The 144179-nt window shown below is 33.3% G+C and overlaps 19 protein-coding genes across 19 annotated transcripts; 10 read left to right on the top strand and 9 right to left on the bottom strand.

The window, feature by feature from the left end:
• Positions 1-4032: 4032 nt before the first annotated feature.
• TRIADDRAFT_63682 (uncharacterized protein) lies at positions 4033-10096 on the top strand (the record flags this gene model as incomplete). The annotated part of the gene is made up of 21 exons (XM_002109522.1): positions 4033-4147; positions 4535-4641; positions 4830-4890; positions 5934-6034; positions 6324-6358; positions 6456-6555; positions 6968-7031; positions 7264-7337; positions 7437-7517; positions 7600-7668; positions 7769-7945; positions 8048-8131; positions 8400-8462; positions 8546-8619; positions 8693-8792; positions 8871-8944; positions 9017-9074; positions 9145-9183; positions 9281-9373; positions 9452-9532; positions 10052-10096. The coding sequence occupies 21 exons, from the start codon at positions 4033-4035 to the stop codon at positions 10094-10096; spliced, it is 1695 nt and encodes a 564-aa protein (XP_002109558.1).
• A 2896-nt stretch (positions 10097-12992) lies between these two features.
• On the bottom strand, positions 12993-13259 carry TRIADDRAFT_17694 (uncharacterized protein; the record flags this gene model as incomplete). The annotated part of the gene is made up of 1 exon (XM_002110062.1): positions 12993-13259. A coding segment is annotated over one exon (267 nt), but the record flags the coding sequence as incomplete, so codon positions are not given.
• Positions 13260-16248: 2989 nt separating this feature from the next.
• TRIADDRAFT_53715 (uncharacterized protein) lies at positions 16249-19929 on the top strand (the record flags this gene model as incomplete). The annotated part of the gene is made up of 11 exons (XM_002109523.1): positions 16249-16380; positions 17377-17485; positions 17595-17775; positions 17912-17940; positions 18053-18276; positions 18392-18524; positions 18627-18828; positions 18923-19067; positions 19134-19316; positions 19398-19533; positions 19679-19929. 11 exons carry the CDS (start codon positions 16249-16251, stop codon positions 19927-19929), a joined length of 1725 nt encoding a protein of 574 aa, XP_002109559.1.
• Positions 19930-20471: 542 nt separating this feature from the next.
• On the bottom strand, positions 20472-26057 carry TRIADDRAFT_63683 (uncharacterized protein; the record flags this gene model as incomplete). The annotated part of the gene is made up of 17 exons (XM_002110063.1): positions 20472-20830; positions 20950-21090; positions 21204-21267; positions 21390-21561; positions 21645-21722; positions 21867-21911; positions 22002-22067; positions 22147-22187; positions 22344-22524; positions 22663-22718; positions 22844-22940; positions 23014-23093; positions 23229-23336; positions 23550-23565; positions 23718-23775; positions 25726-25818; positions 25950-26057. The coding sequence occupies 17 exons, from the start codon at positions 26055-26057 to the stop codon at positions 20741-20743; spliced, it is 1494 nt and encodes a 497-aa protein (XP_002110099.1). The 3' UTR covers positions 20472-20740.
• A 3080-nt stretch (positions 26058-29137) lies between these two features.
• Positions 29138-31577, bottom strand: TRIADDRAFT_53717 (uncharacterized protein; the record flags this gene model as incomplete). Its single annotated transcript, XM_002110064.1, has 6 exons — positions 29138-29196; positions 29345-29474; positions 29665-29742; positions 29842-30033; positions 30129-30278; positions 31230-31577. 6 exons carry the CDS (start codon positions 31575-31577, stop codon positions 29138-29140), a joined length of 957 nt encoding a protein of 318 aa, XP_002110100.1.
• A 1736-nt stretch (positions 31578-33313) lies between these two features.
• TRIADDRAFT_20515 (uncharacterized protein) lies at positions 33314-37346 on the bottom strand (the record flags this gene model as incomplete). Its single annotated transcript, XM_002110065.1, has 15 exons — positions 33314-33412; positions 33502-33694; positions 33786-33912; positions 33981-34138; positions 34208-34287; positions 34357-34487; positions 34608-34656; positions 34738-34833; positions 34998-35130; positions 35263-35387; positions 35470-35569; positions 35732-35778; positions 35974-36110; positions 36285-36329; positions 37217-37346. The coding sequence occupies 15 exons, from the start codon at positions 37344-37346 to the stop codon at positions 33314-33316; spliced, it is 1650 nt and encodes a 549-aa protein (XP_002110101.1).
• A 2806-nt stretch (positions 37347-40152) lies between these two features.
• On the top strand, positions 40153-42211 carry TRIADDRAFT_20947 (uncharacterized protein; the record flags this gene model as incomplete). Its single annotated transcript, XM_002109524.1, has 5 exons — positions 40153-40282; positions 40540-40634; positions 40763-40878; positions 41195-41445; positions 41757-42211. Coding segments are annotated over 5 exons (1047 nt in total), but the record flags the coding sequence as incomplete, so codon positions are not given.
• An 870-nt stretch (positions 42212-43081) lies between these two features.
• Positions 43082-45658, bottom strand: TRIADDRAFT_53720 (uncharacterized protein; the record flags this gene model as incomplete). The annotated part of the gene is made up of 8 exons (XM_002110066.1): positions 43082-43145; positions 43222-43352; positions 43578-43679; positions 43784-43816; positions 44224-44298; positions 44884-44943; positions 45313-45404; positions 45652-45658. The coding sequence occupies 8 exons, from the start codon at positions 45656-45658 to the stop codon at positions 43082-43084; spliced, it is 564 nt and encodes a 187-aa protein (XP_002110102.1).
• A 3312-nt stretch (positions 45659-48970) lies between these two features.
• On the top strand, positions 48971-50452 carry TRIADDRAFT_17307 (uncharacterized protein; the record flags this gene model as incomplete). Its single annotated transcript, XM_002109525.1, has 6 exons — positions 48971-49034; positions 49547-49568; positions 49743-49812; positions 49928-50037; positions 50150-50272; positions 50374-50452. Coding segments are annotated over 6 exons (468 nt in total), but the record flags the coding sequence as incomplete, so codon positions are not given.
• Positions 50453-53245: 2793 nt separating this feature from the next.
• TRIADDRAFT_7110 (uncharacterized protein) lies at positions 53246-53613 on the bottom strand (the record flags this gene model as incomplete). The annotated part of the gene is made up of 2 exons (XM_002110067.1): positions 53246-53338; positions 53437-53613. Coding segments are annotated over 2 exons (270 nt in total), but the record flags the coding sequence as incomplete, so codon positions are not given.
• A 2229-nt stretch (positions 53614-55842) lies between these two features.
• TRIADDRAFT_53723 (uncharacterized protein) lies at positions 55843-60050 on the top strand (the record flags this gene model as incomplete). Its single annotated transcript, XM_002109526.1, has 14 exons — positions 55843-55936; positions 57110-57150; positions 57401-57521; positions 57638-57773; positions 57880-57985; positions 58050-58097; positions 58218-58287; positions 58493-58636; positions 58763-58859; positions 58932-59000; positions 59089-59317; positions 59447-59529; positions 59620-59735; positions 59920-60050. 14 exons carry the CDS (start codon positions 55843-55845, stop codon positions 60048-60050), a joined length of 1485 nt encoding a protein of 494 aa, XP_002109562.1.
• A 573-nt stretch (positions 60051-60623) lies between these two features.
• On the bottom strand, positions 60624-62914 carry TRIADDRAFT_20939 (uncharacterized protein; the record flags this gene model as incomplete). Its single annotated transcript, XM_002110068.1, has 8 exons — positions 60624-60720; positions 60902-60981; positions 61079-61180; positions 61281-61384; positions 61470-61578; positions 61652-61772; positions 61939-62003; positions 62810-62914. 8 exons carry the CDS (start codon positions 62912-62914, stop codon positions 60624-60626), a joined length of 783 nt encoding a protein of 260 aa, XP_002110104.1.
• Positions 62915-68378: 5464 nt separating this feature from the next.
• TRIADDRAFT_20929 (uncharacterized protein) lies at positions 68379-69169 on the bottom strand (the record flags this gene model as incomplete). Its single annotated transcript, XM_002110069.1, has 3 exons — positions 68379-68522; positions 68748-68864; positions 68969-69169. Coding segments are annotated over 3 exons (462 nt in total), but the record flags the coding sequence as incomplete, so codon positions are not given.
• Positions 69170-73224: 4055 nt separating this feature from the next.
• TRIADDRAFT_53726 (uncharacterized protein) lies at positions 73225-74742 on the top strand (the record flags this gene model as incomplete). Its single annotated transcript, XM_002109527.1, has 3 exons — positions 73225-73400; positions 73793-74144; positions 74701-74742. The coding sequence occupies 3 exons, from the start codon at positions 73225-73227 to the stop codon at positions 74740-74742; spliced, it is 570 nt and encodes a 189-aa protein (XP_002109563.1).
• Positions 74743-75378: 636 nt separating this feature from the next.
• TRIADDRAFT_53727 (uncharacterized protein) lies at positions 75379-79910 on the bottom strand (the record flags this gene model as incomplete). Its single annotated transcript, XM_002110070.1, has 20 exons — positions 75379-75438; positions 75583-75668; positions 75792-75879; positions 76091-76149; positions 76394-76490; positions 76587-76660; positions 76775-76826; positions 76922-76985; positions 77234-77349; positions 77525-77565; positions 77702-77783; positions 77906-77965; positions 78049-78107; positions 78173-78245; positions 78390-78584; positions 78667-78756; positions 79050-79130; positions 79328-79397; positions 79544-79626; positions 79863-79910. The coding sequence occupies 20 exons, from the start codon at positions 79908-79910 to the stop codon at positions 75379-75381; spliced, it is 1578 nt and encodes a 525-aa protein (XP_002110106.1).
• A 7565-nt stretch (positions 79911-87475) lies between these two features.
• TRIADDRAFT_20417 (uncharacterized protein) lies at positions 87476-97275 on the top strand (the record flags this gene model as incomplete). The annotated part of the gene is made up of 34 exons (XM_002109528.1): positions 87476-87616; positions 87844-87959; positions 88180-88274; positions 88415-88519; positions 89164-89210; positions 89288-89351; positions 89489-89502; positions 89637-89721; positions 89852-89949; positions 90064-90211; positions 90399-90517; positions 90603-90689; positions 90815-90880; positions 90977-91081; positions 91182-91244; positions 91379-91429; positions 91761-91901; positions 92011-92181; positions 92294-92359; positions 92481-92548; positions 92636-92707; positions 92870-92945; positions 93328-93396; positions 93581-93673; positions 93830-93886; positions 94004-94072; positions 94398-94484; positions 95145-95231; positions 95525-95599; positions 95708-95839; positions 95929-96035; positions 96193-96331; positions 96885-97037; positions 97132-97275. The coding sequence occupies 34 exons, from the start codon at positions 87476-87478 to the stop codon at positions 97273-97275; spliced, it is 3210 nt and encodes a 1069-aa protein (XP_002109564.1).
• A 3879-nt stretch (positions 97276-101154) lies between these two features.
• Positions 101155-105183, top strand: TRIADDRAFT_21862 (uncharacterized protein; the record flags this gene model as incomplete). The annotated part of the gene is made up of 10 exons (XM_002109529.1): positions 101155-101386; positions 101794-102216; positions 102471-102703; positions 102801-103065; positions 103147-103286; positions 103391-103661; positions 103777-104054; positions 104195-104461; positions 104554-104711; positions 104811-105183. The coding sequence occupies 10 exons, from the start codon at positions 101155-101157 to the stop codon at positions 105181-105183; spliced, it is 2640 nt and encodes an 879-aa protein (XP_002109565.1).
• Positions 105184-106441: 1258 nt separating this feature from the next.
• On the top strand, positions 106442-110137 carry TRIADDRAFT_20746 (uncharacterized protein; the record flags this gene model as incomplete). The annotated part of the gene is made up of 13 exons (XM_002109530.1): positions 106442-106585; positions 107140-107157; positions 107622-107763; positions 108195-108252; positions 108340-108496; positions 108584-108644; positions 108723-108778; positions 108901-109028; positions 109133-109199; positions 109291-109376; positions 109604-109658; positions 109736-109830; positions 110008-110137. 13 exons carry the CDS (start codon positions 106442-106444, stop codon positions 110135-110137), a joined length of 1197 nt encoding a protein of 398 aa, XP_002109566.1.
• Positions 110138-122621: 12484 nt separating this feature from the next.
• On the top strand, positions 122622-131104 carry TRIADDRAFT_53731 (uncharacterized protein; the record flags this gene model as incomplete). Its single annotated transcript, XM_002109531.1, has 15 exons — positions 122622-122715; positions 123755-123826; positions 123919-123951; positions 124052-124114; positions 125700-125822; positions 125918-126115; positions 127466-127575; positions 127793-127863; positions 128073-128221; positions 128752-128886; positions 129103-129181; positions 129337-129380; positions 130128-130221; positions 130355-130556; positions 131072-131104. The coding sequence occupies 15 exons, from the start codon at positions 122622-122624 to the stop codon at positions 131102-131104; spliced, it is 1500 nt and encodes a 499-aa protein (XP_002109567.1).
• Between the last annotated feature and the right edge of the window lie 13075 nt (positions 131105-144179).

Here is a 144179-nt window from a genome sequence, read left to right on the forward strand (position 1 = left end):
CCTTGGGCTAAGATAAAAATTATATTGGATACCGATATAGATTGAAAAAATAGAAAGTTAGTCGGAACAATCAATAATCAAATATTGTTAGATTGACGATTTATAAAATGCAAATTACAGTAAATAAACATAACATGTTATGCGAATTTGATTAGTATACTGAATTCGGGAATAAGATAGAGCTTATTTAATAATTAGTTTCAAACTATATCCATAGCTAATAAAATCATAGAAATTAATGTAATGGATTATCATTATTAACTGATGACGGGATACTAATATATACTCATAAATAAGTATACAACGATAAGCTTACCTTTAAATTCGATGCCGTCTTTATGAGCTGCTTGACGGTAAGTTATTGTTACTCTTTGCTAAATTTTAATATATTAATTATATGTTATTAAAGACGATGAGAACAAATAATTGAAATTCTTCTTATATTAACGTATTTTAAATATTACTATGGCTTAATAGTCAATTTATATGTAAGGGTTTCATTTTAGTTCTTAAATTTCTTGACAAATAGGGTCATCACTAGATGACTTAAATTCTGATGGTTAATTATAGTATTAGGAATCGATGATCTCCTCGATACAAAATTACGCTATCGTATGATACTATACTTCATGAAGCGGTGATGTTAGTTAGCTTATGCTATAACAATCCGTTATAATCACTCTTTTATTTGTATAAGTAGTTGGTGTTTGTTTCCATACCCCACTGGACTATAGTAAATTCCCCAGGGGGTTTACGAACGACGTAGCGGGCATGAAGAAAAATGAAAAACGTTGACGGTAAAATAAAGGTTTGAAAGTTTTTTCTTGAAATATATCTGTTTAATGTAGCTATAAAATCAGTAAAATAACTTTAAATTAAGTTGGAATAGTAATATTTATAAGTCTAGATAAATTTCGAACAAGATATAAAATTGAATCGCTGCTTTTCGTGCTAGTTGCTTAAGTTAGGTGTGGATATTTGACAAATGGCTTCAGGTTCTTAAATTAATGGGAAACGTTGGGGCTATCAAATAGAAAAATTGCTTAACAAGCCGTGGTTATGACATTAAAGAAGACGGAAGTCGAGAATTTATTCATTAATTTGAGAAAAGAGTATGCAATCAAGGATACCATTAAGAAATAAGCAACAACTATTAGTGATAGGAAATAGAATGAATGATCACTAATGACCGTTGACTATCCTAAATTTATAGAAGTATCTATTTGGTGTATTTTGATATGATAAACCGTCAATGGATATCTAGTGATAGAAATAGAGTGGAATATTTTGAGAGGCTACTATCGTTGTTAGAAATGGCATTTAACTGATTATTTTTGTTTTTAAGTAGACGGCGTGAATTAATTGAAACTCGGATCAATACAAACTATATTGAATAGTTACAGGCATATTATTTTGTGTTATTTTCTTGTGAACTTAACTAAGCACTATCAACATGTTTGCCGAATGAGAAAATTTGGATCGTTACTTAACATCATTTTAGGTTGACTTACGATATTCATAACAGTAATGTAAGTCATCATACTATCAAAGATTAATTAAGAATATAAATTACAGTGATTGTACACCAGTAGAAGATCGGTTTAATTCGGAAAAATACTAGGCCTAAGTTATGGTGCTAACGTTCATAATTGAATTAAAAGTAGGGTATAAGGATTAATACGACGATGGCTACCTTACCTCAATTTCTAGGCATACTTTAAACGACGCAAAGATTAACATAAAAGAGAAGCTAAGTAAGAGAATATTGGAAATCCCGAGATAGCCCATAATTTCAACGTTTATGAACGCTCAAGGAAGCAAATCAGTTGAGCCAGACGAAATTGGTTAATTTAATTTTCAATCTAATTTTGGTAGTGATATCAACGAACGTTAGAGTATATAGTAGTCTCGAGATGATGGAGTAGAATAGATAATTGTACTGTATATTAAGAAATAATAAGAGTATGAGTCGTATATCTTATTTTACATTGAATTAGCTAGAACTGTATTATAGAACGTTGTGTTTAGTCATCCAATAATTAGATATTGGCAATTCTCAATGGGGATGTCTATTATTCTAAATTGAATAGATGATCGTATTTGATGAAGGGATTGGCAATATATTATGCATTAGACATTCATATTGATATAAAGACATTGAACAATAGTTGCTGATAGAATAATATGGCTATTCAAGGCGTTTTAGAATAGATGAATTACATGATTGGGCAGTTATTTTATATCATGCCGAGGTAGGATAGAGATATTGTAGAAGAAAAGTACCTGTGGGCTTAGGTTGCCGAGGTAGGATAGAGATATTGTGACAGAAAAGTACCTGTGGGCTTAGGTTGGACGAATAGTGATGTTATTGGAAGGCGTCGACGATGTACATATGAACTATTATGGAAAGTTGATGGTGTAATATGATAGCGAGTTAACAGAGAATAAAATAGGTGATATTTAGCTTGAGTTAAATACTGTATAATTAGATGAGAGTAAAGTATTATGGCTAAAAGTAGCTGAAATAGTATTGGTCTGTGATTGTAGGCATGATCTACCATATTGTCAAGCACACACTGTATTGTAATAACAGTAAATTGCGAAGTCATCTAAATTAACTCGCAGCACTTGCATTATCCATCAGCGTCAATATTGTCGTTGTCATGTTAATAATAACTGCGATGACAATTACAAAATGGTGAGCAAGCCAGCAAGGATGGATAAATTTAGAAATGATATAGGCGTCATTGCCATTTTCTAGATAGTACAAAGTCGTTTTCTATTTTGACGACTAGTATGTACAACAGCACGGATTGTACAGTATAAGCTTACAACTTGTATATTACACACACTCAGGGATACTTTGTCACGAGTTGATTTTATCTACTCGTATATCATGATCTTAATGGATGCTATTGGTATGTTCGTAAGTAACTTTAGCATAGGCAATAGCTACGAGGGAACCCGTTAACAATCATAATAATGACATAGGCAATGATGTTGCATACTTGTTGATTTTAAGCGCAAGATGTTGTACAATTTTATAATACTATGCCATTTTACGGAGATTTCAATTCTCGTTCTATCTACAGTGCAATAATTATGCAATACGAGCGTTGTATTAGTACAGAGAATTCTTGAAGATAATTCAAGAAAGAGATTGCGGATTCAACATGTTTCTCTCCAACAATTTAGCAATTGGAAACTGTTAGGAAATGATCGATCACCCTATTGCTTCCACTCGGAGCAGGTCATCGGCTAGTTCAATGGTTCAGTGTCATGGATTAGGTTATACTCGTATTAAAAATAAATAATTAACTTCCCTTTCTATATATATATAATATAATTAAAAGATCCAGCAGTTTTGCAAACGGTGATTTTTGAAATGCAGTATACTGTTCCAATCTTGAAAATTGACGGTATTTACTTATGATAACATCGTATACAGTGGAGGGCGAATTGAACGATATAAGATTAATTTGTAACAATGAATAGATTCGCTAAACTAAGATATAAACGTGCAATAAGATATTCGTTATACGATCTAATATCATCCTGCATTAATCTCCATGTGTTGTTCACGCTACAAAGTCTTTTTCAGCACTGTACCCTCCCTCATGCAGTGAAATCGGCGCGATTGATCAATTCCATTCATTTTATTCTAACTAGAAATATCGATTTTACACTTTAATCACTGTAATAGAGATCTTCAAGATGAAAGCTACAAGGACTATTAAAAAGAAAGAGAGGGACAGGAAACGGTGGTTCAATATACACAAAATGTGGGGGCCGACTATTTTGTTGGCCATTTCAAGTGAAATGCCTATCTGAAACGATGCACTATACTGTACTGTCCATGATGGTCACCTCCATTTTTAGCTACTTGGTTTGTTATTAATTTGGTTTTGGATCAGTACAGTAGTAGTATACGGTTTCAATATGAAGCATACACTGTCGACGATTGTCATCCAGCTGCTGGGTTGGTTTTGTCATGGTTCTTTTCAAGATTCGTTCAGATGATGAATTGGGATAATGCACCAAGTCTGTAATCATCGAAACGAATCTTCAAGGTTTCAGCTTGAAGCGATAGACTGTCCATCAGGGATTAGTCGAAGTAGTCGCTGTGTTCGCGATAGTCAGCTGCTCGGTTAGGTTTCGTTTTGCCATGTTTCTCTTAAGATTGATTCAGCGGATCGGGATAATGCACTAAGTAAATGATCATGTCAACAAATCTTCAAGGAAATGAGCTGCTGCTGGATTGGATTGCTTTTGCAATGTTGTTCCTACAGCAGTTTATGCTTTTCTACAGGGTCGTATGGCCGATTTGAGTGTGTTTCAGTACTAGCATGGCCAGGAAAAATGATCGGCGGCCATATTCTTCTTCTTTTGCACTCCATAGCCTTGTCCTTCTCTCCGTCCAGTCTAGTCCCTCCTCAAGAGACAAGAGGAGAATTAAAATCCATAGTAAGAGTACTGTACGGCTCAAGTGGATCGAGTATGCTATTTACTATGGAATCAATGTACTGTATCGTAGGTGTTGTACTACTAGACTGGCAGTCGACGACAGAGGACACGCAAAGCAGCATGGCCAGCCAAGATCAAGGAATTTATACGGCCGCCGAGGAATTTGTTGGCGCTCAAGTAAGTCAATTAATCGATTACTTTTAATCTTGTACAATCAAATTGGGATAGAATAATATGGACTATAGATTGTCTAAGATACAAGTACCACTTGTAGCTTGATATTATACAGTTTCAATCTTGGAAATGGGGATTGTACTAACTGCAAATTTCTTCATCTTGTATCTATTATAATCTTGCTTGTCCAGCTTGATTCATTACCACCAACATTTACTGCTAGTTCCGATTATGATGGAGGCATCATTGATGGTAGGTAGTATTGGTTATGATTATTATAACGTAATAACTCATTTGTAATGGAGTCTGCTATATCTTGATAAAATGATCACTTTTAGCAGCCAATACTATACACTCGACAACATTATGTGCGATTGAAAATATCTTTTAATTCAGTCAGCAGTCTTAGGACTCGCACATCAGTCAATTTTACTGCACTATTTCGCTAGTAGACTATTGAGATCCAACAATTTAGATACAAACTTGATATTGTTTATTGTAGAAATCATCAATGACGTACGTAAACTAAGATTTGGCAAATTATCGATACAGTATAGGGTAGAGTATACAGAGTTATGTGATCTCCTCATCAATCATGTCCATTATCTATCTTGACTGTACAGTATACTATACTCGTATTTGTAAAATTCGGTGATGGTTTGCTTGCATGCTTAGAATTCACCGCAGCCGACACAGTAAAAATGGCATAGCGTAGTATAATTTGAAGTAATAGAGTGTGTTATACAGCTGCTATGCTCCAGTATTTTTACTTCCATTTATGTTGTATTGTCTATTTCGGTAACGAGATGGTAGCTTCGATATAGCACTGAAACACTTGAATTGGCTTACTTGTAATTTATCAGCCAAAAACGATATAGAATGGGACAAATTTTATAATACTGTACGTATCAGTCTTGTAGATTTACGAAAGTGCATTATGATAATGCATGCCATATCCTTTTACCTCTTACATCATTTCCCAAGTCGTACATGATTGATGATTGTAATACAATAACTTCCCATCACTTTTTATTCAACTTTCATGTTATACGTAAACCACAGCGATGTTCTACCCTGTAGAATACTTCGCATTTGAAATGGAATAACTAATAATAATAGGGTCTTTGGAGATACTGTAAATTTGATTAGCTTGTCGTGCATGCTATTAGGATGCTGTGAAATTGCATCATGTTGAACGCGAGATCTAGCGTTTTCACTTGGTATCATGATAGACGACGTGTTGTCATACTTACCAAAGACTTAATATTTTCCTCACTTGCCGTGACCACTTGTAGATTATGAAGAACAGCCCACTACCAACGTAAATCAAACTTATGGAGTTCCTGAATTCGTGAAAAACTTTATTCGATCTCTTTATAGAGCCTTCACGGAAAGAGTAAGTTTAGTTTCAACTTGAATTAAGCACCATATTCTAATAGATAATACTGCAATGATACGTCGGTAACTGCTACTTTGACGCACCGATTGTTAGAATAAAATAAAAATAATCTGGTCTAATATCTAGCTTATAGGGGAATAATATTGCTAGTGTAGACTACTGTTACATGTTAATCATGCTCAAATTCTACATAGTTATGTTGATATACGGTATGCGTGTCCATTAAAAAACAACTAGATTATCATGGCACTATAATAACTATTTACCATTAATATTGACAATCTAGCGAGTTGATGAAATGCAGATACTATGTGAAGCTGGGTAAGAAAGGAGTCTTAATTTTGCATCTAGCGTGACCGGTAGAAGTGCATAAATTTAATTTAAAGTTCTGTCTATGTACTTTCTCAATTTATACTAGTTTCATTAAGATCACGGAACGTGCATTTAGCAAATCGGCGTGGCCCGATGCTGACAGAATTGCTCCACTTGTTAATAACGGTGAGGGAACAATCGACGTGGTTAGCACTTTGTGTATTCAGCTCTTTGATTCAATGGGCGTATTCATCATTTGTCATGCACGACTAGAATAATAAATTAGATAAAGTCACTTTATGGAACTTTTTCGTTGGAAAATTTTACTAATATCTCCTATCCCTAAATACTAGACGAAATTTTCCTAATCTTTTACAAGGAGCTTTGCTTTCGTCATATTTATGATAAGTTGCAGGTACAGTAACGCTATTCCACGTGCATATATATTATCTACGTTTGAATCATTGTTAATATTGACAAGCAATGAAAGCTGATTAATTTTCTTACGACCCTAATATCGACGCGCATCTGCTCCATTATGTGCTCGTATGATGGTGTTTCGATAGATATTTATGTTTTAAATCTTCTAACTTGTATTTACATTAATTTTTAATATAGCCTACACTGGATCAAAGATTTGAATCTTACTACAACTACTGCAATTTATTCAACTGTATTCTAAGTAAGCATCAACTACTCTATTGTACTTATGATACAGTTACATAAATAACTACATTTGCCGATGCTACAATTATAATTACTTATCTTGAGTACCTTCTATATATTTATAGTAATACTTAAAAAAAAAAACGGTAACCAATTCCAACATTTTAAGATTTTCAAGCAGTTTCTACGGTAGTAATTGCTAATCATATTATCCTTAAATAACCTTATCGTAAAAATTAATTTCATAGGTGCCAAAGCTCCGGTACGCCTTGAGTTACCTCATCAATGGTTATGGAATATTATAGATGAATTTATATATCAGGTAATGACGGAATGATAGTAAGTAGTAGAGCGTGTAGCTAGCGCTAACCCAAAATTATAACAAATGACGATGTATGCCTTCATTTATTTTCTATTGTAGTTTCAATCGTTTAGCCTTTATCGTTATAAGTTAAAGCATAAGCAGGAAAATGATTTAGCAATGCTACGCGACCACCCTAAGGTAGGAAATAATTCTTTTATTGCAAATTTGGCCCGATTCAGTTGTTATGCTTGCTAATGATTAGTATGAACTGTTTTCTAAGGTATGGAATGTTCACGGCGTATTGAACGTCTTGCACTCATTGGTTGAAAAATCTCAAATTAATAGCCAGGTGAGATTTTATTAATTAGAAATAGAAACAATAATATATCAGGAAAATGCATACCACAACTTGAATTCATTACATAACTTTCTGATTTTCGTAAATGTAGCTCAAGGCCTATAATAATGGTGATGATCCGAAATCAGTTGCTGATGAATTTGGAAATTGCCCTTTATACAAGATGTTGGGGTATTTTAGTTTAATTGGCTTATTGCGTTTACATTCACTTTTGGGAGACTATTACCAAGCTATCAAAGTACTCGAAAATGTACAATTAAACAAAAAGGTGCAGGAACGATTTAAAGTCATGTTATAATGATTACTTTATAATCATTTTTGAATGATGTTATACTGTATATAATAACCATTGGGATCGTTACTTTAATAGAGTCTTTATGCGGTAGTGCCGGCTTGTCAAGTTACTACTTATTACTACGTCGGATTCGCATATCTTATGATGAGGCGTTATCAGGTACTTCTAAATAAATGGCTACGTTGCCCGGTTATCAAGTTATTTTTTCTTTACGAGTATTCAATTGAAGTAATATTTATTTGGCTATACTACTTATAGGATGCAATTCGTTCATTGTCCAATATACTTTTATACATTCAAAGAACGAAAAATATGTTGCAAGACAAATCTTACCAAATTGATCAAGTTTGTTGATATGTGCTTAAATCGTCGTTTTTTGTCGATTTAGACTAATTCAGTGAGATAATGTACGACATTTGCTCTATAGATAGCTAAAAAGGAACTTCAAATGTACGCTTTGTTAGCGATGGCGTGGATAATGTGCCCATGCGTAAGTCAACTTTAATACTATGATGAAACATTAAGAAATAAATAATGAAGAGATTACTGTTTTCATTAAATTAAATTTTATAGAGAATTGACGAGAGTGTGCTGTCGATGTTGGGAGATAAATATGATAAAGAAAAATTCATTAAACTTCAGCAGGGGTAATGAGAGAAATTTCGAATTAAAAGTAACTGATACTTGAATTCTTAGTATTTCATGTTATTTCGTTAATAGGAATTTGCAACAATTTGAAGATTCGTTTGCGTATGCATGTCCAAAGTTTGTGTCTCCAGTAGTTCCGGATTACGATACTCTCAGTCAAAGCCAACATAAGGTCAGAGTATGTTATATACCAATTTTCTTTATGATCAATTGAAACTTAAATCATACTTTGGCTGATCTCAATCAATAGGCGCCATATCAATTTCAATTAAAAAATTTCGTAAATGAGGTAAAGCAGCAAGTTGCAATCCCGATTATAAGAAGGTTGGTAGAAAAAAATTACTTAATAGCTTTTGTGATCAACTTGATTGAATTAATTATGCTTCTATTTTATAGTTACTTAAAGCTATACACCACCATGCCAGTGGCTAAATTGGCCGCCTTCTTAGATATGGTAAGTTATGTTTTTGACTCAGGGTATTGGCTGTTTTTCTTTAGTAATAAATTCAATTCTTTTCGTTAAGGATGAGGATAATTTTCGCGCTCAGCTCTTATCCTTTAAGGTGATTTATAATCTTTATAATCCGACGTGTATTTACTTATTGAACTCTTGCAATTGCTCTTTTTAACATTACAAGATCTTTTTATGATCGTATTTAGCATAAAATGAGCAATTTGGTATGGACTAAAGGTCAACGAGCTATAGACGGCGAATTTCAAACATCATCGGGAGTTAGCTTTTTTATTGATGAGGTACATAGGCTAAAGCAAACATTTATCAATTTACAGTCTGAAAATATAACGTAATACTTGTAATGCTTGAAATTTTAGGACATGATACATATTAATGACTGCAAAGTAGTTCCAAGATACAGCGAATTCTTTTTACAGCAAATACGCAAATACAACGAGGTATGTTTTTCGAATAGATTTAAGAGTATGAGCGTAGTTTTGTACAAGATAAGATACAAATCTGATTGACTACTTTCAATTTGTATAAACTACAGTTGGTGAAAGGTCTGTCCTAAATAGCATTCAATTGCGAAAGCTGTGTTCGAAAGATGTAATGTTATAAAAGTTGAAATTGGACTAACGATATTTTCTCGTCAACCACCTTGTACATGTCTACGATATCACAATTGCAAGGTCTAATATATAATGTGATAGTGATTGTACTAACAGTAGTAGTCAAGTTTTAATTGATTCTTTAGAATTACAACTGTAGACGTAATTTTACGTTTGCTAGTATAAAGAGACGTATTGAGCTCTGTACGTATTTGATGTCGTTTGCGTTATAAATAAATAAATTTAAATACTGGTAATTGCTAAAGGCTTGATCTTGAATGCTTGCTTTCCTATGTTAATGATACTGGTTTTTAGCCTAAAGTTGGTACGGAAGTGATACAATTTTTACTGCTGTAAATGTTTTAGGTATTATTATTATCAAAAAATTGGTTTATCGGATTGAAAGCTTAGAAATAGACGTGTATAAGTCTCCGATTGCCTTACTTAAACTATTTTCACGGCACTCTATCAGGAAGGATTATTAAAAGAAATACAGTGTCTCTTAATTTAATGTAGTCCCTGATTACACAGTATAGTAGATACAGAACAAATTAATGATAAAGCACCTGAGATAGTATTTCTAAGATGGCGAAATTGTAAGTTACAAGACATGCTGCTAGTTGACAAGAATTTATTCCTTATCACAATTACACTTGATATCATGACCGGCTAACGATGTGGATTTTAAGTGATGTATTCGTATAGCTTTAGTATACGCGTAATTCGCTATTATTACATGCATGCATCATGGCGGGGTTAAAATTTTACAACTTTCGTGCACAATTGATATCATCTATTAAGGAGCGTGATTACGTATCATACCAATAATGGAAAAGTACACCATGATAGATTTAAGCCAGCTGTAATCTTATTATATTGCTTATGCACACACGTCAAATAAATGGCGCTAAATCAGTAAATAGTATCAAACAGGGAAGTGTTCTATTAATTAATAGGATTTTTTTATTATATAGTAATTATTTCTAGCGTAATGAGCGTACAGTACACTTTTTGATATACTCGTAGTAAAACCATTGCTACAACCTTATATCGATGCACATACCTTTAGTATTGGATTACAATATTATATTTCTATATATGTATGTTCGTAGATTATTTGTTTACAAGGAAATGGATAATGAAAATTTTTAAACGCATCCTTCAATCTACAACTACAATAACACAATCCATCATTACATGATAAAAAATTCAGTGGAAGTCGCAATATAGTTATAATATACTTAAAATGGTCACAATTTCTACCGCATAGCTTTCATTACTGATAACAAATATACTGCCAGTTGACAGTACTATGACATTGTGTCATTTCTATTCAACCAAATACATAGAACACTAATTGAAGAAGAAGGGAATTTGCAAGCACTGTCAGGAATAAGTTCAGATGTTGAAATTTATGCAATGACTTGGGTATAGCTTTGGCATATTCATACAGTACCAGGTCCTGTCTTAGCATCATCATGATGGGATTGTTAAAAGACCTCTAACACCAACAATAACTTTTAATTAGGTTTAAAAAATAGAGATCGTAAAAAGGCAGCAACATCATAGGAAAATAGTGCAAAGTCAGGTTAGTTTGTTAATATTAATAAGCACATCTACAACTACCATTATGGACATAGTTACACAGAATAAATTTCACAACATGTGACGGACAAATTTATTGCTATTATGATCGATAGGTAGTAGATTTCGATGGCTTACAAGGATGAAAATGATTTTATCTTTGTTATGGTCAATACGTGTAATGTACAAGATACTGCTTGAATGTAACAGTCAGTTGTTATTATTAATTCATTAACACTTAAGGTTGCATCGCATGTCTTGATTCAATCTTTGTTACTTCTAACGCTATTTTCACTTCTTTCGTCATCACTGCGGGGGATATAGTCATTGGATCGGCGGTCTGCTCGATCAGATTTATTGCCATCACTGCTCTTGGTTTCCTTTCTTTGACTAGGACGAGAAGGGGATGGACTACGACTTCTAGTACGTCGTCTGCGATCCTCACGAGAACGACTACGTCGCTTCCTTGGTGGTGGTGATCTAGAACGTTTTGGAGTATAAGATCGGCGCTTTCTTGGACTAGGGGAACGACTTCGATACCTACACAGTATATATATATATATATGTAAATACATGTATATATATATCGATAGAATAATAATTTAATATATGACAATATTCACTCAATATTAGCTAATTAACAAACAATTACATCTGTAGAGATACACCACATACTCGTACACGTTTGTATGGACACACGCAGGCAATATTTTTATTTTACCGCATAGCTACACAGCACCGCATTTCATATAGTAGTAGAGTTGGCAAAGAAAAGAAGGTCGCGAGTTTATGCAACCGCAAAACTATTTTTGTTGAACCGCAAGCTGTCAAAACACTACTGCACGCTTTATACACACAGTACAACGCTGCACACACGTGGATATCAGAGCTAGGGAGTTTCCAGTCATATTGTTTACTGGACAGCAAGTTAGTAGGACTGGATCTCTTTGACTGGTATGCAAAGAAATGGATCTCTTTTTGCCAATATTGAAAAATCATGGTTATTGGTCATACCCAAGGTCAAACAACACGTACAGTCAATCAATTTTGTAAAATTTACTGTCAAAAGCTAACAATTCCTTTTGAAAACCAACAGAATTGATTGTACGCGTATTGTAGAGCTACTACATATTATCCTACTACTGTATGACTATGACTACTATTTGACGGTGTAGACTACCAGTATTACTGTATTTCTACTTTCACCTTTTTAATGGCAATATAATGCTATTACGGTAGATTGATCTCATTCTCTGTCTATGATACATGCTCAATGAATGTAAATCGAAGGAGACAGAAAAGGACTATACTGTACTAAATGATCATTCAGTACTTAGTAATGGATCGTCATTGTGCTAACAAGAGTAGAGAACTGTGTCATCATTTGTAACAGCAAACCTGACGCAATTGCTACTGGAACGGCCACTTAGCGCTTTGCAAAGTGAATTAACTACAGTAGAATTGTATTGCCTGATGATATTATGATTACTAGTAGTCGATTGACTGGATAACTTTTTTCTATTCTGTCATGACTATCGATTGATTACATTGAAGAAAAGTATATTATAATAGAAGAGCAGAATGAATGCAAGCAATCGTAAGTGCGGATGTCTATTTGGTACAGAGAACAAGTGTCATTACAAACAATTATGACTGACCTTCTTGGAGATCTTGATCGCCTACGATTACTACGGTAAGATCGATCCCGATCGCGTTCACTTCGATCTGCTGGGCGGCCATAACGCGCCATCACTACTCGCAATTCTCGGCCATCAAAGTTCTTGCCATGGACACAATCCATGGCGTCTTCAGCATCGCGCCTATCATGATACCTTACAAAAGCGTAACCGCGTGATTCTCCACGACGATCTCGAGGAATGTAGACATCACCAATTTCGCCATATTTATCAAAGATACGTTTTAGATCATCCACCGTAGTCCTATAAGTAATATTGTCTACTTTGAGGCTGGTCATGCTGGAGATTTCAGGTGCCCTCGCCATCTTGCCTTCTCGTCCTTTTTCGTTCCACTTGGGTACAGTACGGGCACGACGAGAGAAGCGCCAAGTGAAGTTGACAAGCCACACAGGTCACCCTTTTTCAAGCGGTGACTACCGTAGACACACGACATGCTGTAGCTGTCGCTACGGTCCAGTCCGGTCCAGTCCAAGTACATCATGCGGAGGTCTCTAGTACAGTACTCGAATTTTACAGTACATAGTGTATTGCACTGTACTGTACATACGTACTGTACAGTACTGTACAGTACAGTACGTACTGTACTGTGCGACCGCTAACTGGAGTGAATGTACTGTACGCGTCATGCTAGCACACACACGATCTGTATTCTTCCATACTGTACGTGGATCCATTCTCATGGCTGACGGTGGAGCCAATCCAAAATGCATTTTCGACTGGACATTGCAATCATGAACAAACAACGAGTTTGTTTTTCATTAACCTTTGCTGTGGCCATACCATGGCGATACTATTGTACAATAGGACCGCAATCTATGATACAAAAATGAAGAAACGAACTTTTAGGTGTGATTGTGTCTCTTGGCTGAGGACCACCGAATTGGAACAAGCTCTTTGTCTTTCTTTCCATTGCGGTCGAGACCTCATAGTGACACCATTTTTGCTTGTGACCGGTAGTCTATTTTTAGTCATCAGTCCCATTCATGGCATCAGTTGAACTACTGTACCCTGTACGCTATCGCAGGGGTATCTACTATAACAGGCCATCGTAGCGAAAGTGATGTCATTGATGCGTGTTTACGGTACGGACTGCTGTTGTCCAGTCTAAATGCGTGCAAAATGACATCTAAAACTGAATTGAGAGAAATAGAAGAACGCCTTTCCATTGAATATCGATGGCAATCAAATTGTCCGTCTTGGCCATCTTGGGCCAAATAAATTAAACTCAAATCATGGTCATCCTGTAGTTGTTCCCCATTGGCCATTTTGACCAGTGTGGAGATGGCACGTGACCAGAATGCATCTCTTTTCTTTGCGGTTGCTGTGTTTTGATTTATTCATCATTCACTTTCAATTCCAAAAACTCACTATACAACTGTCTGGTCAGGGACTGAGTTCATATTTTATAGAGATGACATATCGATGCTCATGGTAGTGCAGATATATCGTCTATAGTCGGTTACTTGCAGATGCTTTTTTTCACTTCTCTACTAGGACTAGGGGGGACAAGATGACAGATCGATGCAGTGCAGACCTGACGTCTATAGTAGACGTCAGGTCTAGTTGGAGGACAGTCGGGGACACTCAGGTCTAGACTATCGTTTGAGATAGACGCTTGAGTTGGATATGACCAGCAAAACAGTCCGTACCGCTTGCTGTCCGTCTGTTTCTTTGTGATGCTTCCGCAGTATCTCATGACGATCTTGAAGCAGCAGCTGGTGGTCATGCTATCAGTATACTGTATGGTGGGGCAGTTGGCTAGTCAGTCAAATAAAGTATTTTCCCATTGTGATGAATTGATCAGCTCCAGGTCCAATCTTGACATCGATCCCTTCCCGTTCAGGCTGGCCTTCCATCGAAGATGATGATGATGAGAATTGTTGGTGCCATGATGAATATGCATGGTACTATGGCGTAACTTATTGGGCTGGTAAATAGCTTGGAATCTAACTTGAAATACTGATTGTAGTATATAGGAGAACCTTTCTCATCGTGACGCCAATTTGAGCCTGCTTGCATAACAAGATAGACAGAACGGATACAGCAAGGTGAGGTAGCTATGACATCAACAAATATCCTTTTAATCGTTTCTTGCTGACAATTTCAACTTGGAATGCAATAGAATTTTATAACATTACCACCATCAAACTATCATCAAGCTATCGTCGATTTTCCGTATAGCAAGTAGTTAATCTATTATAGTCTTTTAGGATAAAACAATCGGAAAACAAGGCTTATGGAGGGTGTTCATCCAGTACCAATATCTTATAATCAATACTGTTTATAGTAGTATTGAATTCAAGACAACATGTCTTATACTAGCTAGCGTCTAGCTAAAAATATTGCTAAGGAACAACGATTACAAAATACTGTTAATATTGGCAAGCTTATTTCCTGAGTAGACAGTAGGTTCAATGATGATGAGGAAACGATCATCGGATTGTACTCAAAATCACCAATCGATTTTAGCAAATAAAATCAAAAATAGACTTGACCTATTGTTACTGTAGATCATGACTACATTGTCATTCATTCATACACGCTAAGTTATACATTTCATGAGTCCATTTTGAACTCCATTCAATTAATCTTCCAAGTAAAACTCCTAGGATATTGCATGGATATTCTACAGTTGTATTTCTGATTACATCATTAATGTTAACGTTATTGGCTTATTCTACGATGTCCATATGATCTTATACATTTATACAGTTATACATTTCATGAGTCCATTTTGAACTCCATTCAATTAATCTTCCAAGTAAAACTCTTAGGATATTGCATGGATATTCTACAGTTGTATTTCTGATTACATCATCAATGTTAATGTCATTAGCTTATTCGACGATGTCCATATGATCTTATAGATTTGACTTAATTAGTGGTGAAATGACAATGGACTGTACGGCAAAGTATGCGGTATAAAGATACATTCCTTTCCATGCCTTATTACATCGCTATATTAAGAAGTAAATTACCTCTTTTATACCTTATCCGAGATTATTGTAACTTGCCTTTACAAGCATCTTTTGACGGATTCTACGCTGCACTGTCAGCAGTACCTTCGCTTTGTACGTTACTTTTGATTGTTTTTTTACGGAAAAGCGCGCTATTATTGATGATGCAATTCTGATTGATGTTGCGGTACATAGTTACTATACCAACACATATATACAGTAGATTCCAGGGAATAAATGTATCCGCCAAAGCTTAATTTTCCAATACGTCTTTCATGATTAAAGACAGTAAAATAATCTCCATTCTAACGTGTAAAATAGATTGATGGCGTCTGCACTAGCTCCAGAGACGGAAAGGAACAGATTGCCTGCAGATCATGACAGTAAAATCGAAGAGCCAATCGATGACGATACTCCTCCTTTACCAAACGAAACGGTTAATAACGACACATTGAAGGTAAGGAAATGAAACCTACAATATTCTTTAATTTGCTACTACTGTACGTGTATTACTTGATCAAGAAAAGGTTGATTTGTAGTCGAAATACGTACAGTATTGTAACAGTATTGGGCTGATCGCTGTAGATTAAGGATTGTCTATGATGATGAAACACTCTTTAAAATTATTTTGTTCTTTGTATCATATATTACTGTATATTTAAGACCCGGCAAAGCCATAGCTGCCTAATAATACAGTTTACAAATGGTTTGTAAAATGGTAATCGGAATAGTACGAGGTATACAAAGTGTCTCTGGAACTGTCGGATAACCTATAAATACTATAGAATTGACTTATACTGAGTTATGCGTAGAAAGCTGTGATTGAATCTCGTAACAACTATAATATTACCTTAAATAGTTGCAATATGGATCACCATTACAAGATGAATAGCATATTAAATTTTCTGTACTGTAAGTAGGAGGAAATAATATACGCATATACCTAGGTGCTTATGCTTACACTGTGGCAAAATAATACAGTAGCGAGTGGCAGTGCTAGTTACATGTTTCATTTATTAGCAATAAAAAAATGACTATTGCATGTACAACAGTATTCTCTAGAAGTTCAATGTTATCTACATAGTCGATACAAATCCTTCATTGATCAATTCTTCAACACTCTTTTCTACGATATTGAAATAGTTAGGATGTGCTATCGGTCTAGCTTAACTCAGGTCTCTAAATTATGTGATGTAATAAAATTGGTAATGTTTTGAATAAGCCTTTGATATTTTTATTCTGTCCATAATGATACCAACAAAGTAATAAGACCATTACTATGGAATAGAGTTCTGTAGGGTATCTTGTACCAATTAATTTTAGGCTGACGATAGCAAATTAAGTTGACATTGCCAACTGTGCTATGCCATTGAAGCGTTATAACTTCATGGAATGCTAATGGACTGCACTCGTATATAGATAACTTCTAAAATTGATATCACTCTTATTATAGACGCAATTCGTATCACCTTCGGGGGAAATGTTTGATAAATTATGCGCAGAGTTGAAAGAGAGACTAGATAATGGTCGAGGGGAATGTATTTACCAATTGGGAGTATCTGGTAAGTCTAATGTGTGATATCTTATTTTCAACTTGTTTAATTTCTTCGTCTACAACAAGACGTCTGAAAGTAGAGTTTAAGGATACTTATCTTTCTTTGGTATCTTTAGATGATAGTGATCCCGGGTTATCTGATAATGACATGCTGGCATCGAAAGCTACTTTAAAAAGTTTAGCCGAGTTATGTGATGCAGACCTGCAGCTTTTACAAGAAAAGCATTCTACTGAGGGAACAGTTGCTAAATATTTGATTAGATATCGAGCTAAAGAACGAGAATTTCTAGAAGTTAGGTAAGTCAGTAAAGGATACTTTAATCATAATAACTTAAAGATTGCAATAGAAACAGTTTTTTTAAGTTAAAAAAATCATTAACTTCATAACGGTAACCTATTGCCTTTCGATAATACAATGAACGCATACGTGAAGAGTTGCTGTGGTTGGTAATGTAGATGCAGGTAAAGGATCACCTATTGAAGTCTTGAATTATAATTTTCTATCGAATATATAATTAATTTAGGCTAGATGTAAACCGAAAATTCAATAAATTTAAATTTTTCCCTTGAAAAGGAAAATCGACCCTATTGGGCGTTTTAACTCATGGGGAGTTAGACAATGGCCGTGGCCTTGCAAGACAGAAGTTGTTTAGGCATAAGCATGAGGCTGAATCTGGACGCACTAGCAGTGTTGGTAACGATATTCTAGGATTTGATAGTCATGGAGAAGTTGTTAACAAACCCGATGCACGAGGTTTAGCATTAGATTGGCAACGAATTTGTTATGCTTCGTCAAAGGTTATAAGTTACAGCATATTTTTAATAATAGCTTTCGTCTAGTTATAAAAGTACACTTATTTTTACACTATCTATCTCTATTTGAGTTCTCATAATTAAAATTAAAATTTTACAGATAATAACATTTATCGACTTAGCTGGTCATGAAAAATATTTGAAAACAACAATCTTTGGTATGACCGGTCACGCTCCTGATTTTTGTATGTTAATAGTCGGTGCTAATGCTGGTGTAATCGGAATGACGAAAGGTAGTCTTATTTTAATGTAGCGAATAAATGTCCACACTAACAAACGATAACTATTTCATTAACTAAATAATGAATACCAATGTGTTATCTTATGAATACTAGAGCATCTTGGCCTGGCCCTTGCTTTAAACGTTCCTGTTTATGTAGTTATTACTAAAACTGATATGTGCCCTCAAAATGTTCTTAGCGATACATTGAAATTATTAGCTAAGATATTAAAGTCACCCGGATGTAGAAAAATCCCTGTTTTTATCACCAAGGAAGAAGATATTACGGTCGCGGCGACCAATTTTGTATCTGAAAGGTAATATTGGTATAGTACATTTATTTTTCTATGCAATGGCAGGATACACTCGATAAAAATGATAGTTACGTTATATCATATTTTACCCATATAGGATATGTCCAATTTTTCAAGTATCAAATGTTACTGGAGCTAATTTAAATTTATTAAAGAAGTTTTTAAATTTATTACCGTCGCGGATGAGTCGCAAGGAAAATGAACCTCCGGAATTTCTTATTGATGAAACTTACTCTGTCCCGGTATAGCATTGTAACTAGTTAATAACTTTATTCTACAGAACTATCTCTAATATCTTTATACCATAGGGTGTTGGAACGGTAATTTCTGGGACGGTAATGCAAGGAATTATCCGCGTAAATGATTCATTATTGTTAGGACCAGATTCTCTTGGTCAATTTCAACCGGTAGTTATCAAAGGTATTCATAGGAAGAGGATGGCAGTAGAGTACGTTGAAGGAGGACAAACTTGTTCTTTTGCACTGAAAAAGGTTATTACATTGTTATCTGTTCTATTGCCTTGTTGAAATCATGTTGTTTTAAATTCTACATTGACTGTGCATCTTACGCAGGTCAAAAGATCAACTATTCGTAAGGGAATGATACTTGCATCTCGTGATTTAAAACCAGAAGCATGTAGCGAATTTGAAGCCGATATTTTAGTGTTGCACCATCCTACCACTATTAAAATCCACTATCAAGCTGTCGGTATGTAAATTTCATTTAAATTTGTATTCATTCTTGTCATTAGTTTTTATATTTATGATTGTAATTTAATATTGTTGTACGGATCGTAAGTTGTTGGTGATTTAAAATATTAAAGTTGTAACAACTATAATTTGTAATATTGTAGTACATAGTGGAAGTATGAGGCAGACTGCAAGCATTGTCGAAATGAATAAGGAACACATACGTACAGGCGACCGTGCCTTAATTAAATTCCGTTTTCAGAAAACACCCGAATATCTTAAATCGAATACTAAGCTTATCTTCAGGGAAGGACGGACTAAAGCTATTGGTACTATAACTAAGACTTTTCCGATAAAACAAGCTACTGTCCAATCGAAGCAAGCACAATCAAAAAGCACCAATCGACAATCGTGACCTGTAGCTATTTTATCATTGAGCCTTCGAATTAACTGTTACATAATTTCACAGACACAAGAAATACTACTATTTTAGCAAATGAAAAGTTAATTCAAGATAGTACTCAAGATGGCTGTTTATATGAAGATGATAGTATTTTAATGTTTGCATTGAATTGAAATCAAGCTTTAATTAAAGCGTAAAGTCTACTTGATTCTGCTATCCATCAATAAGTATTAATTTTTCAAGATCGAAGTTTATTACAGTCAATTAAGATCAAGTCTTAGTGTATGCGTATATCTATGTTGTTGTATCTATTTTTTTATCTACATATGTGTTTATATACTTGCCGTACATATGCACTTATATTGTTAATATGTATTATAATGTATTTTGCACGATCGAGGATTATTCGCTACTTACTGCTTAATAGAAGTACGATACAACGATACATTATATCACTATATTCATTCTTAGTACTGCACCAGCAATAATAACCTCGATTTTGAATCACGATGCAAACTCTAAGCAAATGAATTTGGTATTTTCATTTATTAGTAGTAAAACTTATTATTATATTCTAAATTGATATTATTTAGATGCACTATTTCGCGAGTAGTTTATTGATGTACTATTATACAATTTTTAGTTATATTCTTCTTAGTTAATAGGATTATCAACAGATGAAGAAAATGACTGTATGCAATTGACATAATCGTTGACAAGATGAAAAGAGTTGCATTAAATTGAAATAATTGTGTTATTGTAGCCATTCATTTTTCGAAAGATTATTGCGATTTAAACATCTCTAAGGGGTTGATCATTTTAGTTATATAGATATGTAACCCTGTCTGGCCATTTTACTTGTGCTCCATTCCACCAAGAAGAAACATAAAGTTCCAAAGAAAAGACTGATCACCTACGTAAACATATATTTTACACCCAATGACACGATTAGTGAAAGTTTAATGCAAAATACGACATAAGTATTTTAGCACGTATAGCAGTAAAATAATAGAATTCGTTATTTGTACTTACCAAGACCAATAATTGCCATTGCAGCATTACATGCCCACTGTAAAAGAACGCAATAGCCGCAAATAATGACTGCACAAATTTAAATAATGCAAAAGCTGGTGCACTATCTTCAGTGTACATAAATCCAAGGATAGAATAGATCTACGTAGGAAATGATGTAAAATTGATTCATAAAAAGTGATATTCTGGAGGGTCAAGTGGAATAATGCAGTACGATAAAAATGCTACTTTATCATTGGATAAAGCACTTTTACCTGTGTGTTAAAACTACTATCGCCCAATCCTAGTAAGAAGGAGCAAGCTACAGCCAAGGTAGCACTAAGTATAAAGTTTTATAAAACAAAATTTGACTCAATTTAACACAAATTAACGGTGCACATTGAAAACGTACAACAAATATCATTTTCTTCAAAAAATACATTTACTGTGTGGATTACTACCTTGGCTCGATTAAGTAACCATGAGTTTCAGAAGCAGATATCGGTGCTATACTAGGTATGTTCATAAAAATTAGGAAAAAGGCTGCAGCATGGCTTATAAAACCGACAAGGATGACGGGATCTCTTCCATGTCGAAGTATTTTTTTACCAAATATTCCAAAGAAGGCACCGCCTTGATAATACGAAGCAGCTTTATTAGATGCTAAACTAAGGGACATTTTGCATAACTTTAGTGAGGAAATTTGATTTACTAACCAATGATCTCGCCAATGCCTAAAAATATTCCTGCTAAACCAATATATCTATCTGGATCGTGAATTAGCCGCGCGTTACCTAAGGATATCATAAAACTGCATCATAAATAAGCGCTTTTAAAAGATTATTAATAAACTATTACGAATATCTACAGTCAAGATAGCTACTGGATAATAATATTTTCTCATACATTTCTGATGGATAGTTTTTGAACCTACTTACCAATGCAAGTTGGATATACTCCGCTGAAGAACGTTAATTCTAATCCTATTGGTAACAAAGATCACACAATCGGATGATTACTTAATTAAAATTGATAAAATAAAGACTCAAGAGGGTGACTGTATGGTACTTTACCTGTATACGCGAATACAGCACTAAGCAGTAACATTTCCTTAGTCGTAAGCAAGTGAATAGATCGCACTAAAATCAAACATAATTATGGAATTACAGTTCATCAATATCAATATTATTGCACTGTACATGAATTTATCGATCTTACTAAAAGCTTGCCATGGTCCTTCTTCTGATGCATTCTTTGAGCTTTAAGAAATAGTTTTAATATTCAATTAATTTTGATGCAGTTATAAAAATACATTTCCGTGTAATTAAGCGTTAAAGCAAATTAATTTAAATTTTTACCCAATATTCATTGGTAGTTCTTCTTCTTCCTATGTCCATATAAAACATTAATCTTACTTTATGATATGCAAATTATCATGTACCTTTAAATAACTATCACATTGATCAACGGTAGTTTGTAAAGGGTAGCAGGCATTATTTACCGATACTTTTGGTTTCCGCAAAGTTAGTAAACCTAATGTTCCGATAACGCATACCACGGTAAGAACTGAATAGATGATATATCTGTATTCATCAGCTATAAAACAATCAAAGATTTAAAGTTAAAACAAGAATTAAAAATTCTATAATAACGGATATTATAACTGGAGGAAAAGGTGACCTGTATGAACGTGTACGAGTACACGTGTGCTTAGCAGCAAATAACGATACTCACATATAATGCTGACTCCTTCCAATTGCAAAAAAACGTATAAATTACCAAATAGTAAGCTACAAGACATAACAATTGGATTTAATATTAATTTTGAATATATCCGTTACAAAAAATGGAGAAAATAAAATACTATAATAGAAACATAGCAAACGTGTTATAAAAGATTTATTGAGGTTTGTACCTAAATTGTAGTAAAGCCCAAAATATGCCACTGTTACGAGCGATCGTATCAGGATCAGAATTAATGGTTAAAAAGTTACCCTGGGCCGTCCATAAAACTAACAAAAATTAAGAACGAATCAATCAAACAGTTGTCGATTAGATGTAATAACCTCATAAGCTACAACATACTTCCTGCCCCCACTCCTACTAAAGCTGATGCAATGTACAGAGTTGCTGCCAAAGGTTGTATCAATGATGCGATAAATAAGCTGAAATATCCATAAATATTATAATGTTAGATGAATTAGTTAGTGTTACAAATATTCTGATTAGCTAAGCGTAACATGATGATCTGGACAATGTATAAATGGTATAATAGCAGTCAATTTTTAACATTTGCCTACCAGTAAGGAATAGCTCCAGCTAACATGGAATATTTTGGACCAATAACACTAACTACTGATGGTCCCAGCCAATTTGAAGCAGCAAAAACACTATAAATTATAGCCAAGCTATGAAATAATTAAGAATGGAAACGGTCAATATTTAAATTAAAATCGGAAATCACTTGTATTAGCTAATTAATTCTTTTGGCCCTTTTCTTAAATTATATTTTAATTACCTTACCTATAGGCATTTTAATACTACAGTATACTGTACAGTGCTCGTATTCTGGTACTATAAATGACAACATTGTTTATGTAGCTAATGTAAATTAATCGTACCTATTATAGCCGCTCGCTATCGAGAGAGGAGTATTGATAATGAATCATAGCAAGAAAATTGTTTGTTTAGGAAGAAAAATATCAGATTAGAATAATTCCTGTACGTAATTTATATTTAAATGAACTAAATTTCGTTCAAGGCTATCCTTCTATAAATGGATAACAAACCTGTGAAAGTGGTATTATGCATTTTCGCCTCTTGTTCCGCACTTTTCAACACACGTTGCTACAAACGAATGAAGAAACATTAGAGGTACAGTTCGTACGCTTTGTAACTTTTAACTTGATGAAAATGTACATGTGCAAATAATGTTGTTAGTATGTTTCAGCTCTTTTTCAGATTAACCTTTTAACTGAATCATTTTATGGATTGTAGCATAAGTTCCAATCACAAAATCAAAATCATGGTACGAGCGTATACTGTATCTCAACATGGTAAGGATATCATAAGTAATTCTACTTTGTTCTTCTCTTTTTACAACTGGCTACAGAATCACTTCCGAGTTAAACAATACCAAGATGACTAGGCTATTACGCCAATTTCAATAGTGTAGTAAATTGAATATTTACTGCATGAGCAGTTTCTACCACCCACGATAAGAATAACAACAATATTGTAGTTGTGTACAAGTGCATAAAGCTACGTGGAGAATCCGTCATTACATCGATACCTCCCTACTTGCAATTGGCAAGGATAGTGTACTTATGAGGCTAGCGATCAATTAGTGTAGGATGATCAATTCGATATTTACCGCTGAGGTACAATTTTTTTAGCCATCAAAGGTAACTAATCTACTTGTTGTATAAAGTCCAACCCTGATGATCAATATTGATGATACGAAAACAAGATGGATAGCTGTATTAATTAATTAACAGCAGCATTTAGTTTTATCAGGTCCAGTTGAATATGGATACTATACTGATGTGATTTGTTCCAATTGCTTTCAACATTTGAAAGACTTGAACTACAGCTGGACATGGAAGGAATTTTAAGCAATGTATACCATAGATGCATTAGTATACTATAGTACTGTACAGTACTACTCTTGAGGGCACGATTCTGACTATTATGGATTGTATTGTTGCCAGTTAAAAATACTCCATGGTATAGAATCATTTTATGTATGAAGAAGTCATTGAAAACTAATTTTACCAGATAGTAATGCTACAGTATAAATGGTCAATAGGCAAATTGGTCAATTTATCTGCCATTAGTCCGCAGATATAGCGTTTACGGATTAGCAAACTGGTATTTTCATAGTGACAACGGTAAGGTAAACACGTAAGTCATTGTATCCTTTTGGATGGATTATTCTTAGCCTCTTCATTATTGTAAAAGTCATTTACTATCATCATAACGATCAGTGGATCCTATTCTTGAAAAAGACTCCATCAAAGTGACCATATTACTCATCACTTGATCAAGAGGTGTTGTATTTACTCCTTTGGTAGAGCTGACAATCATCTAGAACAAATCATATCACTACTAGGTCTGGGATTGACCCTTTGATTGAGGCAAGGCAATTGGAAGTGGTATTGTTCGATCATCCTGGGAAAGAAATTAATCATCGATATTATAAGACTAAATTGAAACCTAAGTTGTATTAAGGTGAATTGAGGCGAATTATCTAGTACCAATCTGTACAATGTCATTGCTAGGACTTTATCTTTGATGAAGGAAACGGTGATAGACGATCTTCCTAGTGTGGAAATTGGATTACGACTGGTGTAAAAGCTTTCGAGTTAGCGATCGTGATAGGATGGAAATTTCATTGATATTGCAAGACTACGTCGAAGAATATGCTTCAAATGATAATAAGTTAATCATGGAATAGAAATTGTATAACTACAAGAGTGAATCCATGGATGAAAGGCGAAGACAATGGCATTTGGTTGTACGATGAAAAATCTTGCGGATACAAGGCATGAGTAGGCATGACAAACCTCATTGAAAAAGAAGCCTAGACTAGCGCTAAGATAAAAATCATCTCATGCAGTTCTACACCCTTATCACCGTCCATAGTTGAATTGAGTGAATAGAGGCACAATAAGAGTCATAGGAGGAAGAAAATAGAGCCATAGATAGGCCGATAGTACGCTTTGATTTTGTTAACAACGACTATCCATCTACCGTCAACAAGATGATGAAGAAAGCAACAATCATCGCTCGACCTACCTCAATTTCCGAGCAAGTTTGAAAAGCGGTGAAAATAAACATAAAAGCGAATCCCATCAAGATGACATTGAGTAACTTAATCTCCATTTTGCCCTATAAAATGATTCCAAGTCACGATCGATTGCAATAACAACAAATTGATTTTCAATATTAGTGGAAGCAATTTCAAGCAGTCGTTTCCTTTTCTTCTTTCTCAGCCCTGGAGTAATATTATTCGACCTGACCTGGTTGTGATGTAAACGAGGCGTCGTCACTGACGTAATCGGTCTAGTGACAAAGGCAGTAGACCGTACCGATCCCAATCCGGTCCGTTCCGTTTTCGGTGACGTCATGGTCCGTTTCGATCACTTTTCACTCTGGCATTGACCACGCGGGTGAGGTGTTCCTTTGTTCTACAGTACTCAAGATTCTCTCTGAGTACAGTACATTGTACTCCAGACTACAGTACTACAGCATACTGTACATTGTGCACCAATACCGTGTTGAAAGTGGCTTATTGCGCAATAACAGTCTCGTGATCGCTGGCTGACCGAAACCAATGGAGTAGTGGTACAGTACTGTACAGTAAACATACGCATACAGTACAGTACAGTATAGTACTGTACCAGTAAATTGAGTAGGACTACTGAGTGGAGAAACCACCTTGGGCTGCTGCCAGTAGTAGACAACCTCATACAAGTATCCTGCACATCGAGCTCAAGATGGACGACTCAATATTTATTATTCAGTAGAACTGCTGAAATTCTGTAGAACATAACTAGCACTGGCCAAAACCATACATCCATAGACTTGTAGAAATGTCCTACAAGTCCATGATTCAATGCAGTTTCATGATGCCAAATGAAAGGACTGAATCATACGTCGAGATTACTCCATTCATTACTGGTGGACTACTGAGTTCAGTAGGCCATGACCATCATGTCATGGGCTTGCAGAAATTGCCTGCATGTCCATGATATAGTAAAGTAGAGAACAGTGTATACTGTACTTCATGCTGCTTCAAGAAGTTGAAACTACTCTACTCAGTGTTGTAATACCAGAAAATTCTCTTATCGCAAGTCAAGACTAAATAATACTTAACTTGCAATTACTTCCGTAATTGACAAAGTTACAGATACTATTAGAACTATCAATCAAGTAGTTATTATTATTATTATTGAATGGATAATGTTCTGATTATGAAAAATTATTATTTATTTTTACCAATTCTCTGATCATGACATTCACTATTGCACTTAACATTAGCCTTAAAGCATTTGCATCGGTTAATAATACAAGATGCATGGCATTTCGCGAATTGACTGGATTTCGTACTTGGACGGTAACAACAGTGTACTGGTTTCAGTCACTGTTGTTCAGTAGCTAATGTAACTGTACTGTTAATCTTGTTGTACACTGCAACACATTGTAGAACTACATGGCTATACAGTAGAACTTAATGGTATTACATAAACTGCAATATGCACGGACAATATTGTTTGTGCAAGGCCTCACTGACTGGTGCAATCAATGGACTGAATATTCCCGAAAAGAAATCACTTATCCGCAATCAATCCCATACTGAGCTACCAAAACGATTCAGGATAATGCAATGTGGTGTACTACAGTTTGATACTGAACAGTGAAAACTGCTGTTAGCTTGTCATTTCAAGCTTTAACTCGAATGTGTGTATCACTACTCTGCAATCTTCGTTTGTAGAGGTCTGGTGTGGATATCCTAAAAGTAAAACTACTTCAATGCTTATCATTTTGCCCCATCTCTCAATTAAACTATTAAATATTTGCTGTTTTCTGATTGTAGTCCATGACGAAGCCTATTCTCGAGCATTACTGCCGAGTTGCTCTAAAATACTAGTATAAAGCCAAATTGCAGGTAGTATTTATGATACGACGAATGAACAAAGCAATTTTGAAAAGTCAATTATTGAACACTACTGTCTAATAGCTCTAAAACAGTATCATAGCTAAAACTGGCGGCATTATCAAATGATAATATATGCGACGAGTAAATACTCTACAACAGTTTTCCTTTAAGAAACATCAATTGTCGGCTTACATCCAACGGTTCAACTGTCTCCTGCTGTCACGCAAATTACTTCAATTAGCAAAAATGATATATTAATAGTATTCTCCAAGGCATGTTTTTATCATTGTCAATTTATACAAATCCGGATTATAGATTGCACTATACAGTACTCACATATTACAAAACATGTTATCATTATTTAGTAATTAGTTCTGGCTTACAATATTTGAATACATGGCCAGAATAAGAATAGGCAGTGATGAATAACAGATAAATAATGCTTAATCATTAACTTAATTTTCTATCCAATTTTAATCAATAATATAGCATATTTATCAAAAACATGACAACTATTACCATCAAGATGAGATACTTGAAACTACACAACAATCAAAACAAGATGGTACTGTTCTCGGTATCTTGCTAATAAAGCAGCACTTACGATTACTAAACATAACAAAAACCGCCCTTTCCATTTCAACACAGTAATAAAAGTCTAAATAATATGAACTGACAGTGAATAAAAAAAGTTTTATCCGGTTCAATACTTTTTTGTCAAGCACAGACTACTAGAGATAAGACCAATTACTATGCAAATCAACATTTATATAGTCAATTGTATCTTTTAAACTTGACTACTAAAATAAATCACATGTTCGACTGGACTCACGAGAGAATAACAAATAATCTCAAGTCTCCATCATACCCTTCAACTTTTAAACTGTAAATGTTATAGCTAATTTAGAATCTAATACTTTATGCTACCTTACACTAAATACAATGATACTCTACAATAATAGCATTTACTTTATTACTCCGTCATATATTAACAAGGAACAAAATCCTTTACTGCATTACTACATAATGGTATCGCCATCTATCGAAATATTTAGATACAAGCGTAGAAAGTTTAACGTAAATGATATTAGATATAAATTCTAAGCAAAGTACCTAATGACAGAATCACTATTAGAAATAATGCAGTGCGTAGATCATTTAAATAGTATATATTAATATAATATACACTTACATCTAAACAGCCAGTATACTATCTGGCCTATACTACTGCATTAACTTTATTCAACAATATAATTACTAAACAATTTTAAAACTACATAAACATAAAATTATTAAAATTTTAGAAAGCAACTGTTTCAATCAAACTGGCTATATCATTTCGAATTTTTCCAGTAACAGTAAAGAGAATATCAAATAATTCAGAATGATTGAATACTTAAAATCAGGTAAGGAAAGTTGTCCATCCACATCAATAGCAAGGCTTGTTATCGGTACACGGCGTAATTTTTAATAAGAGTGAGTGATCATATTTAACAGACACATATTACATAAAAAATGCTCGATTGATCTTACTACGTTTGAAGAGTTTTAATTGCCACGCTGTGCGTAATCATGGTCCGTAACTAGCTTGCAATGCATTGGATATCCTACGCAATTAAAAAAATTACATTGTCATTTTATTATAGAGTGTATTGTATCGATAAGAAGATATCTTAATTTCTGTTATATTTCTATAATAGAAAACGCTAATTTGCATTAATTAGAAATTCATGGGGTTAAACACGTATTAAATACCGTCTAAGCTCCGGTTATGATAACTGGAAACAGCCTTAATAGCATCGCTTTCATTGACATAGACAACTTCGGCAATACCATTAGTATTGAGTCTAGCAGATCGTAATCTACCAATAGCTCCAAATAATTCCTAAGTTTGCATATAATTAATCAGACAGTGTGAATAGCAAGTAGTTTATGTGCTAACGAACAACATTCCATGCTTTCAATCAAGCTAGCGCATGATGTAGTCTGCTGAATAATCATACTATTCATAGTATGATCGAGCATTATCATAATGTGCTTACTAATACTGCAGGTAACGCAAATTAACAACATACCTTAATATCATCTTCGGTGACGGTATAATATAGATTGCTAACAACCACCACATGTTCTACGGGTTTTTTCGGCGTTTGCTATAAATTATGCGCAAATGTTGAAGCTATTGTTAATCCCATCATAAAAACTACATTTACATGAGACGCTAACGAAATAATATAACAAGTAGATCGTACCTCCGGTAAATCGTTAAATATTGTAACTTTAAGCGATGCCGGCGATATCAAGCTACTTTTGTCAACCTTAGCACTCTTTGAAGTAATAGCTTTGCTACTATTTATGGTACCACTACTACCAAAGATTGTCTTGTTAGGTACTCTATCTTTTATAATATTCTTAGTACTAGCGCTTGTGGTAGAGGAATTAAACTAGTGCAAGTAAAATTCAGATATTAGCTGACATCAATTTTCATTAATAATATATCATTAAGTATTCACAAAAACAAGAAATAATTTTTAATTACTTTAATTGGATTCTTTGCAGCAGGATTACTTGTTCTTTCATTGCGCAACGTGATGAATAGAGATCCTTCTTTCCGATTACGTTCAGAAGCCTTCTTACGTTTTTCCTCTATAAGAGAAGATCTTTGACGCTTTCGATCATTGTCTATAGACTAAAAAATTGGTAGTACTTCATTTTAACATCAACTATGTATTGGATTATAGATACAATAAGATATTTACGGAATGTACTGCACTGTCTATTGTCATAAAAGGTAGAGATAGATGATTAATTTTTTGATAATGAACTGCACAATATCAGCTTGAAGATGGCTAATGCTGCATGGTTAACAACAATAATATTCATTGCAGTTACTTTTGCTATTCGTATGCATCATTACAGTAGTATCGGGGAAATAATAACTTTATATCTTAACGAGCAATTCATTCAGATGGAGAAAATTAAATCAACGTTTGCAGTCATCTTCCTTAGATTCTCATACGTGAAGATTTCATTGACGTCATTTTCATAATATAATGCATATTTAGTTTTAGAAATGCTGGAGATATATCATCCAATTTCAGAGTCGTATGCGGGAAAGACTATCTTAAGATATACTCGTACGTATAAAGTCTAGACTGACAACTAAAGTATTGTATAGTATATTCTATCTGATTGTAAACTAAACGAGTGGCGAATTCATTATTCCTATAACATGCGTACATTTCGACTGAGTGGATAGCAATGCTTATAAGAAATCATATTAAGCATATAGATTAAAGATAAACTAATGTTAACTTAACTGACGATTGGTATAGCTTTCACTAGTGTGCTAAGTCTAGCCTGTTAAACTAACTGTAATCTTGTACCAAACCGGTTGATCACAGTGGTTGTCTATTGAAGTACATGCTATTATCCCATATTTAGTTATTTAATTTACTTATACAGTACTTCGTACTTGCTTAGACCGTACTGTAGATACTGGTTTAGCTGGAAGAGCTACCACTTTTTATAGACATATTAAGTAATGGAGAGTGCAGTGTTTACCATATTACTAAATTAAGTCAGTAAAACTTTTGAAGCACATGGAAGGGAAAAAATGATAAGAAAATAAATTTCATACTTGTCTCCTAGCTCGGCGTAAATTATTACTAGCATCGTAATCCTGCCTTCGAGGTGCCTTCTGTTTCATTCCACCACGGTTGTCTTGAATCATTTGCCTGGCATCGAAGGGAGCCGAGCGTTGAAACTTGTTCCTTGAATTTTGATTATTAGTACTTCTTTCGTTCGGTCTCGACAGTTTCTGTCTTGCATCGACGATCACTTGATTATTTTTCCCTCCTTTTGCACGAGATTGCTTGCCAGTACTTTTGACTTGATTTCCTTTCTTTTTGCCATTTTTCGATGATTTCACTTTCTTTTGAGCAATATAATCATCAAGGGACATATCAATCGGATCATTTGCAGACATGCTTATCAATAACTTCCTTGTTCTACTTTAATTGATCATTTTACGACATCAAAAAGAAAGGACATATTAGCAATGAATTGATGCTTCTTCAAGTATACACATTTTGCTTTTTCACTGTTGAACTAGACTACCATACGCGTACATAGAGTCATTTCATGACTAATTTACACTTCATTTCAACTCGACCATCTTAGTGTACTGTAGACGTAGCTCGGTAGCTGACTAATTCTTGTGTCTTGCTAAGTTATACTATAACGTTCTCTGATACCGTTAAAGTAATCATAATACTTCTACTACGGAGATTGGCAGTAATGACTTTCCTACACATATATCATGTACGGCATTAATCTGTTCCGTAATCAATCCAAATGATGCATCACAATTACCTAATTTTTAAATTCTGTCTTGTAAAAAATAGCAAACTTTTATCGGCCAAATATTTGCCCTTCAAGGAATCACTTGGTATCTTGCAGAATCAATCACTCGGTATAATTGAGTGGAAAATAGCAAAATTTCTTTTATCGGCCAATATCTGCCCTTCAAGGAAGCACTCGGTATCTTGCAGAATCAATCACTCGGTATAGTTTTGTGGAAAATAGCAAACTTTATCGGCCAATATCTACCCTTCAAGGAATCAAGAAGTATCTTGCAGAATCAATCACTCGTAGTTGAGATGGTCGAAGAGGGTTTGCTGTATTTTATGATTGGCTTCAGTACGGTACCAACGGAACATCATACAGTACTGTACCCAATGTGCTACGTACAGTACAAACACTGTACTAAGGCAGTCGGGGTACTGTAGCTGGACGGGACAGTAGGCTACATTCAGGGGCTAGTGAGAGAGCGAGTAATCCCTGCTATAGTAGGACAACTTCCAGATTGTCATGAAAAATTACTAAAATTCTACTATGCTAAGTGCGGCGGTATACGGTAGAGTTGTCAGCTAGGATCTAGTCATTTGCAAAAATTTCCAAATTATGAAATAGACTGAATCAAGGCTGCCTGAAGTACAGCAGTACTGCATAAAACTGGCTCAAATACATCAAGAGTAATGGATAGGGGCTACTGAAATACTGCCCAAAGTACAGTATTAAAAATGTCCTTGGCTAATAGGCATAACTTGAAATACTGCTAAAATTAAGCAAACTTTTTACCTTAGCTTGCTCTTTACCATAGGTAACAGATACAGTACAGTAATAAATCGTTAGGTAGTACTGCCCAAAGTACAGTATTAAACATGTCCATGACTAATAGGCATAACTTGAAATACTGCTAAAATTTAAGCAAACTTTACCTTAGCTTGCTCTTTACCATAGGTAACAGATACAGTACAGCAATAAATCGTTAGGTAGGACGCAAGTACTAGACTCATATAACTGTAGTTTATGCAGTAAAATGCAATTATTAATATCGGAAATTACTCTTTCCCGAACGCTGATATTCCGATTTATTAGTCAATTATAATTTCTATTACAACAATTATGGGCTATAAGTCCACCCGCAGAACATAATCTGTTACAGTAATTAACACATATAGTGAAAAAAATTGCAGCATTTCCAATTTCCCATGAATATTCACACCCATAAAAAACAATTGCAAGAAATAGCTTCAAGAAGAACAGCTAGAAGCAAATTTTATTTCTTTTCACCATCATCATCATCATCGTCCTCTTCGTCATCGTCATCTTTGTCCAATAAAATAATGAAACCGTAAACCGAGAGTAACAATTAGAAATTTAGTTATACCCTAAAAACTTACCTTCATTTTCGGAATAATCATCACCATCTTCATCTTCGAAGGTGTTTTCAGGCACAGAATATAAACGAATCATAGGCTAACCAAATTGATGTTACAATAAGTTAATCGTAGCATAGACCTCAAATAGGAATTTCGATACAATCATAACATTAAATGACTCGTTACCTTATTCGGATCTTTCAAAATAACATATTTGCCTTCACTGTATGACATCAAAGTATCAATAATTACTCGAAGGATACCCCAAGCATTGTCCATTTGTAAATTTATTTGCGACGCAAATTCTACAGATGAATATTGTTGTGTTCCAAGAACTACATGTTTTGAGGTACTGGCTGGATTGACACGAGAAACGTAACTAGGAAAAGAAATAGGATAATCTTTTAATCGCACTGAACTCTCAGTCACTACCTACTCAATCAGGATCAATTCCCTTGTGCATAACATACCCAAATTTAAGAATTTGTGATCCAGCTAGTATTGCGCTAGCAGTCCATTTGGTTAGCTTATAGCTATTATTCTTAAGTTCTGCCGCAAGAACTGCACCTCGTTGAGTATCTAACTTTTTACGCCAATCTATCTTACTGAACTGTAAAAATAGAATTATCTTCGTTTAGACATAATCCGGCAATGGATATGAAAACATTCTGCTTTTATTACTTGTGGATCGTATTCATTTAAAGCTTTAATATTCATAAATGTTGGCTCGCTGCTAGCAGTAACCCATACAGCGTCATGCTCGCATCTGACTATCAATTCGATAGCAGCTGCATCATCTTTCTTTAATACCCATTTACGATACCTATCATATTTACAGGAAGAATTATTTTTAAATGCACAAGGAAGACCTCATTACAACGAAAGAAAGTACCTATAGCCAACGGAAGCAACATCGCTGTCCTCTTCCTCTTGCACAAATGGGTTAGGCTTATCAAATTCAAATCGCTCCCCCTAAATGAAATTAGCTCCAATTTAACGCCGGCAGCTACTACTTTCCATTAAATCAGAAATTTTACGCACCTTCTTAAGAACTTGTTGTGAGAAATGTTGATTAATTATTGTTGCCTCAAGTGCTAGACTTTGTGCAGAGTTTATTCCGTCTTCATCATCTGGAGGCGGATCGTACGAGGTTTCATTAACAGTTAACAAGTCTATTTTAAGATAATAAAATCAGAATAATAGTGTCTATTTTAAATGGGGTCGGCGTCAATTGTAATCCTTGTAATATAATAATTGTTAGCCTAAGAAAAATGCTAAGAACAATTACTAACCAAACCCCGAATCATCGCGCTTGTCAAGGAAAAGTTTATCACGTACGCGCTAAGTAATAAAAGTAAAAATGTCTCACAATAAAAACCAGATATCACTGCTACTAAATATTAGTGTTACAAGTTTTCATACATGAGCAACGATATCCCAGGGGTAGACGGATCTCGAGCAAGTCATCAAGGTCGCAATTATAGCATCCGTAGCAAAAACATTCCCTTTCGAAGTTAGCTAAACGTGAATATAGGACAAAATTATAAAATTTATGAGAATCAAGAAGGTGCATAAGAGATTGTATCCATTTGGCTTTGTACTCAGATATCTCCCGTAGCCACAGCGACGGAATTGATAATTTACGATAAACGTATAGCGGTTAATTCGTATCTACGACTAACCTTGCGAATAATTGGATCATCCGTTGTAGTTACTTTATGAAAAGTTCGATTGACTGGTAACAAGGGCTTTTCGTTTCTTACATTTACTCGATCGTAAGACTTGTCATAGTATTCCATAGAACCGCAACAGTAACTTAAATAGAAGAATAGCACCAACAATTGGATTAGTTTAGAATAGGAATATTAATTACCTATACAATATTATTATGTTAAAATTAGTATCAGCTCATAACGGTCTGCTGTCGTGTAAACACACTATCCTTACAGGTCTTCCGGTTGGCCAACGTCGGGTAAATTGAGCTTACTCAACTGAGCGAATGATATTTCGTCAAATTCTTTCCAGTTATAAAGTACTTCTACGGAAGCTGTGCGATGTTTAGCTTGCGGTTGCTGTTGGATTTTGAGTAGATAACTTAATAACGTAGTACTGTTAACAATTTCCTAGTGCTAAATTCACAAATAGTCCACTAACTTGGTGGTGGCCGCGGCCGTATGAATAATAGTGTTTTTGTTTCTTGCGTTGACGATTGTCCCTAAGCAAAGAAAATTGAAGATTAATAATCGTTAGGGGCCTTCACATGGAAATTGGTACGTGACAACTCTACAAATTAATCGTTTCTTTATGCATGCAATTTTATTGGAAAATGGTCTCACAAGTGTAGGATGTAAACGTACTAAGTGAGCTGATGTTTTGAAAAGGAAACTGTATTTAACGAAATTACAGTATTCATTACCTGTCACGATTGCCATGAGTGTTGTAGACCTGCCGACGATTGTATCGCTAATTGACGTGAGTAATAAAAGTGCAAAGAGTTTGATAGTTATTAATATAAAAAGATTTTTAAGTCATTTTACTGTGTGTCTATCATTCTATACAAATATTGACGGACGTGTACGGATGCAATAAAATACAGTACTATAAATTGGTAGATAAATAGAAATTTGATTTTCATTGCAAGTCAATCGATTATTATACCTGTCTATTGTACATATACCGGCGATGTCCATGCTTGTCCTTCCTAGTATTTGTATCAACTAATTTGAAGGTATCATCTTGATCATGGTAGTAGCTATACGCAGAGCCTCCAGCTCCAAAGTGTGCCGCATATTTATCTAAATTTTAAAAGCAGGTGAAGATAAATTGGATCGATTTCTCATCAATACGCCTATATGTATTGTAATGCCTTCAATTTTATCTATTTTCTGCAGTATCAAATCAATGGAATATATTGCCTGACGTGAAGATGAGGCACTGATACTATATAAGTTTATATTTCTTTTTTTTACCTTTCGTTTTCTTATCTTGAGAGGTACCTACAGCATTCCAATCTGCTATCTATTTGTGAAAATGTATAATTACATTACTGCCTTCATCAAGATGCTATTCATTCTATCTTTAACACTTTGATATTTTTATCATTTACGGTCCAATATCATAAGATTTTATGAACTACTGTACCACTGTACGGGTATTACAAGGTTGAGTGAGGATCAGTTAGTTCATCTCGTGACAAGTGAATGAAATGTCATGCACATGGTTTGCTATTTTCTCGTATGATTATTTACACCAAGTTCGTAAAAGGTGTCGTGGCAAAACCGAGTTGGAAATTCGACTGGCTACGGGGTGAAACGATTACAACACTACTAATACATTTTGTCGAAGCAATCCAATCACTTTCCTTTCTATGTATTATAATTCATTAATCCAGGGAATTGTCACTACGTCTTCTATCTACATCGATGTATTTGTGAATATCAACAAGTACAATTCCAATCTTCAAAGCAGTAATATATAAGCAAGAGTCCCATCGATACATGAGTATTCTACTGCACTAGATTAATCGCTACCTTGCAGTGAGGTATGTCATGATATCGAGGACATTGTTATTAGCCCTCGACCGCGACTTTCAAGTTGAGTAATAGAGTAAAATAGTTTTTAAAGTGTGCCTGTAGTCCAATCTATTGGATTGTCTCTTTGGATATCGATTACTTTACATGTTGTAGAATAGAAATAGTTTCATTTTTTCTTGACTGTTGATATCCATGGACACTCTCCACAGTACTCTCCTAGTATATCGTGATTTATAGCACGCCAGGCACGCATAGGACATTGATATTCATGTCGCGCCAGTCTGCTAAGATCTACGCTACTCAAGTATCGAAAGCGTACTACCATTGACATTGTAAAGCGGTAGCGTAAACTATTCTTATTTGTTCACTTACCTTTCCAAGTCGATCGCTCTTAGCAAAAGGCTGGTAAGGAATTTCTTGGAACTCATTTGGAACACTGTAAGGCCCCCAGCCATTGGGGTTGTCAGGAATTTCTGGTGGAATAAATCGAGCAGCCATGTGTCGTCGATTGGTTAAGGCGTTTGCTATCGGCTGTTGCTTTTATACTATACAGAATACAAGTACAGTACAGTATAGCAGCTTGGCAGTCCAGTCAGTACGGTCCAGTACACTCAGTACAGCACTCTGATGTGTCGTTCTCGCTTTTCTTTCTCGTTGTCGGTGATTGGTGCCTTGCGCTTGGTGCTGCTAGCAGTGTTCCATTTTGCGTTCCGTTCACCACTTCAGCCACATACAGTAGCCTGTTGTTGTCTATTATCACGAACAGCAGTATGCGCTGTACAATGCAGTCCGCTGGTGAAGTACTGTAGAACACAGTACTTACCACTGTGACCCGGTACAGTACGTACTGTACAGTACAGTACAGCCCAAAGCAGTGGATATTGTACAGTACAGTGTTGTACTGTACAGTACACTGTAGCTTTGGAGACAGATACTGTACTGAAGGTATCGACCAAAGTCATTTCTTAATGAATGTCGTGTCAACTGTCAAGTCACCACATACTGTAATTCAGTACCGTAGCAGTGAGTCACTTGTACTGTACTGTCGACCAAAGTCATTCCTTATGAATGTCGTGTCAACTGTCAAGTCACCACATACTGTAATTCAGTACCGTAGCAGTGAGTCACTTGTACTGTACTGAAGGTATCGACCAATGTCATTTCTTAATGAATGTCGTGTCAACTACCAAGTCACCACATACTGCACTGTAATTCAGTACCGTAGCAGTGAGTCACTTGTACAGTGTACACTGTACAGTACACATAGAAATGACTTTGGTTGACAGTACTGTACAATGTACACTGTACATTGTACAATACTGTCAACCAAAGTCATCTCTTACAAATGTCGTGTCAACCGTCAAGTCACCACGTACTGTACTGTAATTCAGTACCGTAGCAGTGAGTCACTTGTACAGTACTATACTGTCAACCAAAGTCATCTCTTACGAATGTCGTGTCAACCGTCAAGGCACCACATACTGTACTGTAATTCAGTACCGTAGCAGTGAGTCACTTGTACTATACTGTCAACCAAAGTCATCTCTTACGAATGTCGTGTCAACCGTCAAGGCACCACATACTGTACTGTAATTCAGCACCGTAGCAGTGAGTCACTTGTACTATACTGTCAACCAAAGTCATCTCTTACGAATGTCGTGTCAACCGTCAAGGCACCACATACTGTACTGTACTGTACTGTAAGTACTGTAATGCTGTACCGTAGCAGTGAGTCACTCGCCATTGCACCACGCACAATATGTTGATATGAAGCTACCCATTGTTCGCTTGACCTCACGCTCAATCAAACGCGTCTCACCTGCAATTGCAACTCAACTAACCCTTGCAAGATTGAAAGTGAATCCTGAGGCATGAGTTAACCCAACGAACGGAAAAGATTGAGAAACTGCATTAGATTACTGCAGCTAAGTAGAGTGGATCTCCAAAGTTTATTCAGCTAGCAACGATCGGAAGGGATTATTCCGCTGTTGTCTACTGTACAGTCATTGATGATTATCGCAGGAAATCACTGCTGAGTGTGTTGATCGCTTGAACATTTTGCAATTTAATCGTCCATCCCTGCTTGTTGATAGTATACTGCCAACTACCTGCTACCTATTGGATGAGATCGTCATGGAGGATCATGTGCATAGCGTTGATGTCCCTATACTTCATGATGTTTTCAAGCTGAAAATTAGCAAGAAAACCATTGATTGTGTTGTTGATTTATATCCTTCCCACATTGAATATCGTCAAGTCGATACACCTGATGATCAATCTGTCCTCATGGAAGGATCTGTCCAGTTTACAGACGCGATTGGTTGTCATACTGGTAGAAGGAAAAAAAAGAGCAGTAAAGATGACGTCTTTGCATACTTGACCATTTATTCCTATCCTCTGAAAGACAGCGGTAAAAAACGCCGTCGCACTTCAACATGTTTTAGAATCAATAAAAATGATAATGTCCGCCACAATCAAGATACTGCTAACTTATGGCGTGTTGCTATTTTATGCCGGCTACATGGTATCGATTTTAGCCACGGTTTGTACAATTCCTTCATGTAGACTGAAATCATTTGTTCCATGTAGACATGAAAGCTTGCTTTGACCAAAGTAATGAACTTGATCACATTGAAGCTGTTACACATGCAGACTTGTTAATAGTAGTCTACAATTCCTTCATGTAAACTGATGTCATTTGTTCCATGTAGCGATGAAAGCTTGCTTTGACCAAAGTAATGAACTTGATCACATTGAAGCTGTTACAATGCAGACTTGTTAATACTAGTCTACCATCGCCGTCGTCATCTTGAGTCATATAGTACGACTACGATCGTTATAAAGTTGATCTGCTGCAATGCAGACTTGTTCAGGCTAGGCTACAATCGCTATCACCGTATTGAGTAATATAGTACGACTACCAATAAAGTTTACATCAAGAGAGATGGATATGATATAACGAATGCAAACTTCATCCCAAATTACAATCGATGATACTACTATACTGATACTAGAAGACTTTTTTGCATTGCTATGCGTGACTGGATCACTGATACATTTCAACCAGCAAACAATCTTTTTTATCGTTTTGATTAGTCTGTACGAGTATGCAGCGCAGTATTGATAATAGAACTTAACTGTAGTTTCGTGAAGCTACCTTCTATTAGCTTACTATCCTTTGAAAAAATCTCTGTTCATGGCTAATCCATTGTACACTGACTAATCACCAAACACATTGTAAATGATATCATAACCTCGAATTTGTCTAAAATCTTAAAATTTAGAACTGGGAACAAATCAATATCCACCAGAGTACCGTTACGTTATTTTCGTGAATCCTAAAAGTGGTACAGGAAAGTCACGTAAGATCTTTAAAAATGCCCCTAAGAGGATGTTAAGAGAAGCTGAAGCCGAATACACTTTAATCACAACAGGTATATCATATTTAGAATAATGATAATACCGCTACAATGTACTGCACTACAAATCAATGATCAATCTTGCACAATACAAGCACTATGGATGCAGCAGCACAATGACCACTGTTGATAGATAAAGTAATATCAGTAATAGCGTTGTTAATTTACGATATAACTTAGATATGATGCATAGTATCCAATACATAGTGTTTGTAGACTAATGACGATATTGATGAATAAAATAATAATGTGGTCCCACCGTGATATTTCAGAAAGGCAAGGTCATGCTTATGATTATGTAAAGGAAATGAAATTAAATCAAGTCGATGGGATCATTATTGTCTCTGGTGATGGGTTAATCCATGAAGTAATCACTCATAATCTGCTTAAATACGCATATTATTATATTACAATATGATAGCTGCTAGTCTAGCAATATTTATGCCATAACTTGATCTAAAATTGTTGATTTAAATCGATCTGATTACAATCAAGGTTATTAATGGATTAATGAGCAGGGAAGACTGGGAGCATGCAATTAAGCTACCGATCGGTGCATTACCTGGTGGATCAGGAAATGCCTTATACCAATCGATTTTATATGAATCCAAGTAAGTATAGTAATTCATAATTCTTTTTAAGTAACTCCACATACTCGTAGATTATTGACATATCGAGTTGTATTGTCATAAAGCCATTCTAAATTGCAGCTCTTTAAGTGCATACAGTACATGCACTGTAAATGTTATTTATTCGTATAAGAGTGTATAACATTGTAATTACCTTTCTCATATTTGTAACAACTCATTTAAACTGTACAATTTAAGCTTCTGCCTGCTACTTGGTATGCATTAATATCCTTTACCCTAATTGAGCATTTATTGTTTTCTGTATCAATGAAATCATGTTTACTAGAGAACCTACCAGTATAACAAGCGCCATGTTTATGATAATCAAGAGATATACTACTAAATTGGATTTAGTCTCCATTACAACACTCAAAGATCAACGATACTCTTTTCTATCAGTTGGATGGGGTTTACTTTCCGATGTTGACATAGGTACTGAAAAATTTAGAAAATTGGGCACGGCAAGATTCGTTTTAGGCACAGTAAAGCATTTAACGAAATTAAAATATTATCATGGTAAATTTCAATATCTACCTAATCCAATGAAAGGTAATCAAAAAATTACTCAATGTTCACTCTAATTTTTATCCTTAAATACATTTTTACTACGATGAATATTATAGGCCATTACTAGCGTATTATGTGATTAGTGTTACTTACTCCTATGGATATACTTTTTTACTTTTATTACATTACTTAGAAGATACTGGTAATACATCATCTAATAACGCTAACCAGGTAATTTAAGGTGTAATGTCGAATTTCTTTCATCCTTAAAAATCTAATAAACAATCAGAGATCGCCATCTATGTAATTAACATGATTTCATCATTTACTATATTCTCAGACAAATGATACAGCTACCGCGGGAGCAACCAATAATACTGAGTCTAAGGCAGGCCCGAAATCGATATTGCCACCAATAAATGAATCTTTGCCTTCTACTTGGGAAACAGTCGAAGATGATATGGTTCTGTTTGGTGCAATCTACTTGCCATATTTATCAACAGACAACTTTGTTGCTCCCACATCTCGGCTAAACGATGGCATTATACACTTACAAACTATCGATTCAACTTGCAACAGAAAAACCATGCTAAAGATATTATCTAAACAGAAAGAAGCAGGCCATCTAGGCATGAGCTGCGTGGAGGTATTTCCTTGCAAAGCCTTTCGTTTAGAACCGATAACTAGCCCTGGAATTATTACTGTAGATGGTGAATGCGTGGATTATGGTACGATTCAGGGAGAAATCTTTCCCGGTTTAAGTCGAGTATTCTGTCGTAGGGCTAAGTCTAGTAGCAGTAGTAGTTAGATTTACTAAATTTTTTCAAAATTAAGCGTATAAGACTATCTTTTCAGCAGACTATTTCATATGAAATATTGCAATTTGAAAAGCAGTAAAAACTAAAGATTTAGTATGAAAATGGATGGTAAATTGAATGGATTGGATCGCATGCTGATTTCATCGATTTGCAACATCAATCTTATATAACTATTAGAATTATTAAAACATCAGCCTTATCTAAGGTTTACACTATATTCTACTTTCTGCACGTATATAACTGTTATACTGTATGACTATTAACCACAATTATAGACTTCCTGTATAATAAAATGGAACATAAGTTCTTAACATATTATAAAGAAATATCACATCATTTTATTTGCAAATATTAGCACTGCATTTATTCTAATGTTTATTACAAATATTGTGCCCATGTTTGATATCACTTTCAATAAAGATTTTAGAAGTTGAATGCACAAAATACTACTGTACGATGTTATGCAATAAAGCATGCAACTGTTGCATTGAATAATTTTTAGAAAAAACTAGTTAACTAGAAGCTATAAATGCATATTTGTTCACAAAGCTAGTAATGGCCATTACTGTTACCGATAAAACATGCTAGTAAAGTGGTATCTGATTACGTTAAGATAATGAAAAGAAATTACAGCTATTGATGTATTGCTCCAAAAAAAATCGTCAAGATGTAGCAGTTGACACGCAGTATGATCGTAAAGATTCAAAGTAAAATATTTAGATATCACAGTTCAACTGCGAACATGTACTTTATGAAAAAGCTTTCTGCTATACAAACCGTTTATTAACAAAGAATACAGTAATAGAATTAGGTAAGGTATACAATAAGTGTACAATTTTAAATTATATACATATAATTTTTTATCGGAACTGATATACTGTAGTATTATCTGCAGCCACGTGTGTCAAACTGAGAGATTGAAACCTATTGATTTAAAAAGTAGAGAAATTATCATAATGACATAAGGGAAGAACGAACAATATCATTTGTATATTTTTACCGTTCCGAATTTCGATGGTAGTAGTATCCTTCAATCTTTGCTTTTGACTTCTCGAAGCAAATATAATAAAATCCGGCAAATGAGGCTCCGTTAATATCTCTGACTGTGTGATCTGGTACCAAGAAATGTTCCTAGCAATATAGCATAAATTGGTACCAATTAGTTTTCAAGAATTTTATCCACTAGTCAAGTTGTGGATCTATATGGAAGTTATCCAAACGGACTATTATTCTATCGATATTAAACATGTTTCTATCTGCGTCATATACTGCAGTGTAACAGCAATGACAACTGTTGATATTTTGGCATTTTAGAAGAATATTTGGCTATTGCATCACAAGCCTGCTCATGCTAACCTTCCAACGCATAAATACACAGCCCAAGTTAGCTAATTCGTCGTAATTAAAATCATCAGAGTTAAAATTTTTAGAAAACTGAAGAAAGGGAGAAAATTTGTCCTAGATCGAAAAACATAAGACACATTCTAAAGTCAACGACTTGGGTATCAGTGTAAACACTTTTTCTACATCATTACTGCAGAAAAGAATGCAAAATCTTTTACCCAGTGTTTCCGATCGACATCTTCATCAGCATCCTATGAATAATCCAATTAAAATAGGTGAATGAACAAAGTCGTTCTCAAGCACTTGCTTTTATCTACGTGTTAGGAACTATACTTTAAGGTGGTTAAAGTGACATGTTGTAGTAATCGGTGATGCTAATGTTTGCATATCGCATAGAAAACTGATATACTAGTTAACCATAGCATTAAGTACTCGATAGAGTCCAAATGCGAATTTTGTAATAACATAGATTGCATAGGAACAACAATAATGATTGATCAACAAATTTCGCAATACGTCGATGATGTGATAGCAACAAAATCCATATTTAGGATTAAGATTAACCAATACGGTAGTATAACGCTACAATCAGCTAAGGAATGCTTGTATTTACGAATCAACTACACTATAAATATGTAATGTAGTATTTATATCTTACCCATTTTCGAGTATGAAAAGGATACTTTTTGCCGATTATTTCTCCATCAAAAAAAGTTGTCAGATAAGGGTATTCCTAGCAAGCATACGTAAGTGACAATAAGGTAAATACTGGCTTGGTAGGATACACATATCTCTTTTATGCATCGTTTCAGCATCATCGTTAGAAGATGTACCGATAAAGGACTCGATAATTAGATGGTTTAGTGGTGCTGAACAGTTTACACAAGTATAATGTTGTTTGCCTGCACTTTCTGAACCAATATTCTAGACTAGCTAAAGAAATATTGTACATGTACTGTAGTCTGTAGAGTAAAACCTATCTTGTTATGATTGATACTTAGTTCTGTAGTTGGCGCATACTGGACTCTGTACTGCGTAAAAATTGCCTTGTCTTATCTCCTAACCCTCTTTTGGTAATCTTAACACAGTTTATCTTCTGATGTAATTACTACTATACAATACAGTAACACAGCAGTTTTATCTAATCTGCAAGGTATGCAGATCCATTTAACGCATGATTACATTTACCTAAACTTGTACTACAGTACTGAAGAGTATTATGATTATACGTATTTTAATTGTTGAATTTATTATGGGTAGTCATTAATATAGCAATCAATATTGGAGGACGTCAAGGTAATTTTGTCGTATCACTTACATCAGTTAAGTTCTTAATCGTCAAGTAGCCACATATGAAAGAATTCTCCATATCTACGTTCTAAAAGAGGCAAGTTGGAATGCAAAGGTAGTTTAGAAACTAGGCATCGTACACAGGTTAGAAGAGTGATCTATCTACAACACTCGTCTACTGTATTCATGACCGAATTTGTGTCACATTACATGGTTATGATTATCGACATAAGAGCGATACGATTTTCCACTACGCTACCATAACAAGATAAACAAGTCTTTTTTGACTTCAACATAAACTGCCATCAAGAGTAAAATTGTAAGTATACTTGAATACGATTTCAAAAATGAATACTACTGTAGAATTTTGGATCATCGTTTGCTAAGGAACAACTTCATGATGGTAGTATCATGGAAATATTGATGACTGTTATTGCAATTGGCTGTAATCACGTACTTGCAGAATAATCTCCACATCGTAGCTATTGCCTTTGCTTTTTTGACTTCCAATAAATTTACTGCCATTATAAAGCAAGGAAGTGGACAACCCTGGTTGTTTAGAAAGAGGATAATAAACTCCCTCTTTCTTGCTTGTCTGATTACCGTCGATAAACTTCATTGACCACTAGGAAATGATTGAATGCGTTGCAGCAATGGAAGCCTCGTTATGCCTCTCCTGTCGTCGTGCTGAGCAGTCTGCCTGTCTGAGTGGTGGTGGTTTCACTTGGTCACGATTTTCTCATATGGATCGGAGACGCTTGAGCACTGGTGTATAGTGTACAATTCGCTATCCTACCGCCCATACTGTACTGTATGTAGTGTACTGTACTGTACAGTATATATACAGTACACGAGCTGTCTGCTTATTTCCAACGTCCTCCCGTACGGTTGATGTGTCCAGCTGTCTGTACAATCTGTAGCTGGTGCAGTTAGCATATTGCATTCCACCACATTGCATCAATTTGAAGGAAAAAAACATTTTCTGCTTTGCCTTGCTTTCGGTATTGAAATTTGAAATTGTAAAAGATCTCCAACGTAAACTAAGCCATCAACTACTAGAAATGACGATGTAGTAGTGTAGTCATTTCTAGTAGTTTATGACTCAATTGTAATCAGGTGTAACTGGAGTAAGTTTTCTTTCTTTCTTTTACCTCTACTACAACAGCTCACTACAGGACATGAGAGATTGCTCCATTATTTTTACTGTCAAGAGAAGGAAAAAGTTCCTAACAAGAGAGGTACAGTAATTCATCATGAAAGACTAGAACCTTCTCAATTTTAGTGGACAGACAGAATCAATTCTGCAATCAGTCAAGTAGTCCATGGAGTAGTGTAGAATGCATAGAAGATCCATTGCAATATTCTACTTACTACAACGTCACCAATGTGCCAAGGTATCATCAGCATTCGAGCACAAACTAACTTCATACTGTAGTACACTCTGACAACAGACACAGTATCGATTAGTATTGTCCACAACGTCAACGGACACAATCGATGATATCCGGTCATAATCCAGTATGTATTTGTCATGCGTACACGGTACATGGTGCGATTGAAGTTCATTGAACACATTGGCCGCAACACATACGCAACTAGTGTGACACTACAGTACTGTACCCAGTAGAGATAGTAGAACCCTACTAAGTCTGACACCGGACTGTCCAGTGTCCAGCCAGCGTCCAACCGAGCTCCAAGGCCGACAAACTACACAGTTGAGAATTTCGTATACGCAGTTGAGATACTACAATAGTACTAAGTCTTACACACGACTGTCCAGTGTCCAGCCAGCGTCCAACCGAGCTCCAAGGCCGACAAACTACACAGTTGAGAATTTCGTATACGCAGTTGAGATAGTACAATAGTACTAAGTCTTACACACGACTGTCCAGTGTCCAGCCAGCGTCCAACCGAGCTCCAAGGCCGACAAACTACACAGTTGAGAATTTCGTATACGCAGTTGAGATAGTACAATAGTACTAAGTCTTACACACGTCTGTCCAGTGTCCAGCCAGCGTCCAACCGAGCTCCAAGGCCGACAAACTACACAGTTGAGAATTTCGTATACGCAGTTGAGATAGTACAATAGTACTAAGTCTTACACACGACTGTCCAGTGTCCAGCCAGCGTCCAACCGAGCTCCAAGCCCGACAAACTACACAGTTGAGAATTTCGTATACGCAGTTGAGATAGTACTAAGTCTTACACACGTCTGTCCAGTGTCCAGCCAGCGTCCAACCGAGCTCCAAGCCCGACAAACTACACAGTTGAGATGGTAGAACACTACGAAGTATTACACACGACAGTCCAGTGTCCAGCCAGCGTCCAACCGAGCTCCAAGGCCGACAAGCTACACAGTTGAGATAGTACAATACTAGTAGTACTAAGTCTTACACACGACTGTCCAGTGTCCAGCCAGCGTCCAACCGAGCTCCAAGCCCGACAAAATATTGCTTACGTGTGACTGACGACTCAACTTTCTCGAACAATAATGAGGTCATCCTTGAAGCGCATCAACTGTACTGTATACTCAGTCTACAGCACAGTATACTCGTATATTAAGTTAAGACTGGGTCGCTTCTTGCTCACTCCATTCAACTTCATTCAGCTCGACATTTCGTTTCTTCTGCCTTGGGGCCTACTAGTGAATTCTCTCTAGATTGGTAAGTTTATTAGCCCAAATACAGTAGTAGTATTTGGGCGAAGAAAGCGGATAGTAGTAGACTTGAGTGTTGCCCAAGAGAATTTTCAATGAACGATAGTACTGTATATATCATCACCGTGTATTATTCACTGGTTTAGTAAGCAGTCAACAACAATTGACAGTCTGCAGTAGAGATGCAGTCGTGGATTGAGTAGTACCTTTAATAGCAACTGGACCAATCAAGATTCTAGTAGTTTCAACAAAGATTGACCTTATTGTTAGCTAAAGTCATTGATTGATCATATAATACCTGCTACGATAACGGCATATAGCCATAGCATAATATTAACTGTAAATCAATCCATCAATCAATTCATTGATTAATATCTTCCCCAACATCTTCCAAGTCTGGTGGTTATGAGAGTTTTTATAAAATAACTAAGCTTCGATAAATACTTGTACTACGTACAGTACTGTACTTGTCACTCAGTTCCAAATTGTCGACTTTCCAGAAACAATTGGCTATTGCAATTCGAAATTTGGAAAAATTTGATCAACTTGAGCTGTAAAATGGATCCCATACACGATAGCAATGTCATTATGACAAGCTTGTTAGTTAAATAAATATAATTCATACAACTCATTCATTTTGATTAGCCTTCAGCAATTCCGTATCGTGATATGGCTGTAGTACAGGCTTCGCATCGACGATACATTGTATAAACATATACAGTACTGTACAGTACTCCATATGAAAATTGTTTATATAAGTACTATGTACAATATACGATTGTACATGGTATGGTAAACAGCTTTCAATTTAGCATCGAAACGTTCTAGTTAGACAAACTAAACCTTCAATTTGAAATACTACGTACGTGCAAAGCAGAAGTGCTCTATAGTATGGAATCTATATGTACGTCTAGTGACTATGCTCTTCCACTTTAGTTTGCAATAGGAACTGCGTGTCAACATTTCATTTGCAACATTTACACCGATCGTAATCATCCCCGAGATAGACAAGCAATAAATTATATTATACTAATATATAAAAAAAATCGCAGTAGTGAAATTAATGATGACTGACAAAGATAGAAATTACTCACAAGTCATAACAATAGTTATGTAATGGAATACAAAATAAATATTCGTCTACAGCTGAGAGAACACTTAGAATTGAATAAATCTTCAACTGCATTAATAGTGCTGCGTAGATACTAGCAAGTAATCATAAATGTAACCCTACCAAATGTACCATAGCATGAGTAGTTCCCGATAATTATGTCAGATTTTACTCGATAGTGATTTCTTGCATAGGCATTCTTGGTAAGTATGATCGTGAATAGATTAGATTACAGTAATTATATTAAAGAACTGCATCATTTGAAAATTTGTGGATATGGATACTAATGTTGACATCCAATTAGGATTAGAAGCAACTTAATCGATTGCCTGATTCACTATGCCATTGGTACAAGTCTATATATATGACTTATCATTCGGCCTTGCAAACCAAATGTCGCTGGCTATGTTAGGTTAGTACATGTAACGGGCATCGCAACAAATGCATACCTAGCAACAATAATTATAATATATAAATGCATGGTTGATGGTATAGGATACAGTCAAAAATAATACCTTTAAAATTACACCATTGTCATGTCACAACAATTATTCCACAATCAATCTTATCTATTCATTGATATGGATATGCCATGCATTCTGAGAATGGTTCTACAATAATATGTTGACCGTTAGTATTATATCAACTACAGAAATCTATAGAATAATAGACCAGTTAGGTTATAAATTAGATACGTAAATTACATCGATCATCGTACGCAGTATAGTCATTGAATAAAAAATTGATTACAGTATTTAAAACCTATGCTGTAGACAGGTTAATAGGTATGCATATTGCATTTGCTACATCCAAGTGATGTACAGGATTACGTGGTATTCAATTGCTTAATATACACAAGTAACTAGTAAAAAATGATCGAAAATTTATCACCGAGTAATGTTTTATTTCTATTCTTATTCATAGGTCGGCACATTGAAGGCATATGGTATGGTATATTTGCGAGTATAACAGTTATATGTAAAATAATATTTATAGCTTAGAGATTAATACCTCATTAATATAATAATACTACTGTACATTCTGGGAAGTCTATCAGATATTATAAATTTATAGGTTTGAAACATTGCATTCAAATTTAAGATTAAATCTGTTGTGATAGGCATACAAGTATTGTCCATTTTGGCCGCGAATACTTCTTTAGTAGCCGTGGCATCGAAAACTGTGCTCCGGTAAATTTTAATTTCGACCGACTCTTAATGACTCTATATGTACAAATACTATTTCAAAATGTATACATCTATAATATTAATTTTTTAACTCGACATTATTGTCAATTAATTTCAGGGTATGACAGCTATAGGTCAGCCGCTTCGCAAACACGATTTGGGTGAATCTCAGCTTGATGCCGACATCTTCATGGAATATTTAACCACAATTGGCAATGAAAGGTTTAGGTCGGTATCTGCTAGGCTATCCACTGCTAATACACTATCATTACCATAATTACTATATTTCTTTAAAAAATGACTTTTGATTAACTTTGCAATATTTTTTCATCTCTGAAAGGCTTGGTACATATGATCTTTTCAATCACAATTGTAACACGTTCACTAACGAAGTTGGTCAATTTTTGACCGGAAATTCTATTCCATCATACATCACCAATCTACCTAGTGAAGTTTTATCCACGTAAGATCACTAACATATAGTTTACAGTTTTTTTTATTAAATATTGACAATCACTTGGGAGATTAATTTGTAGATATAATTGTAAACTTATCGTCAAATAGACCCTTTGGTGGTATGATACGACAATTTATGAGCTCTATGAATGATGGACCGGGTGGTGGAGTACCGATTAGTTCGCCCGTGAATACCCAACAGCTTCTGCAGCGTCCTGCTGAACCTACTAATCAGCTCCCTGCAGGATCAATATCTAGTAATCAACAAAATATGGTCTCTAAAAGCACAAGTAGACACAGCGAATCGACAAGTAGCGGTGCCCAAGAGTAATGAAACCCTTAATAATATAGTTTATGATAATACATGTTTAAAGTCAATTCATTGAGGAGATAGCAATATTGGCTTGATTGCAAATTTATTCTATAATTGATAGAGGGATTGTCACCGCTCCTGTTATCTTTTCGGAAGATTTAGATAAAGTATACTATAAATGATATGTTTTCAATAATTACATACAGTAGACTGAAATATATGTTTATCAATTCTAGATTCAATCATGTATAAAACAATTAAAAGAATCGCTAGAGAATCATAATGCAGATGTGGTTGAACGATTAGATCGTTACTTAACAAATCAAAACCATTCCACGGAAAATGAAATAGAATTGGTAAAGCAAGCCTTAATTCCTGGCCTTTGTTAGTATAAGCTGTTATTATCCAAATTTGAACTTAACATAAAATAAACTATCGTAAAAAATTTAACTGCTGACATATCAGCGATTGATTCTGTTTTAGCCAATTTAACAAGGGCAAATTCTGGAATTGATAATACCTCGTCTAGTACATCAACCAAAATCGCTGCAACCGTTTTAAAATATTTGGCAACTAAGGAATCTTCTTTGCAGTTATTTTGCGATAATTATGGTACACATTCAACATACGAGTATATGCACATATGTTCATATTAAATCATAACCTAAATAACTACTACATTAAGTAATTAAGTACATTAAAATTGAGGGATTGTTTAGTAATTATTGAAACCAGAGTATAGTATTTATACTACATTAACGAAATGTAAAAGTAGGTAGGTACGTACGTATAGTTGCACTTGGTTACTGTTGAGCATGTTATTACTTTCTATACTATAATCGTAAAAATACACAACATTTTATTTATTAATATGGCTACAATTTGTCTCCTATTCAGAAAATTTAATTCTTGTTGTTGCTGACGCATTTTCAAGTGTTACTGTAATGGAGGAGAAAGTTGAAATTGTCAAAATGGTATACTAGTGTAATTTATACCTCTAAGTGTTGATAGTCGTAATATTGAAAACCTTCAATTTTTATTTCTAATATCCTACTTTAAAATATTTTGTATTTAGCTATGTAATGTTCTAGCCAAAGCATATGGGGCAAAATATTTAACGTCAAAGAAGCAATATTCCGTTAATTCTAACGGCTTTGTTTTCCCTGAAAATTTGGTTACATCTATAATAGTTTCCTGTCTACTTGATGAATCCATTCAACTACAAAATATTGGCAGTGCTCTTGTTCTGAATTTCGCTATTGCTAATGTTCGTATTTTATTCAGTTCGCTTGTAACAACTTTTGTCATTACTATTTACCCTAATATGGTTTTTTCTCGCTTCTTAGCCAAGTGAAGAAGTTAGCTTTGAATGTGCTAGTGCTCTGATAGAGATGATGCATCATGAGCTAAACTGGGTTTCCGCTCATTATAGTCTTTCCGCACTAAGCCATTTATTGCATAAGAATGAACAGGTACTGTACCTCAATATATTGATAATAGTCCTCGAGTTGTTATAAGATACGAAATGGAAATTGTATTATTATTTTACTTTAAATATGACATCATACAACTAAGATGTACTGGTATACTCGTTCATTTGGCTCTAGATTATCCACCTTATTGAAGCAACCGAGTTAGATACTGAAAAGATATCCGTGCAGCATCCAAAACTACGAGACATCTGCCAAAAAATTGCAATACATAGCCAATAGATCCCTTAGGTATCCATTTGTGTCATTCATAACTCTACCCTATTTTGAACTCTATTTATGTAGCTTTGAAACTAATCATTATAATTCTATATTTATCCGCGGTGAAAATCTATTTGACAATGCACAATATTAATACGTAAAATAAATCAGTTTGGTTCTAAATGCTATAAAACTGCGTTGTAAGGTTAGCTTGTTGAAAAATATCGAGAATAAAGAGAGTATCATTTTATTCGTTTTGGCTCACTGGTTGATAATACAGTACATCGTTTTTTACTGACTTTTAAAGCCACTTAGATTGTCCTAATTGGCATAAGCTATAAGTTAAGCTATTATTATATATATAATACAAGAGTGTTATGACGATAATTTCAAGAATGAAAATCGAGATTAACGTCAACATACAGTATTTCGAAGGATATATTAATAAATGGGTGTTGTGAAATCCAAGAAAGCATAAGACCCAGAAGATGCTTTGAGAATGTACCCTGCACTGTAAACATATACGCGTTCACAATAGATGGCAGGTTAACGCAATCAATAGATTGTCCTTTTGTGGTTGACGGTTGAATTTATAAAAAATAGCGTAATGAAAACTCTAGTCTATTGAATTTTCTAAGTCATCTTGATCTTCATCTTCAGCACTATCGCAATTACTATCCAACTGTTCCCTGTCAACGTCACATTCAGTGTCAGCAAATTCTTGGTAATCATTATTGACATCAGTAGTCGTTTTGAAATCGTCTTCAGAATCGTCATCTAAATTATTATTATCGTCTCCATTGTTTATGTGTTCGCTATCATCATCCACTTCTACTTCCATCTTTGAGTCCTGATCTTCATTTGATAGACTTTCAAATTCAGCTTTACTTTCATCAGGATCATTTGTAGTTTCCTCTTCTTTTACCTCAATTTCATTTACTATGTTCTCTTTTGTATCTTCAGAAGGAGTTAAAGTTTTCGCGGCTTCGCCATCAGCCTTTTTATTGTTGTAAATCTTCAATTCTTCTTCATATCGTTTTTTATCTCTTTCGTACATTTCATAATATACCTGTATATGTTGGTGTATGAGCATGTTACGGACTTGAACACAGAAATAGACGGTCTATATCATAATATTTAATGAAAGATACTGACAAATAACTATACCTTTTTATCAGCACTTGGCAATGAATTCCATTTATTACTAAGAAATTTGGTTAAATCATGATAGCCAGAGGAGTCGGCTTCTTCTTTTTGAACGTCTTGCGGTAAATTGCGCTTTTCTTGACAGAAATGAAAGAAAGCGTTGGCAGGTTTCTTAGGTGCGTTAGGGTCTCTTTCTTTTTCTTGCTTTGCATAACCCTTAATCTTAAATTTCTTGGCTAACATTTTACCATTCATTGGATCACCTAAATTATAATGACCTTTCTTTACTTTGCCTTTTGTTTCTTCTTCACTGGATATTCCATCCGTGACATCAAATAGGTCCCCACTGTGACCAAGTATTTTCTCGATACGCTTTTTTCTCTCCTAAATCATTTGTAGAATGAGATCTTGTTAAGTAAAAGAGTTCAGAGATACTGTCGGAAGTATTGAAGCATGTAAAAAAGAAATGTCGAAATTGAGGAAAATGATGTAGTTAGATAAGAATTAGCTCACGCCCTATACTCAATTTTAAAGAAGGTATTGGTATTGAATACCAAGGTTTATTTGTAATTTACACAAAATTACTCGCTTACAAGTTATTTGGTTTTACCTGTAAAAGGACATCGATATTATCATAGTTATCATGATGTTCATCCAAACGTTTCACAAGAAACCTATAACAAGAAAATGCGGTTAGCTGCAGCTATTATCACCATCGTTTTACATGCATCAAATATATGCTCTATTGATGGTAAAATGAAAGTATAAAAGTATATGAATTCTATCCTAAATTACGGTTTATACCCAATAGGCTATCATGGCCAGTTTTAAATCAATTGAATTTATCATAACTTTTTGCAATAATATCAATCTTACTGGCGGTAATATACGTACTGTATATACAGTGTACCGTGTCATCATCATTCAACACTGTATTATAAGAATGTAATGTAGAGTAAGAATACTATTTTGAACTAGGAAAATCACAACTAGCTATCTCTAAGCTACAATTAGTCCTATTTTTATATCGCATAGACGAGATCAAATGGTTAGAAATGATTAACTTTACAAACAGTAAGATATTCGTATATCGATCGGACTACAGTAGATACGGGTGATTGTCAACAATTTCTTGTCGGAAGCAAGTACGACGATTGCAATCTTTGGCTAAGAATCATCGCTTCTAAGTGAAGTATTTCTATATGACATTGCATTCTGACCTAGATCATTCATACTTGTATATGTATAACTTACTGCCTCTGTTGCCGTAGCCGGAGTAAAACACGTCTGCTTTGTAAAAGTCGATAACTTAAGCGTTCATTGAACTAAAGAAGAAGACAAAAAAAAAAGGAATCCATTAGAAGAGTGAACATCCTCTCCACACTGTTCATTTCAATCTTTTGCCTATCTATTTGGGTGAATATTTCGTACATTTTCTATCTGAGAGCATCTCTGAAGCAGTGCATGATATACTTTACGGTATTTCACTTCCGAATCCATTCTTAATCAGAGTGGAAACTAGAAACAGATTGGTGAAGAAGAGCTGAAGAATCTGTTAATGTCGATGAAAGTGCCCTTCCAGGTTCTAACCAAGCTGATTCAATAGTAACGAATCCGATGTTTACCATTCGTTTACTGCCTCGCTTACGGCTGTTGGCTCGAACCCTAGCCCTTGATACTCAATATCGTACAGTACAGAACAGCACTGTACGGCGGTTGTACTGTACACTGTACACTGTACTCGAGTGACACTTAAACACTTCATTCTGTATCTGCTAGCCTCAACTAGACCAGAGTTCGGTTCGGTTTGGTTCGATTCAAACCTTTATAATCTACAGTATGCCCTCAACCATAGTGTTGTGTATTACTGTCTAGAGCTAATACTAACAACTGTATTGAAAGTTGGTACTACTCTCACTTAGCATAGAGACAAGAAATTGAAGACGTAGTTGAAGTTATTGTAAAACTAACTACTAACTCCACTCTCTCTCTCTCTTTATCGTATTGAAAAGTGGCGGCTTATATAAGTACGCCGTTGAGACTTGAAATGCATTCTACTATAATTCGTATTCTAATGGGTAGTTTGTATCACAGTCAATTCGCTACAGTAGTTAGTATTACATCGTACAGTACTGTACAGTACAATCGAACAAATAGAGCGTAGTACTGTACACTGTAGAAGATATACTGTACAGTGCTGGAGTGCGTTAAAGCCCTTGCAGTTGAACTCAACGTTATTGACGATGCTATCGAGCGATGGAGATCCATTTCGTCTATAATAAATGTTATTTAACGATGAGGTCGGTAACAGATAGAGATAATTAATAGACTGTACGCGCATAGAATACTGTGTAGAGGACTGTAGTATCCACAATCTTTCCAGCAATGAATACAAGCAAAATCCGATGCTGGATGCAAGCTAGCAATATGGTGAGGTTTTGCATTCGGTCATGCAGTGATCGTCCTAGTGATTTATATCGCAGTACTGTATTTGCAGTCTCCTCAGGCCATGGCGTATCAGGTAATCGATGATGAGATAGAGATAATGTTAACAGAGTGAAATACACACGATAAGAAACGCTGTAAAATTGCTCTGCTTAAGCGAATGAAGATCATTGCGTATTTCTGCTGTAGCAGACTCGGAATACGCATTTGCGTTATCTTACAGTACATGGATTCAGCTAAAAAATTTCAGTACATATTGATACTTGCATAGGACTCCCATAATAGGAGTATGATACATCCATAGTTCATTGTGTATTTCTACCTGCAGCAGCACATTAGATAAGACGTACAATCATACATGCATACCTAAAATTTCATTATTATACTGTACACTTACATATGAGTACTGTATTATGCACTCATAGATCTTTGCATGTTGCTACTGCAGCTGTATATGAGCTAAGACGTACAATCATACATGCATACCTAAAATTTCATTATTATACTGTACACTTACATATGAGTACTGTATTATGCTCTCGTAGATCTTTGCATGTTGCTACTGCAGCTGCATATTAGCTAAGACGTACAATCGTACATGCATACCTAAAATTTCATTATTATACTGTACACTTACATATGAGTACTGTATTATGCACTCGTAGATCTTTGCATGTTGCTACTGCAGCTGTATATGAGCTAAGACGTACAATCATACATGCATACCTAAAATTTCATTACTATACTGTACACTTACATATGAGTACTGTATTATGCACTCATAGATCTTTGCATGTTGCTACTGCAGCTGCATATTAGCTAAGACGTACAATCATACATGCATACCTAAAATTTCATTACTACACTGTACACTTACATATGAGTACTGTATTATGCACTCATAGATCTTTGCATGTTGCTACTGCAGCTGCATATTAGCTAAGACGTACAATCATACATGCATAGCTAAAATTTCATTATTATACTGTACAGCACATTTGCATACGAGTGATATGTATTCGTAGATCATTGCATATTTCTACTACTGTACGTACACTCACACATTTGGGTAGTACAATTGCAGATGCAATTGATCACCATATTATGCCAGTGCATCACCACCATAAGTAGTCAAAGCATATGCAATGGACTAACAGCTACAACTAAACCAAACACTTTATTACACTTTAACATTGTTATAACAGCGATATTAAATAACCATACTGTAAATGCCTTTTATCGTACCTAGGTGTTGCTGTTATAAGAGTAACAGGACCTGAGACTTCTGAGGTAAACCAAAAATTTTTCATGCTATGAAGTATTGTGAGTGTTGGCTCCACATGCTCACTTGCAATTTACAGTAATTTATTATGCAATAACTACATTATTGTAGACTAGCTCATAGACAAGCTAACCTTAACAAAAATATGGTACATGCTTGTAATTTAATAGCGCAGGAATAAGACATCAAGTCTATGCACTCTGATATACTTTGCATACACTTTGTAATAATATCGTCCAACTACTGTACTATTGCTAGGCTGTCAAATTGATGACGAAATCCGATAATCTACCAAAACCCAGATATGCATCCTTACGCAAAATTTATCAACCTTCAACAGGAGATCTTGTTGATAAAGGCTTAATTTTATGGTTTCCAGGTCGAAAATCTTGTATTTTGATGTTACGATGAGACTGTTCTACAATCATAATACATTTCAAATCAATCATTTATAATGTCGGTAATTATAGTTTCAAATTAATTTATTATTTTCAGGGCCTAATAGCTTTACTGGTGAAGATCTTGCAGAATTTCAGGTTCATGGTGGTTCAGCTGTTGTCGAGGGCATTTTAACTTCTCTGTCAGAGATTGATGGTTTATATCCTGCAATGGCTGGCGATTTTACTCGAAGGTTGATGACACAGCCATCTAACACCATTTAAATTAAGTTACAGAAACTTGGTTAGGGTTGTTGGCATCTAATATTTCTATTTTAACTCATCAAATGAAACGATTAGAGCTTTTGAAAATGAAAAGTTAGATTTGACTGAAGTAGAAGGATTAGCCGATCTAATTCATGCACAAACAGAAGCACAAAGAAAGCAAGCACTTAGACAAATGGATGTAAGACTCTTTCCTTAATGTTATTTATTTGATTCTATTACGTATAAGCCTTACCTTTTTCCAGGGTCATTTGAGTCAATTATATAAGATATGGAGTAAAACTCTTTTGAAGGTAACATTAACCGTAGTGGCTTGTTGACGAAAAAACGGATATTCACGTTATTTAGCTAAGCTCAATCAATATGAAACTAACGTACCGATCATTCAGTAAAAGAAATTTTAATATTCGTAGAGTGTCGCTGATATTGAAGCTACCATTGACTTTTCTGAAGACGTAATAGAAGATGGTATATTGACTAATGGTATGAAAGTCATAATTCTCATCCTATGTATGCATTTGCTACTTTATACAATTTATCAAACCCAAGTTAAGAATTAGCTTTACAGAGAATCAGTATGATCTACTGCTCCTATGACCCAATCAAAGTACAGCTTGTACGCTGAGATAATTAATGCTTGATTTCTTTATCGAATTGATCTAGTAAACATATCAAACTTTATTAATAGTAAAAAATTCCGTCAATAAACTTGCTAAAGAAGTTCGAAATCACTTAGAGGATGGAAGAAGAGGAGAAAAGCTCCGGTCAGGAGTTAATGTTGTTATAGCTGGTCCCCCAAATGTTGGTAAAAGTAGCCTGCTTAATTTACTTTGTAAGTACAGTAGCAGACGATCATGGAGTATAGAAATATATATGTGCCACCACTATACTCGTACTGTATACGGTTGCATGCATAAATTAAAATGAGGTTGAGAAGATTCATTTTCGTCTATGCTAGGTCAAAGGCCGGCAGCTATCGTGTCTCCACTTGAAGGTACCACTAGGGATGTTGTCGAAACTGCAGTTAATATTGGCGGTTATCCGGTATTATTTAGGTAATTAGATCGCATTTTGTGGGCATTTACTACCTTATCTGCATATCAATAAACTTATAACACCATCTACAGTGATACGGCTGGCATCCGTCAATCGATTGACCCTGTTGAGAAGGAAGGAATAAAACGCGCTAAATCTAAGTACGTTATTTACTTCTGTTGTAGATAAATTCTTGTTTTAGTGATCGCTATATTCATGCTCTTTTAACTATGTTCTTGAATTCACTAGAATTTCCGCTGCAGATTTTGTTTTAATCGTTCACGATCTTTCAAAGTATAAACACGTTGATATTGATGGCTTGCTAGAATCACCCTTGAGGATGTTAAACACAAATGTAGACGAAAGCACAAGTGCAGATTTCGATGAAAATATCGAATATCTAATGATTTTAAACAAGGCCGATTTAATAACAAATAATTTAGCAGTACAGATGAAAGAAGCATTCAATACTAAAGGGGTATTTTCTATAAGCAAAATTTTATTTTTATCATATCGACTGTACATCATATAGTAAATATGTTGTTAACATCTTTGATATAAAGCAATGAATGATCAGTTAATTTTAATACTAGGTTTATCGTAATAGGTAAATGCTTGTATAATTTCTTGTGAAACTGGCGACGGAATTGAGGATTTCATAAATATCTTATCTCAAAAAATGAAAGACATGTACGATGTTTTAATTTTTAGATTATCTCCTTAAAAATATGGTATTTAGTTACCGTGAGATACCTAATTACACATGCCTTTGTATAACAGTTGTGGAGATCCAGTAGTTGGTAACCCTTCCATAACTCAGGCTCGTCATAGATTTCATCTAAGGGAAGCGCTAAATTCGCTGGAAATTTACTTAAGGATGGCTCACGACGGTTTTGGTAAATTCAAATAGTAAAAAGATTTATTGTAACAATACATCCGAGCATATTATATCTGCAACAGTTTGAAAGCTAGTGTGCATGTCATTTGTGTCACAAAACTAATATTCTCAGTCTTTCGATTTGATTAAAGTCCTAAATGCCGTATAACTTCTAAAACTACTGCCGTATGTTGCTATTGTAGAAGATCATGATCTAGTGCTAGGTGCTGAAGAACTAAGAATTGCATTAAGAGAACTTGGTCGTATTACTGGGAATATCGGAACAGAAGATATATTAGATGTTATTTTCCGAGATTTTTGTATCGGAAAATAAATTGTCATTGATAAGCAATGTCGGGCTATTTTAAAATTTAGCAGTTTTAACGTTGCAATCTCTATCTACTCAGAAATTCATTGACACTAAGAAAACTTGATCGTATGACTGGAATAGCGAAGCAAAAAGATGTACTAGATCTTATTTTTAAAGATATTTGCATTGAGAAAATAATCTGTCTCAGATAGGCAGTACCGGAGAGTCTGGATTGCTCATTTTAGAAATTTTTAATATTACAAATCTCTACCTCTTCAGCGAGTTAATTCGCATTAAAATCATTCTCAATAGTACATCATACAATATTGATTTTAAGTTTGTAAACAATAATTTATTTTTTAGTATAATATGAAGAAGATGAATAAAATAAAAATGATGTGTGTGAAAATCTTTCATAGTAGCAGACGTCAGGATCACATGTTAAATTTTCAATTCAAAGCTTTGGAGTAGAAGTTATACCATCACGTAATCTCCAGTAAACTTCATTTCTACTATCATAAGGATAATTTATTTATCTTAGGTACTATGTGGCAAAAAGCAACTTTCTCGTTAGTATAAGGGTTATAATCTATCAAGCTAAGCTTTCGCTTTAAAATTATTTTTTTCTTCGCGAAGGTATCCCATAGCTTCGATTCCGCTCTTCTTTCCGGTATGCTTTCTTACATTATTAGTGCTAATTTCAAATACATACGATTAATAGATTAGTCTCGTAAATCAAACAACTAATTCTGCTCGAGTAAACTTATTATTCATAATATAATGAACTAATAAATTCACAGCGATTAATTATAGTTTATTTATATGACATCAGCCTATCTCATACGAACTAGTTAATCAAATCTGTTATCTCTTACTTGACTCTCATAAAAGGATTATAAGACAATTCCTCCGCTATTGTTGAAGGGACAGTTACTAATCTGTTCGCACGTTGTTTCTAACCATTCGATTAGATTTATTAAGTCAAAGACAAGCATGTAAAGAGTAATATCAATGATGAACTATTACCATCCGGATAAGAAGAAAAATCTTACCTTAACCCATTCTAATTTCTTCTGAATGTCTACATTATCGGGTTCTACATGGATTGCAAATATTAAATTGCTAGCACTGTATTCATGTCCACAGTAAACCCTCTAATTAAATTAGAAACTAAATGTTATTTCACCCAAAATAATATATTACATTGTTCATCAAAACTATAAGCCATAAAAAGTCAATTTTCAATTAACGTACAGTCGAGGAAGGTAATTTTCCTAAAATATTACAAAGTGCATTATACATCTGAGCTGGTGTTCCTTCAAAAAAGCGGCCACATCCTCCTACAAAGAGTGTATCTCCTAAAAATATAAATCAGCAGATGTTATGCTTTTCGATTCATTTCAGAAAGTACTACAACAATTTTTAATCTTAATAGTTTTCAACCTGTAAATACAACTGCAGATTCTTGACTGTTAGGATCAGATACAAAATAGCAAATATGACCAGAGGTGTGACATGGCGTTGCTAATGATTTGATAACAAGAGAGCCAATCTGTAAGATGGGAGGAAATTTGTCAGATCACGCCATTAAAAATATCATGCTAATAGTTATCAAACAAGCTTACATTAAATTCTTCACCGCCGGAAAGTTTTTCAGTCAAAGAACCGATTCTTTCATCACCCCCGTAAACCTTCAATTTCTTAGAAACCATGCCGACTAGTTTATCATTACCTCCGGCATGATCCCTACATTAATAAGATTACTCTAATTAATAAATCACATACTTACGGAAATTGTTAAGTTTTATAACATAATTATGATCACAAATTCCAAGTTGATCGCACACATTAGACGAGAATACTGTTATTATAGCTGATTTAGCATCGACAGTAGGCATACAGTTGCTCTTACCAATGATGATGAGTGGTTATTACTGTAGTTAAATCGACCTTCCTGTTATTAACTGCAGCTAAGACCTGTCAAAAAAAGGAGAAATGCCCAAATTAGGTTGCGCTATACCTTTGCCTACTATTAGTCCTTCCTTCCTACTACAGAGCAGTAGGCTCATTTTATCGTAAATTGCAGTTATAGTGTCTGGCCAATAATAATCGCTGAATACTAATACAGTAAGCGTGTTGCAGTACTTACTCTTCATATAGAGTAACATAGGCATAAAGCGATGAATCAGATCAGCGGATTCGTAACAAACGTTAATTAATTATCTGCGTCTTAGACCCGATCTTTAGGGTTCAGAAGTGATGATGGACTAAATAAATAGCTAAAGTTCAAGCCTAATTCATCTATTTCATCTACTATTAAGTGTGCTAATTGTCAGTGTACTGTATTCTACTGTAGGATTGCACTTAATATAGCATTATATATAAACAATTAAAACATGAAGTGGTCTAATCATTAGTGATTAAGAATTGGTAAGTACCAAATAATAGCTAAAGAACAATCATAATTTATGTATTTCATCTACTATTAAGTATATTAAGCGTATTGCACTGTAATACTACACTTTTAACAGCGCAATATAAATGTGACCCGATGAATTCTTCTAGCGATACGTATCAAATATCATTTGTATCTTAGACCTGATCTTTAATGATTAAGACATGGTTCTATACGCATACTCGATCGTTAACTAATAACTAGGGATCAATCTTAATGTATTCACTACGTGTAATAATTCTATAATAATTGCGGCTTGATTCAGTCACAACAAATGACAGTCTACTGCATACGATGTTAACTGAGAGAATTTAACTTATGGCATTACTTTTTCCGGTTCGACTGGATCAACAATAGCAGCTTGATTGGTTTTGGGATCGGTTAACAGATACATATAATTATCCTGTAAGGCTGGAATGACATCAATCTTCATTTCTTTCGCTGATTGATTACTATACCAAGAAGGGAAAGAGACAATTTTCTGTGTTGGACTTTTAGCGAGGCAAGAAAGAGGGAAAGCTCTTCTAAAAACGCTTGTCACTGCATGAAGAAAAGAATTGGTTATGCAATGGAAGATAGCATTGGCAAAAGCCATTGCCATTTTTCCTTTCCATCAAACTTAACGACATCACTTGCATAATTTACCTCGTCGACAACTAATTTTACACCAATCCAAAATGATAAGATGGCTATAAAATCAATTTACCTGGCACAATGCTGAACATTCAAGGAAAGATTGAGTAAAGTAGTCGAACGTTTATTCTTCAGTAGGGTTTACGCCCTCAATTTCAAGGTAACTAAGCACCGGTGCACCGGTAGTATCCAACCAGAGCTCTCTGACCTCTGATGGATTTGTTGTGTACATTGTCGTGACATTGTACTATACTACAGTAGTGTTCATACTTGCAATACGAGTACGCAACCATACATGAAATAGCATAAGGGTAGCCACCAACATAACATGAGCAGGCGGCAGTATATTACATCGTGCAAACTGTGCAGTAGAATGCGCGATACTCGACTGATTTTAAGAAATATGGACAGTGGATTTCAGATTGGAGTAGGATTAGGCGAGTTGATTTTATTTACGATTTGCGAACGAATAAAAATGGAAATTGCAAAACACCACAGCATACCCTTACAGTACTGCCCAACACACAATTTAGACACCATCGTCTTCACCAGGATCTTACATGGATGCGAATGGACGGTGGACAGATGGACGACTCGCCCTATCCTATACAACTTCTACTAGGCAGTGATTGGACTACGAGATCGATACGCGTATATACCATATACCATGGGCTATTCGATATATGAATTATTGCATTAGCTATTAGAGATACTAATGATACCATGGGCTATTAGATATACTTAATTATACCATAGACTACTACGGTAGGTAGATATCCAGAAGCATCTAGTTATCCATAATAAGTGGATACTGGACAAGTTCATAAGTAAAAAATATCATAGAGATTTAGCACGATTTATTTGGAGTTTTTATCTATATATTTACTACTAATAACAAAATTCCCCTAATACTAGAATAATAATAAAATGAAGAAGAATGAAAACTAGCGAAATCCGTGAAAATTCTACGGAAAAGTGCAATTTTAAGTTAATAGAGTACTAGTAGCGCGACATACGTACAATCGCATGAATACGATTTGATTGACGATATTTCTTATGGACTTGAGTAGTTCTGGTGTCCTTTACATGTCATAATCTGTGTATATCCGGAGATGATATAATCATCTCAAAGATTTTCCCACACTTTCCTGAAACTGTCCTGCCCTGTACTTGTGATGTAAATGTGATGTTTTAATCTGCAGACACGATGATTATTGTGAAAAAATCTTTTAACAACGGCATTGCTAAGGATTACTAGATTGACCTCTACCGCCTTTTTTTCAAAGCTAAATTACTCATTTATTCATTCCATTATATTTATTACTATTGTATAATAATATTGCACTCGTACAAACTGAATGTATACCACAATAGTACTCTTTAATGCACAAGATAATACCCTTACATACCAAATAGCAAGCAGTTTGTGTCAGTAAAAAGTAATTTTTATTCTTATGAACGCGCAAAGGTCTACAAGTAAGCAGAATTGCACATGTACAAAAGTTCATATTGTCTGTTATATTCTGATAATCCTAGTAAATACTAGTAAAATAATGATATATACACAATCTTCTAGTAAATTGGCTGTTTACACGTTGTAGTTAAATGACCATTTATGCTTATATATATGCATACGTATTTTGAGTCTTTGATATCAAGCGTCATCATTTTCTTCGGATATGAAATAATTTTTAATCTACATTATTATCACATTAACCTCGTCTCAATACATATACAAATACATTGGCTGTACTAGTGAACTTGAACTAGTTAATTTAAGTAAAAGAATTTACAGTATAATTCACAATTACCTACAGCATAAACCGTTACCTTTCATCGTGGTCCGCGATTATACTATATTTTCCAAATACTCTAAACTTTTATGTAATAGTGGTGTGCACATAAGATAAGTTTTGTAATATTTAGAATCTAAACCATCTAACTTAGGCAATTAATTATAAATAAATTCGGGAAGACCAATATGATATATGAGAAATAAAATCAAAAACTTATTATGGATTTGCTCATATACATATGAAATGCTTGTGATATAATACAAATTTACAGTCAAAAAATCAATGATTGAAAATACATCGTAATCTGAATACTTTCTAATAATCACATTACAATAGGTTAGTTTTATATTTAATATCAGGTTATGCTGTCAACTTTTTATATTCCCTTAAACTTGTCAGAAATATCTTTTTAGTCTGTTCCATCATTTGATGATAGAGTTTCAAATCTTCATCCTTTCCTTTAGATATAGAGCGAATTGTTTCTCTTAGTGCAGTATTTTCATCTCTCTGAATTTCTAACCTAAAATAAATTATAGAATTTGACATCATATATGCGTATAAGCAGGAAGGCAACGGATATAAATCATGATCGCATGTGTTAGCTAAGCTGTTTACGAAAAAGACAATTTATGTAGTAGTGGTAGTATGGTCTTTCGCAATGATTCAATTAGCATTAACTAATCGATTGTAGTATAAATATACCAACGTGTGAAAGTATCAATTCTGTGCTAGTTTGCAAAGGTTTATTTATTTAAGTTTATAATTACTTGGAATTTAACTCTTCGATTTTAGTCTCGAAATCAGTTGTAGATGATTGGCGCTGCGCTTTCTTCCTTGTATCACTTGATTTTAAACCCTGTTGCTGATTAAGTCGACGAGTTTTGTCTAATTCCTTTTCAAGTAAGGCGTTCTGTCGTCGTTGATCTTGAAATTGATTTCCAATCTCGATATTTTTATTGGTCAGCTCATTAATCCTGAAATATCCACACCACATATAATATGACTAAGCGATATCAATTTCCAAAACAAGAAAAACTTGGATACTGAACTTCTGTATAACAATCGTAGCGTGGTTATGTTAACAGACAAATTTTTCAATCAATATTAAGAAATAAATCATAAAGTGCAGTAACTCAAACCATAATGGCTCATTCAACAATTAGCCCTACACCTTTTGATATTAAATCTATCACATTTCCGATCAATCTTAAATTTGAAGGAAATTTTGTAAAAGTTGAGGTAAACATGTGCTGCATTACCGAATAGTATCGTTTTTATAAACATATACAAACTGTCCATGCCTATCTAATCTAATTGTAGCCTAATCCAAATATTACTAGTCCTGATAAATAATGGGTGAAAGTATAAATTAAGTAAGCAGTATTTCACCTCTCTTGCAATATTTTAACCAGTTCAGTCAATCTATCCCTTTCGATGGAAGTTGTTTGTGCTAATGCTTTATGCTCTTGTAATTGCATGTAAAGATTTGAAGTATCTTTCCTAAAGATGAATCAATAACTTTACAATTCAATCTCTGTTTAATTTCTACAAAACTAAATTCAAAAGATAATTCATATTTATATATTCATTAACATATTATAATCTAAGATATTCTATAAAGCAACCGGGTAATTTCAGTAATAAATCCGGGTGAAATTTAACATTTTAAATCTTTAGCTTATTTCACTAAAATTGACACAATCAAACATTTTATTCACGATTTATGTACTCATTAATATATTTCAATCTGAGATGCTCTATAAATCAACAGGGCAATTTTTAGCAATAAATCTAAAAAAGATTTAATTACCTTGTTCCAGCTGAAACTGGTAATTTTGACCGACCCTGAGATTGATTTGATTTTGGAGAATACAATCGACTATCAGGTCGACTATGCTCACTATTAATCGAATCGGATCTTGGTCGTGGAGGAGGAGGTGTAGGCAAAATTCCACTTGGAATGTCACTATTATTGCTGCTACTGCTAAATGTTCTCATTTTCCCACTTATTGCTAAACACATGTTTAAGAAAGAATCAATTCATTTACATTTTATAACAATGCTACCGATTATCGTGCAACAATACTAATGTGAGGATGCAAGAGCTAAAAAGATAAATATAGCGTTAAAGCAATAATTTACGTTTAGGATTGTTATCTGGTTGATCGGAATTTCGTCTTAATTTTTCAATGGTACTTTCTAATGCCTTAATGCGCTCATCTTTGTTATGACACTTTGCTTTTAGTTGTGACGTTAGCTGATGGAGATCTTCTAATTCTTTTCCACGGATTTTAGATTCTGATGTCTTATGCTCTTTTAAATTATTATTTTCTTTCTATGATAAAAGGATAGAAAAGTATAAGTCTGCTTTAAAATTGAATGTGGACAAAAAGCTTTATACTGTTACCAGAAAGTACTTTCTATATATTTCGGATAATAATCACGCCACATAAATACTACAAATAATTTCTATGATTTATAAATCATGCGTTTACATCCAGTTATATCAATTAATGGTATAAAAGGCTTGATGAATAAGACCGTGCAATTAAGTATTTAATTACCTAACGGTAAAGGTACCGGTATACAGTACAGTAGGTAAATTATACATTTCATAAAGTTCATATCTCTACACATATATGAAAATTAAGTGCTAGTACAGCATCCTAAGTGTGTCATATAATCAAACAACAATTTTCAAAGTAGGTTATCGTACAGTAAGTTCTATCCAATCTTTAATCTATACAAACCAGCAAAACTTCGATAAATTCATCGTCATGTTTGCCTTTCTCTAACAGTGTTCCCATCTGCGCTTTAGTTCCTTTTAATTCTTCACTTAATATCTTATTTCTAGCTCTTACGCCCTCGTATTTTTGTTGCATTTGCTTATAGCTTTCTTCTAATTTTTCCAATTCTATTGTAGCTTTCTAGTCATAAAATTACGATAAAACTTTAGCAAAGAAATGGATGCATTACATTTATTTGAAAATATTAATATGATCATTCAGATAAATGCATAATTAAGAGACTACTTCTTGGTTTTCTTTCCGTTGTTTTTCAATTTTCTTTATCGTAGATTGATGCTTAGCATCAATCCCGACTGGAAAGGCATTTATAGCAATGGAAGTTGCACCAGATCTTCTGCCTATGGTTCCGTTTTTATTCATTTCAGCAATTTGCTGTTTCAAATCAGTAACCTGATTATGTAATGAATAAATGAAATCACTAGTGAGCCCTCTCAAGCAATACCGAAGTTAATTATTTTATTGATGAGCTAAAATCAAGGTTCAATTTTTATTGATAGAGTAATTAATAAATCGACTGATATAACCGGATATTACTTGTTCCTGTATTAACTGTAGCATAACTCTAGCTAATTTTCTAATTCTGGATGCATGCTATCTATGATGCCAATAAGGCCTTAATCCCATCTTCTCAGTAAATTACTACATGACCAGCTAAAATAATCTAAAATATCCATCTACTCGTATATCCTATTTCGCAAACCTTGTCTTGTAATGATATAATTTGTTGTTGCCTGCCTCTCCAATTGCTTGATCGATTTAGTAGATTGTTAATATTTACATTATCACCAAGTTCGCTAATAAGGATCTATACGTACAATCGTAAGCGATTTTTAATATCGTTAGTAAGATCTTTAATAGAAAATTTAAAAATATATATAAAGTACAGTATTTATCGCAGCTTCTTCAGTAGTTCAATGAATCATGAATTAACTTGAAATTTAGTTATTCTGCATGACTCATTTTTCGGCTACGGTATACTTACAGGACAATTGATACGTTATAAAGCATCAAACTTAAGAACGTTGTGTACCTTGTGCATAGTTTTTAATTCTTGCTTTTGCGATTGGCATTGGGACCGGTATTCGTTTAATTTTGTTGAAGTACGGGCTAATTTCTCCTTAGTCACTTCTAACTCTTCTTGTGTATCCTAGAATGTGGATAAAATCAGCAAGAGTTACGTAGTTAAAATAAGCTAGTTACTATCGTAGCAAAATGTATGATTCAGAAAAAATTCAATGAATCCAATATCACAAATACCTCATTATCCCCATCGTTCTTATTTTTAAAATCGTTTGGAAAATCCAGATTTACTTTTTTTAATTGATCTAATTCACGATTAAGTTCAGCGAATTTTCTAGCTAGTTCTTTGGATTGCGTTTTTTCGATTCCAATTTGTGATGAAAGCTCCCGATTTTTTTTCGAGAGTTCGACAATTCGACTGGCTGCAGTATCACTGCCAGCACCTCGACCTTTTATTAATATACAGCATCATAAAATGTGAATGCTATCGAAAAATATAAGCTTTTTCTGCTTATTTATCTACTTGTATACTTAGCTAGTACATTACATATAATGATATGGGCATGCTATTTTATTGATATAAATTAATAAGCTACAAGTTGTAATGTTATTATATTTGGCAGGGGAAGTCATGAATATACCTGCTAATGCATATTTGCTATTTTCTAGGTTCTTTCGTAATACATTTAGTTCCCCATCTTTCTCCCTTACTAATTTTCTAAATCGACTATTCTCGTCTTTAAGTTCCTATTACACGTACAAGGTATTTTTAGCTTTGCAATTACATGGTATTGATATCGTTAGTACAGTAATTAAATAATATAGCATTGATCAATTTTCAAATAAAAACTAAGAAATCATGTCAACAAATCAAAATTTAAGCATCGGCCTTAAAGACCATATAGTTAGATTGAATCATGATCTAGATTTAAAATATTTATCAAATCATAATAAAACTCTCAGAAGAACATACACGGATTATTTCTTTTAATTCAGTAATTTCATCGTCATTCGTAGACTCGACCGTTCTATCATCATCGTTCTCTTCATCAGTAACTTCCAACTAGATTAAGGATTGTGATGGGTGAATTAGTGTTTAATAATTATCAAGTGTGTATTCTTTAAGGATGTATGATTTGATTATTGTGTAGGTATATAGTCTGTGTCAATTGTTTACAACATGCTGCGGAATCGATAATTTCAGCATATCAGAGGCATATAACATGTAACTAAAATTGTAGTCGTGCTATTAATGAAGCACACTCAACTTATAAAATTGAATCAATCATCTAATCGAATTTTTGTGTGTATAGTGAATAACGTTATTAAAATTTATGTTCTGTATACGTATAGAGGTAATCAGCAAGTAGTGGTATCCTAGTATAAACATTACGAATTGTGTTGAAGATGCTGTGTATTAGTATGCTAGCCTATCATAATAAAGTTTTAACTAGTAATATTAACCTTTAGATTTAAATTTTCTTCTGGCATCCATGATAATTGGCCGTTAATCTGATTTGAATTTTTATCGTTACTCTGCCGTTTATTGGTTTCTTCTTGACTGGTTGTAATACTTTCGTTGGTTTTTCTTTGTTGTAAACGTAATAATCGTTGTTGCTGCTTCTCTTGCAATATTTGATATTGCAACCTTAATGAATTCTGATCTGAGTTTGTAGCCATTGAAATTTGGTTGATGAAATGAATTGTGGTATTTCTTGCAATGGTTATTATTCAATTACTATAGAAGATGTTGTAATAATAATTTTACACCACTAATCTATCAAGTTCTTGCTTGTATTAATTATCGTTTCGTTGGCGTAATGTTCTTCATTTCACACCTGTTACTTTGATCTATGTCTATCTTGGAGTGCATTTGTATGCCTATCTCGTCACTGGTAGATGAACTTCCTAATCACCGTTACAGCTTTGTAGTTTTTAAATCAAATAGCATCGCCCATTTCAATTTTCAATAACTCCTTGTACGATTAATACCGTTAGTGATGATTGAAGCAATACGCATATACGTCTTGAAGTACTACGCTATCGAGCAACCTACATCAATGCAGCCATTGCCTAAATTGCGCAAAATGGATATCATCCTATGTATCAGCCAAGCCCCAACTACTGTACCGTCTAATGCGTTGAAAGGCAGTAATTTTATTTTATGGAAATTACAGTAGTCTATAGTCAATGATATCCATTTTCCTATGTGAATAGGTTTAGATCAAGACATTACTCTATAGTCAATGAGATCCATTTTAGTATGTTAATAGGTTTCTATCATGATATCACAGTAGTACCGCGGTAGTCTGATGGTGGCTGCAAGCCGAGGACTGTTTCCATGGCATCAAACTGGAAGTGCGCAGAATTGCTTTTCCAATTTTCAGAGTTGAAAAGTTTGGATTGCGCACTCTCGTGACAGTCCGTCCTTAATTACTGTCAATCAATAATAATATTATATTATTATTATTATTATTATTATTGTTATTTATTATGATTCAAAACCGGCTTGATCGCGCAGCCTTCGCGGCGGATATTCACTGGAAAACCATAATCCAATGAGATTACTATACTGCCGCCAGGACTGCAGGCGATCGAATTAAAATTCTCCAAAAGGCGTTTTGATTGGATGAGAAAAAAATGAAAATATTCTGATTGTACTGCTGTATCCGCGATAGTCATGCAAAGTCCAGCAAATAAAGTAGGTCGAAGCTTGGTTGGTTTTGTAGCGTGTGGTATACTAAACGGTTTCAGTTTTAGGGTATGGTAGCAGCGAGTACTCCTTCATTAATCAATTAAAATCGTCCCCGGGGGTACGATTTTAATTGAGTACAGTAGTCGCTGATAGTACTGTAGAATAAGGGAAAAATGGTCAGTTTGACCATTCTTTTTGCACTAAAGTGTACTGTACAATACATCAGTAGATCAGGTTGCGGTAAATTGTGCGATTGATATCATTGATATTAAACTGCATAAGCTAGTACAGGAATAATAGAATGTTTTGATTGATTGGAAAATACCGGACCGACGTCCGGCATTTTGAATCAATCATTGACTTTACTATTTTTCCCGGACAAGTTGATTTAATTTTAATGAAGAGGCGGTACAGTAGTGTCAAAAAGTGAGAAGAAGTGGAATTGGTACAGTACAGTGCAAAGATTGATCTACAGTACAGGACGTTACAATGGTTTACTGCACAGTCCAATTTACGGTACGTACTGATGTACTGTACTGTACACTACAATACTGTACAGTGTACAGTAGGAACGTATCAATCGGCTACAAAAATGCCACTTTTAACGTTTACCTTGGCAACTTTGACATACAGTATAGTAGTGTACACTGTACAGTAATGTCGATGTGTCTATTCGTATTGCGGCACGATGAGTCAGGAATCTCAAATGAATTAGGGTTATTATTATGATGAAGTGTGAATACTGTAAATACTGGACTGTCCAGTATGCTGTACAGTACAGTACGTCTCGTTGACTGTACCCATTTTGTACTGTAGAATACAGAGTCAGTATCAGGTTGGCACAGTACGGCCGACAAACCAACTGGCATTCTTGACACTGTAGCGACAGTTATTTCCAAAAAACAAAAGTAAAAACAGCAGTTCTGGTAAAGCCAGTTCTGCTAGTTTCAACTGTTGCTATTGTTTCGAACGCCCCCAGCCTTACCCATCAGTATTGTTGTGTATCACTCTTTGTTGATAGTAAGTACATAGTGTACAGTACAACAACAATGAACTAGTGAACTCGATGTTGAAAGGTTAAAATCGCAGGCGTTTGTAGACTGTACATTGTACTGTAGCGAGCTGTGTACACTGTAGAGTAGTGATAGGCTCAATTGCTGATACAGTACAGTAGTCTACTTACTACGGTGTACAGTACACTACACACTATTGGATTGTATGCAGCACTGTACTGCACGGTACACATCTGCATATCCAGCAAGGCAGAGAAATACTGTACTGTACAGTACAGTGTACTGTAGAAAAAATAAATCAATTCTCTCAGACTGTATGGACAGACAATGCGTCAGGCCAACTTTTGTTAACGCCGATTGTTCTCTCCAGGCTAACCTCTTTCAACAGACATGTTCAATTGTTTATTCATAATGTACCTTAACGTGTTACGGCAAATCAGATCTCACAACGTATCCAACAACGGGTCCGTACAATGTACTGTATTGTACTGGACAGTGAAGGCACAGCATGACGTGCAATACAGCCTACAGTCTACAGTACAGCCAAAAGAAGCTTTGCAGACTTTGTACTGTAAAGTGGAGTACTTACTACCACTGTCCTTGCGTCCTACAGTGCTCAACTGGGACTGTAACCCACACATATAAAGTCAATTGCATCAGCTTTTAATCCACTTGTTTTCATTCTGTTGGCGCTATTGCAAGCTAATTCATTTGCAATCTCGACTACTACTACCGCGACCATTCGTATTTGCTAGCAAGGTGGACTACTGGGTAAGATGATGGCAAACTACCATTACCAAAATTATATCGATGAAGCCATGGGATTCGACGACAAAGGTGGAGGAGGACTAGCCATGGAAGAATTTCTATGGAATGAAATGTGCCCAGAAATTTACACCGCCAACATGATCGACGACGAAGAGTGTTTTGATCCTGCGGCTCGTGACTCCGCGTGGTATATTTAGCAGTGGTAAGTCAATGACTCTCAATCATCCATAGACTAACCAATACTAAATACTGTAGTAGACGGTTGTATTATGTATGATTATTATATCCATAATGATCATCATTGCAACCATTTTCAATGATGATGCTAGAGATGAATGTTTTTATAATCATCAATGCAATCTTTTTTTCTGACATTAATTTACATCAAATCGCCAGGTTGATACCTAGCGAGTGGGGCATATGGGGCATATGGTTAAAAATTGCGTCAATAAAAAAAAAAACATCGTTGGTAAAATACATGATTCATTCTTACCCTGTTCAACATGTAATGTACTAATTTCCATCACTATATAAATTATTTTTGCAATATCGTATAGAATTCAACGGAAATCGACACAGCAATTCGTCTTCTTCTATACCTACAGTTGGCAACACCACATTGCCACAATCCATTGATTCTTTAACTACAGAAGAAGAAGCTTTTGTCGATTTCCGCGATGAAGATCTTTCATCAGGCCTCAGTGAAGATATTTCCAATTTCCATGCTAACCTTTCAAAAGCAAGAAAACGGATGTCGCATGATGAACGTCGCCAGCGAAATAACTTATCAGCTAAAAAGTCCAGAGAGGCCAAAAAAATCAAAGATCGTTATCGTTCTATTACAGCAAAATCGCTCGAGACTGAAAATGCCCGCTTGAAACTTGAAATACAAATGATGGAAAAGCAAATTCAAACAATACGCCAACTGCTGGTGTGTAAAATCAACAATCATTCCACAGCTTGAATTAGCTAACCCTATCTTACGGTCAATTTTCACTCTTTCATGAGCAATTGCAATTCAAAAATTACTTCTTATCCTTACAGACGCGTATGCGCGTCAAAGTTGGATTACCATATCATTGCTATTTTATACCGATTGCAATTTCAATTGCAATACAGTAGAATCAACGAGTCAACCCGGATTCCAATTGACTTGATGCTAATGTATACCTATGTTAATAACCCTTATTTAGTTATAAATTTACTTGTCTACAGTTCCATAACTTACATCACTCTTGATGAGCGACTTGAGATGTTCACTCTAGTGGTGCGTTAGCTTAAAATCATATTAGGTAATAAACATAGTGTAAAATTGAAATACAAAATTTTACACGTGTACTGTTCACTGTCCGTCTTCGACTGGATCACGCACGGCTGTAGATACAATACCAAGCTCTCCAGATGTACAAGTGATTAGAATTTCTAAATAGAAATCCAACATGTATTTAATAATTAATGAATTGTTATTCTGATTTATTATTGCATAGCTTCGCGATCATATTTTTACCGTCAGATCTTTGCTGCGTTGACGTTAGTAGCGGCATGCAAATGAATTCTAATGAAGTTAATTTATCTCTACAATTGTCGCATTTCAATAAATGCAGTACATATACTTGATGGTAAATGATGTCTTTTATTGGTAATGATAGTACATTGTGAAAGAATGCGTTGGTGTGTAGTCAATTTAAATCAGCCATGTTGTTATGGCACCTACTGTATATCAAAGGACGCACAATTTGTTGTACTTATAAAAAATTGATTTAAAAATGATTAACAATGGATGATAATTATCTTGTTGTGCGTGTACTAAATTTGATTGTCTGGCCTTGAACCTGTCACTAATAAATATTCTTCCGCTTAAAAATATCAAATTACTTTGAAATCATTTCATTAAAGTCTTCTCATCGTTCGCCTTGGCTAGCCAAATATCCATGAAGGGCTGAATCATTAATTTCTTGGAGGAATGTCATACCTTGTCACAAGTCCACTATAATTATGATTACTGATTGTAGAAACAAAGCAATCTACAGTAGACAAGACATGATTTACGCGTATATTTTCTACTTGATATTATTACTGTAGATCAGCTCATAAAAGCTGATATACTGTACGTAATCAAATATTATGCATGTGATAATTTTGCAGCTATAACGAAGCGGTCAGTATTATTTCGAAGGAATCTTTGCTTCCAAACATCTGTAACTTTCCAGTAACTTTGAATAAGCCTGCAATGAAATTTCTTAGTCAAGGTTAACATAGACAAATGTTAGTGTTATCAATGACTCGTGCTACTTTTAACATTTCTCCCATTATGACTATTTCAAACTTTGATACAAACTCTTGATATAGTTGTAAAATAAATTTCAAACCGTAATTGTAGCTGGGTTTGGTTCTGCAGCAAGACGGTAACTATCTCTTAACAATAACCATTCCTCAAGTAACTCAGAATTGATCGCTGTTTGATAACAAGAAAACGAATGACAATTAAACCACAGTGATAACTCGGTAACCTTAGTATGCTAGAAACTCCTAAACGATCCAATAACTATAAATTTTACAACACAATAAGTAAGCCAACCAAAATTTGCCATATAAGCGCCACCAAGTGAAACTGAGTTGCTAATATTTTGAACGTAGATAGGCTTATTAAAAATGTCCGATAAAACCTAGATTAAAAGATAAGTGCTAAGTCAGCGGATTAAACTTATTACAGATGAAGTTAATGCATTTAAGTGTGCACACATAGCTTATAAGTATCCGCTAATAATAGTTTTTGCATAGGCTTAAATACTACTCATAATGATATACATTGTTATGGCAGCGCATATAAATGTGCAGCAAATGGAAGATGTAAAGTATACTGCACTGCGATAATACCTGTAAAAGTGCTTTATTACTGGAGGCCCCACCAGTGGCAATTATCCTATTACATTTACCTAAAAATTAAATATTATGCGCACCCAACGTTAAAATCATCTCGCTATCTTTTACCAATCAAAGTGATAGCGATCACTACGCAATGAGACGCCTTCTACTAATTTCTAATAAACATATCACCGTAAAATCAGTCTATTACAATTTGTCAGATCTATTAAAAGTAGAAATTTGCTTAAGCATACGTACCTTAAATTAAAGCTACATAAATTCAGAATGTCAATCCTCTTATAATATTAGTCTTACCTATATCATATCCAAGATTTTCTGCGTGCATTCTCTTGGCCATGAATTGACCTTCAATTAAAGCTCTTACTTCCGTCTTTAAGTCAAAATCTTGCATCTACATGGAATAGACGATACTAACATTGGTATACTTTTACCAAATCAATGTTTTTATTAGAACCATAATGTTAAATAGTTTAGGTTACAAACTTACTTCGTTACCATTACAGTCATATCGATAGCAGCCTATTTTCGGTGGTGTAATTTCCATTTCTTTGAAGTAAATACCTAATCAATTACAGTAAGTATTAGTTGACTTGTAACTGTAATCCTTAAAAAGAATAATGCATCATAAAATATATCCAACGTTGGGTCTTTGTTAAATATTACTTTTATTTTTACCTATATTTCCGTTATTACCGGGAGGCGTATCAGCCATTAATTCCTCAAATTTCTACCAAATAATCCGCAATAAGCAAGATTACTATATCTTTAATTTCTACATCATAATAGATTATTAGGCAATTGTTTATAATACTACAGACATACCTCCCAAGTCTCAATACCAAGTTCATTTTTAATCGATTCACGAGTTAAAGAGCCATTTTTGAAACTTTCCATTGAGCATTTTTCAATCCAATAAATAATATAAAAATTATAGTAAATACAACAGGCATATTAAGTAAATTTTTACTATATAGATATACAATGCAAGTAATATGAATTTTCGATATATATGCATGCAAATAAATATACGGTACACATACTGCAAATAATTCAACTAGTAAGTGCTACCACTGCGCACTATTACTACTACAACAACTAAACGATCAATTCGTCATAAAATTATGTGCTAGCTACCACAATAACGCCATAAAGCTTTCACTTGATATCGGATTGCAAAATATGTGTCCTTCTAAAGCTGGTTGAGGATTGTCCAACCAAATAAAAACGGTATCGCTGGTTCCCAACGAAATCTAGAGTAAAAATTTTAGTATTACCCTTTTCCTATACGCGTATACATTCAACATTGACGAAAATAGACATTTTAGATTATACTCGTATATAATTTTCAGATAATTCGTCATAATAAAGGGTTTAACCAAATAATATACGTGAACACTTAGATACTGGAAGTAAATTTAAACTTACCGCAAGATCTCCTTGCTTTAGCCTCATGCCAACGAGAGACGCTATAGCCATTATTAAGCGAATTAATAGTTTTCAATTAATTAAAAAAAATTAAAATTTAGCGAATCTATTAAAATCAACAGTATTTCAGTAGATTAATTGCAAGTTTATAGGACTGTTTACAACTCATCTGACGACCTGGGTTATCGCCTGTAAAAGCACTGACTCTACAGTTAGATGAAAAGCCATATTTATCTCTCATATATGACGAAATACATCCCTAATAAAGATATTGTATATAATAACCTCAGTCGTAAGGTTATAATTGATATTTTACGATCGAGAAATGAACGCAATATCATGCAATATTATAGCAAAGGTATAAAAAATTAAAGGACATACCAAATTAGTTCCAGGTTTGACTAGGTCACCTAGAAGTTCTTTTAGGTTAGGAGCACAGGCCTATTTTCAAAAATAATTAACAGCTCCAAATTCAATATATTCTCAAAATACAATTTGAATCTTTATTTTGACTATTGGTGTACCTGTAAAGCACAATCTGAATATCTTTTCATGAAAATGTCCATGAGATTCATTCCAGATCCTAATTTTCAAGATGTTAATTTGCTACCGAATAAATTGATTACTTTAATGTCATTTTAGTCTCACCATCACAATAGTCAATAGCAGCATATCTACCAAGAAATAGACTCGCGCCAAAGCTGCTAACAAGAGATATTCTCTAGTAAATGCAATATTAGATATTGCAAAACTGTAAGCTGAAGAGGAAGATATAAGAGCTAATCTAGATTTGTATGCTCTAATTGTTCTATTCACATTAATGCCAATTGATTATGAATACATCGATAATAAATAAAACGCTCACTTCACATTCTTGATAAATATTAGGAAAGTTCTGAAAGATTTTTGCAATCTGGCAACCTGTAAAGCGTTCGTAAGCCTTCGAGCCTGTTACATTTGCTAAATTTTGTGGTCCATTGAACGCTCTTTCCAATTGCAAGCATTGTTTAGTTGTGCTAGAGTCCATCCACACAGGCGAATTCAGTAAAGCCAAACAATTCTATATTTATGAAATTGTCAGAGTAATGATTATTAGCATATCATGCCTTGTATGCATTAATATATAAGCCGTATATTTTAACCTCTAGCTGCGATGCCAATGTTCCCTGAGCAGCATCTAAATGATTTAATATTTCACCAGCACCTTTTTTCCAATATACACTGCCATGTTGCTAGAATAACATTTACAGTTGTTTATTAGACTAGTAGCGATAGGATATTTTAACGAATCATTAGAACTTGCTTGATTAAAAAATTAGAATTAAGTATTCTATGGTAATGGTTTATCGGCTTGTGGTAAAACAAAGTTTGAGTGATTCATTTCTAGGCTTATATTGTCGTATTACGACTATGTATATGTACATGTACTGCACAAAGAAATCGGAACGATGTTAAACTAAGTTAAACGTGAATCGACATGGAATAAAAATGCACCACAAATTTCTAGTACTACAGGTTCACTTACTTGACCTGCACCGCAGATGCTAACAACAGATGAAAAGTCAAAGTTATCGTTTTTCATTTTTTGAAGGATAATATCAAGTGCCTATCCATCATGTTTAGTGTAAATACCATATGAAGAGAATAGAAATAAGTACACTACAGTACGGTAAATCTTTTATTCCCTTATGTTGGTATCGCAAAGGTAACGACATGATTTAGTAGTCATTTATACGAAAAGGAGTTTTATTATGAAAGTAATCCTTAGACAAAATACTTTGACCTTAGAATTCATTTACGTACCTTGACCCACATTAAGCATGGCGATGTGACTGTAATTCTGTCAGGATGTTTATGTACTCCACCTTTCGTCCTATAAAAAATACAAATTAGCATTCATTTACTACACTGGATCCATAAACCGTCAGTAAAGCAACGGGAGTTTGCACTAGTAATAATGAATTAACCAATTCAACACATGAGGCATATCTCCTGAAGTGATTTTCACTTTGTCCTTACTTGAATTCGGATAATTCTTTATCATAAATTACGTTGTATTGACAGATTACGGTCAATTTTGAATCTATCGCAATTGCCTTAAGCTTTTAATATCAAGAAATGCGTTTAGTCATTCTACCTTGCTAAGAAAAAGGATTATCATAATTTTATCATGCAGAAAGAAATATTATACGTTGTAAGGAGACTAAGACTATCGATACTTATCATATACATGTATGCTATGTTACTGCTGTTATTAACAGCAAATAAATGAATATTCATTGCAATTTGTAGGACAGCCATTGATTTGGGAATCTCTACGAGTAGGTATCGCACTAACCTGTTGGGTACTAAAATCGAATCCTAAATAGGTACTGGTATCTCCCATCTTGCTGGACTCAGGAACAGCTCGATCTGTTATCCTAACGATATCTAGAAAAGCGATCAGCGGATAAATACAAACGTAGCAAACGGTTACGAATAAATTGTTGATTCCAATCGTATTAATGTTTATGGGCAAACATCAGCAAGGTGCGGACTAGAATCGATGACAACTGGAGAAATCAATTACAATCGTTAAACTATTACTGCAAATAGATATAAGCACGTCATTAAGATAGGGTATGAAATAATTACGAATACGGGTATATAAATAATTTGGTCTTCTACTCAAATCCAATCTACTTTATTTCTTTAGCAGAATGCAATCAAGACCTGCTTACCTTGCTGTCGACGAGCTCGTTAATCAGTTGAGATTTAGACTAACTTACAACCAATAACTGATAGTGAATTTGTATCATCTAGGCCAGGGATCAATTAGTCTCAATTATTTATAACTTGGAAGTAGCCATCACTCAAAACCTAGCCGTTCAAGCCCCAATCACCTTATCTAGCTTGCAGAATTTTATGTGAATATTTAGCTCTCTTGAGCATTTAATATTTGTATAGTTGTATTTCTCCACAATCGTAAAAGGTATACTAATTGTAGTATTCTAAGTCCTGTTGAGTACTTGTATACTCTTTAATTAATCACTATAATACTATAGTACTGTATATTCCAAAGTCCCGTTAAGTACTATATACTGTATAATTAATTATTCTAATAACTATTTACTGTATAGTCGATGTTGCTGGAGTGTTCAATCAGAGTGTTGAGTGTTGCTATAGTAAACTCTGTATCTAGCAATCATGAAAGAAACTGTATACTATGGCAGCTCCTATTAGCCGCTAGACTTGCACTCGCTAGTGGCTACCAATTCAGTTTCTATTAGGATATCATAAACTTCAATACTATAAAATGTAGTGATGTAAGTAGAGGACTGATCCATTCATTCCTTTAACGAATAATCAAATCTAGTTATCGCAAAGTAACCAAACTACTGTATTGCCATTCATTATACATAGCTGTTAATCTAGCCTTGGTATTTAATTATTGGACAGATATCAACACTACGTCATATTGAAACTAAACTAAAATATACGCAAATCTTAATATAATAACATAGTGATGTAAGTGAAGGATTAATTCATTTATTCCTTTAACGAATAATAAAATCTAGCTGCCACAAGATAATCAAAGTACTATAATGTCATTTACTGTGCATAGCCGTAAAGCTCATATAGTCCACTAAATATATCCCATAGTTTAGTATACTGTATATAGTATATGTGTTATACACTAAACTGTAAATTAGAATCTCTCCAATCGAGTCTTTGCATTTAGTCATTAAACAGATATCAATACCGCGTAATATTTAAACCAAAAATGAGCAAAACTAATGGAATAACACAGTAATATAGGTGAAGGATTAATTCATTTATTCCTTTAATGGATATTAAGATTTAGCTATTGCAAAGTCACTAAACTACAGTAGTATCATTTACTGTACAAGTGTGCATAACTACCAAGCTCGTATTGTCCACTAAATGTGTCTCCCAATTTAATATATGCAAACTATAATCTCGCCAAACTAGTCTTGGCATTTAGTCATTAGACAGATATCAATACTGCATAATGTTTAAACTATAAATAAGCAAAATTAATGGAATAGCACGGTGATGTAACTGGAGAATTAATCCATTTAGTCTTTCAATGGATGATAAAATCTAGCTATTGCAAAGTAACCAAACTACTGTAGTATCATTTACTGTGTATATCTATCAAGCGAATACGTATATTCCCTCTAAATATATCCGCAGTTTAGTATATACAAACTACAATCTCTCCAATCTAGTCTTGGCATTTAGTCGTTAGACAGATATCAATACTTCATAATTTTGAAACTAGAAAATCGTTTACTGTATGTATTCCTTCCGCGGGTAATACGAATTGGTATCTTCATAAATTAAACATGACCGTCATATAGTAGTCAAAACTACAAATGAGCAAGCGAATTCGCATTAGAGTAATCTTATAGGAGGATCAGTTGATTATTCCTTTAACGGATAATAAAGGACTAGTTTTCTCATTCTTTCTAGCTATTACGCAGTAATCAAGTTATCAATGGCCAAAACTAATAGGATAATACAGTGATGGAATTGGAGGATTAGTTTATTTGTTCCTTCAGCAGATAAAATATGGCTATCGTAAAGTAACTAAACTAATGCACTGTAGTATCACTGACTATGCTATCAAGCAAATATTCCTCGAAATCTATCCCACAATTTAATATATGCAAACTCTCCAATTTAATCTCGACATTAGTCATTGGATAGATTATCGATACTACATAATATTTAAAGTCCAAATGAGCAAAATTAATGAAACAACACTATGATGTAAGTAAACAAGCAGTCCATTTCTTTCTTCAACGGTATTATATAGGATTATTCTCTTCCTTCATTAAAGATGACCATCACGAAGTAACCAAGATTAAAAGTGAACAAAATGAACGGAATAACATAATTGACGTCAACGGGATCAGTTTATTGATTCTTTCGACGGATAATATAGAATTACTGCCTTCATTAATTAAACATAGCTATTACATAGTAATCAAACTACAAAATGAGCAAGGTTAGTTGAATAATATATTGATATAACTGGATGATCATTATCAATTTTTTTCTTTCATGAATGAGATAATATCAGATCGGATACTGTAAAATCGAAGCATGAAAAATTTTTTGGTAGATTCATCTTGAGGAGTAAACTAGGAGAAAGAAAGCACGAAATGGCATTAGCTAGTATAAATTGAAACCTGGGTAAACTATTTAACTAATCGATTAGACTACAAGAAGAACAACGATCAGATCAGCTATAGTGATAAATGGCATGGTGGTCCAGTATTGAAGCAACAACAACAACAATAATCAAGTTAATAGAGATGCAAACAACGATATAACTTCCTAGGCTATCATTACAATTCTAATTTTCATTGCCTATGCAATTTACTAATAACTTGTTTCTTATGGAAATATAGCAGAGTTAATCAATGCCGTGTATACCTAAACAGACTAATATAAATAGCAGCGCTATTGATGAATCACTTTATAAGTTAAATATATATCAGAATAGTAAGTAATGGGTGCGACCATGTGTAGTAAAACAACGACGTGAAATAACAAAGACTTGCCCAATTTGATTCTTATTTAAATAATTCCAACTAGGCATGACCGCCATGATCCATTTTTAATTATAAAAACTTATTGAAATCAATCCTCTATCGCGATCATTTCAATAGAATAATAGCAAAATTGACCAATCGATTGTTCTACGCGAGGTAGTGCTAACATCCTTTACAGTCTACAACACCATTAACAACTGTTGGAATGGTTGGTGATCCAGGATAGTAGTCACATTTCGCTCTTATTACTGATATCAGTAGATACTTATTTCCGTTACACTTAGACAAATATAAAATTGTCATTGGGTATATTGGTAGAGGAAATTGGTTATTTCTATTTCATCTATTTCCCTTCTACCGGCTACTAACAAGAAGCTAGTGAGGCTAATTTTCTCTCCATTCTCCCTCTTCTTTGCTGCATTGACTTTGGGATGCAATTAATAAGCACATAACCTAAGGTAAGTCGGTTATGTTGTTTTAATTCCAACGGCTTGAATTCCAACTAAACAGGACTGCTTAAAACTCTTCAATATCCTTTTCCCGCTTTATATCTTCAACTGAATAGCATCAAAAGGACATTTTTGTACATGTTCTAATAACGATAATGTACTTTATTGGCTAATATTGACGACAACGTATCTGTCCTTCTTCGAACACTACAACATTATTTTTATGCTAGTGAAATATCTAATCTCTAGTTTATCTTCTGCAACATGATTAAATATTATATATCAGCAGTGGAGCTCTTTATTCTTTAATCGACAATTTGTACATTTCACATCATCTTTAGAGTAGTTTTGTTCGATTTCCTGAAAAAAATGAGAAAACAGGTTTTACATAATAATTTCCATCTATTCCATCGTTATTGGACATGGAGATCACTTTAAATTTGCATTAGCATCATGAAATAGACTTAAAAACACTTAGAACAGCATCTTTTAATTCGGAAAGGTTTAGAAATCGATTTTTTAAGTCCAATTATAAACTAAACATACGAGAGAATGGAAATATTCCGATAATCTTGCAATATACCAGTACTCGTATCGTAAGCCCTCCTTAAATCATTCCATTTGTGCTAGTTCAGTCCAATTTTGAATCATGGCTAACTCACAGACAGTATCAATTTGCTGTAATCGTCGAATTATCATAGCATTTAACTTGATTAATTAAGTTTTAATAATCTCCACGTGCCTTCTACTTGTATCCCACACTGGATCATTTATCACAGTTCAACATCCCCTCTACCGAAAATTTCCTATTCTTAAATATGACGCTGGTTGATTTCTTCTTGAACTTTTAAAATATCCAAGTTCATTTTCCATAGCTCATCGGTAGATATCCAAACAATCACTATTTTTGTTCACTATTGGAATCATTTTTCTGCTGATAGATAGAGTGTTCGTTGTGCCTGATTGCAATCAGTGAGCGAAATCATCGATAAACAAGATAAAATCTGACTTTTCACTCCACTTAAGCAATCGAAAATTTTGTTAACGCCCTCTTTAATACATTACATTTATTAGACTTTAAGTACACACAAATATTTTCTCCCTCTCTTCTAATAAGGTCAAGGATAAGATTCTGTATCGTTGTTTTTAATATTCCTATTATACCTTTTCGGCAATATCAGGATATTATTCCACTTTTATGTCATAAAATAACTTTTAAAATTCACTAGGTTACCATCCTAAGATATTGACAGGGAACCGAACTACATATAAACAGCGGCAGCGACCTTTAGCAAAATGAATACTAGTTGACGTACTGTAGATTAACTTCCTGTTGATTGATTTTTCATAGCTACGAAAAGGAAATAACATATTTACTAAGCACTTGGTGTATCAATTATTCTAACTGTTACTCAACACCATAATATTACTGTGATTTAATGAACCATAAGTAAAAGTCTATCAGCCATGGATCATCTGTCGCTGCATAAAAATGTTATTCTAAAGCAACGTCCAATTTCTACTTCCTCCTATACTGGGCAGAGTATAGGTGGTTAGACAAGTGAAACTAAAATGTTACTATTCTCATGGCTATACCCTTTTTGATTTTCATCACTGAAAAAATGCTATTCTACCTTTATGTCCAATCTCTACTTTCTCCCATATTGAGTAGAGTATAGATCTCTAGATAAGTAGAAAAATAAAATGATACTATTTTCAGAGCTATTACGTTTTTGGTTTTCATCGCTGTAAAAATACTATTCTACCACTATGTCCAATCTCTACAACCTCTTATATTGAGTAGAGTATAAGTGGTAAGATAAGTAGAAAACTAAAATGCTATTATTCTCATGGTAATTAATTTGCTTTCTATAACCCCATCGTCATATCTAGAGAGCGATTTGATAGATGGCATCTTACCACACAATCATTTTAGGTTAAACCCAAGTAAATACAGTCGATGGTTTTTCAGTCGAGAAAATCTTAAATCCTATCCTTTTTAAGATTCAACGTCTTCTTGTGCGATCCTTAGCTAGCAAAGGGCGTAAGCAAAAACGCGTAATCCTAGCAATTTACAGCTTCTAATGTCGCATAAAATATTTTGTATATTGGATAGTTTTATCGTCAAGTTAGTTTATTAACAAATAGTTTACTTAAGCCTAAATTAAACAGCTTTAAACCCCTTTCATAGAATAAAGTAAAAGGATTTAGCTAATTGATTAAATCTGTTGAATTCATAGCATTCTTAATTGCCAATATTTGCTATTAGTTAGTAAAAGCATTATTTTTAGTATACCACACCATTACTTCGTTAGCAAGACATATAGAAAATTTAGAGCCTCTAACGTGGCATAAAAATTCGTCTTGCCTATTGGGGAATTTCATCGTAATATAGTATTATTTTTTGAAGAAATGGTCCACTTGAATTAAGTGACTTAGGAACCATTTACCTGATGACGTAACGACAACGATTAGGATAATCGATCACATAAGTCGAATTTATAGGCTCTACTAATAACTTATTTTTACTAGTAGTTAATGGGACCTTTAGTTTATTCAGATAGAACGTTAAAGCTTTCGCAGGACTATCTTTATCTAGCAAATTAGGATTACGAGTATACTTGCGCCATTACTAGGTTTAGGGAAATCCATCTGAATATCATTCTTACTGCAAGGCAAAAGCAGGGCAGGTTCGAAAGTTAATAAAATAACAATGTATCCATTTAGCTATTTTAAGAAAAGATTTATCATTAATTACAAGATAAGCTATTCGATAAAAGAAACAGAAATAAACGAGAAAAATGAGAGGCGAAGCAATCGTAATAAACAATAATAGTACTGTTCAATTCTGCTTAGCTTAAATTGGATTATCCATTACCTTACAATATGCTAACTGTTTCTAATTAGTATGTAACAAAACTGATGATTGCAATAAATCCACTCCAAAAGAAAATAATAACATATGAGTGAAATAAAGGGGCAAGTAGAGCTTAATCAAGTTTCATAACCCTTCAGCGTCATAACCCCTTGCGATAGTTTTATGACAATTTAATCGCTTCTCAAGTACTCATTCGTATTGACTGCTCATTAAGCAAAGAAAATATTCCATCTATAAATTTATTCATACTCAAAGATTCTTGTAGCGAACAATGCTTTGTTGTGGTTACAACAACATTTTATCATAAATGAATAAAGAAATCAGAGACCCAATAATAAATCTACTTATTTCTGTGTGCAGTAAGATTACTATTGCACTATAGCTATTGCATTTTAAAATTTTAGACTTCATTATCGTATTAAATTATCCAAATTCATTTATTCTGCGACTGTAATATTAATACATATATGAAGAAATAAGTGATCCAATTATAAATTTATTTGCTCCTGCATAAGTAAAATTTCATCTGTTAATAAAATTTGGTAAGAATATTTATTTATTGTAGTAGGATTGTCATTGCTTCAAGGTTTTTGCGTTATAAAAGAATTAGACTTTATTACAGTATTAAAATAATCTAAATTTATTTATTCTGTAACCGTAGTGCAAATGCATATGATATTTATGTATCCGTTGTTATTGCTAATATTCGAAGAAATTAGAGGTACAACTGTAAATTTTTATTTTCTTCTGCATAAGTAATATTTCAGGTATTAATATTCGGCTGCAGTTTTTATAGTTAGATTGTCATTGCTTCAAGGATATTACAGTACAAAAATTAAACTTTACTGTCCTGTTGAAATTAATCTTCGCTGTTTAGAATAGCTATATCCTTATTTTAATGATCCAACTTGATTTATTCCACAAAAATAAGGCCCTTATATGATATTAATGCTTCTGTTGGCATAACTAGCTTTTAGTGAGACCTACGACTGATGATAATAAGCGTCTTAATATCTCTCTTGGAACACTTTTTAGCCTTATATACAGTACATGGATCACGATGGATAACGACAATCAAGAAATTCACGAATCCATCCTAGATGATACGACTGGTGTTCCTGATTTAATCTTATTAGATGAAGTCAGCGACAATGCTATTTTATTCAATTTGCAACAGCGATATTACGATAATCAAATTTATGTAAGACGTATTGAATCGCTAGATTTTATTCTTTTGGATATCTTTAATAACTAAAGAGAATGATATTTGCTATAATTTCCTGTTTTATGATGCTATATGTAGCTGAAAATATCAATTTGACTATTCGATCAAATTTTAACTTATTCCATGCTATCGCCAATTTGAATGTGGTCTTTGGATAAAGTTTATGAAATTATTAAATCATCGTCCTGACTTTGCTTTTATAGACATATATTGGAAATGTAGTCATCTCCGTTAACCCATATCAGAAATTGCCAATTTATACATCCGAAACAATTCTCAACTATCGCGGCAAAAGTCTATACGAACTTCAGCCTCACATGTAAGAAATTTAGGATACAAATTGATTAATCTACTTGTCAGCTAACACCAATTTAAAAGTCGCCCATTTTAAGTACAATATTTCTCGACCAGTGCAATAATACAGCCTCTATTTATTCTGAGATACATAATCCAAATCAATACATATAACCTCTTTCTCTTATTTATAACGCACTTCAGTGTCTGCATTATCAGTTTGTGAATATCACATGTTTTATTAGTTATGCTATAGCTGACAATGCTTATCGAGCACTGCGAGATCGAGACGAAGACCAATGTGTGATTATTAGTGGAGAAAGTGGTTCAGGCAAAACAGGTAACTATGTTAATTAACAAAAATTGACCATCACTATCGTAAAAGAATCGGAGAATTGATTCTGTGAATGATGTACTATATAAGCAAGGATCGCTGATAAATTGGCGTAGACTAATCTCAGTATTCAATAACGTTAATAGAAGCATCCAAGGTAGTCATGCAGTACATTGCTGCAGTGTCAGGAAAAAGTAAAGATGTTGAATTAGTAAAAGAGCAACTACTTCAAACCAATCCTCTACTAGAAGGTAAGAAATATCGGCTAAGTAATGATATAAATTGATAGTTAACGGAGCATATAGAGCATTATAATTATAATTACTTGCCTACGTATAATATTAACTATCAATTAGACCCTTTTCTGGTACAACTTTTTGAGCTAACTCAAGTACAATCTAAATAATTACTAATTAGTTTAGCAATTCTACATTCAAAGCTTGATAATCTAGTCGCATAATATACACGCTACGGTCACTTACACGAGTCTATTTAAAATAATAGTAGCAAAATTTGATAGTCTACTGTATATCCTGATAGATAGATGGGCTATTCACAGCATCTACATTGAAAAAGCTAATCAAGTTCATAAACAGAATCGATTATTCAGTTATAAATTGTTATACAGTTTCCAGATAGTAAATTAAACATTAAAATTAGTATGAGTATACTGCAGCCCTCGCTAAATTCCGCAAAGACCATGTACTTACAGTATTATGAAAAATTAGATATTGTCCATGTATCCTAAGTGAATTATACTCATCCACTACCAGTAACTAATTTAATCCTTATCAATGTTCTATATTAGATGCACTCGATTTGTTGTAATTGAATTGTACCTGTATACTACTAGTCATGAATTCAATTCTCAACTAATTTCTAATTTTACATTTAGCGTTTGGAAATGCTAAAACTCATCGAAACAACAACTCATCTCGCTTTGTAAGCATACGCTGTACTGCTATATTTATTTCTCACATCTTTTCGTACAGTTGACTAATAATACTTCATTACCTTAGGGAAAGTACATGGATATCGAATTCGACTTTAAAGGAGATCCTGTCGGAGGTGTTATTACAAATTGTAAGTTTAGCTATAGGGCAGACTAGTTAGAATATTCTGGCTAGTCAAATCAATCCTAGATATTAGCGAAATTAATTATTATACTTTTCTTTGACCTCTCGCTTCTACTACCATATGAAATGGAAAATACTATAAAGATCTTTTAGAGAAGGTAAGGAGATCATAATATGTAGGATTTTGAACTAAAGTAGTTATTTTAATGATAAAATCTACTTAGTGTGGCTGTTTACTTCTCAACGATAATCTACATGCATATGAAAATACTAAATGTGAGCATTTTGATAGTCTCGTGTTGTATCTCAAGCTGATGGCGAGAGAAATTTTCATATTTTCTATCAATTACTGGTCGGAGCATCAGAACAAATTTTAGGTGCAGTAAAGTACTCTTTTATCCTTCCATACAATGTAGAAAGATATTTTTAAGCATACCTAAATTATACTTTTCATTAACAAATTAGATCATATTAAAATTATCTAAATTTTAAAAATTTCCATTTCAGATGATTTATATCTAACGGACGATATACGAGATTACAACTACATAAATCCTTATTCAGTAGCAACAGAAATTGACGAAAATGATTTTACGGAGACTCTAGTGAGTTGATTGTTTATAGCTGTAAAGCTGTAGTAATCCCACATGAAGCAGTTGCTGTTCTGAGATCCTGAAATGACACTGCACTAACTGCTACGATCAATCTTTGCATTATAGCAAGCTATGGAAATAGTTGGCTTTCAATCAATTGAGGTCAAATATGTACTGCAACTTCTTGCAGCAATACTTCATATTGGAAATCTTCAGTTGAGTGAAAAGGAAGATGAGAGTGGAAATGAATTCAGTGAAATTAATTTAAATCGAGGTAGGAATATATTAGCAATTCTCAAATACGTTTAATATAATTACAAAAAAACTACAGACAACCCCTATATTACTACGTAGTCGAATATATTATAACTCAACTTGATTTAATAAATAAATAATTATTATAAACGATTATAAATTCCAATAGTTTTTTCTCATTTATTTCTACTGTATTTACTTTGTAGATCTACAAATTGTCTCAAAGTTAACAAACTGTAAAATTAGCCAATTCCAATATGCTATCACTCAAAAGCTTGTAGAAACAAAATATGAACAAGTAACAACGTCATTAACAATTGCACAAGTTAGTAGCAAAGATTTTTTTACCTGTACATTATTAGATTGTCTTACTTATTATAAACGACTCAATGCCATTTTCTATCGTACAGGCACGGTATGCTCGAGATGCGCTTGCTAAAGCCATTTACAGTCGTTTATTCTCATGGATTGTAGATAAAGTTAATGAATCACTGACGGTATGCCATGTGCTAGTTTTCAATATCGTATTTTTTCATAACTACGATTTATACTCAATATCATCAGTAGGGAATCGTACAACAGTTTATACGATATAAAAGAAAGATTATGATCGTTGTTACAGGTAAAAGAAACAGCAACGAGGAAAGTAATGGGAGTTCTTGATATTTATGGATTCGAAATATTTCAAGTTGGCAAAATTCTTTGTTATTTAATAGTTTACGCATTTAATCCAGTCAAAGCAAGTTAATATCTAATAATCTTGACTCAATTTTACCCCACGTAGAATAATTCATTTGAACAATTTATCATCAATTATTGCAACGAGAAACTACAACAAATTTTTATTGAAATGACATTAAAATTAGAACAAGAAGAATACGTAAATGAGGTAAGAATATATCAATACGTAACCTTACTATTGCTCAATAAGTTAATACTACGATCAAGCCTTTATCGTAATTTACTATAAATGTATTTTACTTACCTAGGGCATGCCATGGACCCATATCGATTATTTTAACAATAAAATCATTTGTGATTTAATAGAAAAGGTAGAAAAACATCATGTGTATTACAGTACAGTATTAAATTCTTGAAGATTAAAATATTTTAGTTGTTTATTTATGAGGAATAAATAAAGTTAACTAACACATTAATATACGTATATTTCATTTTATTTCAACAGAATAATGGAATTTTATCAATGTTGGACGAAGAATGTATTAGACCTGGGAAGGTAAGAAAATTGTAATTGTACAAATAGTAATAATTAATGGGCTACTTTATTTACCTTATTTATAATAATTTGTCGTGAACGCTAAAAAAGTTGAAATTACCCTGCTAGTATTAAATGTCTTACTTGCGTAATGTCAAATATGATCCCATAAATCGATAGTTACCTGTAGCAAGACCAACATTATCCGTACTAAGGCTTAAGATTCACCCTGTATCAATACATATATTAAAAATGAAAATATTGCATTTATTGGTTCAGAAAGTAATGCGAAGGTGACTGGTTATTGCTATACGTATTATTTAAAAGAATTTTATAATATAATATAATATAGGTTAGCGATAAGACGTTTCTTGACAAGTTAAATAACCGATGTAGTAAACATCCTCATTATCAAAGTAAATCGATGAAAGAGTTTTCTCGTGATTCGACTCTCGATCGAGAATCATTCCGCTTAGTCCATTATGCAGGAAATGTAAGTTTGACTATTCTAATTGCAGCAAAATAGTTAACATATGTGTGCAGTATTGACTTAAGAAGAGAACTAGAGCCAAGTGGTCTTAACTTTTTCATTTTTTGATTAGGTAACTTACAATGTTAACGGTTTCATCGATAAAAACAATGATAATCTACATCGCAATATTTCTCAAGCGATGTATACGAGTGGAAATCCGTTACTGCAATTTCTCTTTATTGAGGGTAATCCAAAATTAGCCTCTCGTAAAAGACCACCAACATCGGGTTCTCAATTTAAGGTTTATAATAGATATTAAAAGATAATATACTTTCTTTCTATTTTGTAGATTTAAATATGCGATGAATTCGCCTACAATTTTTTCTTTCTACTAACGTGTCATTGCCGCATAGAAATCGGTTGCACAATTAATGGTCAATCTTCTGGCTAAAACTCCTAACTATATTCGATGTATAAAGGTATTAAATACATACTGTATATATCGTATAATAATAAGTGCAATATTATTATAGTATTTCAAATTTATCTCTAAAATATCGGAAGAAATCTTAAACACTATCTGCTATTTTATATTAATAGCCTAATGATAAGCAAATTCCGGAAGATTTCGATATTTCTATTGTTCGCCATCAGATCCAATATCTCGGGTAATTTTGACTTTAAATATGTCAATAATAAATCAATGTGTGATCAAGTTGCAATATAATGAAATTTCTTAATAAATAAATCTTTAGCTTACTAGAGAATGTACGAGTTCGTCGTGCTGGATATGCTTTCCGACAAACCTATGCCAAAATTTTATACCGGTATACAAGAACAACTGAACATATCACAATATATTTGTCACTTTGAAGTATATGTATATATATATACTCGTAAGATATTCGATTAAGGCAATGGTTGAAATACTTATTCGTATATTGCTATGGAATAACCAGAAATTTGATTTTAATTATTTGGCTAATTAGATATAAGATGTTGTCGATGGCTACTTGGCCAAGATGGGAAGGTGATACTAAAGCTGGAGTGCAAGAGATGATTGAAGTAAGAATTACTAAATAATAGGATTGTCTGGGTTCTACAGCTTTAACTAAAGCCAAAGTTATAGATTTACTTTATGCCTTAGTCGAGTTTTAAAAGCCCAAAATCGCTATCAAAAACAAAATTTCTAAGTAACCTGCAACTTATAGTATCAATTTAAAATTAAACTTCTACAGTAGCTCATAATTAACTTCAGTTATCAATTACAACAATTTTAAAATCAGAATCGTCATAAGAATTTATGCTATTAAATACAGTATCAAAAGATTAAAATTTAATATCGCTTCGATGATTCAGTGAGGTATACAATCGATTAGAGAAACACAAAGGCAGAATGAATATCATAATAACCAATCTTCTATTATAATAATACTTCTTCTTATAGTCATTACCTATTGAACCAAATGAATACGCTTATGGTAAGACGAAATTATTCATTCGAAATCCACGAACAGTAAGTAATGGCTCCTAAAATACCGTATATTATTTAAGTATTTTACCCAAATTTATACTAAACAGAAATATTCATGAATTATTGTTAGATAATTAATTACCGTAATATTCTTTAGAACTTGAGGATAAAATATGTTAAGCTAAATATTGATGTATTGAAAGCCTTATTGGTTTTTTTAAAACAGTTGTTTAATATGGAAGAATGGAGACGAATGCGATTGTATGATTTAGCGACAGAAATTCAAGCAAAATTTAGAGGTTTCTATCTGAGAAAATGGGTTAGTTTATGAAAAATCATTTCAGTATGACTACTAATTACTATGGAATGTAAACTCAGGAGAACAATATCCGATTATGCCATACTTAATATTGAAATACTATTATAAAGCACGTCGAGGTTTTAATTGTCAAATACAATTGCTTTTAATTTATAGTATTTAAGATTACGTCGTAGTCAAATTTCCATTTCAGCGAATTGGCGATGCTATCGTGTAAGTTATGCAAATGGTTTCCTGAGATTGTTTAAATTATTCTATCCTGTACCTGTATGCTAATTAACTATCTCTTTTAATTTTGCGATTGGCTTGGCTAAATGTGAACATGCATAGGAACGAGCAAGTTTCCTAAGTGTTCGTTTCGCCTCCATTGCGGTTCAGCGATTCTGTCGCGGGTGGAAGGTAGTAATGTTGATCGATTGCAAAATAAGCTATATGACTTTTTACAAGATTTGTAGTACAGTAGTTATTTGCGAGCTTGAATTCCGACTAGATTATCGTTAACTTGAAACACCTGTTGTATTTGATTCTGCCATTATCATCTAGGCGAGAAAACTGTTTAAAGCAATGTTGTACGAGAAGAAATGTACATGGGCTCAAGGGATAATCACCAAGTTCTTTTATGGATGGAAAGTATGTCATTATTTTTTGTTGAAAATGTCATCAGTAAATATATGCTATAGGTGGCGTAAGTAATTTTTTCTTTCGATAATATTGTTACTACCAGGCTAGAAAGCTATACCGCAAATTGAAATATGAGAAGCAATGTACTATAGCACAAGGAGTCATTAGGAGATTTTATTTTGGCTGGAAAGTAAGTTGTGTTAAAACTGCTGAACAACATAACCACCGTTTGCAGTTATACTGTTTTATCCGTTTATTAACTCCGATCTGTTCACCTGCTGTATTTTTCCAATTTCGTTTGCATTCCTCTCTAAAATCTTAAATCATATAGCAAATTTTATAATTTAAAGAGTTCATTACTTAAAATGTCTAGTTTCTTTCGCAACATTGCTCGTAAACCTGTATAGTATCTTATCTCTGTATTATTTGATGTTAGTGAATTACAAATTTATTAGTCAGTAGAACTAGCTATTACAGGTCATTTACTGTCTTTAAAGAGGATATTTGCTAGCTCAAGTTCGAATATTTAAACCAACAGCTATTTTTTTACTTCATAGGCAAGAAAGTTGGCTCGACTGTTACGCGAAGAAAAACGTCGTAAACTGGCTGTCAATGTCATTCGAACTTTTTTCTTCGGCTGGCAGGTACCTTAGTAAATGCTTGAGTTAAAAGAAGGGAGATAGATATTTCTCGTTTCGATCTGTTTATGTTTTCAGTAAGAGATTCATTACAATATTTTTACTAACGTAGACTACTCATCGTCAGTACTTTTATTTTTTAATCCAGAATATAAATATTTATGATGATAATTTATAGCCCATAAATCTAACTCGTTCTGTTAAAATTGTAGGCTAGAAAGCTTGCTCGTAAACTACGAGAAGAAAAACGTCGTAATTTGGCAGCTAATGTGATTCGAACTTTTTTCTTTGGTTGGCAGGTTAAGAGTTGTTTCAGAAAACATTTTTATACAAGGAATTATATACCATATTTAGTCTCTTTATATATTAATGTCGATTTAGGCCAGAAAACTTGTTCGAGCTTTAAGACTTGAAAGAAAACGCAACAATGCCTCAACAACTATTCGTGCATATTATATAGGCTGGCAGGTGAAAATTTATTAGTGGCTTGTCAAAATATCGATTTTTTAAATGTTTACTTTAAATGAATGCTTAACCTAGTAATTTAGAAAAACGATAAGGCTAACAGTAACTTAAATCTGGATATTTCTAGATTCGAAAGAAATATCGTAAAAAATTTCCTTCTATTGCTGGGCCCAAAGTATACCGATTTTTGCGCCAAAGCTTGGTAAAATAATACTTTCACTTCATTACGATATCGGCACACAAAGACTACGATATTGAACTAAAGAGATTATATCCTCTAATATTATCTTATTACCAACTTACCAACTAGAATTATCGATTTTTGAAAGCTGTTATTGATGAGTTACCATCGGAATCGCCTATAGAGAAAAATTGGCCGTCTTGCGGTCCTATGTTTGAAGAAATTTCTGACCAATTAAGGGAAATGCATCATGTTTGGCGAGTAAGTGATCCTTTAGCCTTGTTTAGGTTATTGCTAATTACTGCATAATTCACGGTATACATTATATTATTACCTTTTGAATCGATTAGTGTGCTCGATTTCGCCGTCGTTTATCTCCAGAACAGCGCGAAATCTACTCGGAAAAACTATTAGCTAGCCAACTCTTCAATAATAAAAAGGAATACTATTCCCAAACGTAAGTACTACCAATGTCAATGATTACTCATCAATGCATCCATTTTTGTATTACTGTGTAAATTATCTACCTTTGGCAATTAGAATTGTTGTAGTTAGCTGTAAAATTAAAATATATAATTTACTTCTTATACAACTAATATTCGGTTTGAATATAGTGTTGGGGTACCATTCCGTGGTGATTATTGCGGCTTAGGCAAGCATCCACTGTGGAAGACGATTACGAAAGGATATGATAAAGATAAAGAAGTTCATTGGGCTGATACTGTTATTAAATTACATCGTGCTAATGGAAAGGTGAGAGAATCAACTTAACTAATACTGTTTAATTAAAATGGGAGGCGAGTTTAACATTATATTGCTGATTGCATTGCTAAACTAGTTCCATTTCAATTCCGAAATCAGTTGCTATACCGTATACGCGTAGATCAGAAAGAACGGAAATAATTGTTCATGTCGTGCTAAGATCCACAATAAAGAGTTTGCTGTAGCAAATGTTGTGTTGTTCAGCTCAATTACGAATAGAGCTTTGCTAATTTACTGTAATAATCGAGCAATTAAAGTGGACTAAGTCATCAAATAAAAGCTATGTACTAAATATCAATGCTTTTTGATACTGCAGTACATTGATGTACTCGTAGAACGCTATTAAAGTCAATCCGCGAATTAAGTATTCGATAATTTTCTTAGGAGATAGAATAAATTTAACCTTTTGTACTTTGAGTTTCATGAAAAGAGAATCTCTTCATCATGGAAAGCTATCATTTTATTTTAAGATTGCCTCTTCAAGACTATTCAATGAAGGCAACCGATTCTAATCTATAATCTCCTTTTGAATTACTTTTTGCAGGGTGTACCGAGAATTTTAGCTGTTACTGGTGCTGCTATAATAATATTAGATTCTAAAACACTGAGCTTAAAATATCGTATTCCACTTCACGAATTAGCTACATTATTATTTAGTCCTCATAACGATACAGTTTGCGTTATTCAATGTAGAATGGTAAGAAAACTGATGATCAATCATTTTACAGCATTAATTTGAGAAATAGAAAATTTTTAATTGGCATCATTTCCGTATGATTTATGTTGTACAGGATAAAACATTGCCTCATCTGAAGAAAGGGGATTTCTTAATTCAAACTCATCATGTTATCGAATTAGCAACAAAGATAGTACTTGTATTGAAAGATCTCAGCATATCCAATGACGAACCTGTCGTTAAAATTGCAAAGAAGTAAGCTTTTCTAATCGTTCTAGCTTAAATTTAAACTGTATATTGACAATTTGATCTGATTTATAATTTGGCTGGTATTTCGTAGATTTCCAATCAATTATCATGGTAAATGTTTACATGCATCATTTATCAAAGCGGAACAAACTCTTATTGACGCTGTGACCAAAAAAAAGCGTTCTCAATTTGAAATCTATGTCTAAATTTTTCTATTCTATTGCAACGACTGGGTTATAATTGGATGTATGAAAACAATTTTCGATTGAAGTCGTAGGCTAGCTGCATCTCGTTGCGACTAGAGAGCGTAGATAAATTGACTGCAATGACATTGTATTTGTGAAGTGTTTACCCTATGCCATTTATTGGATCACTCTGTGTTTGTTAATTATAACTATTTGCAAAGAACTGATAATAAAATGATCACTATTCAATCCTATAGGCTTTCTACAGTTCCTAAAGTTCATTTCAAGAGATTGTTGTAAGATTAGCTCCTGTACGACCATCATGATTTACTAGTAATTTATTTCTTCTTCCAGTAACGCTACTTATTTGAAGTTGTGTCTGCCACAATTTTTAGGCATAGCGTTCAAGTTTTGGACTTGAATATTCCTTCATTTTCTTACTACAGTATTTACTGTTGCAATATTTTAGTTGTTCATCAACCCTGTGAGCGGTTACTTACTAGCACGTTGACGTTTTTCTCTTCATGCTAATTTGACACTCAATTAACTATAATTGGTTTAGTTCAAAGTAGATAATGTCGTCTTATTATTTCAAGTTGTAGCCCCTAAATACGGCCCATTTGAAGGAGATCAATCTCTCCCGTCAGATTGAATATTTTCTATGAATAGCCTACTTTACCAGCCGATAAATAAATGATAATCGTGGATTCATTTTTTTGTCCTACTCTATTTTACAAGTTAACCGATTTTATTGACATGATTGCAAACAAGATATATTAATAATGTGATAGGACTACAATATATAACAATGAATATCTGCGTCGATAGTGGGCAATCTGTCATGAATTCTTATATATCTTGAAATGAAGTTATACTTCCGTCGATACGCAAACATATCCCAATAACAAGGAAGATTGTAGTATCAAAAGCATTTGATTTTACACCATCCAATTGATATACACGGATTTTTTGACGTTCCAATGATGGCCGAAATGTGGATTGGTTGCTGTAGTGTATATCTTGAATCGATGTCAACCATAGAATAGGCTAATAGATAGGAAGTTTATTAGCAGCAGGATATAGTGCTGCATAACGGAAAGTAAAGTGCAATCATTGCTTTGTGCCTTTCCCATACAAGAATTAAGTCTATGCGAGGTTACAATTGCTATCATGAAACAAGCCATGCCATTGCCCATTCGCTTGAGTACCACCCTATCAACGTGATTATTGCAAAAGATTGGAATATAGCCCCATCGGACCTACATCTGTTGGTAATAAATATTTGTCTTAACTTGTTGATGCCATTGAAAGCCTTGTCAATTTGGCATGTATCAAGTCAATCATCAAACAATTTACTCATTTTAGTATTGATTGTAGCATGGATAATACAAGCATGTAGTATAAAATTTGAAAAGCCTACGATGATATTACAGTGTACAGATAGATTATAGGTATTCCATTTTCAACATTGTCATGGATAAAGTACAGGGAAGAAAGGTTGATGAAGAGGCCAAAAAAACATTAGTAAACGATACAGTATAGAAAAGATATGATCATTGTACATGACAGTCTAAGTTACAGTATTGACAAGATAGAAAGCGCATGATTGATTCCATCAGCGCGTTTGGAAGCCCTCTGCAGAACGGTCTATCCATTACTGACCACCTGTCTTGTGACCATGTTTCTCAAGTTCGGCTCTACGCCATGATAATAAAAGCATCATGCATTTAACACATTTCAACATCATTGTAGCCATCCTGAAGTTATTGATGTAGTTGACTTACCGTAACTGATTGGAAAAATCATCTTCAATGTTGTCATCATCCCAACTATCTTCCCAGACATGTTCATCCTCTTCATCTTCATCATTTTCATCCCATTCTACCAGCAAATAGAATCCAAATTAATGTGACTGCTGTCAATGCTATCATGTCCATAACCTAACACATGCACCACTATTTATTGCAAACCTTCAGCGGGAAATTCTTCAAATTCATCATCTTCTTCAAGTAATCCTAAATCAGGTTTTTTCTGCTCGGTAGCTGCCATGTTGACTAACGAATACAGAGGAATGGAGGAAAGTGGAAGTCAACGAGCCAGTGGCCAACAATTCCTTTTGTGCGCTCAATCCACGTTGAAAACGATAGCGCTTACAGTACTGTCGACTTGAGTGTATCGTATTACCGTCGGATGGATCAATTGCTGCATCATCACGCTCCTGGTCCATCCACTATCCATCCACCACCTACAGTGCAAGACTGGTCAAGCTACAGTACAGTACTGTCGTGATCGGGTACTGTGTACTGTACAGTACAGTACTGTACGCTAGTGGCCACAGTACTGCACTGTAGAGATGAATCTTGACACTGTAGTCGGACGGACTCCCAAATGATACTGTTGCAATACTACTGTACTGTGCAGTACTGTACAGTACATTGAGTGTACAAGTGTACACTGTACAGTACAAGAGTAGCAAAGACTACAGTACTGTACAGTACAGTACTGTACTGTACAAGTGTACATACTGTAATTTTCTGCTACTGGGTACTGTACTGTACTGTGTTATACTGTACTGTACCCTATACTGTACTGTAGAGTACAGAGGTAAGAAAAAACCTCTACAGTACAGTACTGTATGAAGAAAAGTTTTCTGTACTGTATGATCTTCACATTTGCCAGGTGAAAGTTGCTACAGATTACTTTTGAGCAGACACAGAACTGTACAGTATTCTGTAGCCGTGAGTCGTTACTTGATTAGTGTAAGTACATGTACAGTACAGTAGAGTACAGAGGTAAGAAAAAAACCTCTACAGTACAGCACTGTATGAAGAAAAGTTTTCTGTATGATCTTCACATTTGCCAGGTGAAAGTTGCTACGGATTGCTTTTGAGCAGACGCAGTACTGTACAGTATTTAGTAGCCGTGAGTCGTTACTTGATTAGTGTACTGTACAGTACTGTACAGTGCACATTGTACAGTACATTGTACTGTACAGTACTGGACTGGACTGGAACAAGATCAGTTGTCACTCAGGTCTAGTTGTCAGCCTTCAAACTTTCCACTGTGTCCTTGGGGAGTCCATCCGACTACAGTGCAAAGACTCATCTCTACAGTACAGTACTGTATCACAAGCTATAGGCCAAAGGAGATTGGTAGAATGAGACCATAGTAAGTCTTGGAAATTCAACTGTGCCACTAACATGCTACCAAAATGGTCAGTAGGCGAAACTACAGTACACTGAGTACAGTGTAGAGTCGCGCTTGGTCAGGTGACTCATCTCACCTACGGTACTGCAAAGGAGCTTTGGTCTTGTTATTGGACAGCGAATGATATCATCAATTGATTATTTGGATGCAGCTACTGGATCCAGGCATGTTAGAAAAGATTCCATCATCAATTCAACATTATTCATCTCTATCCTGGATATTCTGGCAGTCGCCATTGGATAGTCGTTGTACCTTGCATTAACGATAGCGACTCTACTCAGGGTATCATCTTTTAATATCTGCTTTGAAGGCTATACAGTACCGTACAGTATTGATTGACCTTCCAAAATACTCTTGACTACCTCCTCATTTGCTGAGCAAAGAATCAAATCGATCTTTTCGACGTCTCAATTATCCTCGAGGATTCAATCATGGCAGTAAAATATACATGGTTGTTCTTGGCTATGGTACTCACTTTTCTTACTATAGATTATCCTATGCGTGCAGATTGTAAGAGGACTCCAACGGGAACATCAGTGATAGATTTACATGGAACATGGCAATTCAAAAACTCAAACGGCAGCATAAAAGGCCATGGAACGGTACCTGGTTGTATCCATACCGATTTAATAGCAACCAAGAAAATTGATAATCCATATTATGGCTACAATGATGTCAACTATCGTTGGATTGCCTTCGATAATTGGACTTATGTAAGAGAATTCACTGGTAAGTCATTTGTTTGATCAGACTACATGATTAGACGGTATGGTAAAAGTCAATATTCTTCTACAGGCTACACTATGGTACTTGCTTTGATTGATTGATGTTGTGCTCGTCATGTAATTGCATGCAATGGGTAGTCTCCATACAATTTATCCACATCCAATAATATCCAATTGGCTTGTTATAGTAGATGATTCTACCGTACATTACGGCAAAAGAGTGATGACTTTGTAAACCATATCTCCAAGTAATGCATGGACATACTACGTATTCCTCTACAGGCTACAACATTGCTCCCTGCAGTGATTGATTTTGCTATACTCGTAATGTACTGTAATCCATCATTATTCATTCACTAATTTATTATATCCGTATATTTGAATATTATGATTATTACATGCCATGAATAGTCTCCAAAGGATTTATCCAATCCAAAAATATCGAATTGGTCTGTTATGGGTTAGACACGGTTGCTTCTGTTGCTATCAATAATAAGGTGGTTGGTACAACTACCAACATGTTTTATAGATATGTGTTCGACGTCAAGCATGCTCTTCGCACTGGTAAAAATACAATTGCTATAAAGTTCACTTCTGCTGTAACATACGCTGCTAGTCAAAGTATGGCTTACAAAGACGATATTCCTCCTGATTGCCCTCCCGCAATTCAACATGGCGAATGCCATCGCAACTTTATTCGAAAAGAACCCTGTTCTTTCAGTTGGGATTGGGGTCCCGCTTTTATAACACAAGGAATATGGCGCGACATTCAATTGCAAGGCTATAATTCCCCGATTATCAGAGATGTTAAAATTTCTCCGCTATACAATAAAGGTAAGGGAGAATGGATATTATTTGTTTTCAATGGATACTGAAATGCAAACCTTTTCATTGGGATAGTAATAGCCGTAATAGTGACAAGATTTCTTTGAAATCGTTAAATCGAATCTTGATGTTTTCAATTGATACTGAAATGAAAACCTTTTCATTGTCATAGTAATAGCCGTAATAGTGACAAGATTTCTTGAAATCAATAAAAGCGTCCTGATAATGTTAAATCGAATCTTTACTTGTATCTCCAAATGCAGGGAAAAAGGAATGGACTTTAAATACAACTGTTGTATTTTATAGCAGTTCTAATTTTAAGGGTACTGGCAAACTGACAATTTCTATCAAACCTAAACTCAAAATTGCTCAACAAACGTGGACAGTATCTTTATCTAAATATCCTTATGTCCTCAATGTTGTTACAAAAATCAATGGAAATGTAAATAGATGGTGGCCAATTGGTTATGGAAATCAATCTATGTATACCTTGAAGGTAAATTTTATTATTAATATCACCATAATAAGCAAAAATTGAAATTGGTTTGAGATATTAATTTCAAGCTGTAATTGTTCATTAATCTATTAAATAGGCTCAATTTCAAATAGATGGTCATGCACAACCTACTACCTCCATTACTAGGCGTTTTGGTTTTCGGACAACCAAACTACTACAGCCAAAGTTAAAGAAAGGATATGGTTTCTTCTTTGAAATTAACGATGTGCCTATCTTTTTAAAGGGAGCTAATTGGATACCCGCTGATTCTTTTGAAAGTCGTGTTACTCCTACTGTTATCAGAAATTTATTACAGTCTGCAATCGATGCAAACATGAATGTAGTTCGTAATTGGGGAGGAGGTATATAATTATCCATCGGTAATGTTAATATTTCGGTTGTTATTGTATATAAGAATGAAATCTGAGATACATTGGTCTTAGGGATCTACCAACATGAAGCTTTTTATGATATTGCTGACGAGCTTGGATTACTAGTCTGGGAAGAGCTGAAGTACGCTTGTTCAATGTATCCTGTGGATAGTAAATTCTTAAATTCGATTAAGAATGAAATAACTTATCAGGTAGGTTGATTTCGACTTGTTTTGGGGGTCTTTTAATTGATTTTAGCCTTCGACTTGGATAACATCTGAGATACGAGTAATCATCAAATTCTAATCACCTTTAGGTTAGAAGATTACATCATCATCCGTCCATCTTTGTTTGGGGAGGCAACAATGAAAACGAAGTAGCTATAGCTCAAAATTGGTATGGAACCGATAAAAATCCCTCGCTTTACAAGAAGAATTACGTAGAATTGTATATAAAAACAATACGTCCTATAGTACTCAGTGAAGATCTATCCAGGCCATTCCTATCTTCGTCTCCTTCAAATGGTGTACAAAGTGAAAAAGATGATTGGTTAGCTACTAATCCCCAAGATCCATACTATGGTGACGGTAAGACTAGTAATAGCAGTACTTCAAATAACAGTCTTATTAAAATTTTGAGATAAAAAATTAGTTTCCTCTCTATGACTATCTGACATACTATATTATGGTTGTTACTACGTAGTGCATTATTACAATTATAGCTCAGACATTTGGAAAACGTCTTCATACCCAACGCCTCGCTTTGCATCCGAATATGGATTTCAATCGTATCCTTCATTTGAGGCATTGTCACAGGTTTCCGAGCCTTCCGATTGGAAATTTAACAGTTCATTTATGGAGCATCGTCAGCACCATCCTCAAGGGACAGCTCAATTGCTTCAACAAATGAATTTGCATTTTACTCTTCCGAGTTCTAACACTAGCAAGAAAAGCTTTGAGGATTATATCTTTCTTACTCAGGTATGCAGTATTGATTCTTCTGTACTTAATGGCCATTATGAGATACTTATAGTAGACTATTTATTATGTTGGTGGTTTATTGTATTTTCTTTAATAAGCGTATGTTATCTCGCGCACTGTCACTCAATTATTCATTGTAGATAGTTCAGGCTGTCGGCTACACTGTCGAAACCGAACATTACAGAAGAAGAAGGAGTTTACTCGATTCTAGCAATAAAGGGATGACTATGGGTGCTCTTTACTGGCAGTTAAATAGTATATGGCCAGCACCATCTTGGTCTTCCTTAGAATATGGTGGGCGTTGGAAAATGTTGCAATATTATGCAGCGAAATTTTTTGCCCCTGTAACGTTGTCTATTTATGAAGATCAGGATATTATCCACGTTTTTGGAATGAATGATTATCAGGTACGTTATTTCTGTACTTGTCTTGCCATAATTGGAGTAATAGTTATTTGATTTAGTATCATTTGATTAAATCTACCTATTGCAACATAAAGTCCTCTTTCCATGGTTTGGGTTTAATGACACTAAGAACTTGGTCGTCAATGAAGCCATTACATGCTTGGAATTTAACCGTTAATCTCAAACCTTTGTCGTCAGTAAGCTTAGATATTAATCTACACATTATTTCTCCAGTAGAATTACTAGGAGACTGGTCCTTACTCTTTTAACCTGCAACTTACTTTTGTTATTATAAATATTGCTTTCATCAGAAACCGATATTCCACAAAAATTCCAGGACGTTACTGAAAAGTGGCGATTGTTCAAATCGTTTAAAATGTGTAATTACGCTGCAATTATACGATAATCATCATAGACCTGTTGGTGCTGCCAGTTCGCTGTATTTGTCTGCTTTTAAGCATCCTGAATTACTAAAAAATCCAAAATTAAAAGTAACTGTAAAATCCAAAAGTGCTAGTAGTACTTATAAAATTATGATAAAAAGTTCAGCTATTGCTCCATTTACTTGGCTTAGTTCGGGCTCTATCAGAGGTCGCTTTTCGGATAATGGATACTTGACTAGTGATGCAACTACTTTCATTGAATTTTATGCATGGCAGAATATTACTATGAAAATGCTGCAGAAAAATTTAAAAGTGATGTCATTATATGATGCATACAATTAATTGATTTCTTTTCGATTCTTAAAATTCATGATGTAGTGATAGTTTCTATTTTTTACCAAATTTAATATGAGAATTGGATAGTTGCTGGTATAGCGTAGACTGAAAATTTTTACTATCGGTTTTGATACCATTTATTTTTGTAAATACTCTTCCATTGATAATCTATAGTTAGTTAACTGTACATGCCGGGAACCCTATATGTACGTTGTCTCTCCATCTTTGTGAACTGACTGAAATTGAGCAAATGTGCACAATACGTCAGTGCACAATACTGTAATTCATCTTTTTAGAATACTCCTTCAAACATCTCTGTATTTATCCTGATGAAATGTCTTATAAACATTTACGAATTATTCTACATATTGCTATGCCATCGGCAATATGAATAAACTTGAGTACATTGAATAATATTTGATCCCATTATTAAAGCTTCTAACCTATTAATAACCTATTGCTATAATTAAGGTTACAGGAGTCTAAGCCTAACGCTAACTCTAACCGTAATCCTGAGTTTTTCAAGGCAAGATATTCAACACTAGCCGTTTAACTTTGTCTGCAAAGATTTTCAACGTAGTAAATCCGATATAAATTGAGAATAGCTAAAAAGTTCAAATTCTCCACAAAAATTGCAAATCGAAAAGTGAAAGCAACCACTCTATGTGCTGTATTAATGGCCTTCTATCCAATTAGTTTGTTACTACACGCAAAAACAGTCTTGATCTTTCAGAGATACAATCATAAGATCATAAGACTAAATTACTATAACGATAGTTTTTTCGCTACTAAAATCCACCTTGGTGCATTTTGCCGTCTATGCAAGCTTATACTGTCGAAGTGATTTGGTACCGTAAGTAATCCAGCACTAAGCATTACTAGAATATGGAGTGCTGAATACTTCGGGGCAAGTTAGGGCACTTTGTAGTCCATGACTACCGTAGAAATATCGTTTAGCTGCTATCCCTTAAAAGTCTTTGCTGCAGCATTGCAGGATACTCCTGCTGCAAGTCGAGATACATCGTTACTGCGACTTCACGCCATACTGTACCTTGTACCGTTTGGTGGAATTACCGCACGCTAACTGATATCCCAATCACCATGGTGAGGAGATACTGAGCACTGTAGTAGTGCAGTAGTTGACAGAAACTGTAGAATGCTGCTGGTTCGACGGCAGCATAACTTCCTTCGAATCACAAGATCTCTTCTCAGTGTACGCTTGATCGCATTTAATCATCCTTCAACCGTCATTCCAGCTAATAAAATGGCCTGGGAATGCCAACGAAGTCCTTACTTACGTCAGTTTGAATCAAAAGTTGTTTCTTGTACACCAGCAAAGCTAGAAGGCAAAAATGGCTTTGATGTCGTGTTGGAAGACACAATCCTTTTTCCTGCCGGAGGTGGTCAGGTCAGTTAAATGACAAGGTTGTTCTTTGCTCCATAGCATGTAATTTATACTTCTTTAGCCAATTTTATCGACGCTAGTTTAGTCGTCGTGTTCTGTCATCACTTTTGCTTAAGTTGTTCAACAGTTATCATAACCATTTCAGCATAGCTTTACAATTTGTCTTTCTTATGCCAGAAAAAGGATAAACCATTCAAATTGGATGATACTGTATTTTAGTCATGATATTCATATACTGAACGCTCTTATGCTGTAGCGGTGATTGTGCGAGCTCGAGGTTGCTCTTAGAGTTGATTTGGATAGGGTTATGCATGCTTGTATCGAAGTGTAATATACTCTTCTAATCTTTGAAGATTTCAAAAAAAAATAGATATAATGTATCATGTTCTGCTGCCAACTGTATGCCGATATGTTCTAGAATTATACTGTACGATAGATTTGTAAGCGATGAGTAGACGATGAGTCTGTACGGTAAATTCTTTCTTATGTTTATATCCTATATTATTCACTTACATGATGGTATCTCCATGCACCTTTCAATCTGTTTATGCGCTTAGCCGGATGATCGTGGAACAGTAAGTACTAAAAAATCGATTGAGATACGCTTATTTGTGGTAGAAGAGTGTCTTACGTAGGGTGTACCAATAACTCTTACCGATTTAAAATACAAAAGTATTTTCGATATCAGGATGGAATAGAACGTTTATGTTGAATGATTTTTCAATTTCTGAAGTGTAACTGCTATACATGCTACATTAAAATAGAGACAAGCTTAGTGTAAACAACCCTAGGCGTTACTTCTAGGTGTACACTAATAGGTAATAGAATTAATCTTAAGTCAGTTCAAAGTCGGCGTTACCAATAATTTTCCCAACTCTTTGTACTCTGGATATGTAGTAGAATTAATCTTCAATTGATTCAAAATCTGGGTAACTTCTAGTTTTCTTAACTCTTTGTACATCGGATATGCAGTAGAATTAATCTTGAACTGGTTTAAAAGTCTCTTTTTAACTTTCATTCCTTTCTATTACTGTAATAGATTAATGAAGTGCCGGTTCATGACGTTCGTAGAGATGGCTCAAAGGCAGTTCACTTTACTGAGAAATCATTAGAAGTTGATGCCAATGCTCATATTGTCGTAGATTGGAATAGAAGATTCGATCATATGCAACAGCATACTGGTTAGTATGTAATAGCATTAATACTCCATCAAAATATAAATAGTGTAATAATTTTAGTAGTAGTTTAGTCTGCTGCTGATCCTATTCATACACGTATAATCATTATATTGCAGATGAGAGTAGATGGTAAGTTTTATAGTATTTATTTGTGATATCTTACTTTCAATTTTATTCATTAACTTCATACAACGTTATAAATCGACCGTGATGATCTTCTGTATAATTCATTAAGTTAAATTTGCCATTTAGCATCGATTCAGTCAAAATATTTGACTATTCATAACGGCGGACGATAGATAATTGTTCATGCAAGAATCTTACTAATTGGCCTACTATACATATACAAAATAGAAAGGTTGTAATAAATACAATAATGAACCTCCATGACATTTTCGTTCCTCTGCTATTCCTGCTCGAATTGATCATTTTAGGCCAGCACTTAATAACTGCAGTTTTTGAAAATCGTTATGGATATAAGACTCTTTCATGGTAAGTTACTCATTGACCTTAGGTGCTTAGCAGTAAAAATCAAACATTAACTTTAGAAATACCTGTATCACGAATTAAACCGTGAAGGAATCTAGGAAAAGTTAAATCAAGCATAGAATTATCATGTAAATCGATGACTCAGGAGGAAATTGATTGTGCAGAACTAGAGATTAATAAAGCTATTAAAGCTAATACTCCAGTTAGTGTGCATCTCTACGAAAAAGACGATCCGGGATTGGAGAAAGTAATGATATGAAAATGTTACAAAATAATGTCGAAAAACATCTCTACTTTTTTGGCAAAACTTTATAAAATTATTACGTATTCGTAGATACGCAGTAGAGGTATCCCAGATGATTTTGCTGGACCTGTTAGAGTGGTTGAAATTGAAAGTATGTTTGTACCTGTATTTATATTTTGAACGACCAAGATTTAATTAATGTCGGCTAAAATTATGATATTAACGGTAGATATTGATGCGAATACATGCTGTGGTACACATCTAGCAAATTTAAGTCATCTACAAGTAAGAAGGCTGTTCCCTGTTTTCTTCTTATTGTTAATACTTCAAAGTGATAAATGTATAATTTCAAATAGTGCAGTAATGGCTGATTTTAACCATTCTAATAATACCTTTAATAACAAAAGATGATTAAGTTACTGCATACTGAACCCACACGAGGATGTACAAGGATTCATTTTCTTGCTGGTAATCGTGTAATGAATACTCTATGCAGTATGATTAATACGGAGAGAAAGTTAACTCAAATACTGAGGTAATAAAGACCCTGATCTCTATCTAATAGGCTTAAATGACTATATACAATATTTCCAACGCTTGGTCCTAACTGCTATATTACATTATTATTACTACTATTAGCTGCGGTCCAGAAGATCATGTGGATCAAGTTCAAAAATTACAAAAGACTGCCAAAAGTTCACAAAAAGTAGGATATATTAATTTTTATCCAATAACGTTAGTATAATATTAAAGAAATGTATAGATACTGAGATAGTAAGTTAACGATTAAATATTAGGCGGCCCGTAATTATCTCAGAGAAATTGCCACTCTCGAAGCTGAGAAATTTAACAATACTAGCGATTTGGTGCTGTGCGTCCATAGGTATGCCAATAATTGGATATCTTTGATTTTTTAGTGAATCACGGTTGTAGATGCCAATATTCACTTCAATAATTACGGTTTCGTAATAGATATTGATAGTAAAAATTGACTAGCAAGGTCGATCCACGCAATACGTTTATTCATAACCTTCATGAAATAGTTACTCAATTTAAAAAAAATTACTATACTATAGATGCTAATACGTGCTCTACTTTATTATTTACTAGGGAAGATGGAGATATGGACTTTTTGAATGTAATCAATTCCAAAATAAGAAACAAGGTAGGATATCAATCATAGTTCTGCTTGAATTGTCCAAACATCTCATTCTCAGATCTACCCAATGTTTACAACGCCAGAATGCAATCATTTTCCTGTCCGTTGGATCAAATAGCACGGGAGGACAATTCCTACTGACTGGCCCGCCAAGTCTAATCGACAAGATTGGACCTAGGTAATCCTTTTATATTTCCCTGTAAAGCCGTTAACGATCATTACGTGGCAATAGTATTATACGATTTAAATATTTGAACTATGAAATGTATTGTTCAGTTTTCCTTTTATACGAATCAGGTTCCTAGAGAGCAAATTTATTAGTAACCACTAATTTACATATTTATTGCATTTACAGTGTTGCGGAAAGGTTACAGGGTAAAGGGGGAGGTAAAAAAGGTCGTTATCAAGGCAAAGCTAAAGCTTTTAATAAGATAACCGATGTCCAAGAGTTTGTAAAGAATAGTGCCGTTGCTGATAGTTCATAACTATACTACGGTATTACATTTTGTTGCACTCTACTTGCAATCTACTCTATTCATCTAAATAAGACTATGTGGTATTTTTATGGCAGTAGAATTTACTAATTCGATGTCTCAATATTTGATGTCATATTAGTGACTTAAATGGCAAAGCTACTTTTATTGTTATATCATTTGTAAGATTTACATTCGTACGATAGCGTAGTATAATCTTGCTTTTCACATGGATAATAGCTTAAAATATGGTAGTTTTCCACTGTTTGCAAATGCTACGCTTGCGTAATGAAGCGGTCTATTCTTCGTCAGGTGGGCAGATAAATTAAATCAATAAAATGAGGAGGTAGTTAAAAATAGCGCATCTATCCTTTTAACGTAATTGTAATTACATATTGCAGAAATGATGAGGGCATTTATATTGTCCCTAGTAAATACATATTATGATGATGCTAATCGTCAACAGGAAATGATGGAACAATGCAGATTCTAATGACGACTTTTATTTCTAGAATGGAATAAAATAAATAAATATTGTAATGAATTCAATTTGTTATCGACTAAAGCTATTAGTAACGTGATTGGTTACCATATTATAATAGTAAGGGTAATAGTGATAAGTATTCATGTCTATTCCATTTCATTACTTCAAATAGAACGGTAATTGCTAAATAAATTATTTCATCCATTAATTGCTATCGAAAACGTTGTTCATTACGTATACCTGGCAATTTTAAATGAAAATCTATAGACAATCGAATACAATCAATAAAATTGCACTTAGGAACTTCTAGAAGGTATTGTTTAAATTCTTAAGATCCTAACGGTATTGGGGTCACAATTGAATTACTTACAAACTCAAGGGTACAACACCTTATTTCTATACTATTCGTTGGTGTATAGTATTATCTTTGGGGATACATTCAATATGATTAGACAACATCACCCATTATCATCTACTAAACTAGCGAATATACCATTATATATCTTGGATTACAATGTTAGGAAGTTAAAACTGATATAGGTGCCTTTAAGTTCCGGTTGAATGATAGATATACTTGATAAACAACAATACCGTACCACACCTTAGATGGTTTACATATAGTATGAACCGAAGTATAAAATTATAGAACATTAAACAAATTTAGGGCCTACGAATATCATCTTCTCTATCGTTACATTTCATACTCTGGCAAATTTTTTATCAGATTTTGTCATCAGCAATTATTGTAACTGTTCTTAAAAATTTAGAACTATCTTCTAGCAATATATAATTACTATTTTAACAATCTTTTAGGTAAATGAAAGTGTTTTAATCATTTTTCTATTTATGGCTGATCTATCATCTAGTACTGAAAGTTAAAGAAAAGAAATTATTATTTTAAGTTGAACTTTTAAATTGATTTATATCTAAGACTTGTTCATTAACTATAGTTATCAACTGAAGATGGCGACTTCGATAGAAATCATCCCTATACAGTACTGGCTTACTGATTTCTAAAGAATAATTTGTTCTTTATAGTCACTAAAATAATGTACTAAAAATGAATAATATCTATGCTACCTGAATTTATTATTACTTTGTTTATCTACTTATACAATCAATAAATTAGTTTAGCCACCCATGCATTAACTCTTTCAATGGTTACTGTAAATCTAGTTAATCTTTTACGATTGGTTATTCAAAATTTCGTTAATTGGTCGCCTGTTTTCACCTATATTTTACCGTCCCTAATTACCTAAGCCAAGAGGTTTGGCATGTCTTTACATCAATCGGAAAGGAATATCTGGCAACTCGTTTTGCGATAGCTACGTGCTAGCTTATTTAACCCTAATCTAGAAGATCTTGCTATCGAATTTCCTACGTTTATTTACGAAGCATAATTTGTCGTTTTTATTTTAGTTATAACTGCTCTTATTCAGTTGTCGTTATTAACTCCGAATACAGACACAGTAATCGCTTTAATCGACGTTGAAAATTTTTATTCGATTTTGAGTATTAATAGAATATTTAGTGTGAATTAATGCTTCTGCAGAATTTCAGTCGATTTCAAATTTCATTATATTAAATAAAGTTAATATTCCAGATAGGATCTACTGTGTCAAGGATACGGCTAAGTAAATCCAATGAATGAAAGAAAATTTATTAAAATCTGATCGCATAAGAAATGTATGCGCACAAATTCTAGTCTCTTTTCAGTAATAAATTGGACTATAATCTAAATTCGCTTAGCTATGAAAGGTAATTTTGACATATTGCTTTCGATTATTAAAACTGCCCAACCATGATATAATAGATAATAAATAAAATCAAGGTGTGTTTTGGTTTGTTTTATACTTAGTGATAGCAAAAAGTACAGTACATCACTATAATGGATCATTATTTTATGTATGAAGTATAAATACTAATAGGAGTTTACTAGTTACGCAAAGTGGTTATAACCAATTGAAGGACTAGTACAAGTAATAATCAGCAATATATAAATTAATATAATAACGAATCTTATAATGTTCTAGAACAGACGAATTACAGCCTAATATGAAATTTGAGTATTTTTCTCATCGTTTGATTGAATTAAATTAGTAGAACAGTTAACTGAAAATCATAAATAACCACAACCAATCCCTTATGATTATATAATACTACACGTGTATCTCATGATGGTATTATGTATGATTTTAATCGGCGGCGACTTCTTGTTCTTGTATTCCAGTAAATCGTCATTATTCTCTTTCTAACTTATTTAATCTTGAGGATACTATTAGTTTGAAATGTAATTATTTCTATCATTAATATTAGTAATCAATTTAAGATAATGCTTAAATATTCTCGTAAAATATTAATAATAATACCTGTGAAATTATTAGATCAACTTGAGAAGTAACTAGTCCAAATATCAATCTTGAAGTTCTATTTTTATTATCATCACCGCATCAACAGATATCAAAATAAAGGTCTTTCAACATTATGATCAAGTAAAAAAGTGACTGACCCAAATGTTAAACTGATATTTTCCCTTTTAATTACTCATACTCCTATAATAGTAATCTAATTGAGGATAATCTGCTTGAGTGTTTGATAGCTATGGATGGTACTATGGTAACGATAAATTTAATATTTAAAGATATGGCTTGCTAATTCCGTCTTCAATGTTATTCCTAATGGAGATCGAATTCAAGCTTTTGTTTGGCTGCTAAGTTAGCAATTGTCTTGTAGACTCCAAATAACCTTGGTAGATAGCCTCAGGAATTAATACCATGAGTTGATGCTTATAAGAAAAGATTGTGTAAACAAACAAATAACATAACAGTCTGCTATTAGAAATTGATTTAAATGAAGAATGTAGAATTGAACTGGTCTTATCAACTCTGCAATACCGGATTAATGTCAACAACTTTCGTTGATGGTAGTTTATACAGTGATAGTATAGCAAAATCAATGAAATCTAGATAGCTGTAAAGTAAAAAATATAAGTTTATACCGTTCGCGAAGTCTAATAGACGTGAATTCTGCGAGTTTTAAGAATTATCTAGTTAATTAATGATATACTTGGTTTATTCATACAATATCTTGTATCCCAGTGGAGAAGTCATTACATTAAATTCGAAGGCAGTAATCCATTCTAATGTCGAAATTTTTGTTATATAATAAAATGTTCTCTCTATTTATTTTTCAATTCAATTGCCAACAACTAAAATTAAATTTAAAATTAGAACGTAATTCAATTTTTAATTTATTCATGTTCTCGTTGTTATCGTATTATTCAAACTGTTATAGTCCAATATCTTGTATAAATACCGATACAACTTGCTCATCACGACAAATAGTACTCTTCATTAGCGATTTTCATCATGATTGTCTTGTTTTGCTTTTTTAAATGCAATTTCCACGACTCATTTTAACTAAACTGTCAAGTAGCAAGTTGTGAAATGATGAACAGAGAATGATAACAGATTAGATTACAATAGATAAAAGGAAAATTGCGTCTAATTTAGTATTCAATAGATTATTGAAAAATAGAATACGCAATTTAATTAATTGGAATAGATTACTATTTTATTTTAATATATCCTTGATTTCTATCATTATAGGGAATGGGCATAAATTGGGCTATTCATGCTATGGTGAAATATCTAATTTTTTCATAAGATGAAAATCATCGATATTCTTATATACTCATATAGTCCAGACGATCCAAGCTAAAATTTTGATTACCTCTCACTAAAATCTAATTTCAAGTTTGGCTGGTCTTTTCTTCTTTGCTTGTTTTGTAAATGTAGTCTAGTCAAATAGAATCAGTGTATTTATAATAGATTACCCCATTCCTTCCGTTCTATTTTTCTTTCATTTTTACTGTAAAACCCGATTTCAATTAGGATTAAAATCAATATCATTGTCATGCCATTAATATTGTTTGATGCGATTCATCGATAGTGTCAATAAAATGGTGAATAATAGGGGGCAGGGTAGCGAATAATATAAAAATTAAAAGTATATACCAAAGGTGACGAGATTTCAATATGAGAAAGATGGTGGTTGCAAGCAAAGTTGATATTCAAATAGATGAGAATTAAGGTTAAAAGGTAATGAAATCGCTAATTGTATCTACCGCAGAGTATAGATCGTTTTTTAGATAATAAAAAAAGAAATGAATAAAATCAATGGATAAATAAAATAATCTAATCTAACAGAGAAAACAATCAAAAGAAAGATTGGGTGGAACATTTTATATGCTATGTCTCCTCCCAGTATTATCTTAAATGGAATAAATAAATGGAAATCAATGTTTTATAATGACGATATCAATTTTTTTCCAAGGCTTTAATTTGACAGTTATTTACTATCGTAATATACCTACGTCAACGTCTGAATCGCCCATGTTCTATTGATAGCTCAATATTTTTAATCCCAACTCATATCATCATGCACTTGATAAATTACTTTCAATTCATGGATTGATGTCGGATATGATTGCCAATTTGCATTGATCATCGGTAAGTTTATTCCATTTCTTCAAGCGCTGTTTTTTCGTGTCATAAAATTAACGAGTGAATTTTAGTAATCTACTCTAACGGCTATTGATCTATTTTAAATGATCAATTAGATTATGCCTGTAGCCACTAAACATTCTTTTCCCCATTTCAATTTTTCATAACCAATATATCATAGATGTTCTTTTCCTAGAACTCATTGCATGCCTGCTGCCGTCTATAATTTTGATTTAAGATTTAGTTTACATCAAACTATCCACTGTGCTTTCTGGTCGTTGTATGAATCTACGCTCATTCTTACTATTATTTTAAGTAGAAATTTTCTCATTTCTATTGCCAAGTTGTCCTTCAATAAGTAACTTTTATCATGTACTTGTAATTCCTAGTATAGCAAGCTCATTAAGGATGATCGATATCATTATCTCACAACGCAACTAGATGGCGATACCATTTAAAATCACCTAACTCGTTTCATCCAATATTATTGAATGGTAGCCTATGCAAATAGGGATCTCCTTCCATTTCTGGTCCTATTTATGCTAATCATATGTCTATATGATGAATTAATTACGGAGTAATGATCAGTATTATCAAACTACTTTTACCATTTAATGACAACACCCATAAATAGCATGCACCCCATTTTATTAAATTTACTTCATGTTCAAGGATGCAAACGCCAACTTTCTTTCCATTTCTAACCCTACTTTTGCTATTCAGACATTCTTACGGTATGATGAAGTAATTGCAGTAATGAATGATCAAATATTATCAATTTACTTAATGATTTCATGACGATACCATTCCATTTTATGTAGCCCTTTTTGTCTACTGCTGTTCAATACCAATGGTATTTCGATCAGGCCAGAGACTACACCCTTTCCATATATTACTATCTATGCTATCTGTGTGATTCTGAGATGAATTTATTAAAGAACGACGATTATCCTCCTCGAGTTACTGTAGGACTTAATCGCGATAGTGATCAGTATCACGTATCTCGTTGTGCAAAAGCTCATTTCATTTAATATCAAGACATGATAATGTATAACTATTGATTCATGCTCAATACTACTCTTTTATGTAGGGTAATCGCGGTAATCATTAGGACTTACTAACGTAAGAAATAATAAAGTTAAACCGAAAATAACTTGCCCGATAGGAATAGTTCTAATTCTAGTTGATAATTCTATCTATCTCTTATCCGTTGTATTTATACGGTATCTAACGCTCTTCCAATATGGATAAGATTTCAGAATTTAATAGTAGATTTTAATCCTGGTTATTTATGCGCTTTTCTCGTCAGCAAAATTCTTTGATTCTGCTATCCACAGATTGTTTTCTAGCCACTTAAGCAGCCTTACTTTTCATTAAAGTTTGTTGCCATACTATTGCAGCCGCTCTGATCTACATTGATACCTATCATATTTATCGCTAAAATCTTACCCGTTTTTATTAGTTTCATTCCAATTGGATGGTAGAGATGAATTTTACGTTCCTTCCGTCTATTAAAATCTGATATCTTATTAGCTATCATTGCACTAAGTTATTTGCGATTTCCATTTCTACTTTTTACGTAATTTTGTCGATATTTCTAATGATACTCGTATTACTGCTAATTATATATTTTATTAAAAAATATTATGCATGCTCATGCCCTCATTTACAATTTCTTCTTAGCAGAGGTACTCAATCGATTAGTACAGTAATTGCATGATGTATAGTACTACATGATGAAGTAAGATCAACTCTGCAATTACATATATTTGTAAAAGATACAAAAAGGGTAAGATCTAGCTTCTAAAACTTCTACAAACTTTGATTCTACTTTGGTGTACCCTGGTCGACTTACGTAACGATGACAGCAAATAAAATCGGGAAACAACCAAACAATAATTTATTCAAACTTATAAGAAGTAAGGGACCAAACGACTTTCAAATAATTAATTTCTAAGGTTTAAAAGTGAAGAAATAAGATAAAATTAAAACTGTCAACAACCAAACAACCTTACAAGTACAGCTAACAATATCGCTTACAATCCGTGAATCTGAGAGGTCTTTCAAATTTAAATTACTTCTTTTAAAGTAATTCTTTCCTACTCCACTCTAAATTTTCCAATTGTACCGCCATTTATAAGCTTTGTAGGGCTCTTAATGGAGTTGAGAACTAAACATTGATTAACCCATCACACTTAAAATAACTTAAGAAATCTACTTTGCACCATTTAAGAATCAATCACTCAAAGTTCAGATACAATTTACCTTACGATTCCGTTACAAAACGTTAGAAAACTAACAAATTAACTATCAAACATCAAATTTTATGGCTACGCTGATTTTTAACTACTAAACTTTATGCAAATCGGAAAATTTACTTTTAAATATCGAGACTTAGTCATTAAAATAATGATTAAAAGTGGCAACCGCCATCTTATTTATCTATTTTCGAAACTTAAATTTCGTCATTTAACTTTTATGTTGTTTTCTAAAATTTCTAAGTAATAATTTTCAAATTCATCACCAAAATTCACGTTTTAATAATTAGGGCTCCATTTTTTTGTCTTTTAATATAAGTTCTATATTGAAATTGATCCAATCAATCAAGTAGGAATCGAATTTTAATTTATTTGGATTTAATGCTATTGTCACGCTACATCCTCATTTCGATTGAATAGATGAGTGAATACGGTAGCATCTTATTCAGTCAATTAAAATGTTAAATCGGCATTATTACTAACTGCTAAGAATTGCCTTCCATTTTTTTTACTTATATTTGAACATTTTAGTCAAGTTGAGTGAATAAACCTAATGGAATAGAAGCTTTTCCCTCGAAAGCTTTTATTTTAGTAGCACTTTCTACGTATTGTAATGATTGATAAGTTTCGTGTAGTTTATTCTTAAATTTTTGATTAAGTATCGCATGTTCATGATTAATATATAATCAAGTTTTTATGGAGATTAACATTTCTAGCGATAATTTTATCGGTTATCTCTTTATTTTTATCTGAAAGAAAGAATTTATTAAATGAAAGACCCATCAATTTCTTTAAAGTGGACGATTTGTACTGAAAAGGAATGATCAAATTCTGTTTCTAGCATGTTTCAATTTAAGATCGATATCATTTTGATCTGGTATTTGTTACCGTTATTCCTAAGTTAATTGTACTATTCATCCATGACTTTACCGTTGAAATCCAGCATTACAAATAGCTGTAAATCAGAAGGGAAAAATTTAGTAAGTCGAATGCTAACGAGATTGCAGTTTTTGAATAAGATCTTCATAAAGATACTAAGTGTTCGAGCGAAATCAGTCACTAGACAAGCTAATATTTTCAGTTTATTGGCAAAGTCAATACCTATCCTGTAATAATAAGAATGAACTATATAGTGAAAGTCTTCAATACTATGAATTAATTAATAAGCTTTTACTTTCAGTTTTTTGATTTGTTACTTAAAGAATTGAAATCTATAATCTAAAGAAGTTGTATTATTTTGTTTTAAAAGATAACCGAATTGAACTTGCTTCAGATTACTATCGTTAACTTCGTACCGCAATTCTGATTTTAAATATGATGATTTATCCAATACCGCGAAATCCTCTAAAATTTCAATATTAGTACCTACAGTAATCTTATTTTGTCAATCTGATAATGACGTCGGGAGTTTTATATTACTGCGGGTTGATAGATTTAAAATGATATCATAAAAATGAAGCTTATTAGTTGATATATATTTAGAATACTATATAGACCAATTTATAGTATGTTCTATATGACATAACGTTTGAAGTCAAAGTTCTATTTAATTCCGGTGCTTTAAAACATCGGACTGATTTCATAGGCAAATATTAATAATGATTTTAGGATATCGTTACCAACGGTAACTTTGCATCTTAGTAAATTTGGTAAAGATCCCGATATCTTTATAGCATGTTTGATAATAATTATACATACGTACATATATAATTTAGAGATTACATCATAGAAAATGATTGTATTCATTTAGCTTTCTTTAAATTTAAAGATTAATCCATGTGACAAGTCAATTAATAATTTATTATAACTTAGTTTAGAAATATCAGCGTTGATCTAATTGAACATGATAAAAATAGTTTAAATCAGTATTAAAAGTAACACGGTATACAATATTGCAGCCAAATAAATGAAAAATCTCAGAAATTTTTATTTTATATCGATTGATTTATTATCGATGGAATCATCCTATCGTCGTTAATGTGATCAAGATTTCAATAATTTCACCTTGTGTTAAGAATTTGAGATTTATATTGCATAATTATAGTGGCTGAACGCATTTAATTGGTTTTAATTGAAGGCAAAAAATTAATCGATATCACATAGCAAACTAATAATCATACTCTCTATACGAAATGAGATCTTGCCTTTAGGATAGCAGTATCGATAGTATAGGTCAAGTTTACTGATTGTAACTAATTCATCAAGTTATCAAATCATTGCTAATTTTATAAACTGCATATTAAGAAATTAGATTGTATCTTATCGAAATGTCATCTTTTCGACTGGCTATTTTTGAACAGTGCAGGATTAATTATGTCCCACTAATTTTAAATAATGAGAATAAAACCACACATTTATAATTATATACAAAGGTGGATAAAACTACGTTTATCTACAGTATACCATTTCTATTACTACTTGTATATTGGTAGTTAGTACCTACACGCTATTATGTAACTATAACTAGCAGTAACCTACTCGAATAGTCTCCAAGATTTCTCAAAGAATCATTTCCTGCCGTAGTTAGATGAAATTACATACATTCAACTACATGCTCGTATATCAATAGGCAAAAATTTTCTGAATATCTGTAATATTTTCTTAATCGATCTGGTATTGGCATTAACGTGTCATTTTAGTCCTTTAATAACTAAAAACTCTCCAAAACTCTGCTACCAAACTATTTCGTAATCGTCATTAGAATGGAATTGTATATACCCAAGTGTATCTTAAGATAGGTAAAATTCTAAGTTCGTTTAATAAACTGTTTCCCTGACCAGCATTATTTGTCCTAAAGCAGTATTTTATGACTAAAAGTGGTATTCAAAGGCTTCTATAAAATCATTTTAAATCGTTATTTCTTTAAAATCTACCGCATTGAAGAGCTGCTTGCGTCATATCAGTTGTTCTGGATAAGTAGAGTGTAGAAATCATCAGAGAATGATAGTCATTGTAATCTGTTCCTGATGCTTTAGTCCATTCTATTTTGGACTCAAGATGACATATTGATGATTGTATAAGATCGTAAATATTTATAGCCACCATTCTATCATATTGATAGAATAGAATATTTATTTGTTGGCGTATCATGGCATTAATTTTTAGTAAGAACTCATTGATTTCGCTGGTTGGTCATGACTCTTCAACTAGTAGTCCAATACAATATTTAAATAATTATAAGCCTTGAAATGTTTTATCCGCTTGATTTTTAGAGCAGTTGTCATTTTATTTTACAAGAGGAATATAATAGCCCGCGTGCATTTGAATGGGATTCAATTTAAAGCTATAAATCACACTATATGGGTGTATGTGTTCTTAATTAGTCTACAATCTAAATTAGGTGTGGTATGTTGCAAAGTTAGTATATTAATAACAGTTTCATCGGCTAACATGAAACAACTTTAATAGATTTTAGGACTATCTATAAATTTTATCTATAAATCAAGTATAGCCAGCTTGTGCTTTTACTTCGTTGTATGTGCCAATTTTTTCTCAACCTTACGCATTAACGATCTCATTGACTCTAATTGTCAGGCAGCGTAAATAGGCTAAATGTTGTACTAGGTATATGAATGAAGTATTACTAGCTTAAGATTGAATAATTTGGTTGTTTTAATCAATCTTATTAACTGTCATTATGATAGAGAAAGGATAGTTTTTAACCGTCTTAATTTTACGCTCACTAATCAAGTATTACTCCGCTGTGCTTAGATGTACTCTACTTTAACGTATTCATGATCTCATGAAATCTAATTATGCACTGATTGAATGGGCTAAAAAATTGCTTCTATTCTAAATTTTAGCCTCAATTTCTAATTACTTAGAATTAAAATTTTCATTAACTTTAACGCATTCATAATCTTGTTGACTCCAATCAGGGAACAGACTTAATAGGCTTCATGTTGTATTTATTAATCAAGTATTATAAGCCGAAATAATTTCTTCTTTAATGGGGATTGAATTATGTTTTTATAAAATGAATAGATGCCGGCCCAGCCTTTTCTTATTCCTTTTTTCCTTTCATTACGTTCTTTGACAGCTGTAGAATAACATTTTGACATTCTAGGATGACTACAGGAAGATTTTAAAATTATTTTTAATACCTATCTGTTATGACATAAAATAGACGGCTGCTATAGTTAGTAAAACCACATCTTTTTAATTAATCGTTTCCATAAATTTTTCATTATCCACTAGGTAAGCCACAAGCCAAGTTCGTCCATTTTAAAGTGCCTTTAGAGAGAATTGAGAAAAGGTAAAATTATGTTTCTGTTTTCGTAGCTGTATCTACCAAGTCTTTCTCAACGAATGAATAGAAACGACTATTAAAATTCATGCTAGTGTGTAATCAATTGAGATTCTAGTTGATTGAACTGCAATTTACTTGCAATTTTACATGATCGACTGCAATAATTTCTCCTAAGTTCATTATAGGTAGTTTAAAAATTTTAAACGAATTGCTTTCAAGTCTTAATAGTTATCTATATTAGCATATACCGCTAATTAGCCATTTCATCGAGAAGATGAAAAGGCACATCTACACTACAGTATATCCCTTAAGTATATAAGTAATTTTAGCAGCTTTGCTTTGCCTAGAGCTTAAGAAGTATAAAATTAAATCGACATTATTTTTATGGTAATTTTATTCTAGATAGTTTGCTTTAGTTAAAGATTAAGTGTACAGTAATTATAAATCTACCGCAGTAGTATTCTATTCTATTTCCTATAATTTAAATTGCTTAAAGTTTGGTGATAGAAAGCGACGATATATCTGCACAACTAATTATTCAATTTTATTTTAACCGTAATTGTTTCTCATCATCTCTGGAATTTCAGAAGATCGGATTCAATATATTCTGGACGTATTTTAAGACCGCTGATCTACTTTTACCTGCATATTTTCTCATATCAAAGATACCTCCTATTTCTACGCTCCTTTCTATTCATTTATCAAGAAAATTGAATTCTAACCTATTCCATTTCAGACTTATTAACTTGATTTTGATTGAAATCTTTAAGCTACTAGCCTCTCAATTAAATTTTGATTCAGAACTGTCTCTATTATCAATCAACAACTTACAGAATTAAATTTATATCTTAATTCGAACTCTATCCATAATTATCTATTCCATTGGCTTGGATTATAATTCAATACTGTGGTACTCTATTCAAGATCTTTATTAATGGCTACTCAATCTTGTTTACGGATCAATTTTATCGGTTGTTTTGCCGTTGTCTTATTATTAATCATGACTCGAAGTCAATCATCATTGACAGCAGCCGCAGAACCTTCTCAAATCATGTTGATGTCTGCTGATGAAACTTTAACATCTTCGTTAATATGTAAGTTTGTCATGAATGCTTTAACTGCATTTAGACGGATAAGATCATGATGGCATACAGGATTAGCATTTATCTGAGGTGCTAACTAGAATGAAAATGGTTCCTTAATCTTCTTTTTATTGGTTTTTGAATATCTTTCAATTTTATTGGTTTATTTATAGTTTTTTCTTTAGTTGGTTGTCTCCTCTTTTAAGAAAAATTTCATTCCACTTTATTGCTCCTAGTCTTGAATATCCATCTATGCTTAGGAATACTATTGACGTAGTAGATTGTACTATTTACGAAAAAAGATTTTTCAACTTGCCTTCAATACCTCTTTAGCATATTCTGATTGTTCTAACTGGTCGTTTTCCTCTTAATAGATTGTTTCCTCTTTTAAGAGTAACTTCATCTTACTTTATCTATGCCAAACTAAAGCAGAACATCTACCTACATTTAGGAATAGTATAGATGTAGTTGATTGTCTTTTTCTAAGATCATTTCATTTTACTCTATTTGCATTATACCTTACTTCAGCAACGCAACTATCTCAATTCCAGGTAGTAGAAACGAGGTAGATTGCTGCCTTTTCCTAAGATCATTTCGTTTTCCTCTGTTCTCCTTATCCTTCGGCAAAGCATCAATCTCTATTCCAGATAGTATAGAGATGAGGTAGATAGTCTTTTCCGAAGATCGTTTCATTTTACTCAGTTCACCTTATACATCAGCAAAGCGTCCATCTGTCTTCCAGATGGTAGAGATGAGATAGATTGTCGTCTATAAAATTCATTTCTTTCTTTGCTTTCTACCTCAGTAAAACGTCTCACCTACTTTGAGAAATAGCATAGGTAAAATAAGTTACTTCTCCTATATGCACTGTTATATTTTATAAAATGCGAATTTTATGATCTAAAAATCTTCCTGTCTATATCTCACCATGAAATGGAAAATTTTTATCCACCGTGGTATAATAAACCTGAGCAGTTCTAATTGGTTGTAAACGCGTATTAAAATTGAAAGATTTTCTTTCTGACTAATGTCTTCTCACCATTAATTGTAGCTATCCATCGTTTTGATTATTCTACCATAGCGAGCGAATTTTCATCAGATATCATGACTACTGCAACTAAAGGTTAGTATCTCGGACATTTATTGGATGTTGATCCTTTTAATCCACAATAATAACCATGATTCTTGTCTTTTGTCATTACTGACTAATTGAAGGAGCAGTAATTCAAGCCAGTAGTGTTACTATCGGTAAGTTATAGATTCTACTAATGAAATTATCTTGCTGTTAAGAGCTATGCTTGAATTGATCTTTTTCTACTAACACTTCTTACTTATACGCATACAACAGAAACTATTGCCTCAACAACTGTCGTAACTACAATTCCAACAACACAACCAACACCTGCAGCAAGTTAGTAAAATCAGCTATAGTGAATAATTCTGAGTAAGAGGTTTAATCGTTTATTATATTACTATGAAAAGACAGTAACTGTACTATTTATTAGTCATGCTACGTTATAGTAATTCCGTTGTTAAAAAGAAATAAAATAAGTCTGAGTAACATAGGACGTGAAGTTGTTCATAGTATTTTTATGGAAAGGTAGCAATTATACTTCAATTTTATCGCAACTGTGCTATATTTTAGAAAGAAAGGAACAATTTTAACAGTAATAGCACTTGTTTTCAGCATTGTTATGAAAGACAGCAGCTACATTGCTAATACAATATTATCCTATGCCATAGTAGTCTTGAAGTAGCTTTTAAAAGAAGATTGAATCGTTGTGAGGAAAAAGCAATACTAAATTGTGTTATGGGAAATGTTAACTTGTTCCTAGCATTGCTATGAAAGACAGCAGCTACATTGCTAATACAGCAATACGCTATACTATAGTAACCTTGAAGTAGTTTAAAAAGAAAACTAAATCGTTACGGGGAATAAAGAATATTAAATCATGTAATAGAAAATGCTAACTTGTTCCTAGCATTGCTACGAAAGACAGCAGCGATATTGCTAACGAAGCTATTCTATAGCAGTCTTGAAGCAGTTTTAAAGAAGATTGAAGATTGAAATCTTTGAGCAGTTGTGATGTATAAGGGAATGTTAATCATATAGCAGGAAATGCTAACTTGTTCTTAGCATTACTATGAAAGAGAGCAGCTACATTGCTGAATCTGCAACATACTACGTTAAAATAGACTTAAAGTAGTTTAAAAGCAGATCACATACAAGGAGATATCCTATTTATAACAATAATAGTGTATGCGATAAGTGGATATAGTTGTTAGTAATGGTTTATTATATATAGCCTAGATTTAGTTTTAGAGAAGAATAAATAATTTTTAGTAATAGAGAATGTCAAGTTGTTCATAGCAATACAGTGAAAAAGCAACAGCTTGTAAAGTAAAGTTAAGCTATGTTATAACAGTCTTGCTGTGATTTTTGAGAGGAATAAGTCTGAGTAACAAGAAACGCCATTCACAGCATCACTATGAGAAGATGGCGGTGATACTATTGGTATGTTAAAGCGGTTTTGCTACGTTCTTTTGAGAGAGAGGGATCGCTCTGAAAATAGGGGCATTAAGTTGTTTAAGGTATTATTATCGGACGATTCACATCGCGCTTATACTTATAGTTATATTTGATTATAGCAGTTCGCTGTGATGAATAGTTCTGAGTAATAAGGAAAAGTTATTCGTAGCATTGCTAAGGGATGATGGGATCTATAATATTTGTGTAGTAGCGCTAGATTATAGCAAGTTTATTGCAGTTTTATAATGAATTTGAATTACTTACCTTAAAATCGTTTTCTTCCAAGTCCATCAATATCTTGAATATTAACATAAGACCATATATAGCTTTATAAGTTAACACATTTCCTATTGGAAATAAGATCATGATTGCTAGTCTGCCCTAGATCATCTATTTTTCCTATCAATTCTTTCCTATGACTTATTTGCTGATACTGATCTATTTTTGCACCATTTCTCTATTTTAGCCACTAGGATACCTTGTAATGGTCAATGCCATGCGAATGCTACCTGCCAAGGCTCGGGAGGAAATGAAAGATGCGAATGTGAATCTAGCCTAGGATATTATGGAGACGGGATTACATGTACAGGTAGAACAAGAATCAATAATTTGAATCCTTTTTTAGTTTACAATTCTGTATACAGCATCTAAGTAACAGTTTAAGGACTATTTATATTGTTATAGAATTTACTGACGATCTACGCATATTTTATCTCTTGCCCCAATTAGAAAATAAATGCATTACTAATCCTAATGCCTGTGGAGTCAAGGCTACATGTTCCAATACTAGTACAAGCTACTTTTGCCAATGCAAATTCGGTTATTATCTATCTTCAACGGTAGGAAACCACCTAACGGTGAAAACGGACAGTTCGTGCTTACGTAAGTTATAGTTATAAACTGGAAGAAATTTTATCTATAAGAAAGAGACCGATAGATCAAAGTAATCCCACTTTTAATATGCGACATAAATTTTGACTAAATAATACGGATGCTGCTCTAGTATTAGCATTGATATAGCTTAAAGATTCATTAACGTTTATTTTTTTTTATTGAAAGCGACACATAATCGATAGCTAGAATTAAAATAAACTATTTCTAATGACAAGATTTTTAGTCACTTATAATGTCAGAAATGGTAATAAATATCGATATGAACACGATGGAAAAAATGACAATTACTGTAGATAGCTCCATTTTTCTGTAATTATTTTAGCTAATTTCTCAGTTCCCTATTATCATATAGAAGATACTTTATATTATGAAAAGATATGTGAATGAGAACAAACATTATCATATTAAACATTACTGGATTAGTTTGACGTAAAGGGAATATAAAGCATCTTGACTAGTTCTATCAAGGAAAATAAATCATTATCTTAGTGTTTTGATTTAAATTGTAACTATATATCCAGAGAAGTTAATGATTCAAAAAGGTTCAAGAAAGCAGTAGCAACTTTTCCTTTACTAATCGATAAAGTATTCATATTTGTAATCAATCTGAGCTATTAAATAGTTGTTTGCAATCTTTAAATAATACATAGTTGTCGGAAAAGACATCTAAATCGATTAATTTGCAATTTTTGTGCGTAGTTACTTTATACGAGTACGTTAAGTTAAAACTTTCAAAAAATATTTCCATTTCATAATATTAAGAAAGATGCCGCTGCACAAGTTGTAGAAAATTAAATTATACATTTAAGAAATGTCAGGGAATGACATGTGCAGGGATTGAGAATATTTCTTTTACCTACGTTGATAAATCGAGCTATGATACTTTCATTTTGGAAAACAGTATTACTATCATGATAACTTATTAAAATTCGATCATTCCACGAGTTAGAAAGTTCATTAACTATAAATGAGACGTTCATTTTAATGTTTGGCCATTATAGAGGAAAAAGCGATGATAATATCATAAATCCTAATATTTAATTTTATCAAGTAGAATCAATCTTCATCTCGCTAACAGATATAAATATCCATGGCATGTTATTAAAGATAGATACTATTAATAAGAATAGTAAGCATTTACAGTATATCAATGCCTTATCTTCATGTTAATTGAGTAAATAGTGATATTATAATGAATCTTCAATTTCATTAAGCGACAGTTCAAGTAAAATTGATCTATTCTATTTTCGGGCTATTAAAGTAAAGTATTAGCTACGTACATGAAATATGTCATACTCACGACGGGCCAAATAATTATGAATTCAATTATAATTTCAGTCGGACTGACATATAATGGAGAAATTGGCTTTAAGAATGCGTACGGTCCATCTTATACCCCCATCAGTAATTCTAATGTAACTCAACTATTTTCTATACTGAAAGATATGGTAAGTAAAATATCACAACTAGAAGATGTCCCCCAAATGATTCAAATATACCATAAATCATTTACTATTAAGTTGACATCTTGCTATCTTATAAGTAAATGTTAATATTACTGCTTTCTGTATCCATATAACCTTTTTATTATCTAATCACAATAATTGCAGATTAACAATGAAAGTAAGTATATAAACTTTAATTAATTTACTTGGAATATAATAGATTCAGCAAGTACTCAATACAAATTCAACTACAAAGGGTCGTTATCATGCGATCGATCTCACTTCTATTGGGTAAATCGAGTTAGTTTTACTCTATGTATGGGTATAAACGTAAATAAGTAGCAGTAACATACAGAGAGACAGTAGTAGAAATGATGCAGTTTAGATAAGAATTAAATTAGAACTTATAAAAATTTTATAGATATAGATCTTATAGAATGATAGGATATCTATTTCTTTTCCAATACCTTACGATATGCTTTATCAAATTAATACCTTAGGAAAAGAGATCCTAATAATCTTCTTCTGCGTTATCTGCTTGTCATGAAGAATGGAAGCGATTATCTTCAGCCGGACTTCCTTAGTAAAGTACTGAAAGAAAAAATTCGAGATGTTGGACCACTAACCGCAATTACTTTTTCATTTAGCGGTAAATCTATTTGCAACTATCATACTTAATTTAGATACAAATAATTTTTCAACTTTATATTAATATCTCATAATTTACTGTATTAAATTTAAATAATGCTATTATAGAAATTATTGATTACTTGAAAAACCTACAAGTTACAATCACTTAGTAGTTATTGTTTTTCTATTTGATTAATATCGGTGGTTTCAACTTGCAATTATAACGTAGTTATAAATTTTATTTAATGATGTTAATTTCTTATGTAGTCTACGTTTGTAGTATCATTCATCTTTTCATAATAAGCGATTAATATTGCACCTATTACAGGTAATCTTTATCGAATTAAACGTCTTAAACGGTTAGCCTATTTTTATAGTAATATGCTGTCAGTTAGTCTGACTATACCAGTATCAAATATTACTACTTTCCAAGAGAATAATAATACTGTAGATAGATATCTCATAAAATATTTTACTTCAAAGCATAAATAATTATGCAAGGTATTAGTAGTTTTCAAATATTAACAAAATATATTTATGTTTTTTTAGATGCTAATGAATGTGAAAATTCTGAAATTAACACATGTAACTCAACTATTTCAACTTGCATTGACCTGGTGGGAAAATTTGTTTGTGAATGTCGGGCGAATTATTACGCAAACAATACCAATAATGGTTGCATTGGTACGTTATTATACGCTTGTGTATGAGTATACTGTACATTTCTTACTTTGCTCTTTTGCTTACATTTTTTAAGTTATCGACAAGAATTATTAATTCTCTTTAACAAATAGTTTGAGCATTTTATTTCCTTTTCGTTTATTCAGATCTGAGTTTAAATTCTCATTTTATACCATATAACACAGAAAGTTCATTACGCGAACTATTTTTCTTATGTAGAACCCGATCTATGCCGAGATTTTAATAATTGTAGAAATGGAGCAACATGTCTAACTATCAATCGTAAGGTGGTTTGTAGGTATGTTGTCTTAGCTATTAAAATAGTGCACTCATACATCTAAGTGAAAATCAGGGGCTTGCATACTGATGAGTATATATCCTCTGTGAATATTAACTTAAAATGAACACTGTATGTATAAATAGCTTTAATACTTTATTTATGAATATGTTTAGATGCAGTTTCTTGTTCAAAGGAAAGCAGTGCCAATTTTTAACCGGTAAGTTGATAAATTTATAGATGTACCCGTCTACATGGATCGTAGTAAATTCGGAAGGTTTATTTTCGCGTATGCCTGTTTGAGTTAGAATATTTGCAATCAGTATTAATTAAATATATAGTAGCTAGGTATCAGGTATTTATTTTAAGGTTTAGCATACTAGTGTATTGTTGCTATTATTTAATAAATAGTGTATTGACTGTAGATAATTTTGTCGTCATTAATTTGTATAATTCTATATCATCAGTAAAATTGATGACTCATTCTAAATAAAATTCATCCTAACATATAGCGCAAAAAATATCATATTTGAGTCGTAGTTTATAATAACAATATTTATCTTCTATGAAGCATAAATCAAATTGAACATAGCTATTTGCTTAAGATGATAAAGAGCAATGATAACAATGTACGATAGTTTAAAATGCATAATTCTAGCATAATTATGTTACTATGTTAAGGCTTGTTATGGTTTGAAATTATCTATCTGATAAAGAGAGGACATCAAACAGTAAATAAGACAAATAAAGTTTACCCATCAATTTACTTTGTGAGATCTTCTTTAAAGTAATTAAATATATACTATAGTTTTAGCATGATCATGCATTAACCGGGTTTATCAAGATTGATATCTGAATGCTGTCATAGTTAAGCTATAAGTTGGAGGGATTTATAAAAGCTAGTATCAAATATAAATTTATGCTCCGAAGGCTACCATAATATGATCATTTCATTATTTCAATGTAGAAGGCGGAATTGTGGTATTAACTGCCTGTGGAGGTTGCATAGTTCTTATAGCTTTGGCTATCTCATTCGTTTATTACTACAAACTGGCAACACAGTAAGACTAGTTAATTATCGTAGTCATTATAGTGCTTTATAGGATTCAATTTATCTTTCTTAAATTAATTTATATGATATTTTAGCCCCTAAATGTGTAAATTCTAGTTAATTTATTGATTACTCATGTACAGGCCCAACAGTAAAGCAAGGTATGAAAACACCGGAAGACGACGAAGTTTATTACCTAATTCTGATTCACCGCCATCACCACAACGTCCTTTAAGTGCTCAGTTAGGAGATGAAAATTCAGCAGCTTTAAGTGGCTCAACAGTACCTCTAACAACGAATGAAAGCCAACCGAGACATACTGGTGCATATGAAACCGTTGAAATGGTAAATATACTTGTATAGGATTTTTCTGTAGCTTAGAAGATATCTTAATTTACATATATGACTCCATAATCTGATTACGATATATTTATCTATTTCGCGGTTATTGTTAGTATATTCATGGCAAAATATAGGAGAGAAAAAAGCAATAGCTGTACCTTTTAAACTATGATTACTATGCATGAAAGCAGAAAAATTTTTTGTTCTAACAAGAAACAGTAGTACATAATACATAATTATGCTACGATAACCGACGATAGGATGTATTTAAAAAAAAATTTTGTTTATATTTATCGTATTATTATCTCAGCAATTGACATAAGTTGAGTAAAATGCTTGCGAGCTAATAAATAGTATACTGTAGATAATTTCTTACTTACGACATAATTGCATTCCAATAATATATAAATGATGATAGTAATCGCTTGGCTTTAATGATCCAGATAAAGCTCAGAAGTGCAATTTGGCTCTTATAACATAACTCAATGCCTATTGTCTTATTATTTTTCTCCACATAGGCTCAATATAGCAAGCAAACTATCGATCTGTAGAAATGATGTACGTATAATATTTATCATAAGGTTACCTTAACGATATATCGATAAAGTGAATTATGGTGAAACACCATTTTGTATTAGTAAATGATGTATTACCAACTATTAATTCGATAATTATAATTAATGTTTGGGTTTAATGACGTGATTATCTGTTAATACGATTTTTATTAATAATCCGTAGAACGAAGACTGAAATTAATGCACTGGACAGTGAAATATTATTAAAGACTAGATAAATAGTCAAGACTTTATGGAAAGGATATTAACAAGATTACCCTGTCTTTATTTCTCGTAAAGGCAGAAAATAGCTATTAATTATTCAATGTACTATAGAGTGGATAATAAAGTTTAATGTATTTCATGTTAAAACTATATCGAATTTTAACAAATTTGATTATACAACTATCTATGACTCATTCTTCTTTTTATCGCAGTTAATCGATATTAAACTGATTATTTACTAAGAGCAAGTATATCTAATTTCAAAGGTATCAAATTGCACTACTGTAAGACAATTACGATAGTAGAATAGTAAATCGTAATTTGGTTGGTATAAGAAAATTTTCAATTTCTATAATGGCTTCAGTTCACGATGAGTTAGATATTGATATTCTCATTTCAATTAGCGTGTGTTAATTTAAGCCTTCTTAACTACTTAATCTGCTAAGCTTGGAGTATTTTTTAGTGTTGAACAATGTTAGTTTAGCTAAATTTAAAATATGAATTAAATTTTAATAGCCTATGTGAAAGAAAAGGTAAAGAAAGACACTTATCACTTAAGCTGGATATATATGAGTAAACCTATTATTTTTGCTCTTAAAAATATTCAATCTAATGCATCTGAATGCTGAGATATAATCCTTCCTACTTGGCCTTACGTATTTGCTTTCACCGAAAGGTTGCTATTATGGAGCTATTATAAAAATTGTGTAGTTTAATGGCTAATTTTTGAATTACTATGTGTGTAACTACGTGTATTTAATATTTACCAATTAATCATCATATGCAATCGTCTTCAACTTTATTAGCGCTATTGATAACATGCGGATATTATTATTATTCGTACCTATAGATACGCTATTGATCATGACTGTAAACGTTCTTGCTTATTTACTGTAACTGTGTGCTCTTGGGATTAAATTTCCCAAATTAGATTGTGTAATATCTCTTTTGTCCAGATTTTCAGTTAAAATTCTCTTACTTTATCAAGCTGTTTAGCCGAATAGTGTTTCATCTACAGTATCGTGATTTTATTGCTAAATTTCTAGAATTAAGACCGCTATTGGATAATTATATTCCGGTCTTTAGACTTATGTAATGGTGAATAAAAATTATACTGTATCTGAGAATCTATCTATTGTAATAGTAATGTCATGCCTATTCATTGATCATGATTGCTTTATAGTGGTGTACTAATTGTAAGTTTGGACGTTAGCTTAAACGAATAATTCGTGTACCTTTCCTTACAATATTCTTGTACACAAACTGTAAAAATTAGTCACGTAACCATATTTGACATAGATTCACATATGTGAAATATGAATTTGTAAAGGGATTAGATCTATAATATCCATTAGATAGTACTGTATACAGTATGTGCAATAACTATGGTGATTTGTACTGTAGGTGTGATTCTGATAATGTAATGCTAGGTAATCCCTTTTATTGATGCTGCATTATAAACGTGTGTATAGTTTTATGAGCAATAATTTCTGCTCGTACATATGTCTATACAGGTAAATATCGTAGATTAAAACTTGAAAAATAAAACAATTTTAGCTTATGAGCCTAGAGTTAGATACAGTATCTGAAAAAACACTGAAATATGATAAGTAGCAAAATCGATATTTGTTTGCATGTCTATTCAATACAAGCGCGTTTTAAGCTCATTATGAATTTTGTTTTGATAAAATTGATCACCTGGACCTAAGGCTTTGCAAAAATTATAATCTTACAAAATTAATATGAGTGGATGCCAATTAGTAAAATCTTTACGACGGACATGAAGTGAGAAAGTATGTTATTGTGTAAGTATAACTAGTTGCTTATGTATAGGTTACAGCCAATATCCGAAGTTTAAGAGATTATAGCTAGTATGTGTCGCTAATGATGCTAAACTAACTTTGATGCAGAGATAAAAGTGAACTAGTAACGTGCAAAACTAATTTTTATTAAAAAATCGCCAGCATTCGTTAACATTGCTACGGTACCTAATGCATTTTAAGTTGCTAAGAAAGCAGTTTATATTACTTTCTTTATGACACCAGTAATAATAGCACCTGATTATTTTTGAACTCCCATGCGGATTATTAATGTATACTTAGTGAATAATATGTTAAATCTTTACAATAGATAGATACCACACCCTAATCAAGTTATTGACGTAAATATAACGATAGATATGCCTATCTGCTGTGGTAATCTTAAAAGTTACCGTAATTATTAGCAAATCTATATATATCTTCACTCCAACTACAGTAATTCGCATTCCATGGCGAATCATAACTAATTATCTACAATTCAATAGTTAACACTATTGCATGATTACGTAAAAGGAAATATACTATTTAAATTATAATCAATGGTATAGCAATGTAATGTACAAAATACGAAATTTGTGAGATTCTTAAGTAGGTTTAATCGAGAGAAAGACCATAATACCTAAGTTAGATTGGAGACCAGATTTCATTTATTTATGATTCTGTAATTATTGCTTGAAGCTATATCATTATCGTCTTTAAAGCATACTAATATTAAAAAGGGATTTTAGATATACGCGTATTTTAAATCATGGTACAGTATAAAAGTAATTGATGTGTCATTTGTCTAAATTGATAGGTAGTGCAAGTATTTTATGCCTAGGGCTAGGATTAAAAAGGCCTATTCTCGCAATTAATGGTAGTATCAATCACTTATATAAATCTACTGCTCCACAAAATTATTATTTCATATCTTTAAAGGAGAATGTTAAAGTATCATTAATTGAGATGCAAATAAAAATAGGTCAATTATTTGATCTAATTTCTGAAGCTTTGCAATTGATGTTAGACCATGCTATTAATCATCAGTTCTATCTGACATACAATTACAAGTCCATAAATTAGGTCTTGATCAGTGATATTATTGAAGTAAAATTGTAATTATGAACGAAGATTTCGGCGTTGTATTGTTGCTTTCAAAAGCTATATTGTATTGCGATCCGGTACTTGGATAATAATTTCCTATCTCTTGTCATGATTATATTAATTCGTGAATTATGCTTAGACATGAATGTTATAATGTACTATGATAGAGTAATCATTTTAGTATCTTAATCAGTTCCACTCTTGATTTTTGAATCATCTCATTCATATGCTTTGGCGGGCGCGGCACCATATGTTGATTGCGATAAATGGAATATGCTGCAGCGGTGACGGACTCCACGGAAGTAGTGAACAGTGTATTTTAGGAACTATCATCACTATCCAAAATATAGGGTACATTCAAGAATCTAATGCCACCGTCCCGTTACTTGATCCAAGATCGTTGATCTAGATAGCTACAAATAAATATTATTTTCTACTGATAAGGCTGTAATTATCGTAATAATGATTTCTTTTCATTATTTCTCTTAGATAATAACGGGCGAGGTTGGGGTAATTATCGACGCTCATACCGTAATAGATAAACTATAGACTATTTTTTTAATGTTTTTGGAAATTATGATCATTAATAACAAGATTACATCAAATATGCAAGATCAATTGGAGATCAGGTTGAAATATCTAATAAGATATAAATTTGACATAGAAGCGAGGGCACTGTATCAAAATTACAGATACTCCTATATTTTAACCAATGGATAGATACGTTACAGAGCAAGATAATTATGTAACTAAGATTCTTGGAGTTCTATCGTATAGACTATAATTTAATTATAGAATAATAATTGTTCCATAATTTAAAAGGTTGCGGTCTATATGCTTTTCGTAACAGGGCTTTAATTAGAAATTATTTTTGATTCTACGCAAAGTTGTCTGTTTGCGGCATATTTACTCCTATTTGTTATTATTCATTGGTTGTTTAATAGAGCACAAAGTCTCAGCTGGATATTTCCTAGATTGAGCTGCCTTCTCAGCCAATTGATAGTCTCGACAAGATTTTTCACGTGATGGTACACGCAGATCTCCACTGTTCTGAGAATCAATCGGGAGAGGCAGGAAAAACTGAGTTATACTTATACGTATGCTCGTTTGGCATGCATATCCATTTAAGTAGCTTAAAATTTCTTGCTAATAACCCTTGTAGTTGTTGAACGTGTTATATTGAAACTATTGATAAAGGGAACGATAATTTATTTCTTAATAAAATTAAACAATAAATTATCAAATGATGGTAAGTACTTACTTTACCAAAGCATATATTATAGGAACTTTTAAGTTGATGTATAGCTCGCGATCCCAGAGTAAAAGTTGTATCTAGTTATTTTAGTATTCCTACGTCAAAAATATAGATAAAGGAAATGATAATTTACTACTAACTAAAATTGGCACAATAAATTTTGCTATCAATGATTGTAGACCCGTACTTTACCGGAATATACACTTTAATAATTACTAGTATCGATTGCTGATGTTACTAGTATAAGCACATACATTGAAGTTGAATGATCCAATATTTAGATCTAGTTTTATTTCATGGCTATGATAGTCATAAACATTTGATATTTTAGTTCTAGGTTGTCAATACACTTTAGTCTTACCGTGCTAACAATTTCTTTACAATAAAGTTTTAGGAGCCACGACAGTTCAACGTTGGCACTGTCATGTTATTGCAGATTATATCCTGCTATGAGCAGCATCGTATCCCGTCAGGAAAACATTTCCGTGTTTATCACGATTTAAAACAGGCATTGCCCTGACGCTGCCAAATAAATGAGAACAAAAATCACTTCATAAAATAAAATATATCAAGATGATAAACAATAAGGAGGATTATAAAACTAGAAGCGTAAATTAGTCGGCTAATAAAGGCTGTTTGAGATCCTTTACTCTAAGTTGCTTGTAGTAGAAAATTTTTTTATCATGTTTAAATCTTGATTGAAGTAATAATGTAATAAAAATATTTTAAGCTATATTTTATTATCTGCTAATTGCAAGATGGCTTTATAGATTAAACTATTTAAGGATAGGAACATAGTTACGATATTTCCTTATAGAATTAAATGATCGCGATATCATAATGTATGAGGAAGGAAATACAATAAAATTTTACTTTCTTATGATTAGGCATTGTCATATTGACGGAAAGTCAAATAAGAAACAATAATTGATGATACTACTACCATAAGGCTTAAAAGGCAGTTTATCGTTATTAAAGAAATTCGATATTAATATCCAATAATTAGCTGCAGATATGATAACAAACAGAGATCGCCATGTTGCTATCAAGTTTTCTGACAGTTTCAGAAAGTATTCATCGCTGATTTGAAGCAAAACCGTACTACTATACTTTTGTCCGAGTAAGATATCCCAATCACAATTATTAATCATCACTTTGATAACAATAAGAATCGTCTGTAACTGTATTATAATTACTTAATTATATATAGTTATTGATTTACGTCATAGATAACAATCAATTGCTGAGACTCTAGCAAGTTCTCTGCTGTAATTCATGTTTTTAACAGGTGGTGATGTAGCATGTAGTAAGTGAATTAATGGAAAGGTTGATTTTAAAATGAGCCGGGTTCAGCGTGGAAGAAATTCTACTGATCTAACTTTATATAAATTTTCGAAAGCTCTGTTATATATATAAGTTCACAAAAATTATCTATGTGTAGTACTACTGGTGAGAGATACATGAACAGTGATGCCATTGATGTACAATTATTCAATGGGCGCGTATACATGATTTATTGCGCTTTAAATAAGCATAATAATAATAGATCAAAGGAATACACGGTAGACTTATGTCGTGTATCCGCTGCGCCATTGTATCCATTATTTGCATTATAATAACTAATATAACCTACTGCTGTTATATTATCAAAATTTTACTAGAAAACAACAATCCCATCTCATATACAGTTTCATAAGTCATAACGAATTAGATACTATTTTTCCTATGTTGTCGAACTTTATTTTAAGCGTTAAATAAATATACTTCTGTATGTCCATGCATTGTTATAGAAATTCTTGTAATGTGCCAAGTTATATCGTTGTCGTTGACAATGCTTTATGATCATTGATATCAAGGGCACTAAATTTGATAATTTAACCTATGCTTAATCTGTTTAATTTTACTGATAGGAAAGTTTAATTGAGCGCTAGATCAGCAGACGAAATTATTTTTCTTTTTAGAATGACGCAGATCGATAGCGATTTTCATAGCATGCCATTGTGATTACTCACCACTAATATCAAGCTAACAGGTTGTAGGGATGTTTGAGTTCAGCATGGGGCCTACAGAGGAGGAATGATGAGCCTAAATACATATAAAGCACAAAAGTTAGATTTGGTTCTAGACAATAAGGCACGACGACGTCTGAACCTATCATTAAAACATGAAAAATAGAATGCAGTTAGGAGTAGTTAAGCCACTAACATACTCATACAGTACATAGAGTTAAACTGATGAAACTACACGATTAATGAATGATAATTGTGGTATTAAATGACAATAGTTGAAGCTATTAACAATGATGTGAAGGGAAATCACTTAGACTCTATTTGTCGCATCATAAAGTATAATTTACGAGTGAATTATACTGACGTTGGTTACCGAGTTTAGTCATTTATGATGGGCAGGCAAGAATTGAAATCTTGTCTAGTCAACAGGTAGAATTTATCTAAAATTGAGAAAAAATGAAGAAAAATTCTGTGTCCATCTTCCAATCGCCATTATTAAAGCTCTTTCTGCACATAATTTTGATATCGCTATGCCTACCTAGCCCAACTTTAGGTAAGTTTGAAACAATTTCATTTTATGAGTGCATTCTCATTTTATGAGTACATTCAAAAATGCCGATCATTGAAAAACGTGAATCCGTGGTTGGGCGTATATTAGTTATCATCCTCATCATTTATATCTGAAATATTATTACCCACAACTGAGTTAAACCGATGTCGTTTATGACTCTCCTAGCATGAATATATGTATTCATTATTAGTTTTGAATAGTTGTTGTACTCTTAAACTTCTTGTATGTGCTTACTTCAAGATTACTCTTGATTAAGATAATCTGGGATTTATTTTATAAAAATATTATCAATCTAATTATGGTATATTAACTTATGTAGTACTCAAAGATAGATCATGCTTATAGGATCGATCGTGAGATTACAGAATTAATTTATATCACAAAATAGAGTTAAGCAAGAAAAAGGAATTTTCGGCATTTTATTTTTGAGGCGTTTTATTAGTGCTTAAAAGTAGAAATATAGCTGATGAATAGAAAATAAAATTATTTCGGTACTCAACAGATTTTTTCGTCATAATGAATAACATGATTCATCTAAATCTATTTTGAAAGAGAAGATTTAGGTTCAAACTAATATTTTGTATCCATTAATGTAAAAAATATCTTTCCATCATGAAATGGAAGGTCTTAAGTGCACGCACATGATTGAATTTTATGTGTAAAGAGAAAAGATATACTTTTAGCTTACCTATAAAGTTACAGATCTTAGAGTTGTTCACTACAGTAATCCATTACCATTCTATAACCAAGATATCCATTCTTGACAGTTTATTAAGAAAGTATTTCAGGCTAGCATTGGAATCTTACGGCGTAAATTAAGTTACAATGAAGTCACAGATCCTAGAGTCGTTTCATTACAGTAATTGCACTACCGTTTTCTAGCTAGCATATCCATTCATTACAGTAGGTTATCAAGAAATTATCCCAGGCTAACATAATTTTCTATCTTCTAGTATCAATTAGATTACCTCTAATGTCATAGATCCTCGAGTTGTTTCACTACAGTAATCGTATTTCCGGGATATTTACAGCAGTTAATTAACAAATCATCCCTCGCTAATAATACTTTCGATCTTATATAGTATCAATTAAATTACTTCTTAAGTTACAGATCCTAGAATCGTTTCACTACAGTAATCGCATTACCATTCTTGACGGTAGTTTATCAAGAAAGCATCGTGTGCTAACACTGTTTTTAATCTTATATTGTGAGGTAATTTTCTACGCTGTGATTTCTAATCAATTTTATACTTTTTACTGTATGATTAGGTGATATTCAAAATTCTAACGTGCTAGTCAGTGATTTCAGTTTCCGATCGAGCCAACTTGCTGATGGTAAGTATGAACTCTAGATTTACCTCATCTATCTTGTTAAATAATCATAATTCTCTGGAGACAATAACTATCTACGAATATATAAAGCGAACTCATAGCACGCCTGTACTGCCAACGAAAGCAAGTCAAGAGGAAATCTTTATTACTATTTGCATTATGATGTTGAGCCTTGAGTGAGATTATCGGCTATATTAATGTATAATCATTTATTTGAAAACGTTAAGGCTGAAATTATTTTCCTTGTAGTATTAATTTGCGCAAATAGCGATTTTACGGGTGCTGACTGTATAAATCTTATGACGCTTTTTTTTGTTGGTAGTGCCATACAAGTTACCGTAAATTAAATTAAATTAATCCGTAAAAGATATAATTTAATAATCCGATTAATTCCATTCAACTACTGTGATGGATAAGTGTCTAACTTGACGATGATAATTGGGTTTTTAGCTTAAAATTTTTGTTACGTGGCTACCGCTGTCGACGTCCAGGAGTTGTAAATGTTAAAGCCTTATGCTCGCTTTATTACCCAACTATCGATATCATTTATTGTAAGCGAAATCGTCAACATAGAATTGATATTATTATGATATCGGTATCGATGATTGAAATGAATCGAAAGAATGATACTTCCATACTATGACTACGAATGGCTACTGTACTTAAAATGCAATTCTGAATTAATTACCTTCAGCAGGCGAAGGATTGAAATAAGGTCACATAGTAGGGTACTATAGCATGTAGTACTCTATCGTTTATACACTAGAGTATTATGGCCGCCCGTAGAAAAACGTGGCTGGGGATTTCTTTCTTTCTTCTTATACTGAGATCTAACTTACTCAGTATTCTATCGTGTATTGTATGAGCTGTAGACTATTGTATGCTACAGTGATTGTAGGGTATAATTTCACTACCGCTGCTAAGATCGTCGGTATTCGCCATTTTGCGCAGCCATTTGTAAGCGGCGCCAACTAGGCACTTCCAATTTAGTAATGGAACTGAAAATGGAATTTTTTTATCTCCGAATTTATCCTATTGATTATCGAGAGGTTATTTGATTGAGATTTTACCGTTAATAAAGAATACTTGTAAAATAAACTGATAGGATAGATCAAAAGGCAAGGTAAGGTTGTTGGATTTACCTTGGAAAAATTTCACTACGTTCTCGAACATGTTTTACTTAGCCAATGATTTCAAGTGTTTCATATTCTAAAATGACAAGCTCGTATCATATATGATGAAGAATACAATGTTAACTGACATTAAACTACTTATTTTTCAATATAATTTTATTAATCAATTGCATTAGAATGGATATTCAATGTGGTCAAGCGTCCTTTCTTTGACTTTATTATATATGATCGCAAAATAAGCTTTTTTATTTCCCTTTCAGACCTTGTTACTTCAAATGCTCGAGATGAAGATACGCAATCGATCCTTTCCTACCTGACTAGTACACAATTAGGTATGAAAGTATAGTATGGCAATATCGATAATACTTTGGGCTATTTTACCTACAGCATAGTAATTATAAAATGGACATCAATAGGAAAGTATAGTGTGTAATAAATCACTGAATAACATACTAGAGATACCAGTATTAACCTCCATTTTCTTGCTAGCAGCACAAACACAGAGCGATTATACTTCAACGTCTGGCGTGATATCGAGAAGCCAAGTGGATAGTATTAGCACGCCGATCGACGATCAGCTTTCAATCGCAATCTATTGCCAATAGTTTGGATGGCCTGGCATCGAATCCACCAGAATCGACTATAGCGGAAGATATTATTTCTACTGCGGTCTCAGATCTATTACAAACCTCCGTACAAGCTATCGTAACTAGTCTAGTTAACCAAGAATCTTCATCTCAACTTGATGTTACCGCGATATCCTTCCAGACACTTTCAGCGATAGAGAGTAACATTCCTTCTGATGCTGTCACGACTGCATTCACAACTTTAACCAATCAATCGGAATCGACTGCAATAGATGGTATTGCCTCTACTGTCATTTCAGAAGATCTGCAGATTTTATCACTAGCCGCCACCACCGGGCCTATTGACCAAGTGCCTTCATCTCAGCTTGATCAAACCATTACATCATTTCAACTAATTTCACTGCTAGACAGTGAGACTGCTTCTGATAGTAATATCCCGGCTACATCAACAGGTTATAGTTCTATTTTTATGAACAAAATATCATACTACTATACATGTGCGGCATATCCAGTACTATAGGCGTACTTAAAGGATTGTAAAAGTCCATACTTGTATCGAAATGATGTACCTATTATGTATATGGATACAAATATATCGGGATTAATTAAAGTTATAAAATATGAAAAGATTATTTCTACCATTACATACTTTTGGAATTTACATTCCTACTGTTAGGATGCTAAATTTCCATTATACGCGGTCAATATCTTAATTTAAATATTTCATGTTGGTCTTACGTATATTTATAATGACACTTTCTCCTTTCTTTATTTCAGTCGAATTATCTCAGCAGAGTTCATTTATTTTTGCAGCGGATACAACTATATCAATACTTGCAAGCATCTTTGATTCTTCGATAGGTAATGCTTTATAGTTTGATATACTTAAATTTTAACTTAACTCTTTCAATACAATAGATCATTAAAATTTTTAATTTTCTAATCAATTGTGTATTCAATAGGTGCTAGTCAAGGAAGCATCATATCTAACGTACCGAGTATTTTAGTGTCGTCTGTGGATGAAGATGAACTAATTTCTACGGTGGTATCGCTGGAGGCACAAAGCCAGAGTGATGTCGACGTCACTACAAATTTGCAACAAAGTTCTTCAGCAATATTGCAAGACTTGTCATCACAATTATCCATAGTTCCGCCAATATCTAGCGAGATTATATCCATAGCAGGTTAAAATAGACTCGTAATAGTTATAATAGGATTAGAAATATTACAGAAATTTGCGTGTTTATTTTAAAAAATTGATGTCTTCATTCATGGGCAATTATGCAAAGGAGGCTGCTTTAACCATATGCGGTACATATAATTGCTAAAATAATTTATGACACTTTATCATTTGCACTTTGTTATTAAAGATATAACTAGCCAAGAATCAAGCCAATCAACATTAATTGAGTCATCAATGATATCAGAATCAATAATTGCTACACCATCGTTATTAGATGATTTACTAACATCGACAGCATTACCAACGGAAATAGAAAGTCAAAGCGAGATGGAAACAAGTACTACAGATGAGCGTAGTACACGTATAACATCAGAAGATATACCGGCATCATCTTTGGACGATAGAGAAATAACAACGAGTGTTATAAAATCGACAGGTTAGAACAGATTTTATATATAACATATAATAGAAGTAAAAATCCGAATATCTTCATATAAATAAGAATTACATATAATAAAAATCTTTTAACGTTTTATTTTATGTAGACGATATTAGTAGTATAGCGACATCGATAGAGAGAATATCGATTACACCATCATCTATCGATATTATTGATAGCTCTATCGCTTTCGATAGCAGTATACAATCACAAGCTATTAGCACAATAATATCAGAATCGATACTTGCAACGCCATCGTCGTTAGAAGACATACTAACATCGACAGTACTACCAAGAGAAATAGAAAGTCAAAGCGAGATAGAAACAAGTACTACAGATGAGCGTAGTACGCGTATAGCATCAGACGATATACCGGTATCATCTTTAGACGATAGAGAAATAACAGCGAGCGTTATAGCATCGTCAGGTTAGAATATGTTGTAGATATATAGATATAGAAGTAAATATTCGACTGTAATAAATTTCCTAAATCTTTTATTTTATGTAGACGATATTAGTAGTATAGCGACATCGATAGAGAGAATATCGATTATACCATCATCTATCGATATTATTGATAGCTCTATCGCTTTCGATAGCAGTATACAATCACAAGCTATTAGCACAATAATATCAGAATCGATACTTGCAACGCCATCGTCGTTAGAAGACATACTAACATCGACAGTACTACCAAGAGAAATAGAAAGTCAAAGTGAGATAGAAACAAGTGCTAGAGATGAGCGTAGTACACGTATAACATCAGACGATATACCGGTATCATCTTTAGACGATAGAGAAATAACAGCGAGCGTTATAGCATCGTCAGGTTAGAATATGTTGTGGATATATAGATATAGAAGTAAATATTCGACTGTAATAAATTTCCTAAATTTTTATTTTATATAGACGATATTAGCAGTATAGCGACATCGATAGAGAGAATATCGATTATACCATCATCTATCGATATTATTGATAGCTCTATCGCTTTCGATAGCAGTATACAATCACAAGCTATTAGCACAATAATATCAGAATCGATACTTGCAACGCCATCGTCGTTAGAAGACATACTAACATCGACAGTACTACCAAGAGAAATAGAAAGTCAAAGCGAGATAGAAACAAGTACTACAGATGAGCGTAGTACACGTATAACATCAGACGATATACCGGCATCATCTTTAGACGATAGAGAAATAACAGCGAGCGTTATAGCATCGTCAGGTTAGAATATGTTGTGGATATATAGATATAGAAGTAAGTATTCGACTGTAATAAATTTCCTAAATCTTTTATTTTATATAGACGATATTAGTAGTACAGCGACATCGATAGAGAGAATATCGATTATACCATCATCTATCGATATTATTGATAGCTCTATCGCTTTCGATAGCAGTATACAATCACAAGCTATTAGCACAATAAT

This window comes from Trichoplax adhaerens, genomic scaffold, assembly GCF_000150275.1.
Source record: "Trichoplax adhaerens TRIADscaffold_2 genomic scaffold, whole genome shotgun sequence".
Lineage (NCBI taxonomy): Eukaryota > Metazoa > Placozoa > Uniplacotomia > Trichoplacea > Trichoplacidae > Trichoplax > Trichoplax adhaerens.